We start from the raw sequence: 106,647 nt of genomic DNA on the forward strand, positions 1-106,647 counted from the left end.
TCATTTCAAGATATCGTAGAAGGGGAGGTGTGATGTGTTCACAGTAAACAAGAACACAAAAGTATGTGAAGTCCACTTTGAAGTACACTGTGTAAAATTAGGTTTTGGTTGTAAACGGAAAACATTAATCAATGGCTCTGTGCCATATATATTTACGTTCAAACAAAATAATACAAAACAAAAAAGGAAAAGTCCGAAAAAAGAGCACTTCCTGTAGTAGTCGAAACAGATTCTGAAAGCACATCACTGAAGAACAACCTGGTTTTATCACTCCTGATGAATTAGAAACTATCAAAACTGAAAATTCAATGTTAAAAGAAAAACTAATTGATGATACTATAAACGACTTTACTGAACAGCTAGCTGTGTGTGTAATGTTGATTTAATTTACCCCAATCTTTTGGGATTAATACAGGATTTACATCAATAAACTCATAGGGTTGTGTTTCGTTATGTTTTGATTTATTTGAAGTATTTGATATATTAATATTAGTAACAATCTTGATGGTATGTTCTAAACGGTAGTAGTTGGTGTGACAATGTAGATCGAACAAGAAAGTTCGCATATTTAATGTTGTTTTTTCTTTTTCGTGTACTGTCAATACAATGAGCAAAACCAACCCGTTTGTCAACCATAAGCATATCTTCTTGCAGTTTTAATATTCTTGGATTTATGTTACACAAACTATCATTAATTCTAGGATCATATAACGTTAGATGGATACCTTTTTGTCAGCATTACTTTTTACAGGGCTGAGCATAACTAAGTCTTTAAAAATTCTGTTTTTACTTGGAGCAAATGTAGTTGTTGATGTGAAAATGGTATCAGCAGATATGTATAGTTCATCCCTAAACTTTCTGCCACGCTCTAAAGTCTTAATAATTGCCACACCGTGCTGTTTACCACTATTTTGTCGATGCATTTCAATTTCTTTTATCGTGAACGGTGGCATTCCCTCCATGTTTTCCCTCACGCTTTTTCTTCAGTTTCATCGAAGACTAAATCTGTATTTTCCTCAATTATTTTAAGCAAAATATCTCTCATAGTATTGTCTTCCTCCATGTTTATATGAACGCGAATAATGTTTACCAAGATTTGCCTCGTTTTCATGCACGCAATATTATACAAAATATAAATTCGTGAAAGGTGTATTATAACTGTTTTTGTTATCCAAATTAATTAATGAATATCCATAAATGTGACTCGGTTTGCTCACACAGCCTGTGTCTTCACGAAAACAAGTTGGTTTTTGTACAAGAGTGGGTGTGGATGAAATATAAGATTTCAAATTTTACAGAGTTTACAGATTTTCAACAAAACCAACAATCGTTTCGAATGATTTAGAAGTATTTTATTCACGTTCCAATTGTTTGTAAACTAAAAAATATAAGTTTGCTAAATGCCTAACATTCGCTAATACTAACTAATTAGATTTGCTTTTAACGAGGTCTCTGAAATTAAAAACTAAAAAAGATTAAATAACGCAAATAACGTGAATATATATAAACTTCTAAAATCTTATCACTAGCTGATTCAGAACCTTTCGCAACATATGCCTGAAAAACTAAGAACTGTATGCAGCTTGATACTACACAGCACCTGGTTTATCATACGATGCTTTGTTCAAGACTACATTGATAGAACTAGAGCTCCTATCCAACATCGTTGGACTATTATTTTTTGAAAACTCAAATCTATTTGTTATCCATCTGCTCCAAATAAAACAAACTTTTAACAAGCCTGTCTACGTTGGAGCGTGTATCCTTCACATATCTGAATTGCTGATGTACGACTTCCGCTACAATGTGATGAAAAAATACAACGATAGAGCAAAAGACGACGTGTATCTCAATTTACACCTGTACAGCTTCTCTAACTATGACAAAGAACCTTCAAACTACGATGATAGAAATAAAAATGTGAGAGAAAAGTTTAAAGATAAGAAAATTATGAAAATGTTTGTTGGTCTAAGATCAAAATTATATGTGTTTGAGGTTGATAAAAACAAAAGTAAAAAGAGAATGATAAAGAGGTGCCACAAGAAAACTAGTGTGTATGAAGACTATTTAATTAGCTTAAAAGGTAAAAGGGAAGGAAGTGAACGTCATTAAAAGCTGTCCTATTCTGGAACGATGATAAACGATTTGTCAGAGATAAAAAATATAAATATGCGACTGCGCAACTATGCCTCCTGATGAGCAATAGCACAACTTTTCAGATAAATCAGCGATAAAGTCCCATGTAAATTGAATTTTCCTTCAAACTAAAAATCTAAAAACTAAGAAGTTCAAGTTATCCGAAAAAATTAGTCTCAGGGGGTGGGGGGGGGGGGGGGGGCTTGTGTAGGGATGTTTATGCCATGCTAATGCTTGTCTATTCTATAGTCCAACGTGTTTCCTCAGATTGGCTGATATTACGACTTTCTATAAGTCTCTTTGCGACACTGTATTGTGCAAAATATCGTTTCTGTTTGTGCATGGACATGTAACCAACATCAAATCTTGTCTACTTCATAAAACAACGTTTTCCTCAGCTTGGCGGGCATTAGGACTTTCGCCTGTTTATATTGGTTAAGGCGACAAAGAATATTATCACAGTTGTGCGGAATAATGTGGCATAGAGGTTATGGCCTATCTACAAAAAAAATGTATTTGGTATGTAGCGATAGAGAGTATTATAAGGGTAATATGCAATATTATATTACGTTAGTTATGGCCTATCGACAGAAAAAATATGTATTTGTTATGTAGCGATAGAGAGGATGTCGGATAATGAGGGTTTATCTGTCAGGTTCATTTGGAGTATCTCCAATGAACGTCGGTCGGACTTTTTATGTCGATAAAGTATGAAGGGGGTGCTAATTATATGTTGTACGTCGTGTTTCGGGACCACTTAGCCCGGTGCTAAATGAAGTCAGGTAAAAATGGCTGTCAAAGTAGCGCGTGTTGTTTTGTTAAATTTTGCTTGAAAGCTTGATATTTTATTCGTTTGGTTGCTATAGTAGACTCCAAATAAACCTTAGTTAATTTTAGTTAGGCATGGTAGAAAGGTACATATAATGTTCAGCTACAGTATAATTCAGCTGCTGCGCAGGCCCACTGCTCTGGTTTCTAAGGAAGGTAGTTTCACTGACTTAGCTTTATTTATGTGGTTGGCCATGCTAATTTTGAGGGATATAGCTACCATGTCAATTGTTACCAGAAGGCACCACAAATGCAGTTCTATAGTGTTTAAAGCTCCTATTTAAGCTTACAGAAGCCTCTCCGAAATTTTTTACTTGCTTGTGTTACTTGTATTGACTTTCATGAGATCATCAAGGTGACAATGGGTTGTCGCCTTTAGCAAATCTTCTCACTCCAGGATTCCAGCCTGAAATGAATGTAAAGGGCACAGCTAACACTCTTTCGTGGTCCAAGTATTGTACCATGTCCACAATACTGTTTGAATAAGAGTTGTGTACGGGGATCATCAGGGATCAATGACACAGGAAATTATCTAGCTGATTTTTGAAGCAACTTGTAGTACATTGAGTGATTTGTCTGATCTCTTTCGGCATTGGTTGAATAAACGAGATCCATTGGTTCGGAAGCTGGTAAATTTCAGGGATTGGATAGGTTTGGGGACTTTTGAGGTTTTTGATTCTATTAACAGGAACCCTTTTCTGTTAGATGATTTTACAATTATGGGCACAGAAAGGTTAGAAACTAGATTTTCAAGGATTTCCCATACATAAATAAAACAGTATAGTTCTCTTCTACGTTGGAGAGAGTACAAGTGGAAGTGACATAGAGCATTGGTAGCTACATGATAGTCCTTATGCTTATTGTATTTTTTTAATGTAGTTACGCTGTTAGTCTTCTAATTGATTTCACCTGTTTTCATTGGTGATCATAACTGTGAGCAATAGTCCACTCTAGGGATGAACCAAGGATTTCCAAAGAGTAAGCATTGACTGGGCTTGTCTGGTGAGGAAGTTCCGTAATATTTATCCAATAAACTTTTACGATAATTCAATTGTACATGCGTTCCTACTGCTCTCCATCGTTTTACAATATCGGAAAAAAAGGAGGTAAAAATCGTGTTTTTATGAGAGTTTGTTAGAGACGAAAGCGTGTTTTCTCCAGTTTTTTAACTTCCGACGTATTAACTTCTTTCAAATTTTCTGGAAACGTTAATAATAATAAGGTACAACTTATGTGTACTTTTCATTAAAAACAAAACACGGCAAGAAAAGTTATCACGAAAAAACGTGTTTTCTCCTTAATAAACTCTTATAAAAGTGTGATTTTTACCTCCTCTGATCGTAAAATAAGCTGCGATGAAGTGTTAGTTTTCCCGAATTATCGTGAAGGTGTATTAGTTTTCTGACAGTTTCAGTAAGTTACAGGATGTGTTCAGAAAAGGTGCAAGTGTTGCTCATTATAACACCGAGGTCTTGAACATGCAACTTTGATGGAATTGGCAAACTTAATTGATTTAGGTATTGATAGTCTGTGTGAAGTTCCATTTTACTATATTGAATAAGCTCAAACTTGGAGTTATGGAATGACATGTTATTCTGCTGAGCCCATTGATAAACTATATATAAATCTATCTGTAGATTTTGAGAATCTAAGCAGCTTCTGATTCGACCACCAATCCGTGTATCATCTGCAAAGCTTTGTAGCAATGATGTTGAGATACTGAGTCTATATCTCCAATTAGTATTAGGAACAGTAGGGGTCCCAACACTGATCCCTGAGGGACACCAGACAGTACAGGCATTGGCTTGGATTTAGTGCCATTAACTGTAACAGTGTGGTGTCTATTGGTGAGAAATGAATGGATCCATTTGACAATGTTACGACTGACTTCCAGGTTGGCTAGTTTTGCTAAAACAATCTGAAAGTCGATTTCTGTCCAGAACTACTGACTTATGTGTGATGAACACCTGAACTTACTGAACATGAGTATGTATCCAAAAGTTTACCAGCACCTATCAAGATGTGCATATTTTACATGGCTCGTCTCACAAATATCGGGATATCATTACTAGGAAGCAAAATGGCCAAGCTTGTTGGCCGACTTTTTGAATAAAATTTGTTCTTTTTTGTGTGATAACTTCAAAACTCGTCTGAATTATTCCTGAAATGCCTACAAATTCATTAACTTTTTTTTCTGAATTCTAAAATTGTTGAAACAATTTTCAAATTTGACAACAACACAAACAAAAAGAGTCAGTTTGTAGAAAATCATTTTAAAGAAAGTAAACTTGCTATATACATAGTTAACATGCTTCCATAGTCATGTTGCCATGTATAATGTTGTTTTGATGGTTAGATATTCATGTATTCTCTGTGCACTCCTCCCCAAGTTTTTCTCCCTCAGCAGTTCAGAAATTTTATTTTAATACCAATTTTGTGATATTTTTATTCACAAAAGAAGCATTGTGTTGCATTGTTGATCAAGTAAAGTGTATAACTGTTCTCCAACATGGTATTATATTTGTTACATTTTCTTTATAGGTATAATATATAAAGAAAAATGGGTCGCAAAGTTACATTGGCTACATGTTCATTGGCACAATGGGCATTAGACTTTGAAGGAAATCTAAGAAGAATATTAGAAAGTATACGGATTGCAAAGGAACGTGGTGGTAAGTTATAAATGCATTATTTGCTTTACTGCCTACAACACAGAATCTGTTGGTGAAAAACACCAAGACGTCAGTAAATACAAGAAAGTGAAAAAAAGTCTCACAGATCATCAATTTGCACGCAAATAAGTTGTTATTGCAAATTTGAATTTAATTTAAGTTAAACGATTGCATATTTAGAACAAACATTCTGGGATAAAAACTCCAGTTTGCCAGCTTGACCCAAATATCTATAAAAACTTGGATTGCTAAAACTCTTAATACAAGCATTGCTACACAACTGTCAATAGTAAATGGATGTGTTTTAACATAAGCTGCATGTAATCCCAGATGTTGGGACTTGTGCAACTATGGGTACTACTTCTCCCTGCTGCAGAAATTGTTTTGTTAAAAGAAATGTGCCTTTGGATATGTCCAGCAAACGTAGATTACAAAAGAAAAACAAAATCAATATTTAATATAAACTGTAACAAAAATGTTTTCCTTAAAAAATTATTATTTTAAAAAAATTGGTCATAACTATTTCAACTGTTTTTTTCCTCAAAAAATTATTCTTATGCCCGATGAAAGAAGAACAGAAAAAACCCAGATAAACATCAACAACTTTTAATGTTAACCATCTACTTTGTATGAAATTGTGAAATGGGTTTTTCACTATTATCAATAGATGTAATAGCAACATACTTTACGCAGTGTCAGCATCTTATATGAATATTGTTAGTCAAACTAATTTTGTAAAATAAATTTCAATGATTTTATACATACATATACATAGTTCATTATTTTATATTATTATTATTCTTTTTTTGTTAGGCAGAAGAACCAATGTATATAAGTTGGGGCCAAATAAATTGTTATTATTATTATAATTATAAATAAAAAAGATCCACTTTAATACAAATGTCTGTTACATATGAAATGCATTAGTGTATTTTCGTCATTTCAAGTTGTGATCTAGCCCATCGATAGGTTTAAATTTCAAATTCTTTTGCTAAGTAGGTTGCAACCATTGCTTGTTTCTTAGTCACTAAAGACTTTTTCCATTTGACCGCATTTCTTACTATAGTGCAAAAAGCTCACAAGCTTTTTTGTTGGCGTATGCGTACTTAGATAAAATCTTTAATTTTACCAGTGTCTACACGCTTACTAAAACAACTTTTCAGCGTTTTCCGCTATAGCAGAAAATGTAGTAAAATGTAAGAAAACCTTTAGTACAAAAGAAGGTCCGTCAGTCTCACCTCTTCAACTAAAAAGCCTTAAAAATTATTTAGATTTCAAAGTAGTAATCATTACTTTAACATAAATTTATTTCATGAGCTAACTAAAGGCTAACTAGTTGTAAATTTAATTTATTCTGAAATAATAATAAACCATGGTTAAATATGCAGAAGTTCTTATATTTATGAAAACTTTCTTTGGGTCTTTTACTTTAGCATGCTACCGTCTGGGGCCTGAGTTAGAAATACCAGGTTATGGATGTAATGATCACTTTTTGGAAAGTGATACGTTGCTGCATTCATGGGAATCGTTGGCATGTATTCTTGAGAACCCTGTTTGTGACAATATCATTGTTGACGTTGGCATGCCAGTGGCATATCAGCATACAGTTTATAATTGCAGAGTGATTATGTTAAATAAAAAGATTCTGCTTATCAGACCTAAAAAGACATTAGCCATAAGTGGAAATTACAGGGAGCAACGATGGTTTTCACCATGGTTAAAGGTAAAATTATGACTACAATGATTCATTACTTGTTGTGTACATGGCTAAATACGGTCCTAAAATTAAAAATCAAGTTTGGTGTTAATTTTGTTTGAATTATATAAAACAATACCCATTTTCGTTAGCATAAAGTTAAAACAATAATAGGTTGTTTGAAGTTAGTTTCGAAAAAAGTGTTATAGTGGGTAAGAATTTAAAAAAAAATTTAGTACCAACTGGATTATATTTAAATTTTATCCTGTGTTTACCAGCCACAACTTTGTGTTTTAATGGATGCATTTAGCAGATACTTGTAAAAATAACAGTATATGCATCCAAGTTTATATGTTCTTAGGATTACTGTTTGGAGGAAGTCCATCTACCACCCTTGATTACGAAAATAACTGGTCAGACAAAAGTTCCATTTGGCGAGGCAATCATTGCTACATTGGATACAGTTATTGGTTATGAAATATGCGAAGAACTTTTTTCACCAAACTCACCACACACAAACATGGCCCTTCAAGGTAACCTTTTGATGCTTTGATGCTTTTTCTTTTGTTAATTTTCTTTTAATAGTATTAGTCTGATAAATTGTGTCTAAATTCCTCAAAGTGTAATAAAAATAAGTATTTGAGAAAACGTTTTTATTGTTTATTCCAGTTTAAGTTAAGGCAAATGTTAAAGTTAACATGTTACCCATGTACCTTTAAAGCGCAAAATAATGACCAATCAAATTAAAGAAGCAAATGCTGACATGTGAACAAAGATTCTTGATTTACATTAGCAATTTTTGTCAACATGGTTTTTTTAAGTTGGATGTAACTTGAACTTAAAGTTTTGCTGTCATTTTCATTCCTAATTTAACGGTTGTTTGGGTATGTTAGCGTGCAGTTACTAAACAAAAAATAAATTATGAAAAACAAGTTTGCCGACCGGAAGCAGGCAAATAGCATTTTACATTAGAAAATTATGCCCCTGCTAAATAAGTTAATTAAAAAAACTGAATTGTTATCAATTTAATCTTCTTATGTAACCTATATTTTTTTAATATCACAAAAAATCTATAGTTTTATATTTTTGATACTTAATAGAGCAGCAACCCTACTCTCATGACAGATTTTTGCCATCCTTACTGCCCCTAGCACAACACTTCTTTTGTGATGGCTGAAGCGAATAATGTATAATTTCAATATATGATGTACATTTGTCATTATGTGATGTCATTTCATTATTCTACATTGCCTTACTTAACCCTAACCCTTTTATAAGGTTTTTCAAACCATAGATTTTTATGATTACGAATTGTTACATAAAAATGTATTTTCAATGAGTGAAATGTTATCATGATATAATCCACTGTTTTTGCTAAGAGATCTGTTGCGCATATGCACACCAAATTAAATTTATAGAACCAATGTGTTCAATGATAACTGCTAGCTTTTATAATAGACCTAATCTAATGTAGAAAAAACAGTATTTAAGAACATGTTGCTACCAGGTACAACATCCCTCAGTGCCGGTATGTAAAATGCCAGGGTGGAAAGGAACTGAAACCCACTTTTAATTATAAACAGTGAGTGTCGTTCAATGAGGTGAAGACATAACGCTTCTCTACAAACTCACTACAGGTGTTGCTTTTTTTAGGTGTAGAATTATTTATGAATGGAAGTGGATCTCACCATGAATTAAGAAAATTAAGTTTAAGAGTTGAACTTATAGCTCAAGCTACGAAGAAGGTATCAATTTACTCTGTCATGAACTAATTTAAAATTTGTTTTTTTTATTAAATTTTCATTTTTAAATTAATAAGGCTGTGGTTTTTAAGTTTTTATAATGAAGTTGTTTTAACTACTTCAAGTTAAGAGTGAAATCCCCAGGAAAATGGACGTGAGCATGCACAGTTTTATTTGTTTTAAAAATATTTTGCTTTAAACTTTTAACCACTTGGCACGCAATAAAAAAACTGTAAATATATGAATTCAAGATAAATGTTTTGTTTTTAATACAGTGTTTTTAACAGTGTTTGCGTTTTAAATTTGTCACATATTTCTTTGTTTCTGTTTTAAATCTAGAAGCTATTTCACAGCAAGTTCACTAAATTTGCTTTGTGAAAAAGTGCCTTTAGGTATGTATCCTTTTCTTTTTTTCCTTATATTAGAATGGTGGTGCTTATTTATATGCAAACCTAAAAGGCTGTGATGGAGAGCGGGTATACTATGATGGTTCAAGTATGATATTTCAAAATGGTAGTTTAGTAGGGCAAGGAGAACAATTTTCGTTAGAGGAGGTTGACGTTGTTATAGCAACAGTTGATTTGGATGATATTCAAACTTACAGGAGGAGTCCGTTTTATGGAATCCAAGCAAGTACGAGTCATGTTTACGAAAAAATTGAAGTGGACTACACCTTGACTCATCATGATAGTTTGTGCATTGCTGCATCTCCTGTTATACAAGCAAGAATATATAAGCCAGTGGAGGAGATTGCTTTAGCACCAGCTTGTTGGCTTTGGGATTATTTACGTAGATCTGGATGTTCAGGATTCTTCTTACCTTTGAGTGGAGGTATGTAGAAGTATCATTTTTAAACAAAATTAATGTCTTGGCAGTGTTGTGATATAATTGTGTTTTGCTGACTTTTTTCTTATTACAATGTGCATGGATTGATAAAAAAAATCAGTACGTCTTTAAACCAAGATTTTTATTGCAGTTTTTTTTCTGTTATTTTTGTAGTTATGTCTTGAAATTAACTTAACGAAGAAAAACATTTTTTTCTTTATTGTATTTAGATCCAGCTATTGAAATTGCAAGATAGTACTTTTTTTTTAGGTATTGATAGTTCTTCAACTGCCTGCATTGTTGCTTCAATGTGTCGCCTCGTTGTTTCTTCTGTTAAAAGAGGTAACATTCAAACTTTAAACGATATACGTAAGGTTACTCAAGATCCATCATATATTCCTGGAGATGCAAAAGAATTATGTAAAAGAATATTTGTCACATGTTACATGGGTACAGAGAATTCATCTTCTGAAACGAAAGCAAGAGCTCAGCATTTAGCCAATGATATTGGAAGTTATCATTTAGGTACGTAGGGTAATGCTGACTTTGAAGGATTGAATGTGTATGCAGAAACATTTTTAACTAGTTTGTGCACTCATGTGTTTAGGATTGTAAATAGGGAAAGGGATAAAAAATGAAATTGTGTGATTTTACAAAAACAAGAAGAAAACAAAAAAATATTAAGATTTTGATGTGAGATAAAAACAAATTATGAAAATCAAATTGTAAAAATTAATTTTTGAGGAGTGAATTTAAGGTTTAAAATATTTTGTTAAGAAAACATCTTTTATACGTACAAAAGGTTTTGTTTGTGATTTAAATATTATTTTTCCAAGTAGTTAATTTGAAAGCTTAAAAACATGTTTTTAAGCGAACATTTTTTTAGTTCTAAAGTTTTAATTTAGAAATCATTTTTAAGAAAATAAAGTTTTTGCACTGGTAAAGTTCATTCGAAAGCTATAAAATTATATTCTGAGGAAACATTTTCCGTCCCTTCGGAAAGTTCTAAAATTTGCAGAGTTCCAATGTTCCAAAACTTTAAAATGTATGTTCTTGAGGAAATACTTGTAAGGATTCTTTTTTAAAGAGGTAATTGCAAGATAATTAGGCGTAGCAGACAATATCAACTGATATCCTTTACCATACCCATTAATTTGCATTTCTTTACGTCAAATTGAAAACTCAAAACATTTTTGAATCTATAGAAAGATCGTTAGACATTAAAATACTGCTGATCGTAAATAAAATTGCTGAAACAATACAGTTGTTACGTCATTGTCTATTAAAAATAATTTTTTGAGGAAACACTTTTCTAACAATATTTTGTTAAAAAAAACTCTGTGGATACAACTTTCAAGCCAAAGGTTATATTATATTTTGTTCACTTAAATATGACTTCCAGGAATCGTTATTGATACAGCCATACAAGCTATCATTAAAATTTTCACAACTGTCACTGGTGAAACTCCACGTTTTCGTGTAAATGGAGGTTCCGATCGAGAAAACCTCGCCCTACAGAACGTGCAAGCTAGATCTCGAATGGTGATGAGTTATTTCTTTGCCCAGCTATCTTTGTGGTCTAGAGGATTGCCTGGTTCCTTACTGGTTCTTGGCTCTGCTAATGTAGATGAAAGGTAAAAGAGAATGTCTGTTGCTTTAGATATCCCTAAAGTATTTCTTATTATCCTTCAACTTAAGTATTTTTAATTAACAGTAAATGTTAAATTTGAAAAAATCTTCCCTGTGTTTTTTTTTCAGTCTTCTTGGATACATGACAAAGTATGATTGCTCGAGTGCTGATCTCAACCCAATCGGTGGTATAAGTAAAATTGACTTAAAGAAATTTGTTTTTTATTGCGTTGAAAAGTATAATTTCACTTCTCTCATTGGGATTCTCGGAGCTCAACCAACGGCTGAATTGGAACCTTTGAAAGAAGGGCAGGTACAACAGACAGACGAGGTGAGTTAAGCTGGAGTTTTACTATTCCCAGAAAATGGCACTAAGTAATAATAATATCACAATTTAATTGGTTCATGTAATTATATTTTAGCTTTGATCTTATATCCATACCTGTTAAAATTGAAATGATTTAATCGGATCGGGATATTAAGACTTTTCGACCAATCAGGTTTTGACTACAGTTCTTCTTTTTTTGAAGTGCAGCTAAGGACTTAGGTTACTTTGACCTGGTTTTTACTTAACTTAAGAAAGCTTGACCAATATTATAATAGCCACTGACTCCCTGTTTCAGTCACGAAGTAGTTAACCTAATCCAGGTTCTCTACGGTTTGGTTTCCGATGAGAAAAACGATTAAATTGTTTGTCTCTTTGCTTTTTTTTTCTGTTTGTTTGTTTTTTGTATATCCGAGAAATTCCTCATACGTATGTTTTTTTTAACTTTTATTTTCCAGGAAGACATGGGTTTAACATACGAAGAATTATCTGTGTTTGGTCGTCTTCGTAAAATACATAAATGTGGCCCGTATACGATGTTTACGAAACTGTTAAGCGAATGGGGCTCGCGTTTGTCCTGTACAGCAATAAGTGAGAAAGTGAAACTGTTTTTCAAAAAGTATGCAATCAATAGGCACAAGATGACTGTGGTCACACCTGCTTATCATGCCGAATCTTACTCTCCTGATGATAATAGGTAAATATGACGTAGTAGTGGGTATTTGTGTCGCAGTATAGTCGAAGAATGTTTTGGTAAAGCTCCCTTTTGATGTCTATTTTAGCAGAATGTAGGTGATGATGTTTCGTGATTTTGAGAATTTCGGGAAAGAATGTTTTTTGTCGAAATCTGCACTGCATTATGTTCGCGCGCTTTTAAAACTGTCTAATATGAGTTCAATACTGTTTTTTTATATCTCGATTTCAGCGCGAAATACCAATGTTTACCAAAAAATTAGTTTGTTTTTTGTGTTTGTCAAGAAGATGTGAAAAGTAGCAGGATTCTTCTTTTTTAACTGGCTCTACTACCATGATTATCCTAATATATCGCTGACTTTATATATCGCTATATTCATCCTAGGTTTGACCTCCGACCATTTTTATACCGCACAAGTTGGCCATGGCAATTTCGCAGCATCGATCGTGCAGTTGCTACAGCTACTAAAACTTTCGCAGCAACTCCAGCTGAACGTCAACATAACAACACCCGTACGTTTGGTAAGTAATTCTGATCACTTAGTTTTCGCGGGCATACATACGTGTCAAAAAAAATATATGCCCTGCATCGTTTTTATTACGTGCAGATCACAAGTTGTTGCAGAGTTGTTAGCATTAAACATCGTAATGTCAGCAAACATCATTTACTAAAGCCGATTAGAGTCCGTAATTGTTGCTCAAAACTTGCTGTGCAACTGTTGTAGAAATCCTCTACAACGTTTGTTGACACCTCTTGTGTTGCTTTGTTGTACAACACGTGTTGCCAATAACTTGGTAACGGGACTGTGCTCAACAATTCCCTTATATGTATAGTTTTTTGGGTTTTTTTTACTTAGAAACAGTTTCAGTGTCTTCTTCGAATGATTTACCAAGCCTGCATGAACAACATCAATCTATGAAGTCACACGACCTACCCACGATGGCGTCCATTGAAACAGTTGAGAAAGAAGCCAATATGAGGAAAAGAATAAAACTGGAAGGACATTGATGTTGTTTCCTGTTGCGTATCAGGAGAGCCAGTTTAGACGAACATGTAATTTTATGAACCAACCGGTAAACAGTATTGCTCGCCATTATCGAGTTAACCGCGGAACCTCTGAGAATAATCGACAACTCGAGCGAGTGGACTCATGTTTAAATTCACCAATATGTATAGAATTTTTTTTATTTATGCAAATATTTATTTCGGATTTTAGAAGAAACGTTGGCTGTCGCGTACAAGTGTGATATCGTATTTTACTAAAACATTGGCTTATTCGAGAGGGGCGCTTTAAACGAAAGGGGCGCTTAAAACGAAAAAGGCGGTTAATAAAAAATATTGATTACACCACTTTTTAATCTTTTACCACATTAAAACAACTAAGGCCATTCTTTCCTGAAATGTGTGTAAATACGTTTAAAACTCATTTTTAGTGGCTATGTCATCATATAAACGCCTCCTTTTTTATTGAACGCCCCCGATCAAACTGAAATTTTATATATGGTTTAATAACAACAAGAAAACCAGTTGGTTTGAGCACACAATCCAATCTTGTAAATCAACCAAAATATGATCATGAAAACCTGTCGATGCAAGAAAAAGAACATATGCAGGAATATGAAATAGACTTCATAAAATGAACAATTATTAATACACTATAATAAATATATACAACATTTTTCTCATTAAACTCTGTTATATTAGAAATAAATGAGCAGAAAAAACTTCTGTTCATCCCATGCATTCTTACATTGGGCATTATGGCATAAATTTTAAAAATTTGTGTGGTGAAGGGTAAATATTATAAAATATTCAAATAGTTTATAAAACGACAGAAGTTAATTTCTAAATTTATAATTGTAAAGGTCATACCATTTCAACATCACTCTATAAGAACTACTCAAGGATTATTTTAATGAATTTATAGGTATATACCATTTGCGTATGTTAGCACAAGAAGCAAATATAAACAACAGATCGACAGATTAAAAAAATCCAGTTAAAAGTTAAAATGCCAATTTCATTGTTATAAAAATAATCTATAAATAAGGAATTTACACTACATGGTCCTGAATCTTTGAAAAAATTAAGCCCCTATTTATGAAGAGGTGACTGGGTAAGGAAGCGGTGTGTTTTCCTTCAAATCATACTGACTACCCTGAAAAATACGGACCTGTTAATGAATTAAAAGTATCACGTGACATTTCCCGCCCGGGAAAATTCCTGAGCAAGCGCAAAAAAGAAGTGAACCAAATCTTCTTTATAGCTATATACAATTTAAAGATATAGCTACATATACATGCATGGTTCCATTACTTCAAAATTTAGCTAAATAAATCAGCAGGATTCTCTGGTGTTATTTCAACTTTACATCATATTTCTAAATGTATCAAAAGACGATCAATACCATCGCAACATTTTTCTTCTTGTATATATATAAACAAATATTCTGCTAAAGGATTACCTAATGTTTTTTTGTAAAAATCCAGTGAACTGCACATCACGCATCGATATCAAAGGGTTGCCCAAACAATAGTAATTTGAATATATTTTTACTGCGCACTGAGATAAGTTCTATCTGTCTCTATTTCTACTTCTATGAAAAACAAGGTTTTGTAAACATTCTTGGTACGGGGGAACGTAATACACTTAATGCAACATAACAGATTTAATTGTGGCAACCAAAAAAACACTTCACTAAAAGCTATGAAGCAGCTAGTTAGCTAAATAAACTCTTAGGAAAAAATATTGCAGTATGCGAAAATAATTTTAAAATGTTTGCCATGCAACGACAGCAAGAAAAATGGCAATGGAGGATCTGGGACTTTGTTGTAATGTCGCCAACACACACCTTTTTATATGCAGCAAGGAAACTGCTAACTAAGCAGATTATGCTAATTCTCTAATTTAAGTGTAAGACGAGGCTATATATAACATTATTTTAAGATCTCAGTTCATCCCCTTTTGATACACAAGCACTAAATCTATCATTTTACCTTCCTAAATATAAGGCTATGTACATAATTTAGAAAAAGCATGGGAAAGATTGGTTCTTTTTTACTTATTTAAGCGATTTTCTATAGGTGATTCAAGCCACGTATGCTTTAAAAATGGTGAAAAACAAATGATTCGCAAAAATAGGATTCCATATTTTGAAATTTGTTAGCTTAATTAGGCATTCGTCATCCCAATTAGGCTAGATTATTCTGCTAATTAGCCTATGATAGCTAGCTAGCTAACTCTGCTAATTAGAAGCAGTATGTAGCTAGCTAGCTATACGCTTATAACTAGATAGCTCCTGCTGTAGCAGCTAGCTAGCCTAGTATAGCTAGCTAGCTACATACAGCGGAGCAAGTAGGCTAGTGGTTATAGAGTAGCAATAAATAACACTAGCCAAAAGTACACTTGTTTCCCGATAAAAATTACGTAATGACAAAATGTGATTACGTAACTGAAACAACACGCAGGAAAGTTGTAGTAAATGGTAGATGCAACATGTGCTCTCAGTTAACATTATAAAGAAGAGCGATCAAGTAGCTTAAAAATTTAAAGATTATCACGTTATTCGGTTCTTTTTTAAAATAAATACGTATACAATATGAATGAAGAAGATATTCCTACAATATCGCCATTATCTGGTATGATAAAAATACTTCTGTTTTTATATGGAGTTGTTTTCTTCGTTGCAGTTTATTGAAAAAATCTTTGGGTGAACAGTTGGACTCAACAAAAATCATAGAGAATGGCAAATTTTCTATAAAATATTACAAGGATGGTAGAGATGAACGCACTTATGAAGTAAATTTTGATGATGACAAACATTTGCCAAGTTGTTCATGCCCCGATTGGAAATCATCTGCGTATCCTTGTAAACATTTTTTTGCTGTTTTTGAGAAATTTCCGTGTTGGGGATGGGAGTCTATGTCCAACTTGTACAGAAATTCTCCGTTCTTAAACCTTGATTCAGAATTTCTTCTGATTAACAAGAAAGAATTAACAAAGAATGAAAATGATTTGGGGAACGTTAAAATTTCTTTAAGAAGTTTATTAAATGAGATTCGTAGTCTTAGTTTTTAACAGAAAACAACAGCACACTTACTGCATCAATTCATGCAGAACTTACAGAAATTGTAAGAAAATGAAGTACGATGTTCCAAAAGAAAGTGGTGTTCCCTTGCTGCCAAAAAAACAGCAAAAGTTAGATGTGAAACCAGATAAGAAAACTTCATATAAATATATGTCACTTCCGAAATTAAAAAACAAAAACCTATTGTTGAAGCGAGTTGGTATAAAAAAGAAGAATCAATAAAAGCATCTCAACTCAAAATCTCAGTTGAAAATGTTAGAAAAACGAAAAAATTGAAGTTGAGCAGGCAATATATGACAACAACAGCTATGATGAACCTTCGTTTCATGCAGCAGTAATTGTAGTGAGTGATGATGAAGATGATAACGCCACTAATGAAAAGAATCTTGAAAATGATGTTGCACCTTTTGCAAGAACTGTTCTCTCACATAATGACTTGAAGGATGTTTTTGGATAAAGAATGCTTAATGATAACGTGTTTCAAAATATGATTAAACAAAAGTTCCCAAATGTGTGTGGACTCCAAGACACGCTTAATTTCCGCAAATATCGTAGCATGCCATTTGTACAGGTATTGCACGATGGAAACCTTCACTGGATTGCTATTTCAACATATGGATGCAAACTAGGTGAGGTTCATATGATGGTCAGCATGTATCGTGGAAAGGTTGCTGATCACACCAAAACCCAAATATGAGCAATTATTAATTGTTGTGAGGATCAACTCAAAGTTAAAGTAATTCCCGTTCAGCAACAAAAGAATGAGGTTGACTGTGGGGTTTTCGCAGTAGCGTTTGCATATGACACTGTCGCGACCAAAAAACTTCCTACAGACATCACTTTTGAAACATCAAAATGAGAAACCATATGCTGCAATGTTTAGCTGCAAATCAAATCACCAAGTTTTCTTAATGCGCCCAGGGAAATATCCATCGACCTCTACTGCAGTTGCCGAATGCCATGGAGAGCCGCAAAGAGCTATGTTTCAGACAAGCAAATGGCTGAATGTAGTAACCGTGGAGGATGGTTTCACAGAATGTGTGAACGGATACTGGACTCTGTATTTAGGGTAGAAAATTATAAAAATGTGTGGTATTGTTATTGTTGTTCCACTAATATAAGTAAAAAAGACGGTTGAAGGTAACTTAAAAATAAAACATAATCTTCGCTAACTTGTTGTGTATTACGGAGTTTCATATCGCGCAAGTCTGGGCGCTAGCGAAGCGCTTTGTAGGGACAAATTTTTGGCATGTTTTCATTTGTCTCGATAGCCCAAATAATTTTCATGGTCAGTTTTTCACAACTATTCTGGTTAGTGCCGCGAAAAGAGGCAGAAATGCAAAATCCTGCCTTATGGTTCTTCAAATAATTTTTTACTTTAACTGACGTTTTGCTTTTTTATTAACACGTTTAAATGGTGTTGCTAACCCTTTTTGTGGTATATTAGCATGGGTAAGATGTTGGAATCGGAGAAAACTTAATTTACTGACTTTTAAAGAGACGCAAGAGAAGACATATTGTTGATGTTGGTTTTAGGGGTTAGATTTCTGAAGTTGCAAGCTACATATACCATACATTTTGTGTTGTGGGGAATAAAGTAATGGTTAAAACGAAACACTATTCTATCATTATCAGTGCACTTTGGCAAGAAGAAATAAAAATTACAGCTAGCTATAGAAAAACTTAAAGGAAGTTTTTTACAGTAAGCTATAGCTAGCTAGCTATATATGGATCTGCAAGTTTGACATGGATTAACGTGGAAAAGAATTTGATAAAGGATTTATTTGCAAAGTATAGCTAACTAGTTATATAAAAAAGAGCATAGATGAAATCGACTGAAAATAAAATACACACTTCAATGATATAATGACTGGCTTTAACTTTTCGTTAGAAATTATTGTATATAAATATTACATAGCTAGCTAGGAAGGGATATATATATAATAGCATGTTACACTATATTACTGTGTTCTTAATTTTGGTAAAATGCAAGAATAAATTTAGGCAAGGTCCACTTTTACAATTTTGTGATAGCTATAGTAATTTTGGTACATTGACATAAGAAAAATGTGGCAACCAAAAATATTTGACGAAAAAAGTTAAAGTCACTAAATTTGTTTAAAAAGTTGTTTTCCATTAAATGTGTTTATTTTAACCACAGTACGTTATTTTATTTTATATTTCGCAGCGGTCGAAACTTTGTACTTTACAGATTAAAATTATTCCAATGCAAGCGTAGCAATTTTAACTGCACTGTTAAGTTGAATGATATTAGAAATGAGTTTTTATGATCCTATTTTTAGCATCTGGGCACTTACCAACCTATATATCTGATTACTGTATGAATAAGGCTACGATATATATGAGTGGCCCAGTGTGACCTCTAGCTAACAAAAACTACAACGAGACAGATACAGCCAGCTTTTTGACAATTTTTAATTTGGTTTATAAAAAATGTAGGGAACTCCGCCCTGATTAGTTAAATAAAGTTTCTAGCAAACACAAAATAAGAAATTTTGGAATTGTTTTTTAATATTATAGCTAGCTAGGTATCTGTTTAATGAGCATGAAACTATTACTTTAGAAAAAAACCCATTGTTTTCTTTACTGTGTTTAATGAGCTACATTATTTTGACTGTACTACTATCTATATAAATCTTGAATGACATGCTAGCAATGCCTCTTTGATCAACACTGTGATATTTTTAAGACAATATTAAAACTTGTGATGTAACTAGCTACCAAAATAAGGTTTCTTTCTCTTTTGACTGCCAACTTTTCATGATGAGTGTACCCCACAACTTGAAGCAATTATAATAACCAAGTTAGGTCTTGAACTTTTATACAATCTTATGTCAATATTGAGTATCCTTCCTTTAAATAATTGTAAAATCAATATATCGCGCCGTGGTATCGGCCTCGTCCCCAGGCCCATTTTTCTCTTTCTGACAATCTCGGATATCATTTCTTCGCGCCGTCTCCTCGTGTATCAAAAAAGCGAAAAATTGCCTTGGGAACGAGATTGTCGTGGTATAGCTAGCTACAGCAGAGCAAGTAGGCTAGTGGTAAAGTTCACAAACACTAGCTAGGCTAGCTAGCTACTAATAAAAAAATGCAAAAACACTTCACTCGCTTAGCTAACAAAATATATGTGAACAATATTTATTTGCTAGCTGGTTAGAGCTCTACCGAAAACTTTCTTAAGCTTTTTGTCGATTTTCGAACAAAACCTGGCCTGGCAGTAAACGATACTTAGCTAGTGAATGCACATAAAAAAGTTTTGGAAAGTTAGTTCAAGGAAAAAAATATGCAAAGAACTTCACGTATGAACGCATAACAGCTGGCTCCGCGTAAAAGATTCACCAATGTGTTCATCTTTTATCCGGAGACGAAGATAGGCTATACCAAACACACGTACTTGCGGATTGTGTGAATTAATCCGATTGGGTGCCGCACAGGGACTGTATGAAGAAAGGGGGCGATTAATTCAGAATGGGGGCTCAATCAACCATTTTGTTGTATAATATAACCATTCCGCTGCATAACAACATTAATAAAAAATCGAGCATCAAAACATAAGGCCTTATGTTTTGATGCTCGATTTTTAAAATGTTTAACCTTACCATTTTAATCATTTTTTAGTTGTTGTTTCCCTGTTATTATAATTTCGTAGCAAAAGATTTCTTCTTCTTTTTACCGCGGCCATCTTATTCCAACCATTTTTTCTCTAAAAAACTCAAGATAAAATGCTATCAAAATGCTATCAAGCTTAGCAGTCCTATGAAAACTACTCATTTCATTCAATTGACTTGGTAAACGAAATTTAATCCGATCTTTCTTAACGGGTCTTATATCCCAGTTTATTTATCCGATATTTTGTGGCAAAGCAGAAAATACGCCACTGCTACATAGGTTCAGTTTGACAGCAAATAATAAGATGGAAGCAACATATTCTTTTGCAAAAAACACACCATATAACCCCCACCCCATCCCCCTTGTCAAACACGTTTCTCAGCGCCTCAAATTAATTGCTTTTAACCAATTATTCCACCAGACAATTTTTTGTGCGACAATTACTTAAAAAAATGTTAAATAAATTACAACTTAAAAAAATTTAAAAAGCCCTCGGAGAGATTTGAACTCTCGACCCCTGGTTTACAAGACCAGTGCTCTAACCCCTGAGCTACGAAGGCTGACTTACAATGTTATGATTTCCTTTTTATTATAAACTTACTTTTTAAAATAGCTTCATTTTACACCACGAAAGAAAATTCAATTATTTTTTCGAAAAGAAAAATGTTTGTGAACTCTAGGTCAATCTTGTATGAAGTCCGACATATCGCGTAGTATTTTTATGCATTTAGAAAATCAACACATGTCACAGGCTGTAATATTAACATTGATGAGACTTGAGTAGAAAGTTATCAACAAACCTACCTACATAGAGCCAGGAGACCCAATTTTTGAGAGAAGAAAGCTTAGTTAACTAGGCTACTATCTACAGGAGTTAAGGGGTTTTGGGCTGTTTTTACTCGATTGAGCGCCTGGAACCTTGAACAGAGGCGTTCGTCTTCAGTTTTCGTTCGCAGTAGCTAACAACAGATGAGATTGCCGCGAATAACAAGTTTTTCTTTATTTTATAAGAAACCAAGCGAACGGCCAACTGTTTCCTAGAAAAATCTTTTACTAAGTTTTTTTTTTAATTTGTATAGTTACCAGAAAATATGAAAAATAAAATATTTGTAATCTAAAAGTGATGTCTGTTCAGTCAGTTTCCCAAATAAAGTTTGTAAATACAAAGCAAATTTAAAAAAACAAGACGTATGATATACGCAAACAACCTCGCCAAAAAAGTGTATAAAAAGCTGAAGTTAGACACGACATATTTTGCTATTCGGATAGGCAATAATATTGATAGAAAATTTCTCGAAATTTCAATTTTCGTTAGGTCAGTCTGTAAACACGTCCTCGCGGGCGAGATAGTAAAAATAAAAAAAAAATAAAATAGTTACCAAGATGAGATTCGAACACACGACTACTCCCGTGTCGGTGCTCAGAGAGGCAAAAATTTCCATTCTTGTAGGACACATTTGCGTTTTAAAGAGCTATGAGAAATACCTTTAGCAATCTCCACCCCAGAGTTCTTATACGCATGGTATTCTGACGGGATTAGACATAGAAGAGTCCTGAGGACGAGGTTGCATCTTTAGTAGATTATGACTAGCAAAGTATTGACGAATGCGATATCTAAGAGACAAAGGTTGTTGCTAGGGAGTTAGAAATAGCGCCCAGCTTGGGCACCAGGGCTTTTTCTGTTTGATATCGAGATACACGCCTTCTAAAAAAGAGCACAGGGGTCGAGTTTATAAAGTGTACCGAGTGAAGACATGCCACTTTAATTCGCAAATTATTGAATGCATTTTTTTTTTAATTCGTGAACGTTAATGGATTCGTAAGGAATGTTCCAAAGTTTTAAATTTGATCATGTATCCTTAAAAAGTTCACAAGAGCAGAAAAAAAAATCTATTTTTTTTTGTGGTAAATAAATACACTAAAGTTTTGTCCAAATGGTATCCGACTTTTATGTTCGCAAAATGTTTCACCCGACTTCTTATTTGCGAAAGTTTATGTTAAAAGAGTTAAAAGCTGCGAGTAATAAAGGAGCATTTTTCTCTTTATCGACAGGTTTCAGAAATATTCTTGTTCGGCTTTTATGACACTCAAGACAGCAATAACACGAGATATTAAAAAAATTCATTTCCTGATTTTTCCTGCCAATTCAGTAACAAAATTTCCTCTAACTACTTGGTCAAGGTATGATTCTTTCTGACTTATGACACCCTGCAGTTAATTTGGTTCTTATTTTGGCTTCAGAGAATAATCTCCAAATCTCCCTTCTGAGCTCTATTTTATCAAATTAGCGCCCCTTTTGAGCTCAAATGAACGTCCTATTTTATAAATAAGGGGGCGCTCATTTAAGTGAATACGGTAATTCGAAGCACCTTTTTCTTTTGAAGAAATTTCACAAAGTAGTTTATAAAAATATACAAAAGGAGGTTTAAAAAAAAGAGCCTTATGAAAATAACAAGTCGTGTTAAATAATCTAATATAAAAAAATAAACCACGAATACACAACACAGAAGAAAAACAAATTACTAACATATATATACGAAAACACACTTTTTGGGTTTAGCCGGGGTGTTTAACTTGACCTATTTTATACCTTAAGAATGCTTTCAGCAATTAGTGTTCTTCTAAAGAAAAACAATCTGTATTTCAGTCTCAGATTTGAATCTTAGTTCTTCACATTCCAACTCAAAAACTCATCACAAAAATCACAAAAACTTAGATTTCAATTGTTCGCATTATCTCCTTGAAGTTCGGCACACTTTTTCATAAATCGTTGGAAACGCTGCGTCAGCATTATATGTGTTCCTCAGGACATCGTATGTTGTGTGATCAAACATCTTTCGAAAGTCATCCAGGGAGAGGTAACTATCGGCGTACAACATTTGATACCTGAACAGAAAGATGGTTGCACACATCACAAACAAACACATGTCGGTTCTTTGCAAGCGTATATCTCATCAAAACAATCTATCGATTAAGAGCTTTGTAAACCTCGCGAAAGTTAAATACACGCAAGAACTTTAAAATCTAGGAATTAATATAAATAAAAAAAGCTTTGTACCCATTCTTCTGCAAAACAAAACTTTCCATTTGCTTTATAGTATCTGGACCGTTAAATGATTTTTGTTTCGGTGTACCATACGCACCGATATCTATGTACATGTCATCTACGTCATCATGCAGGTGAACAATTCCAGGCGCATTAAAAAGTCGGAACGGACATAACCATAGGGGATATATCTAGATTAGAAGAACTAAAACCTGCTTTTGTGTCAACATGTCGATAAACTCTGTATCGCGAAACTACTTCTTGACAAGGACAAAAACTGACCAACCGGAAATGTGTGTACATGTAGGTAGTTTTTGGTTTTAACTCTAAGCACGCACAAGTTTTTTATAAGAACAACCTATAGCTAAGAAGAGATGGCTTCAGAGTTCTAAAACTAAAGAACATGTTAAGAACATTAAAGGCTTTGCCAATACAAAAAAGTACCGAAATGCTTCTTAAAACTTTAAAAATGACAAAAGAAGAAATTTACTTGTGCAAAATGAAATTGAGGCTATCCCATAAGGGTAATACTAATACTTTTTGAGTTGTTCAAACCTAAAACACATAGTATGACACAAGTGAAGAAACAGTGGGTTTCGATTCGAGTGTTCTATAACGAAAACGGTTGTCATGACGAGCGAGATTACAAAGCATACCAACGTACTTTCAAATGCTGTTCAAAGAAGTGAATCGCATCTGGAAGACAATTGATAGGTAACAGCATGTCCTGTACCACGTGTTCGAGTTCGTACATCTCCAACAAAAATTGAGGACTGGTCAACTTTAAAAGAGAGATCTGAGGAGGCATCGCCCATCCAAACAGATAGCGAAATAACGCGTAGTTTCCGAATGGTATGATGTCCTGCAAAAAAGAGCGTTCTTACATTTTTATTTTTAATTACACATTTGTTGTCACATCATAAAATTTAGAACAAGCTAAGAACATTCAAGCCTCATATGTGCACTTGTATGATGTGAAAATAGATTATACGGTGGATTATACCGTGGATCTGAAACAGTGCATACGAGTGAGCGTATTAAAACTGAAAAAAGGTATACCAGTGAAAGGTGATGACTACTACCGTATTTTATTATATTTGGTTGATGTGACAAGCAACGCCAGAATAAACTAAGGTAGAAAAAACGGGCTGGCTATGATACCTGTATCTCCCAGAAGATACCTCTGGTATGTCTGTGATAGTAATCTCGTAACGGAATATATTCAGTGTCTTGTCTATCTTGTTTTGAAAACATTTCTACATGTTTAAAAAACCAGGGCTTCCAAAACAATCCGATGTTGTTGATCTAAAAGAAAGAAAGAAACATACCTTAGTGTTGCCATGGTAACGCAAAAGGCAAATATTAGAACGACAAAGAACTCTTGTTACCAGGTTTTTAACTTTTTTAATATTCTCTCATATCAATACAGGTTACTTGTTTAATTCAAAGTTTAACAAGGTTGACGGAAATTTAGAGAATTTTAGTAATAATATTGTCACACAAAATTTTGTCCCACGAATATGTTTTAGAATACTCACTATAAAGTAACTGAAGTGAAAAAAAGGGAACAAAAGAACAACACATACAAAAATGAAAAAATGTCCTCCAGGAAATGGATATTTTGTCCAGCGATTATATTTGCCCAATATTTTTTTGTTTAATAAGGTATTGCAAATGTAAAATCTCGCATCCTGGCGCTGTGTTTTGTATGAAACACGTTCATAGGAGACATGTAAATACAATAGTATGGAAATCAAAGAAGTAGGCGACAAAAAAAAAACTGAATAAGATAATGAAAGGAAATAAATTTTGAGATTTTAGCCATGTAGATTGTATAAAATCTTCTTTTCAGGTGGTTTCATGGCCAACAGGGTGGAGGTAAGCCGTGACTGCTAGATTGTTTAAGTCTTGCAGAGGGTTAAAATTAGAAAATTTACAAAACTAGACCTTCGCCAGCTTCCGATTTTCCATACAAACACGTACCTTACTATCTTCAAAATTATCAGTCAGACGGCCAGTCATAAGAACATGTTCGTTAAGCGAATATGACAAACATTCCACAAAATCCAATTTCTCGTCTTTAACAGCTTCTTTCAGGCTGAAAGTAGCATCTTCTAACGATTTGATTGGTCGATAGTTAAGTTTAACATACTTCTTTGCTGGTATTATCCTTATTTCGGCTGCCACGAGGAAACCCAGAGTACCATGAGACCAGGGGATGTGGTAAAACAGATCTGTGTTTTCTCCCTATAATGCAATTTACAGTAGTATAGTAAAATGGAGAAAGAAAATAGTAAACAGTTTTGCTGCTTAATTTTTTCTACTAATAAGTAATTTTAAAAATTCACAAATCTTCACCCAACAATAGCACGAGGCTCCGCATACTCGTCCCCAGGGTTTGTTGCGTGGTGTCAAAACTGATAGCACTTACTTGACGGCTAACAAGAACCTCTGGGGACGAGGTTGATGGTTTTGGTAAGGACTGAACAATACATACAAAACCTCTGAAGGTTGAATGTTGGCAATCACATGCGACTATACATGGCATAACTGTGAGTCCTCAAAAAAGCGATGCATTTGAATTTCATATTTGTAGATTTTAGTAAAAGCAAGAATTTTTTTAAAAGATCTTAAAAATATAAAATTGTTTTTCTAAAAAAAACTCTTGAGGTAGAACGACCAATAAAAGTTTTGCAGCTGGTTTACGTTTTTTTTATAAGCAACCCCATCGCTAGGTTCACGTCTCAAGTAGCTAAGAGTAGAGGTCCTTCTTGACAAGTACATAAATTTTTATTGACACAGTACCATCACTGTAAACCCTGCCTTGACTCATTGAATCGTGTTCGTCAACAGCAAACTCAACCACGCAAGAATTTCTCTGAAGCACACTGTATACTGACATTTTCTCAACTGCCTGGATGCTTAGAAACTGTGTTGCTTACAAAAAAAGTGTCAGTTTGAAGGAAATGTTTACAGCCTGGATGAAGTGTAGATTTAAATAGACGATTGACTAGAATTGGATTTTTAACACGGATTGCAGTGGAGGATTTAAGGTAAATCAAGCTAGTTGGGTGGACGTATTCAAATTTTTTCCAAAGACTTATTGCTGTAATTTCAAAAAAACATTTCGCTTAAATACAAAAACCTTCAAGGATGTTTTGTTAAAATGAGCCGGATTTTTAAAGACATAATACACACGCATATTCATCAATGATATGGCGTAATACGTAAGAAACTGCTTAGTTATTCTGCGATTACTTCGCATATTGTTTTATTACGGGGGCACAAAATTAAATTATTTACTTTAACTTATCGCAAAAATAGTAGTGTATACCCCCTAATTAAATCTAACGCACTTGGACGTGCTTTCACTTTTTGCTGCATATGAGGTAAGATAGAGCTTCGAGGATTAAAATACTCAACACAGGGTGTGTACACCGATCACTTTATGAAACATCACCATTTTCAGCAAACCCTCTTCTAAATCTCGATACAAAAATGGCGAATATATAGACCTATCCCTGCATGGTTTTCCTCATCTTGAGTTCTATGCATTTAAAAAATGCGATTTTTTGCGTTAATAATAAAAAACGCCCCTTAACGCCCTGCGTAGTTTTAACATCCAATTCTAAGTGTCTGTACGAGAAAAATGGAATAACTTGTTTAAATTCCTGTATTCGCCCTGGGTTAAATATGGCGAACCGCGTTTAGTGAATTAGTCATGTTACTGGATTTAATGTGAATTTAATTTAATGACTCACCTAGAGATCTACCAATGAAGCTGCTTCATCTATGGTTAATTAGTAATATAAATTGATTAGTGGGAACACTTTATCATTTAATTTTTTACCTTAATACTTTTTATGTCAATATACGTTGTGTAGTTTAAACTCCGTTTGGTATAAGTAATCTCACATGTGCACCGTCATTCCTATAACATTAACTCCTTTCCTTTCCTCACATTCTTCACATTTTTTGACTAAAATTTCTGATTTTTTAATTTTTCAGATATTTTGGTTGGTATTGATACCCTAATAAAGGCTTGGATTACCCTAAAAATTTAAAGTTCATATTATTAAAACAAAACGTATAGATTAATGCTAATTCTTAAAAACAGGTTCCAAATTTATTCCTTGCCAATATTTTCACAAAATGCGAATTACATTAAGTTGGATGTTTGAAAAAAAAATACAAAAAATCTTCCCTGAAGTCAGTTTTTAATGCCACTAGCCAAAAAAAATATTTCAAAAATACACTGTATTAACTATTCCTTTTTTATATCTATAAATATTTATCTCATTTCTTTAATTTATGTTTTGGATGTTAAGACTTCCTTATTACTAAATGGTCCGAATCAGTGGTTAACATGGCCAGTGTAAGATTTTTATATAAGTATTAGATAAGATATTTAATACGTGGAAGCATTGAAAGCAAATGTTTTAAAATACAGAGTATGTAGTAAAGATGGTCAAAAAAGGGTCTAATTTATGACCTCTGTGACTTGTGACTCTCGTATATTTAACAAGAATAATAAAAAAACAACGCAGTTCTTAATCTTAATTCCAGTGACTAAAGTAACTAAACTTGAGCTCACTAATATTCTGTATTGAACAAAATCTTTTCCTACCGAATACTCGCTTTTATTTTTGTAGGACGGTAGAAGTTAATTCCACACTCTTGAAAGTTGCTTATTGTTGCTGACGTTAGCAAGACCAGTTTTCTTGAATTTTGCGATCTTCGCCGGCACCGACGCAGATTATTTCGTTTTGCATGTGCGCTGAAGAATGTCCCCTACCCGCCCTACGTGGGCGCAAAAGTAGTAAGTTAGCAGCCTGCCGGCTGTAGAGTATTGACTATTTGAATCTTTTGGCCGTGTTTGAAAATGTTCTCGTTCTTTTAGTATAACCACACACAGTTGAAGAATTCCAACGTTCAATCCCCTAACCTTTGAACAGTGAATTAAACTTCCATCCGACACAATGACGTCATAAGACACGCAGATATGTTGAAACAATCCATATTTAAAAGATGAAGTTTCAATACCGCACCCCATGATTAGACCACCTAAACAAATACAATAAATTGAGTACAACATATATTATTTACGGTAGCACATCATACTCCAATTTGATTAAGAAATTAGAGACGTTTATCAATTTTTGTAAATATAAAGTAGTACAATCCATCTACACTGAAACATTCTATCTACAGTGAAACATTCTATCTACAGTGATAGTGAAACATTCTATCTACAGTGATAATGAAACATTCTATCTACAGTGAGACATTCTATCTACAGTGATAGTGAAACATTCTATCTACAGTGATAATGAAACATTCTATCTACAGTGAAACATTTTATCTACAGTGATAATGAAACATTCTATCTACAGTGAAACATTCTATCTACAGTGATAGTGAAACATTCTAACTACAGTGAAACATTCTATCTACAGTGAAACATTCTATATACAGTGAAACATTCTATCTACAGTAATACATTCTATTTACAGTGATAGTGAAACATTCTATCTACAGTGAAACATTCTATCTACAGTGATAGTGAAACATTCTATCTACAGTGAAACATTCTATCTACAGTGAAACATTCTATCTACAGTGAAACATTCTATCTACAGTGATAGTGAAACATTCTATCTACAGTGAAACATTCTATCTACAGTGATAGTGAAACATTCTAACTACAGTGAAACATTCTATCTACAGTGAAACATTCTATATACAGTGAAACATTCTATCTACACTGAAACATTCTATCTACAGTGATAGTGAAACATTCTAACTACAGTGATAATGAAACATTCTATCTACAGTGAAACATTCTATCTACAGTGATAGTGAAACATTCTAACTACAGTGAAACATTCTAACTACAGTGAAACATTCTATCTACAGTGAAACATTCTAACTACAGTGAAACATTCTATATACAGTGAAACATTCTATCTACAGTAATACATTCTATCTACAGTGAAACATTCTATCTACAGTAATACATTCTATCTACAGTAATACATTCTATCTACAGTGAAACATTCTATCTACAGTAGTACATTCTATCTACAGTGATACATTCTATCTACAGTGATACATTTTATCTACAGTAATACATTTTATCTACAGTAATACATTTTATCTACAGTAATACATTCTATCTACAGTGATGTTCTATCTACAGTAATACAATCTATCTACAGTAATACAATCTATCTACCTACGGTAAGGGCATCAAGTTCTGGTACAACAGGTAATGTCCATCCTAAAGGAATTAGGGTGTTGGAGATTTGTCCCATGGTAGCAAGTGGCTCAACCCGAACAACCTTTCTGTTTTCATCGATCGCCAAGACATCCATGAGGTTGATATTGACCCTTTTGTGAGTGGCTTTGTATTTGCCTGCAAACATATAGCTAAGTTGATGGAAGTCTTTATTGAAAGTAATTATTGAAAATGGAAGGAATAAAAACACTGTCAAATAAGATTGTACAGTTACATACATTATGCAACAACAGTCAGTAAAGATGAACAACTTCTCAGTTCTTAAAAAAAACGCTTTGGAACCATGTGAAGAGAATGCGAAACATTTTTTCGTCCTACATCAATATCTCAATTAATTAATAAAAAAATACTTACCTACACGTAACGAAACAGTCTGCCAACCAGGTCTTGCAGTACACATTTTTGTTTTACACCCTTCCTTGTTCCATTTTTCAATATCCGCCTGAATTTTTTCAACTCTGGCCTCATGAAGTTGAGGTGCACTTGATATCTATTTGCGGAAAAACAAACAAACAATTGCAATTAAAAAAAAATCAATAATAAGCTTGAATTCTTTTTAAAAGTCAAACACAGCTACGATCTTGCCTTACACAGACAGAAGATAGCATTATAATATAGCCGCTAATCCATGGGAAAATCCATGGGGTTCACCCGTTATGTATATTCCAGTCAACAGAATTTGGCTTCTCGTACGTATCCCAAGCATAACTATTTCGTGCATCCCTAACACAAAGTAGAAATTCGGTTATTAGGTTGGACAAAATTAGTTAGTAGCCGTTTATGCGAGGCTGAAGTGAAATGTAAGTGTGGCCGTGTACAAAATGTGTCACTTCGGGTTTAATTTAATGTTGAAGGGGGTGACCTTAAAAGGGTTCTTATGACTTTTTAACATGTGCATGATTTGAAGTGTATGTATTTTAAAAATAATTAACCTGCTCTTGGTGACTTAATTGTAGGGGGGGGGGGGGGGGTGGGGGGTGGGGAGAAAGAGATTTAACATGGACCTAGACTTTAAATTTAGTCCCTAGTCTGTCCATAAGTTGACAATCATTAGTGCAAACTTCAGGTTCTGCATCAGTAAGTGATAAAAACGATTATACATAGACGGCTTAGTAGCAAAGTCAGGAAGTACATAAAAACAAGAAAGACCAGCATAGTATTACAAACGTGACGCATTAAAGATAAAATAACCAAACCCACCTTAAATACGATCCAATTTCTAATCTTCAACCATGCCTCAAACAACACACTAAGTGGCATCAAAAACAAACAAACAAGTATCCAACGTTGGTGAACAACAACATGTTTTAAACCACGTGTGTAAACATAAATGGCTGCTGGAAGTGTTACCAACAGAATGAATTCCAACATATTTTGTTCACAATGAACTGTCAATATTAAACTTGTGTCGTTAAACTAGTCATGTATACAGAGAAAAAAAGAAAAAAACATTATTTGGTCATTATTTGTTTTTTAAAAGTTTCGGTGAGATTATTTTCTTACAATCGTAGACTTGATGCTGATATAATTCGTGTTTATACACATTTATAAAATTTATTTAGACGCACATTTTTAATTTTGTACAATTTAGTTTTTTTAATAAATATAAAATATATTTTTACGTAAATATATTTTTTACAACAGATTATGAAATCTAAAATTTTAAGTCAATAGTACAAAGGACATATCTATAGTACATTGTATTTTTAAAAAGGTTTATAAACTTGAAAACAGCATTTACAAAAACAATGTCGCGTGGGGAAAAAGGTACATTCTCTTTTTAGTTGCTTTCATGGTTTCGCCCTTCTTCTAATAAATCTTTTAGACAATTGCTACAATTGTACTTTTGCGTAACTTCTATAAGAAATTGGAAAAATAATATTACAAAGCGGTGTTTTGATATTCAATGATATTATAGCGTTTTACTTTTTATTAAACAGATACTGACCGGTTTGGATGGCATAGTCTGAAATTGAAATTATAGACAAAGATCGCAAGGTCTGTGTCATTGACTGAGGTCTTTGTAATTAGAGGGTAATGTGGATTCGTCACCATGTGTTTTATTACTTGACTGCATCTCATCTGAAAAAAAATTTTTTTATGTAAATAAAAATACGAAGTCACTTGTAAAATTTTTATCCTCAAGTCACTAAGGAAGAAAAAAGTTCGATTTTGATACTTTCAAGCACGCCTCTTTACAACTGCGATTGAAAAGCGAAGGCAACAACTTCCAGAAACAATTGATTAGATTTAAAATCAAGGTCAAAAATGATTACAATATTTACAAATCTGGTTACAGTATCCACAATCTGGTTACAGTATTCACAATCTGTTTACAGTATCCACATAACTGGTTACATTATCCACAAAACGGGCTACAGTATTCACAAAACTGGTTACAGTATCTACAAAACTGGTTACAGTATCCACAAAACTGGTTACAGTATCTACAAAACTGGTTACAGTATCCACAATCTGGTTACAGTATCTCCACAAAACTGGGTACAGTACCCCAATCTGGTTACAGTATTCACAATCTGGTTACAGTATTCACAATCTGGTTACACAGTATCCATTAAAAAATGAATGTTGTCAAATTAAACTAATAGATGTTACAATTACATTAATAATGGTAAAAAAAATTAAAAAACCTATTACAAACAATAAATGTCGCATTTACATTCTTTTTATATCTTGTTCAATGAATACAATTATTAAATTAAAACAAATTTGAACATACCTTGACTGCAATGTTTTTTTGTCAACTTATTTCACTTTTTGAGAATCTTACAACAGACAGATACTCTGGTCCTGCTTTTCTTTTTAAAATTACTGACGAATGAAAGCCATGCGAAGCCATGATGGACATAATTTCATCTATGAATATATAAAACTAACTTTTAGCTACGAAAAGGAAAATGCAAAAAATTTACAATTTTTACTATAAAAAATTGCTTAATGATTTTCGCTGATTAAAATGATCTGATTTCCACTTTTGGCGACACAGTATGTTCCAGTGGTCAAACAGAATGTTTGATGAATTTGTTTGCAAGGAATATTTCGCCTGGTGAAGATAAACCTTTTACTAGTATAGACCATATACAACAGAAAGATAAGGTAGTTGTAAAAAAAATCACAAACGGATATGGGCAGTGCGATAGGAAGCAAATTCATATAGGGTGGTTAGGGAGGGGGAGGGGCTTAAACTTATTGTCCCTTGGTTTTGCGGTATAGTTGAAAATAAGTCTTCAGATTGTTATTTAATAAAATTAGTGCAATAAATCGGTTTGAAAAGGGCAAAGAAACGGCATTTTTTTGGTTTCCCCCTTTCAACGAAAATTTATGTATGGATATTTTTTTAAAAAAAACACCATTAAGTGTGTTTATTATTAGTGAGTAGTCTTTCGAACAATATCTTTTAAACAAGAATGCTGAACGGAAATCGTAGGACGAAAGCAATCCCAAAGTTATTGTGCCAGGATAAGAAATACCAGCCAGTTAGATAGCATAATAGCATATTTTATTGGGACTTTATTTACTATATGTATATGGGTTATTTTTCATATCATCATGGCTTACCAGGTTTATTTTGTGCGAGTAGCAGTAAATATAACAAGCCATTATCTGAAAGAAGTTTAACTGCAACTGGTAGAAAGTTATCAATAACCTAAAAATAAATAATAATAAACCACAATTTTTACTTAAAAACTACAAGTCGAGACAAACTTCTGGGTGTAATATTTAACAAGGTTTTTTCTCAATGGAACAAAGATTTTATATGATGACCAAGATTTTGCAGTACGAATTCTTAAATTTCTCTTTTATTTTAATTTTAGATAATACGTCATCAGAAAGGGAAGACAATTGTGAACTCACTGCTCGCAGTTATATTTTGCAACTGATTATTAAAAAGTTGAAAAAAAAATTACATGCGGATGAAGCAATATTTACTTTGGGAATCTTTCTTTTTTGCCTCTAAATTTTGTGGCCTTGACATTCAATTTGATAATTGAAATTGACTAATCTACATGTGACGGATTTAATTAATCAAATATTTAATAGTTTAAAAGTATTAATAAACAATTCTATCAACAGCATTGTGTGCTGTCCATTAAGATAGAAAGGTTTAAGAGGAACAATTTTTGGGGGGGGAATATTTTTGGGATTTGCAAAAGTAGGCCAAAGTTTATTAATAGCTTCCACCTTGTTTAAAAAACTAAAAAATTACTATATCACAAAATTTCTAAAATAAGGATGTTTAAAGAATGCATTTTAGAGACAAATATTTAAAATGCAAAGCCAAAGATCAGTTTAGCATAAAAGCGCCCAATCATAAAAAAAAATATATTAGCAAAAAAGATATTTCTTCGATATTTTCTGAACCTGTATCTTAGTCAAGATTTATATGCTTTAAAAAGAGCTTATTGGTGCCACTGAAAAAGGGCTATTCTCGAACTCAGAAAGTATGATGATGTCGGGACTTTATATCGTTCAATTTCATCAAAATCTAAAACCATATTATACCAAGTTTTAAATCATTATTTTAATTTTATTTAAAAATTTATGGAACTTTTACCTTCAGCAAAAGCATGAGTGTTTTAAACGCTGACACTAAAAACGACTAACTGGTGTGAACAGGCTTGTATTAATATTAGAAGTAATAAGATGATGGAACACAGTGGTCATATACAGATATACGCTCAATGTATACGTATATATACACAGTGGTCAATATCTACACATATTTACTCACTAGGTGTTTTATTATGCCTGCAGATTTGATGTTTTTTTAAAAAGTAATATTTGTGACAGTCATGGACCCTAAATTTAAACATATGTCATTGTGGCTCAAAATTATTATTATTATTATTATTATTATTATTATTATTATTATTATTATTATTATTATTATTATTATTATTATTATTATTATTAAACAATATTTATACAGAATTTTTTACACTTCAGTAAAATGAACTACTGCTATCATCGTGTGTCCTGTCAGTAAAAATATATAAAAGAAAGAAAAATATAAGCAAAAACTATTATCTACTAAATAACCACTCATGAGTAAGCTAAGAAATTAATATAAAACGCATGTACGTACCAAGAAAAAAGAAAAAGAGAAAAAAGAAAAATGTGAAACTAGAATGCGCAAAAGTTAGAAACAGAAGCTACTTAAATAATTACTAAAAACATATAAAACATATTTTAAAAGCGAATATTTACATAAAATGTTGATAAACTAATTTTTTGAACTGAAATAAGTTATCGCAACAACGTATTTTTAATGGTAAGTCATTGTATAATGCTGCACCAAGATATTTGAAGGATCTTTTTCCGAACTCTAATTTTATACGTGGTAATTTCACTAACATATTTCGATTCCGTGTGTTAATTGAATACTCGTTGATAACAAAATACTTATTGAACTTTTCGCAGACAGTGCTCGTCAGACAGCTTTTTACCAAAACGCATGCCCGTCCTTTTATCTTTCCTTCAATACTCCCAATCGTATTTTTTCCTCCTACTATTTGTCCGGCTCGATTTTCTATTGATTGAAACTTTTTTTGTTGGGTCATCGTTAATTTTAAATTTAAAAGAGAACTATACAACAAAATGGGTTCAATTACCATCTGATAGATTTTATAAGCAGCTTCAAAACTCAGAAATGGTCGCATTTTTCTAAGAAGGTTCAATCTTCCGGCTGCTTTCTTATATGACTTCTCGAAATTATCAACCAGGGTTAGTGACGAATCCAGTTCGTTTGCCAAATATATGTAAGACGTGGAATGATGAATAGGTTGACCCTGCATTGCCAATTGGATTGTATTTTTGGTATTTTTACGGGATAATCTTTTAGATGTTCCAAATAGCACAGTTTCTGTTTTTCCTTTCTTTAGATTCAGTATGAGTTCGTTATCGTTCAAATAAGTGGATACGTTTTCTAATTCATCGTTCAATGTTGTTTCTATTATATAGGGGTCAGCATTTACAACATAGATGACGGTATCGTCAGCAAATTGAATACACTTACTTTTCTCAAGGTGTTCCGAGAAGTCATTAAAAAATATCAAAAATAGTATAGGACCGAGTATCGATCCTTGCGGCACTCCACTTACAACATTAAAACTTGCTGATGTTCGATTGCCAACTTCAACAACTTGTGATCGGTTAAAAAGATAATCTGTAAACCACAACAATTCTACATTGTCAACACCGTATGATGAAAGTTTTCTTAAGACTACATCGTGACTGATCGTATCGAACGCTTTACTTAAATCCAGGAACAGCGCTCCAACTAACTTTCCGTTCTCGGCAGCTTGTCTTACTTCGTCAACAAGTAGTGTTGCTGCAAGATGTGTTGAACGTTTAGCTCTATAGCCAAATTGGGAGTCATTTAGTAATTTCTCATTTTCTAAAAATTCCATTAATTGTGTGTGTACTGCTTTTTCCAATAATTTAGAGAGTATTGGCAACACTGAAATTGGACGATAATTTTCAGGTTTGTTTGTGTCTCCTGATTTAAAAAGTGGGACGATTTTTGCTTGTTTCCATGCGTTCGGAACTGTACTGGAGCGTAAAGACTGGTTAATAATGTGATGTAACGGAACAATTAAATGTTGCGCACAATCTTTAAGCATTCCAGGAGGGAGTTCATCAAGCCCTTGGATTTCTTTCTCTTTAATTTCTTTTTAAGAAAATCCTTAATAAAAACTTTAGACACATATTGAAAATTAAAAGATTTTCTAGTTCTGGAGCAAATGTGATTTGGCGGTTTCCAGATAAAGTTCTTCAATTTAAATGCGGATGACTTCAGATTATTTACGACTGTTGAAAAGTAATCACGGAAGGCATTGGGGCGAGTTTGATTATCTTTCTCGTTATTAGACGCATTTTTTGTGTTAGCCTTTGTCGGAAATATAGTTTTCACTGCTTTCCAGAAAGCTTTGGGATTTGTGCGGTTTTCGTCTATTAAGTTCTTGTGATGTTTAGCCTTAGCGTTTTTTTGCATATTGTTGCATTTATTTCTTAAGTCCTTATATTTCCTCCAATCACTTGCACTGTTGCTTTTTCTAGCCTTTCGTAAAAGTTGATCACGCTGGCTCATTATTGATTTCAAGTTTTCGTTAAGCCAAGCGCATGGGCGACCTTTCACTCTTTTTTGAATGATCGGCGCATGTTTGTCGAAAATATCTTTTACAATACCATTAAATGTGTTAACAGCGTCATTAACGTTTGATAAAGATAATACCGGCAACCAATTCACTTGTTCAAAATCACGATTCATATTATCAGGATTGTATTTGGCATAATTTCTGGTTTTGACTGTTTTTGACGTGTACTTTTTGTTGTTTAATTTTCGTACGCAACCTACTAAATCATGGTCACTGAGACTAGTCGGTATGACGTCTTGTTCAGCGATTGACCCAGGGTTGTTCGTTGCTATAATGTCGATTAAAGATTTTGTGTCCTGCGTTACACGCGTTGGTTTTTTAATTATTTGTGTTAAATCCTTCTGTTGAATAATTGCTTTAACTTCTCTATTATCTCGTGAATTTAAATAGTTAACATTCATATCTCCTATGAGTATAACATCTTTAGACTCCGCACAACAAAGCGATAATGATGTCTCTAATAACTCATTGTAATTACTCGGCAAGTGTTTTGTGCCGTTTGGAGGCCTATAATGTGTTGCTATAAGAACGTTATGCGAATTTTTAACGACAATTTCTATAACAATGCTTTCGAGTTTACCAATCTCCAAATCTGTTCGCCTAACATAGTTTATGCTGTCATTTATATAAACCGCTACACCTCCTCCTTTACCAGTATTACGATTTCTTTTTTCAAAATTATAACCTGGGATATCATACAACTGATCGACATCTTCGGCGGTTGAAATATGAGTTTCCGATAACGTAAACACATCTATGTTTGGATGCGATGAAAAAAGTGCCTGCAAACCACTAAAATTTGCTAATAAGCCACGAACATTTTGATGTAATACATTCAATCCTTTTCTCTTTAACAGTTCTAATAAATCATTCTTTCTTTCGTATTCAACAGTTTCAATATTTCCACAAAACAACAACAAGAATAATAGTAAAGCGTAGAACACGACCGTACTGGCTGCCATCATACCATTAACCAATATGATGACAGTTCCATTTCTTCACACTATGTGCATTAGCAAAAATCATTTTACATTTTTTATTTTTTTTAAAAATTATCTTTTTCAGATTGGTATCTTTTCTCAGATTGGTCTACAAGCACAAGTTGAACTAACCATTGTCTTATAACGCCGTTGTCTAGTTGAGCAGAAATTTCAAAAAGATTTATGTAGAACGAATGGGAGCTTTAATCATTCTGGAACTGCCTATCCTCGAAACAATTGACATGGTATATCTGCAGCCTAATTTTGTTTTGTCCTTAGAAAGTTATTTAGAAAAATTTATTTAGAAAAGGGTTTGAACTTAGAAATAGTCAGAGATAAGGGCTGGCTCACAAAAATGTTTTTTGAGATGCAATAATTTCGTGACATATCTGTACTAGTTTGGTGTCATATTGAACCAGCCTTCTCTAGGGCCATGTGTATATCGCTGTCCCAATGTCAGAGGAAAGACAAGTGGCTCTGGGACGAAGGTTGTTGATTTTGTTATTTTACAAATGCTACCTTAAATTAAACTTATAGGTCAACTCCAATAATAGGTTTTATAATAATTCTTTTTTTACAGCAAATCCACAAGCAAGATAACATCAACCACTAATAATACCTACAATGGGTTTCAACTTACACTTTAGAGAAAAGCTAAAAATAAAAGTTTAGTGACTTAAATATAATAGAAGACCTTATGTTCTGCAATTTCTCCTGAAATTAAAAGCATTTTAAAAATAAAGCTACCTCTCGACCATCTATTCCGCCAGCCCATGCTGCAGACAACTGCGTTCCACCAACCTACCAACAGAAGAGCGTTTTATATCATTGTGTTGACATAAAAAGTTTTTGCCCAAAATACAAAATTTCAGACACTTCTTTGTTTCAGGTTATGAAAAAATAATTGAAGAAGTCTAAAATATTATGCACAATTATGCTTGCATTCAGGACGTACCTCCTCAGAGGGTGTAACAACATACGGTGGATTAAAAAGCAAAACGTCCACTTTTTTTGTCAAGCGAAGAGTAAGTGATGACATCTAGAATAAAAAATAACTAAATAAGATAGACAGAAAAATTATAAAATTATGAACACATAAAACAACAAATAAAAGTCGTTTATAATGAACTTACAAGATTGTCTGTTATTGGGTTTATATTAACATGATTTTCTTGACCTGTTTGAAGAGTGGCATATGAAGCGAAATTATTGATGTCACTTGCTCTAAATTTTACATTTAAGCTCACATTATGCAAACAATACTACGCATTGTTTCATCATTTAAAAATCATTTCAAAATATATGCATTAACCAAAAATGTTCAATCTATATTTTAAAGTGTTCCAATATTTTTAATTAGTTGTAAATGTTTAGTGAATATTTTAGTTCTAAATTTATCTCTATGCGAGCCGTCGTCTATCTGCATGGTTTTATAGTCTTGCTACACACAAGCGAAACAGAAGCTTAATATATTTTATTTACCTATTGTCTTCCTTTACCTTTTTTTGCAATGCATCTATTTAAAAGCTTACAATGTTTTAACAGTATTTTTATTTTTACAATACAGAACAATATCACCAAGCTACTTGGACGTTCTCGTTTTCAAACCAAATGTTATAATTTAGCACTTTTGGTTACTGTTTGGAACTATGGAAATTTATGCCACGCAAATAATTTATTTAACTGATGCTTCAGCGAGGAACAATAGGCTGGATATACTTCTTTGTTTCTCTAAAGCAAGGCATACGCTTATTTAGAGAGCTAAAAACTTTTCCCACAAAATAGCAAGTTCTGGTGAGTGACCGATTTAGCTATAAAGAGGCAATGGCAAATTGAAGCCTATATTTTTATATAAGCCAAATTTAGGAGAAAAAAATCAACATCTGTACAGTGTATTTCTTAGTAAGAACGCTCAACCTGGTTTGTAATTTTTGTGTTGTATTTTAAACTTCACATGATAATTTAAGAGGATGCATAAGCAATTTTAATGGTTTCAAATAATACTAAACTAAAGAAATACGCATTTTTCACAAATGGCTTATTAGAAATTTAACTCTTTTTGTGAGCATGCTGTGATTATTATTATACATATAACTGATAACCTGCACTTCAAATTATTTAGAGCAAGAAAATATTTTTGCAGATTAATCTTGGGAAGACTTAAAATTACAAATCCGATTTTTTCATCAATCGTTTGTATAACCTTTTTCTATAATGACTGCTGCAATGAAAAGACCACTGCTGCAAAGAGCTTTTCTTATCTAGCAAGACAATATGAACAGGAACCCTAAAGATTACCCTGGTAAATAATATTTTAAAGTTGCAGTCAAACATGCAGTTAAAATTTCACTACATTTTGCTTGAATAAAATACTTTTTCCAAAACTTTCAGGTTGAAACTGAGTTTGTTCATTAATGAACAGGGAAATCACATCAAAATTACCTATTAAGACCGATACAAATCCTACAAACCAACTTAGTTACACATGGTGTAATATATAACAATATAAACAAAAGAATATTTACATGTAATACGCATCTTGAACAATAGAAGCCAAGAAAGTGATTAACACGCCAGAACCTGGACCAATTTCCACACATATTAAAGGCCTAAAATAAACGTGTTAAAATTTACAAATTCTTTGTGGGTAAGAAAGGACGTTTGCAGATTTCAATGATTTAAACCCGAGCTTTATAACACTTTCTAAATATTTAATTAGACTGTCCTTAAGTAATTATTTTTCACTGTAATCAAGGTATAAACAAGAATCAGGATCAGTTGGTTTGTAAACATTTATTTTTTCCTGTTTTTTTGGGCGCCTCAGTATTGGAGGGACACAGAGTTGGAATTGCAGTAGAACTTTGCTTGCTTTCATTTCGTATTGACATCTTAAAAATATTTTCTTTCAACGTCAAAAACACTGGAGTCAAAAATTCAACTATTTAGGTTAACTATCTTATCAATTATTCATAGAATTAATTTTCGAGCATAATAAATATTATATTGGTAATCCTCAAGTGATTTTCTATCCAACGATATATAATACACTAGATAATAAAATAGTAAATTTATAACTTAATCCTGCTACCACCTGTCAAGAACTAAAGACCAAGGGGGACAGGAAAAAAAAGAAGGAGAAATTTTAGCTTCTACTATCAGAAATAGGTTCTAATTTGTTGACATTTTTATAGAGTTGGTTGAATTCTAGAAAACAAACAATTATCAAAGACAGCCTAGATGTTTCAGAATAAGTGCAGCATACTTGCTTTCCATGATGGTTTGGTAATCTTTTTCCAATGCATCCATCATTAAAAAAGTGTCTTCCGCAGGTTCATAAACATTTTCAAAATCTTTTTCTTTAAGATGGGCAAAACTTGGTGTTGATAGTGAAATCATGCTTTGTTTTTATTTACAAACTGAATGTTAAACAAATGATAGATATTGATGTCATAAAATCTTGTCTGTATTTCATAGATGCTCAAATTTTAAGTTCCAATGCCGCAAAAAAAAGTAGTTGGGGAAATTTGAAAAGTTTTTTGAACTTTATAGCAGAAAGATTTATAGTAGAAAGATTTATAGTAGAAAGATTTCAAAACATATTTAAAAATTAGCTACTGATAGACATGAAGTTTAAAATATGCCAGACTGAAAAGTTACATAATGTGACATGCTAAAAAGATAATGATAAAAATAAAACAACAACAACAACAACAACAGCAACAACAACAACAACAACAACAACAACAACAACAACAACAACCACAACAACTATGACAAAAACAAAATAATAATACTTGCAGTGTGAAAATAAAATAATTTGAATATACTTACTTTACCCAGTACTCTTAGAAGGAATAAACAATGTTTAAAGTTATATCAATTATGTATGTATCCAACTTTCAAAAGTATATGGAAAAATTGACTCAAAGGACAAAGAAAAACAGATATAACAAAAAGTTTTATTATGCTACATAGTATTCTATTATCATCATTAAGACTGAGACAATACATATAGTACAATAACAATATTAATCATCCTCCATGACTTTTTCGGTGCTGAAAAGAAACGATAAAAGTCATGGAGGATAGTTGTAAAAGTATATCTACTTGCAGAATTGTAATTCGATATTTATAACTGAAAACACACCCACAAAAGTATAAAAATATCTTCTACCAGTTAATTTGTTAGACAGGTTGGTTGATTAAAGACAAAAAAATAAGCTAATAAGGTAAAAATCGGTTATTTAAACAACAGTTGAGCTAATAAGTCAGAATTTTTAGTGCAAGACCACGAAAACAGAATTGGGATACATGATGCACCTTTGTCTCGTTTCCAAGTCTTATCTTTTAAAAGTTTTCTCAGTAGCACCATTTTTTCCGTCTGAAATAATTTGAAAATAAAAGTTGTCTGGAATTAACTTGCAAAGGAAACATAGCCTGTCAAAATTAAATACAAAGTTATCATTGAAAAAATAAAAGTCAGTCATTGAATAAAAAGTGACAAAAATGTCTAATCTCTAAAGTTAAAATTAAAAGTATAAAAAGCATTAACTTAAATATTCCCAACATATCGGAATGAACATTACAAAATATAAAAACCAAAAAGAAAAATTGGAATCGTAAATTTTAAAGCATAAATAAATAATCATTATTTCTAGAACCAGATGTTAAAACGAAAAGGATAAAGAAGGAAACGAACGGCATAAACTAAAGCTTTGACAAAATCTATGTGGTAGCAATTCTTCATGACACTCTCATTTTGAGCACATTTTATTTCGCTTCACAAGCTATCCACAAAAAAAAATATTAAAAAATATATACTTAGTAATCACAGATACATTTAAAATACTGTATGTACACGTGGCTGCTTGTTTTGATAATGTATTCTTGCATCTCCCTTCTCATGTAAATTTTAAAATTAGTAAACTGATGAGCATTTCAAAAAAATAATAATAACTATCTCATGAAGTGTAATAAATATATACACAATCATAAAGCTGCATGCTGAGTTCGACGGATAGGCTAGCTAAATCGTCTTTGTTCTGTTACATCGCAATCAGATTCTCAAAATAAAATGCTAGAAGGAACAGATCTTCATTGTTCAAGGGGACACAACTTAACTCTCAATGTGCTAACGACGTTCCTGTCAAATTATATTCAAGTGCTAGGTCGAAATATTTCAGCTAACTTGTTGATGTTGTTCGTTCTTCAGAGTCAGATACGCATGAACCTTCTAGCGAGGACGTGGAAAGAGCTTTTGCTTGTGCAATTACTACCTGAGCTTTTTTAGCATCGTTATCCAATGCAGCCATGCGCTCTTTCCTCCATTCTGCTCGTTTCTCTGCATTAATTGCTCTCTGCTCTGCAGCACTTGGCGTTCTTTTGACCTAAAAAGAATTGGAAGACGATACAGTTACAGTTATTACAGAAATGAACCACAATATGTTTCAGTTATATTGGTTTTGGGACACAACACATCGTGACAAAACCTATTATCTTAGTTTCAACAATTGGTTCCCAGAGATAATTATTTTTTTTTTGTTTTAATAATTCTAGATACACATACTACAAAAAAGTTGATTTAAATGCTACTTTTTCACACATCAATCGAAAGATCAAAGATGTCCATTTAGATAACTGATTTTGATAACATGTGTATTATTTTTTTTAACGGAAATCTGGCTTCAATCAGGAGGAAATGTTTTAATTTTTATCAAATATTTCCACTTTACAATTCGCTTTAGTCGTAACAGGACAATCAACTGATCATGTTTTTCAATTTTAAATAAAAACAGTATTGAGGAAAAGTGCTTACTTTATTTCCATGTTCGTCAATGTCATAAATGTCTACGTCATTTTGATTCACTTCAACAGCTTGCGTTGGTTTTGAACTATCTGTTTCATCATGGTAGTTTATTCGTTCAGTCATAACATCCTGGAAAATTACAGAAATACAATTATAAATATCCAAAAAGGATAAAAAAGTCACAACAACAACAACAACAGCAACAACAACAACAACAACTACTATTAGAACATCTTTTATCATATGCATATACAATGTTCAAGAAAATTATTTTATTAATACCCCAAAAGAATCTCCTGAGGTAGCGGATGATTGCGAATCTGGACTGAATCGAGTTGGTTCGCATAATAACGGGTTAAACAAAATATTTTCTGGATGAAGAGCCGCTGCAGCATCTTCGTCATAACCATCACAAACAATGAGTGATAAATTATCCCCCGCTGTTCTAAGAGCGCGTACAGCGTCAACGTGAGTTGCACCTAATAAACTTGTATTGTTAACCTAAAAAAGCAGATAAATAAATATTTGAAAAATTATTGAAAAGTCAGGAAAAAATGATGCATAATTTAGATTGTTTTCAGGCCCTTGTCAATTGCGTGCACGGTGACAAGCAATCTAATAATCTACCGTAATAACGTGCATGTTCCCAAATAATGAATTTAAGACAAAAGAAATTCTTTGTTTGCTAATTCTTCACACCAATAATAAAAATATTTTATTACAACTATTTTGACATACCATTATTAAATGTAAAATATTCCATGCCGAAATTGAGATTACGTTTAGAGAACATTTTCTCTCTTTTGCTATTCTACGTATAGAGCGAAGTAAAAGTTGCATAAAAATGTTTTGTAAGTTTAAATGGCCTGAAAAGTTCATGCAATTAAATCTTGTATGCATCAAATCTTAATGAAGCCCGAGCCCTATATCAAATCAGAAACGCAAAGTCTGGATGTGACAACTTAATTTTCTAATTTAATTATCTAATTTAGTTATATCTGAACACTCACCGCATTTCATGGAAAGCTTTAAAAAAATTGTAATTCTTTTGTAGTGGAAAAAGTATAACCTGAATAAACATGTTTTTTAAAGAATGTAAAGTACCTGATTTAGCCTTAAACATCAGAGCAGTTAAACTGCTTTTTTAAAGCATAAGATTAAAGCACCAGTACTCTGTTTTGTCATTGAAGCTATGCAACGTAAAGAAATTTTGTCATACTCTTTTTGAGATGCAGAAAAAAGGTGAGATGGTCTTAATTGCCAATTTACAGAAATAGCCTTCATAATTCATGTTGGCACTTTGCAATTGATGGTTTTAAAACATTTTACTGTCACTGCAGTGCAAATGTTTTTTTTAATGTTGCAAAAACAGTGGTACAAGTAATAAGAAAAGAGTTTCAATAAAATACCTCCAGAATTCTCATTCCAACTTTTAATCGAGCATCTCGAGAAGCTGCACCGTTTAAGTTTACCTTGGATACGAAAATTCCTTCATCTTCTTTGTCAAATGGATTTCCAGGATGACCTTTAGCACCACCCCTAATACTGATACCAAGCTTTTCTCCTAACTTCTTGTTAATGTTGATCTCCTGTAGAAAATATAGTGTGACTTTCGATATAAATTTATTCACTTCTTGTGATAGTAACATGCTAAGATTTTTTGTCTGTCTTTTGATAAGTTGGTTCTATTCATTATCATCATGTTTTTAACAGAAAATTCTTTTTAAATTTTGGAAAGTGAAAATGGCACAGAGCGTATTCCTCTTTTTGACACGACTAGCTCACAAAAGTTTCAATTCAACATTAGAGGAACACCTCAGCTTCAAGCAAAATGCTGTGAAACATATGTCAAGATTAATTAACAACAACATGTAACAATCTAATCTAACAATTATATAGTTTGCAATGACTTTATAGCAGTTTATTAAAAATAAATTTTTTTGTTTATTTTTAACTAAATCAGGCAAAAAAAGAAAAATATATGTAATATGATCCCCATGGTAGTAAATTTTTCTTAAAAAGATGTAAGTTTTGTTTGACGATACCTGTATTCCTGGAGGTGGCGGATCATGCCGAATGAGGAGTTTCACAACAGGATCGTTTGTGATAAGGGCAGCAACAGCTTCGTGGTGAGTGGCGGTTTGCATATCCTTGTCATTGACACGTAAAATGCGGTCACCCACACATAAGTTTGTTTTTGCAGCTTCACCAGTTGGATTAACCTTGACACAAAAAAAGTGCGATTACTTTGTAAAACTCTGTTGGAGTATGCTTAAATCAGTGGAGACAATCAAACATTACACACCTTTGAAACAAATATTCCAGGTTCGTTAACACCAAATGGATGGCTAGCATGATCTGATCCACCAACAATGCTCAAACCAAGAGGTCCAGCAGATTTTTTTAATATTACTTCCTATACAGGGAGAAGTAATGGCAGCAATTTAGTAAGGTTGAAATTCAGCAGTTCCTTAATAACAGGTCTAGAGGGTGCAGAGATTATGCAAGAAGTTAGTGTGACAAAGACAGATACAATGAACAAGACAAAAAAATTGAACCCAACACAAAATCAGAGTTATACTCACTTCAACAAGTAACCTTGGTTCCTGTCTTGCATCACCAGGCAGGTCTTCAGCCTATGTAAAAACAAAGAAAATGCAGAACACGTTTCATGAAGTACCTCAAAGTGAATGAATTAAATTGAAATGTCTTAAAAATTTACATACACATGGAAATGAAGAAATTATAACTTAATCTTTTCACTTGTAACTCTCTTGAACAATTTTTTATGCATCTTACAGCTAGTAAAAATACTTGAACCCTTTATAAAAATCTAATAGAGTTTCTCATATTTTTAATATATAATTGATACGTATAAATATATAACCTTGAAGTTGATTATGCATGAATATATTATCCTTTTCTTGTATTTCTGTAGCTTTTTCATTTTATTTTGTTCTAGCATGTCACAAATTTTAAATTTCATGAACAAATTTACTAAGCATTGTTACCATCCAGTGTAAATACAACATAACAAAATCATATAAACGTTACAATATCTCTCTTCTTTTTTTTTTTAGCAAACTTCTTTAAAACTTGTGGTAAAAATCATTTTGACCCTTACTGTGCAATTTATTAGGTTGTTATTTTCATAAAACATTACTTAGCATGATAATCAAAGTAACAAAAAATGTCTGCAAGGTTGTTGTTCCATAGCATGCAGTGTGTGAGATGTTAATGAAAATACCAAAATGACTTTGTCTTAGCTTATCATTAAAAGTAAAGCATTTAAAATTGAGAAAAAAAGAGAATAGAAGTGCAAAAAATTCTTTCTTCTTGCTGAAAATATATTTGACAGAAAAAAACATCCCACTGTTTGCAAAGAAAAACTCCATCAATAATTTAAAATATGTAGACTAACTCAATGTTTACAACACAGGCCTTTCATTCCATTTGTCTTTCTTTTATGTTCCATAAGTTTGAAAACACGAAAAAGGAATTCTTAATCAGCTTTAAAAGTAATATTCCTCTTTTCTTTTCTCAATACAAACCTTCTTAGTTTTTAAAAACAAAAATTATTTGCTACTAATATTACAAAAAGAAATTGATTTTTAAAACACAAATCCACTTTGTTTTCTAATCCACTTCAAACCATAAAAAAAATTTAACACAGCATACTCACAATTGCAATTCAGTAACGCTAAATTTATAAGCTTTAGGTAACCTTTTCTTAACATAAACAAAAAAAAAAAGAAGTAGATAAAATAAATATTCTCTGAGTATGTTTGTCTAGGAGAAATTTGTCTCGCATTTCTATGCAAAAAATTACCCTGCCTGAATGGAAAACAAGTCATGTAACGTCATCCAAAAACACATAAAACTCAAAATTATTAACATGCATCATTTCTTCTCTTGTGAATTAAAAAAAGATTCTGTTCTGTTACCCTATTCTAGCATTTGTCAAGAAAATTTGCTTTGCATTGTAATAAATAGCAGATGGTTTTTTCAGTGTTAAACTATATGGAAAGTGTACCATATAAAAAGATAAAAATATGAGCCCACAGTATTTTATTACAAAATATTGCATAGACCCTAACATTTTCGGCAAGATCCCCTCTGAAGTTAAGGTAATGTTCTATTATGTGACAAAACTGTTACAAGAATAAAGAGAATAGGCAAGTTAATAACAATAGGAAGCCTTCACATTACTCAACTAAAGTAAATAAATTATGGGTAAAGAAACAGCATATGTTTTTCACTTATTTTTAGTTTTGCATTATTTATATTTACATGAATTCATGTCTTTATTTAAACAATAACTCTCACCTTTGTTGATTCCCCGACAGTCTTTACATTTTCAGCGTTACCATTGATTTGGGACATAGGTCTCATTTTTTTGTTGACAATGCGTTCACGATATGCAACCAGTGTTACTTTATCAGCACAACTTGTTAGAATGTTTACAACATCGTCATGTTTAGCATTACGTACATCTACGTTGTTTATCTAAAAATAAGAACATTAAAGGGTACCAGTTAGACTTATTAATATGTTTCAGACGTATTCTAAAATAAATCTACACTGCAAACAATCAGTCTAATTAAGTAATTCCCATGTAGATTAATAATAACAAACTGGTCGTTAGCCCATGGAAAAATCCATGGATTCGCCCGTCGCAGCTAAGCTACCATTTTGCGTGACAGACAGACGGACAGACAGACGTATACAGGCATTATAATATAGACTATAACAGGGCAACATCACATAATCACGTAAAATGTTATTTCTCGTATTTTATTAAACATTTTAGATTTTTAAGTCAGATGTTTAAATCCTTTTTTCTTAAAAACAGAACTGAACTCAATATAGGGTGCTTTTTAACGTTATATTAGACCTTCGTTGCATATTGCACAAAATATTTGTTATATAAATTTAATATAAACTTTATAAACACTTACAGAGAGTAACTTATCTCCAACTTGCAGTCTTTTATCTAAAGCAGCTGGTCCATTTTCAGATAGTTTACTGATATATATTCCCTAAAAGAAATGACAAATCGTTTTACAGAAATTTGGGATGTAATTCATTTTAAAATTTGCTTCTGGGTTTAGCTACCACTCAATAATAGTCACTCGTGTACTTTTATTATTACGAATATTTATACAGAATATAGCCAAAACTTTTATCAATGTGGTTCCTGTGTTCTGAATGTATGCATTAGGTATAGACTGACATTGCCTACCCAATTTCCCTCACATAGCATGGGTTAACCCGTAGCTGTGGTAAAGGTATCTGCTATACATGACCCAGCAGTGGACCAAACCACAGACTTTGTGATTACAGAGCGAACTCCATAACCTCTAGGCCACGCTCCATTAAAGTTGCAGGTGTCACTCATGCACAGTTACAGCAGGTAAAAAATAAAAATAAAAATTCTTTAACAGATATTTTATAACACTAATAATAGAATATAATTATTGTAACAGTTATATTAGCATTATTGCTTATTTCCTTTTTCTGACTTGTGTCAAAAATAAATTGTAGGGATTGTTTATGACTTCTTGTTGTTTGTTGATTTAGAATATTTATTTTCACTCACATGTTTCAAACTAGACTCACTCCTCATATAAAACATCCATTTGCCATAACGACTGTGGTGTTTCGCTATGTCATAGTGTTTTTATTCTGTCTTAAAGCCATTATAATCTACTTTTGATTAAACTAATGTTATGGAACTAATGTGAAACTACTTAAAGAATGCAAACTTTTATTATTTAAAGTTTGTTATTTCTCGAACATCTATTTTGTCTTTCTAGTGCTTCGATTCATTCTTTAGTTGTCTCTGACATGACTTGCCTAGAATTCGAACCTATGACCACTACTGCACTATCCTATAATTTGGATAGTGCAGTAATACATTTAGTATACAGTGTGAGATCTTCTCAAATAATGTTAGGTTCAGCTTCACTTTTTTCCACTATTTCACTTTAAAAAAAAATGAAAGTTAATTTTAATAAAATCAATTTGGATCTTGTCGAGTATTGATAACTTTTCTTTAACAATAACAGTTTTCCTTTTAAATTCTATAAAGATAAATAACCAATTTAACTTATGAATGAAAGTAAAGTTCACCTCGTCAGTGCCCTTGTACATGTTCGAACTTTTATATGCTGTGGCTCCTTTCCCTCCAGCAATGCTAAATCCAAGACCTTTTGCATCTCGTTTTAACATAACAGGGATTGTCTAGACGAAAAAAAATGGTTTGCTGAATGTTAAATAAAGCAAACAAATGCAAATAAATTGCACAAATAAAAATGTTTAGTCATTTATATATTCGAATAAAACCTTTTGTATAATAGTTTATTGCATGTTTATCTTTTAATCTGTTTAGTAACTTGATTATTTTAATAACTATTGTGTTTCTAATAAAAGAAAAACAACTAGTATTAACAATAAAATAACAAATTCAATTAGTAGCTTAGTAAAAGACACCCTCTAACTTACTCGAATTTTCCAGCAACGAGCTTGTTTGCTTGATCTGCGTCTAACTAAAGCCATCTTATTTCAACGAAGGTTATAATAAAGTTATAACGATGTACAAAATAAAACCGTTCATACGAGATAAAACTAATTCTCGTTCCTAACTTTAAAACAGTTTCAATGTGTTTTAAACATTAGTAATGATCATAAAAGTTCAATTAAAAAACTATTATAATTAAATGTTGACAATTCAGGGTTGACAATAATATCATATTATTTTACTACAACAGTTACATAGTTTATGGTTTGGATGAAAAATTAAACAAGAATGTGAGGAAAACATTCTGATATATTGTGACGTAACAGGCAATTAAAGAAGCATGAAGAATTTCATGAAGTCCTGACCACACCATGCAGGATGGTTTTATTATTAGAAAAAAGGAATTACTACATTTAAGCATAATAACCACGGCTAGCAGCATGGTAAAAACTCCTACTACAACTTTTTCTTGACATTGCTTTTGTTGCTATGTGATATTTTGTTTGAGTTACACTTAAAAAGACATACAAGAAATAAGCATTATTAATATTTTTTTAAGGGGTGGATGTAACTCTATGGGCCTTTCTTTTATTATTATTTATAAGCAACTAAGATTTTGGTCAGATCACAAGTTGCCTATATTTCAGCCAATATGAGGTTGCATATCTAAAGATGCAATAATGGTTGCTATCACTTATAAAAGAAGAGAAAAAGAAATCATATCTTTTGTAAAAGAAAGTTCAACAAAGAAGATATATTGTTTTAAAACATGTCTGTATTTTCACAACAGTTAAATTTTACTTGTCCTATAGTTGTACAGAACTAAAATTGCTTAATAATTTTTCAAATCAGCTCAGTTGCTTATAAACAAAGCGCGTATAAAAAAATTGTGTATTTTGATAGCAAATTGAGCGCACTGCTTCAATATGTCAGACACAAGTCCTTGCTTTATCAGGAAACAGTAAATTCAAAAAAAATCAAGTTAAATTTAACAACATCCTGAGTTTTAGAAGATAAGCAGTTAATGTCATAAATTAAGCTTTGGACAATAATTAAAATACAAAAGAATGACATTTAAATGCAACCTGAAATACTGTAGAGAATAAGAGAAAACTATGCTCTCTCCTTGATCCTAATTTCTTTTGAAAGTAATATTACATTAGAAACTCCCACTTAATAGTTCATAAGTTCCTAATTTTTGGTAGGATTTAAATCGCAGAAACATGCCCCACACATATTCACACCTGTACCCACAGATCTACCTTTATATGTCAAATTAAAATATTTAAATGGGTTTTGTTATGTAATGCTTTTTTTAAAAATATTACACTACAATGATGATAATGATGACAATTTCGCTGCTATAATTTAATGTTGATGAACTTTAATTGATAAAATCAGAACATTTTATGCATGTGTATATGAAAAACTAGTGTTTTGTGTATTATTTTTCCTTTTTCAAAACAACAACAACATGAATACAATATTTTCTAAAAAAATATTTAAAAATATCAACAGCTAATGTATCTTATTGTTGTTGTTCTTAAAATGTTAAGTACCGCTTGTACAACTTCAATAAAATATTTAAAAAATCTTATAATAATACTTACAAGTTCATAACTTATTACTTATAGTTTCACTATGTTTTGCTAGATTAGATAAGGGTATTCTTGTTGATTCTTATCATCAGTAGTATCATAAATGTTTTGTTGTAACCTGAGGTCTGTAAAAAGGATCGTACAGAGAGGTAAAAACACAACCATAATAACGTTTTTTGTGTCAATTAAAAGCTTTTGATATAAAACTTTGGTTTCCAAATTAAATTATTGTTTTCTAGAAAGATATACTGAAAATTTTAGCAAAGTTGCACAAGTGTGTCCAAAACTCTTTTATTTAAATATAATATACAGATCTAATGTTCACTTTAAAACTTCAAGGATATAATAGTTAATTAAGATAACTCAATTATCAAGTATCCTCTTTTTCCTAATACAAGACTTTGTAGAGGCTACTTACGTAGTAAAATAATACTGTGAAAAAAAAGTTACTAACAGTTGGCCGTAGATGCGGCTTCATCTATGTTAATTATACAGGTTAAAATTATTTTGGTGGTAAAAAATAAATCTAAAATAGTATATAAACAAAAGTTCAAATGTTCTTGTATAAAAACATTGTTTCTCAGCCTACCTCCGCTGCAATTTCGATATCTTCAACCTCTGGCTCAGCAGCAAAACGAACATTTTTTTCTTCTCTTTGCTAAATATTAAACCAAAAAAATTGAAACAACATAACACAATAATATCTACAAGTATCATGTTTTCAATCAAACTGTTTTTGAATAATGTCATCTAAAATTTAAAAATGCTTTCTCTCAAAAGTAATACACACCATCAGGGCATCGTTGATCTGTTCTTCATCTGTCACTTCACGTAAGACTACTATCGTGACAGGGCTTGAAGCTTCTTTCATTGTAGTTACAGCATCATCATGCGCAAAGTTAGAAATGTCAGCATCATTTACCTATAAAAACATAATTGTGTGAAAAGGTACTTTGAAATTTTATGATAAGTCTCCAGTGAAGATACTTCATGAATTTTGTAAGTGTGGAGCAACATGTACTAGTTGTTTGGTCAGTCTCCAGTAAAAAAGTTTTGCCAATTTTGTAAGTGCTTTTAAACATACCTTGATGATCTTATCACCAAGCTGTAATACACCACTTTTATCTGCAGGACCATTCGGTGTAATTTTTGTAATGAACACGCCCTAGAGAGATACATAAAGACAAATTTATAAAGATAGAGGAGGATGACGTTGTTTAAAGTTGTTTACAAAACTTGAATGATATTCAGTTGGTCAAAAAGTTGTCGTCAACAGTCAATGTCTTATATATGTTATTACCTCTTCCTCATCATATCCATCTGGTGTATTACCCGCGGCATACTGTTAGATAAAAAAATAATTAATTATTAATCGTAATTTTTCACGCAACAAGTTTAAAAATGAAAGATTTTGGAAATCCTGAAAAAATTCTTTTATTTTGTCACGTGAATAATTATCATTAATTATTTAAAAGACCAAATTTATGGGGAATTGCCAGTTCAAATTAAACATTACAGGTCTCTTTCTAATCTTTAACTTCAATTTTGTACCTCTACTATTGTTACAGGTAGGCCAACCACTTAGGAAATAAAACCCTCAGGCTTTTTCCTGGTCTGCTGCTTCCTGGCACTATGAGAAATATAGCTGCAAACTATGGACACTTCACATGGGCTAATGCTTCTAAACCCCCGATTTAAAAACAGAATTCTTTCCCGAATTTTGAGACAAGATACTAAACTCCCTGATGTTCCTGACTTGTAATTTCCCCTTGATTTCCTTGACATTTTTCTAGGGTATTTAGTTGGCTGGTCATCCTGTGTGAGGTACAAACTGATATTTAGTTTAAATGATTTAAATTAATGCAAGTATGTTAATAATTTATGTGGTAATAATGTATGTGCAATGTAATATGTTAGTCATTGTTTAATGCGTCAGTGTTTCGTGTAACAGTCGTATACAGTTAAGTAATGTGTGCACGTGTGTGTGTAAACATATAAAAAAAACAAAGTAATAATCTAAAACCATAGTTACTTGATAGTACAGTCTTTGTCAAGTACTAAAATGTGCAGTGCAGTAATTATTAATTACTAGGACTTAAGGGAAAGTTCACTGCATTTGATTGAGGACATAATTTAAAATTCAGTGCTTTATATTTCCTAAAATTAGTCTTTCAATTTAATGTACTAATGTCATCAATTTGTTAATTCAAATCTACTTCTGAATTTAACCAATTTAAGTGCAGGTAGAGCCAGGACAGAAAAGGCTGCCAATATACTGATCTGTTTTATACCTCAATGGGCAATGTGATGGCTTCAAATGTAACAATCCCTTTAATGTCAATAAAGGCTTAAACAAATAAGATATCCTTTTGTGTCACAGACACCTCTATATGCCTGCATTCACACCAAAAATACGCAAATCCACAAAAAACAAATTCACAAGAGTTTCAAACGAATATTTAATACCAGCTATGTTTTTAAGCTTCATGTAAAGATTTTATCAGTTGAAATATGGCGAACGCTTTAGTTTTTCCTTGATTTGGGGAGTTATTCAGTTTAAAACAGAAAGTGTGTATCACAACAATGAAATAAAATATCAAGCAACTGTGGCCTTATTTTAATATATCTATATATCTATACTTATTTCCTAGCAAAATAAATCAGACTGAATTACACATAACACACACCAGCATTTTGTGTATAATGCACGAATAAGGAAACCTAACTGGTTGTATTTTTCGCAACTTATTAAAAATAAGTACTTTTATAAGTACTCAGCAGTAAATTTCAATAAATAACATTACCTCTTCATCCTCATCGAATGTCGTCATTCCCATTCCTCCAGCAATATTGATACCAAGACTGGTCCCATCTCGTTCCAACACTGTTGTTATCTTAATAACAAGAAAAGAACGCATGTCATGGCTTTGCATCCCATGTCATACTAATAATTAAAATAACATCTTATCAATGTAAACAAATACACAACTGATTTAACTAAAACAGTTTTCCTTGATGGCTTGAGAATACAAGTCAAAAACATCTTTTTCATTTACTTTTTTATGACATTTTTATTTAGATCAGATTTATTCAGAATATAAAAGTTTTGATGTTGTAAAACACATAGCCCTTAGTTAAGACGTACAAACCTTACCAGCAAGGTCCTCACTTTTAGCTCCTAAATTCCACGGTACAATAACAAAACTGGTCAATTTCCATTACCGACAACAAAAATCATCAAATTTAAAACTTTGTGCATGGCTAACATATAGGCCAAAAGTGAGTGAGATTCAAGCCCTGTTACGAGAACTTGGAGCTGTAGACAAACCAACTACAGTACATGTGGAGATATGTACTAGCAGGGTGGCCACAGATTTAAAATTTCTTAATTTAGCAAAATTTAGGAGTTTTTGGGTCACATTTTAGGAGAAAACAGTAAAAGTCACACAAATATTATTTCATATTTTAGGAGATTTTGCTAAATTTTTTTTTGCAAATTAAGGTACTAATAATTAAGTCTTTCATTGTTTTAATGTACAAAAATTTGATAGCATTTTAACAGAAATTGCAGTTATGTAGATATAATTCTTTGATTGCAAGATAAACATTTCTTTGTGCCATAAAACGTCTCAATCTTTTTAAGTTATTTAGGAGATTTTACAAGTATGGCCTCACTAGTCTTAGTTATTTTCTTTTATTTCTGTTAAATCATTTTTTTTCTTATTTATATCAAAATAAAGGCACTCATTACCTCTTCAAAAACTTTGGTAATTGTTTTTTGTTCTATAATAACATCTTCCTCATCATCAATATCCTCTGTATTTTCTTTTTTATTGTTGACATTGCTATCATTTCCAACATAATTTCCAATTTTGTCATCATTTTCTTTTGTCTCTTCTTCTTCCTCTTCTTCTGCAAAAATGTTTGAAACATCAACCCGAGGTTTGAACGGTTCTTTTTTGAAATCTGCTGGCCTTGGAGTATCACGCCTTTTATATTTGTAGGTTTTCTCTAAAAGATCAGTAAAAATTTCACCTCTCATAATGGACAAGCTGTTCGTTTAAACTACGAAACACAAACCTTTTTCTTCCTCTCCTGTATCTTCAACAACAACATAATCTGTTTCAACTTCTCCATTCTCAAACGAGACACCCTAAATAAATTGCCTTGTAAGTTTAAAACTTTTGAGGTCAAGTCATTTTTCTTTTCAAATTTACGTACCAGTTACAACTGGTTAACAGTATTTACAGTATTTACAAAACTTGAATTAACAACAACATTATCACATTAGGTGCAACAAACAACTATCATTGGTAATAGGTTTATTTAAAAATATATATATTCTTATCTTCAAACAATAAAAACGTTGTACCTTGTTGCTGAAAACTTTTCCTGCGTCCTCATCTTTAACAGTTGTGTCGTCATCCAAATGATCTAATTTCTCCTCACTTTTCTTCTTAGAAAGTTTGGAAAGAATGTCTTGCAAGGCGTCTGGATCCTCCGATGTAATTCGCTTTCCTTTTAAGTGATGTGGAGTATCTTTACGTTCCCATTTATAACTGTCATCAAATGACTTGCCATCCTCTAAGTCATCTGCTATTACAAACCCAACATGCTTTCCGCTGTTATCTTCATCATCTGAGTGACTCTGTTAAATGGAATTTTTTTAAGATAACTTATCTGAAAAATATCTGTGCACAACAAACAAAACCTAGTGAAATTTCTTTCAACTTTATAAATATTAAATACTGGGGAAATACATGTAAAATATTGCAAATTCGAAAGTAAAGTACTAAATAGTGACATACGCTGTTTTCCTCCTCAACTGTTGCTGCACTCTCATTGAATGTAACTTGTTCTTTAATGTTTTCTTTAATGTTTTCATTAGAATCATTGTTATCGATGTCTGCAAGCAATGGATTGTCTATTCCTCCATCTGCACCCACAACTATAACACTCTCATCAAATTTGAGGCTGTTTCGCTTCTTTTTTGCCACTTCATCACTTGGAGTTAATGGTCGATGTTCTGACGTAGTGTGCTCATGTTCATGCTTGTCACTCTAAAGGTGGTGTGTATAAGAATTGAGTTACAGAGTTACTGTTGGGGTTCGAATTAGTAGTGTTGTAAACCCTATTTGTGAATCATAATGAGTTCCTTGCTCTTTTAAGGAAAAATTAAATTAAACTAAATTAAAATAAAAAAGTCCCCTATCCCTACAAAAAAAAAGAAGAGATGAAGGTGATGTTGCATCACAAAAAACTTGAGAAAAATGTTTGTTCGCACACTAAAGAAAAATTGGGACAAAAAATTTTTGGATGACATCACTCTGTTCAAAATGACATCATCATATATCTTTGAAATAGGCCAAAATGGTGGACTGTTAACTTCGTAGTACGAAAAACTGTTGAGGCGCTTTAGATGTATAAGATTAGTTAATAGAAGCGTGTAAGGGCTAAAATATGACTTTGGAAATATTATGAGGATATTTGAGGAAAATAAATTTTGGGGTCAGATATTTTTTCCTGACCACCTGTTAACCAATAAGTGACCACATCAACAGACATTACTTCACACTAAATTTTTTTTTTAATACCACGAAGCTAACAAATTTTAACCTCTAAAATGGTATGCTTCAGAAATTATTACAAAAAGTTAGGAGGGAGAGGGGTCCCTCCAAAAAACAAGGTTAAACCTTTAAAAGGCAATCAAGACCTAACTACCAGCTTCCTACTAAAACTTCAAAATAAAATTATATAGCCAGCTAGTAGATCCAGACCTCCTTTCCTGTCTGAACTATCTGTCAGCATTCCGTGAATCTACTTCATAAAATTTAATTAAGAAAATTCAAGTTCTAGTCTGGCAGGTTGATTGGCAAAACAAAAGGAATTTCTAAAAAATAATGGCCAGCACTTTTACACAAGCGCAATTGATAGAAATTTAGAAATGGTTTTAAAAACTTTCAATTCCTGTTAAAAATATTACTTTATATCTGCATGTTTTTTTTATCATCATCGTACTTTTGATGTCGAAAAACATCAGATACGAGGCTTTTTTAAATGATGGATCCTCAAGGTTTTAAAGATCACCTCATTATATTTTATGCTTTTAAGGCCTTAAAAGCATAAAATATAATGAGGTGTGGGCACCATATACCAATCCTGGACATGTTAATCCTTATTCATGTAAAAATTAGGAGCAATTGCACCCAAAGAAGGACTAATTAAATTACATTGGCCTGAGCTTAGAAATATGAATTACAAAAAAAAAATAGTAAACCAGGTTTACATTTACTTAAAATCTATATTATATTACTTGCTCTATGTGTGTGAGCCAATCTAAAAACCAGGGCTTTTGTAATTAAAACGCCATCGTCTTTGCACATATAATCATAGTAATGACATGCATCAAGGTAAATTTTATTACTTCATGTTGACAGGCTGGCAACGATGCACGAAACAGAGATGTGGAAAGTATGAACAATGATCTCCTATGGAACTTTTTATGTCTTTCTGTTTCCGTAATTTTGTTGTTGTTAACAGCAATTTCCATGTCCTAATTTGCTTCAATAACATTCAGCCACAACACTAAATATATTCATAAAATTTAATTATACTATTATACTTACGTCAGCAGAATTTGATCTCTTTCGTACCAAATTTGGATGTCGACTACGAAGCTCTTTTGGATAAGGTGTGAGAACTCGTTCCAGATGGGACTAAGTGAGAATGTTCATAATAAGAATCAAAACTTGGATAATCTTTAAAGGTTCAGAGTACCTCTGTAAGGTTTTAAATATGTTGTAGCATGTGGCAAGCAACATTGAAATTCTGACAAATTGAATTATGTAATCACTGAAAATAAAATGAGTCCTAACATTGAAAATAAATGTCTCAAATAAAGATTTCACCATGCAAACAGTAAAAAGCACACATCAATTGTTTTAGGTTTTTAGGTGTGCTACATTGGACAACTTTCTATCAATAGCACAGCTTAATAATAAACTTGTTTGTGTGGAGGTGTGGACACTCCTGTCCTGAAAAAACCTAGAATGATGAATTTATAGTCTCTCACACTGCGAACACAGTAAAAACATTGTACTACAAACAATACCATTCCTCGTACATGCTGCATCAATAATATTACATTTCTACTTTCTGCAGTATGCCATTTTACTTACTACTTTGTTTTCGTCGCTGCTATCTGCAAACTTCACATCTGGTGTTTTCCAAGTCTTCTCATCAGATGGACCATAAATGTCATTTACAAAGTCTTCTACAAAAACAAAAACGATACCTTTTATATATCTACAATTCATAAAGAAAGAAAATGAAGATTGCATACTTACCATCTGGAAATAGTTCCTTCTCAAGTTTGTTACGACGGAATAGAAATGATTTAAAATTAAAAAACTTATCCATATTTTTCTTAAAATAAATGAGGTGTCTTAGCCCAGAAGTGTGCTGTTTTCTAAGCACACTTTTATATAAAAGTTTTAAAATACCGCAAAATATCATTGTTTACATTAGAAAGACTAATACAAACACAAAGTTTTCGAACAAGACAAAAATAAACAAACTTTAAAATAGATAGATAAATATAGATAATGTTGATAAGGGAATGCTTTTTTTAAGAAATTGTTGCAAACTTATGTTTACTATCATTTTTAGCAATCAACTTAACTTCTCAATAACAATAGTATCGTTTAACAGCTTATGTAAGTTCAAACCTCTAAAAATGTGGAAATTTGATCTCTGAACAATATAAACCTAACAAGTTATTTTAAGAAATATGAAAAATAGACTAATAAAAAATTAACATGGTCATTATAAGTGAGTGATAAAAAAAGCCATTTAAGAAAACTTTTATCCCATTTACAATGCCATGAGATGTACAATGTTAGGCCTACTGTAAATTCTGTTCAGGTGTGGTGAACATAGTTGTAAATGTTCACAACAAGGCAATACATTTTTTATGACATCTATCAGAATATTTAAACATTATAAATACAGCTGGTTAAACTTGTGAAAGTCTAGTGTGAATATTTTATAAATAATTTAACTCTTGGGAAGAAATTTTAACAAGAAAAATTTTAATAAGAGATTTCAATAGTCTTAGATACTTTGGAAAAGATATGTTCCGTTTAACAAACAATAGATACGCACACAAGAAAAAGATTTTTCCATGAATTACCTAAACTTGCTCCTTTCAGGTCTTCTTGTGGAAATAAAAAACATGTCAGTACTTTTTCTAACGTTTTTTCATCGTCTTCAACTTGTAATTTCAAAACAGATTGTGACTAAAAAAGGATTTATTTAGCATAGTTACAATTTTATAATACATACTGGCCACAAAAGTTCTCTGCATCATTCACATCTCAACAGTTAAAATTGAAAAACAAAAACAACATTATTCATATTGCGACACGTAACTCTTACCTGATTTTGAGATAACCATAAGGCTTTTAGAGGTAGACTGGATACAGTGAGTGGTAAACTTCTTAGTCTAAAATGTTGTAAGCAACAATACTTGATACCCAACTCAGGGTTTTTAAATTCTGTTAATACTTTTAATATGCAAGTGTACCTGGACATAGATATCTCAATATCTAAATTTTTCGGTCATTTTTATATTCTTGGAAATTAGTAATGCTCTTCCCATTTTCTGTTTAAGTTTCTACATTATTTGTGGCAATTTTAAAATTCAAATAAACATATTTATGTCTTCCCCATTAGTTTAGGCACATAAAATTGTGAGAAAGGATTGTTTTGTATGAACATGTTTCATTATGAAACTGTCAAAATTTGGCTTATAAAAAAATTTGCACCCTTAGCACCATGTTTTGCGAGTCTAAATGTACGACTTTAATTTGACATATTCTTCGCATAATTCTGTCAACACCAGGTTTGAGTAACATTGCCTACAAAATTGTAGGCTACCAATTAATTTCTGCTAAAACTAAGTAAATTGTGTCTATTTTTTATGCAAACTTTAAACTGGAGTAAAAAAGTAATGATTTTCCACACAAAACAACTTCTCACACAGTTTAGAAAATACAGGCACAAGAAAACATCACAATAAAAACTGAAAGTGTTTTGTTGCAGCTTTCAAAATCTTGGTTTAGTAAAACATCAGTTTTGAAGCCGCAATACTAACTTGTTTCCAGACAATGCCAGCACTGTCAAACTTCTGCAATTTCCTATTTCTTTGGGTATCGTAGCAATGGCATTCTCCCGTGCAGAGAGCACACTCAAACGTGTACAATTTCCAATCTATATATCAAAATGAATGCTGTCAAAACAACAACAAAAATAAAAATATCTCGATACTCTTAATTATTGAATCAAAAGTGCAAATACCTCTGGTGGAAGAGTGAATAATCTATTTTTGTCAATATTAAAATGTGATAACTTTGATAGTTTACCAATACTGCCAGGAAGAAACTAAAAAATGGAAGATAGTTAATTAACAATTATTTAAGGTATTTAGAAAGAAACACAAGGACAGGTTAAATAATTGCGGTATGTTATAACATGCCTAAAACATATGTGATGGTGTGTGTGCCCATATATCTTTCTGACAAAACTTAACATTGCCACATTTTTGTTTAAAAGCTCTCATAGAAAGCTTAAACATTGCCATGTTTTGTTTCTTAAAAAACTTGAACTTTTTTTTATTACATTATAAACCTTTTTACAGAGAAAAAAAAATAAACATCCAAAAAATGTAGTGTAACATTACGACACATTCTAGTAAAAAAAACGAGTGTTGTACTGGCAGCATTGCTCACATTATTGTGTAATGAAGAAACATTGCATTGGGTTGGCATTGGAGGCATCTTTACACAGTTTTAAAAGAAACAGAAATACCCAAAATTATAAAATAAATCTCTAATAAATAACAGGACATAAAAAGTTGATGTCTAAATACCTCTAATTCATTTTCTGTGAGAATAAGTTCTAATAGTGATATACACCTAAAAAAATAAAACAACAACAATACAATACAATTTTAATAACTAAATGATAATTCTATATATAAAAAACATATTTGATATCAACCAATTGATAAAATTTAAGAGGTTTAGACTTTTTTGAAGGCTACATTCTATTAACAAGGAGGTGCACAAACATTAAAATGTTAGCAGTGCATAATAATTTTTTAATGTGTCAACTGAATTCTTCTGTGCTGACATGACGTAGGTGTACATGTAACTTTCAAAGAAATCAAAGCAAACTTTTTCTTTTAATTCAACTTACCCTCCTATAGCACTTGTTAGTTCATCCATCTGGTTTTCTTCTATTTTTAGTATTTGCAATTTTTTCAGTTCACCTAAAAATCACAATCAGCGATATACAGCCTTCTAATTTAGCGTCAGCAATTACCGTAGCATTTCTGTTGTAGCTTTGTTTTGCAGTGACAAAAACTACCAAAGTCTTAAAATTCACCTGATTATATTTACAACGTATAAAATATATTTTTGCTTTAAAATTAGGTTGAAGCAATCTTTGTTTGTGCTCTTACCTCCAGTTTAAAAAAGAAAACATTAAATTTTCTTTACTATTAACTGATTTTACGTTTCTTTTTTAAACATAAATGTAAAATCTTACACATTACATACCTATGCCTTCTGGCAATTCGTGAAAAGTATTTTTTGTCAGTATTAAATCGGTAAGTGATTCAAGTCCTCCAATTTCTTCTGGTAGTTCAGCAATATGATTTTCTGATACATCAAGGCATTGTAATTTTTTTAATTCACCCAATTCCTAACATCGAAATTTTTTATAAAATTTATAACAAAATACCAATGCTTCTTAATAAATCCAACTGAGTAAATTGTAGTTGTTAAATAAAAGTATACTCTTATTTCGTAAATATATATTAGTTTCAGCTACAGCAATTTTTTTTTTGCCACATTTGAAAAAACACATTTTTGCAACTACTGGATTACTTGGGTAAAGTGAAACACATTTAGAGTACATTAATGAAACAGGTCTGGAAGTAGAAAATATCCAGTATCCAGAAATATGATGCCATATGGATTATCAGGGACCCAACAAAATAATTTTGGGTCATACTTTAAATGATGCCGATCTCATCGGCTAACAAATGTCCTAATGATTACCAGAGAAGTGGTTTTTACTCGTAAGTAGTAGGTAATTATTTTTTGCTATTAAAAGTTTGGGGAAACAATTGTTGAACAGAATAATTTTTACTCTCCAGTTTTGTGCTTTAACTTTAAAACATGGAAAAAACACAATGTTTGTTAGTTGCCTCCTATTATTTTACGGCCATGCAGTCTTGTCACTTTATGTAGAAGGGAAATAAGTAAATCTGTTCAAAATGGCAGCTAATTATCAGAAACAAGTAGAAAACCTCTCCTTTGCCAACTATTATTATTATTATTATTATTAGAAATTATTTACCCTAGATAGCTTCTTCAGTTTCTATTAACACTGCTTGCTAGCAACCATTTAATGCTCCCATATGGGCTACGAAAGCCATGCATGCACCGTTTTCGCTTAACTAGACAACCGTCCAATATATCAATCCTATTCTCAACGCTAAGCAGAAATGATAGATTCACACTTTTGTAGTCTCTGGCATGACTCCGCCGGGGTTTGAACCATGACCTTAAGCTACTAGTTAGTTAAATTGCATTAAATTGCTTATGATATGTTTTATGAGAAAAAGGGAAATAGGTGCAGCCCGTCAAAATAAATTAAGAAGAACACTACACAAAATATAACTTACAGCAGGTAATGACATGAGCATGTTGTTGTCCAACCATAATTCAATCAAGCTATGTAACTGACCAATAGTATCTGGCTAAATAAAAAAAGAATATTTAAATTTCAATTTATTTAAAAGTAATATAGATAAAAAAATGGAAAATGATGTATTATCTTACCAATTCCTCCAATTCATTGCCACCCAAATCCAAGCGTTCCAGGTTTGATAAAAAAGAAAATGACCTAAGAGTAACATGTTGGTTTAAAAATATTTCAGGAAGAAAATAATTGTTTTTTCCAGTGTACCTATCAATGCACTATTTATTGTAGAACAGTTGGTGGTAATGCACACAAATAGAACTCTGTACTTGAAAACTTACATTGGTAAAAACTTGATGCAATTGTCTCGTAACTCTAAGATCACAAGTTTCGAGAGGCTGAAAATACAAAATTAAAAATTACATTGTATGAAATGAAAGATTATTACATGAACGTACAGCTTAAAATGTGCACCCTGTAAATTCAAAAATTGTTGCAAAATAAAAAATAGTGTTAAACTTAGAACGCAGCACACAATAGGTTTTTCTTGGACCAGTTAATTGAAGATTAAAAGGTTGTGAATACAGATTGTACCCCTGTAAACAGAATCAGTTTGAATTAGGTTAAAGAAAATGAAAAAGTAAGTATATATCAGTATACATATAGCTGTTCAAGAGCGAGAGTAACATCAAATATAATATTCCGCCATTCTCAATAACATTTATTTACTACTTTCAAATTTCACACACTCTTCAAACTCTTCAAGAAAATACTCGGTTGCACAGAAAGATATATTCAAACAAACCTATCTTTTAAAAACACTCATAAAACTAGAATAAAAAATTGTTTAAATCCTTTCTGTTTTTTTCCTTACAATTGATTAAATTTATCCTGTATTTTAGTGTTTAGTGGTTGTTGCACAAGGAATTTTGGACCTGTTAACAAATGTTAATATAAAGAAAAATTGATTAACATATTAATTTATAGTGCATATTAAGTAAATAAGTAAGCAAGTATTTTTTTATTTGTCCTAATAGACTGGAGACCATTCCAATAGGATAATATATAATAGGTAGGAATGACCACCAAACCAAGTTACAACTTTGAAAAATATTACAATTACAAACTTTATGTACTCATAAATAACAATTGATATATGCAACAATAAAAGGATTAAATGTTAAAACTACTATATGATAAAAAAAAAATAAAACTTGACCAGATACTTTAGGTGACCCAATGACAGTGTAGACATATTAACTTTTAAAACACTGTTGAAGAAGGTTCCAGGAGATGGTGGATTGATACTGGATAGAATTATTCCCAAATATTAATCAGTTTTTTACAAAATTTTGCAGGTATAAGCTTGTATAGGAGCTGTGTCTATGCAAATAGGACCAAAATTTAATTAGATACACAAGCAATTAAACGCCACCTGAAAAAATGTTATGCTCTTTAATTAATTTACATAAAAAATGCAAAAACAAAAGGGTTTTTGTTAAAAAATTTTAATTGAAATAAAGTAAATAACAATAAAATATCATATTTACAATTTAATTCAGACAGAATTTTATTTAAACCCTGCATATTTTGTGGCAGTATGAAAATTGTTAATGTTACGGTATATCCAAGTTTGTTGTTACTCATTATGACTTTGTATAAATAGCAAACAAAATTAAAGAGATCCCAAGGTACTTTTACAAGTTGGACTCATCTGAAAGATTTGCATGAGAAAAGCTAAAAGATTTAAAACTTCATGTAACTCCAGATATAGTTTTTTAAATATTTATTATTAACGAACAAGTAGATCGAAGCGACCATCAAGGCGGGAAGAAAAACAAATATTTAAAAAACAATATCTGGAGTTATATGAACTTTTAACAAAAAGTGAATATGTCATTGGGAATTTCTTATGAAAATCTTTTAGGTAGGTCCAACTTGTAAAAGTACCTCGGGATCCCTTTAAAACCCCAAAATCTAAAGTGTGCATATTCACAATAAAAAGCATAATAAAAAGACCTTTTTAAAACAATTTATACAACATCATTCCTCACTTTAAGATCCCTTTAAAAATACCAAATCGAATAAACACAATAAACAACTCAATTTAAAAAAAATATTTTTACCTTCCTACTTCTGGTGGTATTTCACCTAAAGCAATATCGTTGACCACCCAGTTTTGAAGTTCAGGTAGTTTTGTTATGGAATCTGGAACTCTAAAATAATTAAAAGTCAACCGAAATTATGAGGGCAGCCAGCCAATTTTCATTTCGCCTTGACTTTATGTAAAATTTTACAAACTTTTATACTAATAAAAAATAAGAATTTTTTTTAAAGCACAGAGTCTAACTTATTCCCTGACTTTTTGACCTAATTTCAAAGTCCCTGACATTTCTGGGTCGCTGACCATTCTTCTCATGTGTCAATCAGCATACAGTCTTTCTAATTCAAATGATTTCTAGATTGTTAACCAGTTGCCATTTGTGTCACTAATTACTGAGTGCAACGTAAATTAAAAAGGGCTGACATAGTGATACCATTTTTTTAGATTGGGTAAAACTACTAGGCGACGCAATATTTGTGTTGTAAGTCTTAAATTTTAATAGACAATCTAAAAAACAATAGTAGCTTACTCTCCTAATGAATTACTGCTAACATCCAAATATGTTAGCTTCTTTAACTTTTCAATTTCATCGGGTATCAATCTGAAGTCTAGACAAGGTAGAGAAAATTTTTAAGCATCTTGATTAACAAATTATTGCATTATATCAATATATCGATGACAAAAACATCGATGATAAAAAGGTTTTCAATAACAAGAATTTTTTAAACTAGGAACAGTGCATAGAATTGTAAAGTCGGATACAGTTAAAAGGTCTTATAAATGGATCCTACCATTGATTTAGCATTTCATTTATATAAATTTCACAAGACATTACGGATACAACACCTGTATTATCTGTTCTGAAGAGTACTTTAATTTGAGCACTAACTTATGGCGTATTATTTTGTGCTATGGACAGGAGTCAATTACCTTCTTTTCTCCTGATTACAAATACTACTCATTAAATTGACAAAAAAGGATAGAATATTGACACCTAAAATGTAATTACACCTTTAAATTGCTCCAGTGTTTATATAAGTGTTATGTTATATATTTTATTATACTTGTAGGAATTTAATATGCAATGAAAAAATATCAGGTCTTTTAAACTTCAAGTTAGGTTAACTGTTTGTATTGTTCGTTTTTCTTTTGAAATCAAGTTTTCAACCAGTCATAGACAATCCTTTTAGAAATAGTAAAGTAGTCAGTTCAATTTCTTAAATGAAGCACAAATATAATATTCATTTCATCAACTATTTTAGGTGTCAAGTATATTAAAGTATTTTAAGTTTCCCTAGTTACAATGATTGAAACAATGATCCCTATTTCACTGATTAAAAAATCAAATATTTAACTGCTATTAAGAAAACAAAATAGCTGGGTTAAAAAACTCATTACTTTGTTTATTTAGTGCATTACTACTCAATAACATGTACACATTTTGTTTTTATAAATGCTAGTGTTTTTTTTAAAAAAGCGGAAATGTTATTTTCACATTCCCAACTTTTATTTTAAGTTTAATGAATAACCATAACTTATTGACAAAATCTTTTAACACCATTTTAAAGAATTTGTTGGATGACAATAACTGAGGCAATAAAAATACAAAATAAAAAGATTTTAGGAGTGGAAATAAGATACTACTAAGACTAGGACAAGAGTTTCTATTTATGCTTTATCAACATCTTACCATTTTTGCTAATGTCCAGCTCTTCCAATGCAATCAAATTTCCCAGATCACTTGGTAAATCCTGAATCTCATTGTCTGCTAGGATCAGCCTACGAAGCTTATGCAAACGGAATAATGGCTAGAAAACATAAGAAATTAAATTAATTAAACTTATCATTTTTGGCTTAACGTCCGTTTTTCATGCTAGCATGGGTTGGATGGGGTATATTAATGACCCTCTTCCAATCTGATCTAGACTGTGTTAGATCTAAACTCAACTTCCTCTGTATCAAGTCTGTCCTTATAACCTCCTGCCAAGTCTTTCTCGGTCTGCCTCTGGGCTTTGCCCCAGGAACTATCAAGTCTCTACACTTTCTTACCCAATTATCCCCCTCCATTCTTTCCAAGTGCCCCAGTGCCCCAAACTAAAAAAACTAAAACCATGAAAACAGGGGGATATACTGCTTTGAAAATATTTTTTAACTTAAAACATGCATCATTGTGAAAAGCTAAAAATTATTAATTTTTTTTACAGGATATATTATTGTAGCAGGTTGGCACAAGCCTCTTAATAAGCTTTGGAGGGTAAGAAGCAGTAGTAGTAATAAGTAGAAATTAATATGAACACGATATTTTTAGTTGTAATAATTGATGATCAGAATGAAAAAGCTGATTTTTTGTTTTGTTTAAATTACAATAACACGAGGAGACTGTTTATTAGCTAATATCTTGCACATTTTCTAAATAAGGTAGGGATGGTAAATAAATTAATATCTATTAAAACTATTAGTCATCTAGAGAACGATTGTTTTATGACAGTACTAGTACTCAAAAAAAGTTGTTATTAGTAGTTTAGTACTTTAATTGGAGAAACTTTCGCGAATTCGCGATTTTTCACAAAACTTTATCTCCGAAAAAATGGGCGAGTTTCTTTATTCGCAAAAGTTTATTTCGCAAAAGTTTCTAAATTTCTTCATTCACGAAAGTTTAACCAGTAAGCTATTTTATATTTTTCACCAAAAACGCACAAAATACTTAGAAATCTTATTTCAAGAAAGAAAATATATAACATTTTCAATTATGCTAAGAATTTTGAAGTTTTTTCTAAGTGAAAAATTCTTGTTCTCGAAAGCTTATCTCGCAAAAGTTTGTGGGTTCTTCATTCGCGAAAGTTTCGCTCACGAAAGTTTCTCCAATTAAAGTAGTCCAGCTCTTGTACAAGATATCAATAATATGACAAAAAATCGTGTCAATAAAATATATATTTTTTTAAAAGCCATAAAAAGTTCTGATATTTGCACTATTCATGATGTAGTACACCTGATAAAAGTGTTATTTAGGGGTGATTTAGTTCCAAATTTGACTTCTTATAACCCTGGTAATCTGATGCAGTATTAACTTTATAAATTATATCCGATGAACTTTGTTACTCTTTTGTAGTTTTAGCTATATTCTACACAGTAAAGTGGATAGTGTTTGATATCAAGACGTCAAAAATTGAAGCATGTGAATGAAAGTTGTGCCAATGCTCATTTCAATAATAGTGTCATAGTTTGGGATATGTATGATGTTTCTTCACATGCATATCTTCACACACTAATTGCTCTTGGCGTATGCTATATTGCATGCATCAGCCCTCTGAATTAACAAAATTGTTTGACAGACAAAATTTTTTGGCCGTTTAGGTCAGCTTTAACGGCAAAACATACATGCACACCTTAGAAATCTCTATGGCGTGCAGTCCTGATCACTTGCTATGCAAGTTTTGGTGTGCAAATTGATTTTTCCCTAAGATAATTGAAATGCAGAATATTTTGTTTGAAAATGTAAATGCGTAATTGATGATGAACGAAGGATTATTTATGAATGACCTTAAAGCTTTTTTCCACTTCTGGACTGAAATAAAACCTATGCTACTGAAACACTTAAACAAAAAAACTTTAAACAAATTGTTTTCAATATTTAATGCACTGAAACATTGCAATATATTAAGCATTTAACATTTTCACTAAAAATGACAAATTTTAATTAAAAAGACAGAAAATATCATTTTGGTAAAACGTAAGGCCATCTTCATTCTTAAGGGGAATTTTTAAGAAGTGGTCGTACACATAAAAATGTGTACGACCACGTGCAGTTTTATCTGTTTTTGGTTTGCTTCAAAAAAGTGGCATAATTAAAAAGTAAAAGCAGTTCCTACTTTTTAGCAGAGAAATTAATTTACCATTTACAATTTGCTTCGTGAAAATCCACCTTTGGGCCAGAAAGTTGACCATATGAGTAGCATATCACATGCAAAAAACAGATGCACAGAGACAGCCCCTGCTGTAAAAACGATAATACATGTGCAAAATTGCGATATAAAGTAGTTGGGTGATGAAAAAGCAACAATTTCGTTTTGCCCCTGAGTGGTATTAATGGCTATTTGGCTTGGATTGACAATTTGGTATATATTTTTGTTTACCCAGTTGGGTCATTCATCTACTCTGAAACTTTTTTTTGATGGTCTTAAATAAAGATACTTAATAGAGGAATAGTGCCATACATTTTTTAAAGAAACATGAGTTTAAAAAAGGTTAAAATGCTAAAAAAGGAAGAAACATTTAAATGAAAAGTATGATTTTTAAAAAACATCGAGTCTGCCTAATAAAACCTCTCAAAACAATCAATTTCTCTTTAAAGGAAAATCCTTTAAGACCTATAAAATATCCATATAAAAAAGTATATAATTAACTTACTGGATACGATATCACAATTGCAGGATTTTTTAAGTTTTCACTTCAAAGAGTTAACCCTGCTGCCAACCCTGCCACTGCATGTTCAATCAATTTTACAAGGGTTTACACTTGCCAAAAAAGGCTTGTATTGTAAGGCGAGCTTTTGAATAAAATTTGCACATTTCTTATTATGTTTTTCTATAAGTTATGTTTCTAAGTTACAAGGCTTGATGTCCTGATGCTAATAAACACTCCTGTCACTAGGAAATGCATGTTTAGCCAATACAATTCCTGTTGATAGACTAAGTAATATTGACATATAGTCTGTGTTTTTCTAACTTAGTAAATGTCCATTAGGGTTTCAGTAAAACATCGGTGCTTTAATACAACTAATAATTTTTTAAAATGAATGTAGTGTCTACTGTCCTAACGTAAACGTTATAATTCCATGGTTTCACCTTTCTCCTTAACTTTCTCTTTTCACTGGCAACAATGGATGGTTATGACATGATATTCTGAGCCTTATGCCTAGGATCTGCCACACTATTTCCACGGCACAGAATCTTGTTTCATGCTGTGACATTTTAATCTATTGTTTTATTTGTAATCAATTATTAAATACCAAGCAAACATATATTATTATGAAACTAAACAGGCTGGGGACTATCCCCTTTGGTATTTTGCTTCACTAATTTTCCTGATGACACGTCTGTTTTTAGAACATCAGAAAAAGGTACACGGCAATGTTTGAAGGATTTCAAGTATTTTAATAAAAAATTAGACTTCCAGTGGATCACGTATTGCAAAGTTGTTTCTAGGAATGGTTAATAGTCAAAGTTTTCGGATCGTTGCTAGGGCTGTTTGTTTGAATAATCACGTAATTGGGACGATGCTAGACTTTTTTCGCCTGAAAAAGTTGGTTTAAAACCTTTATAAATTTAAGACCGAATCATTTAAGGAGCTGTTTCTTCTTTTGTCTTCTAGTCTTTAATGTTTTAGATACTGGTTAATTTTTGCCAATTGGTCCATTTTAATCTTAGAATTGCCTGTAAATTTGTTTTTGATTAATGTTTCTGTTCTGCATAGATTGCGAAAACGGCCTGTTTACAACCGGGACAGCCGGATTATGTATGCATGGTCCGATTATGTTTTTTTGCACTGGTTATGTCGTGGTGACCGGATTATGAACGCTGATATAATGGCTGGCCAGGCAAGCTGTGATTGGCATTTTCATCAAACTTTTGTGAATTAAACATTCTCTGGAAGATAGAACACCCCTAAAAACTAGACATGGCGAAAGAAAGAAAGTCTCGATGTAATTCTTAGTATAAAGTACTCTTGTAGTAAATACATTTCAACATAATATACTTTGAAGCAACTAAATTTCACGGAACCTAAATTATTCTTTTTGTGGGAATTAAGTTTGGTGAAAAGTTATTAAACTTGCGAATCCCAAAATTTAGTATTTGCCACGAAATTTCGCTTCATTTCAGAACAACAACAACTTTGCCACCAGGGCTATTTGCTTGTCAGAAGTGATGACAAATGGTATAAAAGCGGTCGACCCTGATTATATTTGTTCTATAAGTCTGGAATAATATTTGACTGTCACACATAAGCCGACCTTCCCCGATTATGTGCGTTCTATATTAAGTGAGAAATAATATAAAAATATCATATATAAGCCGGTCGGCCCGATTATGTTCGTTCTATAAGTCTGGAATAATATTTGACTGTCACACATAAGCCGACCTTCCCCGATTATGTGCGTTCTATATTAAGTGAGAAATAATATTAGACTGTCGTATACAAACTGGCCTGACCTGATTATGTTCCTTTTAAAAGTGCCATATAATATTTTTTGAGTAATAAGCCAGCCTGTCCGGATTATGTTGCCCTGATTATGTATTTCCTGCCCTGTTCTTAACCGGGGCAAGCTGCCGTACTTAATCAGGCCAATGTTCATTATCCGGACAGAAAATTGTGAAGATATTACTGTGAACATTTTTTTGGCACCCCATTTAAATGTGAGCACAAAAAATATCATGTGCAAGAATTAACTAACTATCCTATTTATCTTACTACAAGATAATTATCAATTCTCCCTGTCTATATCTACTAAGTTTTGAAAAAAAACCAAGTGTTATATTACCTTAGGTAAATCTTGGATCTGATTTGCCTCAAGAGACAATTCCTCCAAGGTTCTTTCATGTCGAAATATATCATCAGGTACTGCTGTCAAGTTACAGTGACTTTTATCAATGTAATCTAAATGCTTCGGGTGCCATCTTTTACGAAAAGAGAAGAAACCACTACCACATTTCCACATATCTGAATGGTTTGTAAGTTCTGGTAATTACAGATAGTTCGTAAAACGTTACTACTTCTCTCATTAATGTCATAGGGTAAATTGATATATCAGTAAGCTTTAATGTAGTTCCAAGAAAATATATAGGTGCATATAATCACGAGTGTATTGGGTCCTGTTCTGAAGTAAGTTGCTACATAAAGAATTGTTGACCCTGCCGCAGATCTACCATTTTGGAATTTGTTTAGAATGGGAACGCCGAAATTTCCCATAATGCAGTTAAATTTCATTCAAAGTTACTCGCCGCGAGTTTGAATTTGGTGTGTGTCTACATGAATCTGGCTGACTTTTTCTTAGAACTGAAGTGAACCCCACAATAACAATATGGGTTCAAGGCCTCCACGATGGTTAAAATGTCCCCGCAAAAGTACAGTGATAAATGGTATAATATTTATATTAACCAAGTACATCGTGACGTCTTTAAATGTAACGTAGGGTGATGAGTTAGTTTTCCAAGGTACTAAACCTATATATGCCACACACAGAGAACAACCATTTGATTGAGAGTTGTCTTGTTTTCCCCAACCCAGACATTTTCTCCACTAACAAATGCCACATGATACTTTTGCCAATTGCAATATTCTTTGGAAGCTATTCTAGAGGGGCAGCGTCTCAAGTTACTACAAGAAGCGCCAATGTGACTCTTGTGAACGGGAATGCGTCATGATACTGGTTAAAGGGGCACTGCAGTGAAAAAAAAAATTTGAAAAAAATGTTATTTTGATAAGACAATACATAAATGTGTCAGAGTAAACCTTTTACAATTGTTAAAAATCTTTATTTATACCTTAATCGGGTCTGTAAACATCTTTAATTTTAAATAAATTTGCAAGGTCGCGTAAAGTCGAGAGGACTAGGTCTGAATAAATTAGCATATGTCACATTGTGCAGAAAGTCTATGAGCTCAGCAGCACACCTTCTAAAAGTTGTTTACTTACTGTTTACATTGTTCGTTGATAAGACGTCTTGTAATAATGACGAAGATTATTACTTAGAAAACATAGAATCGGATAATTCTCTTCATGAAAAGGACTTGACAAAGCTACAGCCACACGATTTTGAACCACTTGTATCTCACAAGGGAGAAATTAATAATGATGCAAAGTGATGAGGTGCTGCCTCAAAGTAACGTTCTTAGCAAAGTATTTTCTTTTTAAAGAAATAAAAAATATATTTAATACCTTTTTTAACATTCTTTTGTCAAAAAACTTTATTATTTGCTTCAGTATAAAAACTTTCTTACTTTAACAAGCCAATTTATTTTTATTTCACAATTCAGCAACATTTTTCCTCCGCACACGCTTTTTTGCGCACAAATGCAAACAAGTTTTATGTAATGAAGTCAGGGGGTAGTAAAAATATTTACTTAGAAGCTAAGCGTTGCGCTCGTACAGCAGTGTATAAGGCAAAATCAGAAGCAGAGAGAAACAGATTTGCAGATGTGTTAAGAAGGGAAGACCAGCCCAATGAGGTATTCAAGATAGCAAAGCAAATGAAGAAGACTAATCAAGATGTTGTAGGTGAGAAGTGTATACGTAATGATGAAGGTGTTTTGGCTAGCACAGAGGAGGAGAAAAGGGTAGCTTGGAAGAATCATTATCAGAGGTTGATTAACACTGAGTTTGATTAGGACGAGGATAATTTGTCTGATGATGATGTTGTAGAAGGGCCAGCTATGCAGATCAAGACAGAATGGGTAGTGGAGGCTATTAGGAAATTGAAGATTGACAAGGCTGCAGGACTATCAGGTATTGTTGCAGAGATGGTAAAAGCATCTGGATATATTGGAGTTGAGCTTATTACAAGTCTTGCTAACCAGATTATAAAGGATGGTGCTATTCCAAGTGAGTGGCAGTCGAGTATAATAGTGAATTGTTTCAAGGGCAAGGGTGATGCATTAGAAAGGGGTAACTATAGAGGTTTGAAATTGGTTGATCAGTTATTGAAAGAGTGATTGATAAGTTACTTAGAGAAATAATTGATATAGATAAGATGCAATTTGGTTTTGTTCCAGGGCGTGGCACTACAGATGCAATATTTTTACTCAGACAGCTTCAGGAAAAGTATTTAGAAAAGAGAAAGAATCTCTATTTTGCCTTTGTAGATTTAGAGAAAGCTTTTGATACAGTGCCACGTAAAGTTATTTGGTGGGCTATGAGAAAATTCGGTGTGGATGAGTGGCTAGTTACGATGGTACAGTCTATGTACAGCAATGCTAGAAGTCGTGTCAGGATTAACGATTCACTTAGTGATGAATTTAGTGTAAATGTTGGTGTACATCAGGGCTCTGTACTTAGTCCTTTGTTGTTTATTCTAGTCTTAGAAGCGCTGTCGATGTAGTTCAGAACGGGTTGTCCATGGGAGTTATTGTATGCAGATGATTTGGTTCTCATAGCAGAGTCGATTGAAGAATTAGTTGAAAAGTTTGAGAAGTGGAAGAAAGGACTAGAAGGGCTAAAGGTAAACACAGCAAAGTCTAAAGTCATGATTAGTAGCATTACAGCCAAGTGTGACCTTGTAGTTGGAAAGTGGCCTTGTGGAGTTTGCAGGAAAGGGGTTGGTAGTAACTCAATTTTTTGTCAGACTTGCAAGCATTGGGTACATAAGAAGTGCAGTAGTATTAGTGGAAGGTTAAGAGCTGACATTCAGTTTGTATGCAAGCGTTGCAAAGGTGAGATTATAGAGAATGAAGTATTCCAGCTTTAATGATGTACAACAGTGGCTCGTTAGAGATAGTTGAGACCTTCTGTTACTTAGGTGATATGTTGGGCAGTGAAGGGGGTGTTGGAAGAAGTGTTACTTGCAGGATAGGTTCTGCTTGGAAAAGTTCAGAGAGTTACTTCCTTTGTTGACTAGCAGAGTCTTGTCAATTGAGGTAAAAGGTAGGTTGTATGAGACCTTTGTAAGAAGTGTTATGTTGTACGGTAGTGGGACATGGGCGGTGAAGCAGGAAGATCTTGACCGTTTAGAAAGGAATGATATGAGAATGGTTAGGTGGATGTGTAGCGCCAGTCTGAGAGACAGAAAGAGTTCAGATGAGCTAAGAAGCAGGCTAAGTCTCCGTAGAATTAAAGATGTTATCCAGATAAGAAGATTGAATTGGCTGGGGCACTTGGAAAGAATGGAGGAGGATAATTGGGTAGGAAAGTGTAGAGACTTAATAGTTCTGGGGCAAAGCCCAGAGGCAGACCGAGAAAGACTTGGCAGGAGGTTATAAGGACAGACTTGATACAGAGGAAGTTGAGTTTAGATCTAACACAGTCTAGATCAGATTGGAAGAGGGTCATTAATATACCCTGTCCAACCCATGCTAGCATGGGAAACAGATGTTAAGCCGAGAATGATGATGATGATGTACAAGCCTTCGCATATTTAATTTTTTTCTCATAAAAAAACAGACAGGCTCGATTTCATTTAGGACCGGACCCGATTATAAATAATGACATCACATCATGCAGAAAGTTTAAGCGAGCGCAGAGAACGTTCATGTTAAGACCTATAGCTTACATTAAATCGCTTTTTGTATGTAATTTACATTTAAATGGTTAGTTGCTCTGCGTTTTTATGTACCAATCGATTAGAGTGTAAAAAAGTAAGTTTTTACAGAATTCCATCTGTGAAAAAGAAAGAACTCAAAAATGGCTAAACAAAATACGTAGTGCAGGTGATCTACCAAGCGATCAAAGTTTTTATTTTTGGTTAGCACACTTCACAGATAGTTCTTTTAAAAGAGATCTCCAGGAAATAACCTTTCATATTAAAATATTGCCACTTTGTAAAAATGCCATTTCAGCTAGTGAACGCAATCAACGCAATCTCATTTCTTTGCATTTCGTTATTTGTATTTATATCCACAGAACACAACCAAATAACGTTTTGTACATTTTTATATTAAATAAAAGAACATTATACCAATTTCCAATACAAACACAGACAAAAAAGTTTTCTAGTTACACCTGCATCTTTCGTAGCGCTCAAGTTTCTATTCTTTGTTTTTCTAAAAAGAAGCTTTTTTGATGGAAGGACATGCCGAATATTTTCAGGGGGTAAATGTAACCATTTTCTTCAATCTTTGTAACTGTTTGTAACAGGCTGCATGTCATGGTGATAATGCAGTTTCTAAAACAGCTTTGTCAAAACAACTACTTATAAATCAGTAGCTTCTGCAACGCATTTATGACCTACCATAACCATTAGAATGATTTTTATTTATACAATATTAATATTCCTGTTTTGCCAACTTATCACAACCCGAATATTATTCGATTTTTCAGTCACGCATTCGAATGGTCCTCCATCACGGAGAAAATTTCAAACTTGTCCCAGGGGCTCATTGCCTTCTTTTGTATAAGAATGAACCATGTATATAAAATAAAAAACAAATGAAAGTAAAATAATATAAAAAAGAAAAACAGAAAGAAAGAAAGATAGAAAGATGGAGCAAAAACAAGTATGCATTTTATCCTCAATATCAAATTATATTTGAGGTTAAAATTTTACCAACACACAGGTTAAGGCGGATTGTACTACAAGCAGAAAATACAGCGCATCACAAAATAGAAGGCTGCCCTGCATCATACCAATATAATAGAGAAGCCTTAGGCACAATGTAAAAGAAAGGTGCACACCTGTACCAGAGTTTGTGCACAGCCTATACTCAAGGACAAGGTAGACTGAGATTAGGAGTTGCCCTGGGCTTTCTGCCAGCTTTGATCGAAATATATGGTGAAAAGTGTTAATCTTATATTAAAACTTGTTTGGAAGAATATCAACTCTGTAAATGAGTTCACACAGCTTGTTGTTTCTTACCTGTGAGAAGGCTGAAAAAAGAGTGCTTTTATGCGCTACTTCTATTATGCTTCTTGCGAAAAGGTAAATCACAAGACTTTTTATTATTGTTCACAAATTAAACTTTGATGTAACAAATTTTTTTTTTCTGAGTTTTATTTGATGAGTTTTGCGACATCGTTCAAGGAACCTTTATGCCATCCAGGAGGACATCTCAAACTGGGTTTAAAGTAAAAAAAAATTATCATATAATAGCAGCTCTTGACGAGTTAGCATATTGTAAATGTGGCTTCATATTTGCTTTTTTTCGAATTTTCCTTAAATGTTAAATTACTAATTCTCAACAAAATATAAACAGGATAAAATAAACTTGTGAAGGTTAGTTCTCATAAAGAGTGTAGCGTACTCAAAAACGTTCAAAGCAATTATATAGAGAAAATGGAACACACCAAAGTTTTTTCTTTTTTTCTTGAACACTTTTCCTTTTAAATAAGTACATTCCATTATCATTTAATAATGAACTTGCAAGTAAAAAAAGTTATTAAACATTATTCAATAGACTGCATCAATAGACTTTTTTAGATACAGGATATATAATAAATTCACCTTAGATAATCATTAGATAATTAGAGAGTAAAAAAGAGAGTAAAAAAGGTCCCCCTAAACCTCTAGGTTCCCCTTAAATTTGAAAAAATCCTTAAACCCATTTTTCTTTTGCCTGATTTGGATTTTAGGTCCTCCCTACTTGGAAGTTGTGGGAAAAAAAAGGGGGGGGCAAAAACCCCTGCACTGCAGCACTGAACAACTTAAATTACATACAAATTGTATTTTATTTTACCTTGCAAAGAATATTACCCGCATTCTTTTTGTGTTTTTAGGAAAGTTCATTGCTTTCAAAACATTTCTTGATGACAAGTTTAGCTCACAAGTTCCTTTGGAAGATAATTTTCAATTTCCTATGTTGAAATCATATGTGCAAGGAAACAAGGTAGGTATATTTAAATTTTACAATTTTAAAATTTTGTTTTTCGTTTTTTATAATGCATTTTTTTAAAAAAAATATGAACCATAAATATTCTTCCATTATTTAATGGATAAAAAACAAATAGCATACTAAGAAATAACAAAATGAAATAAATTATTCACTTAGCCACTTTATTGTCACAAAATAAGTCACATGAAGTTGTCATTACTACATTTATTCAAAAAAGAAATGAACTACATGTGCATCACGTTTTTTATGAAAGACACTGAGCAGTGTTGAAATTTTGTTTAGACACAAAGTTTGATTTTTAGGCAGAACTTGGCCTAATCATCGATCTTACAAATACCAACAGATTTTACAACAAATCAGTGATAGAACAAAATGGCGTTAGTTATTGCAAGTTGGCTTGTAGAGGGTATTAAAATTATTTATATATATGTAATTTATGTTAATTTAATTTCTATATATTAGTTGTTAAGGCATATGAAAAAGTATATCCAAAAGAAAAAGTATATCCTATACTTTTTCTTAATCAAGGTAATCAAAAATATTTTGATTTGTTTAATCATGATATTTTTGATAAATGGTTAATAGATGTTTGGAAGTTTTTTGATGATGTTTTTAACTTGTGGATTAGAAATGGGTGAGTTGGAACAGGTTTGGGGAATTTGTCAAGGTTTGGTCCCATGTGGACCCTAGGTACCCTGGCAGGAGTTGGTGGTTTTTTTTAACTGTTTAACTTACTTATTATACTTTTCGGAATTCGCAGTTACATGATTTTTCTACATGCCTACATTACTGGAAAAAGGTTGTTTAACATATCGAGCGCGCAACATGAGCGGACTCCCTTGATACGCAATGTACCGCGTTTATAATAATAAGAAACAATAAAAGCAAACTGCCACGATCTATCAAGATTCTAGTATCGTGACACAATCTGTCTCGATGTGTCGCTAAATAATGAGAATAAAGAGAAAGTTTTTTTTATTTCAAACACATCTCTGCTTTATCTTTTTTTTATTTTCAATAAGTGGATATTATAAGAAAATTTTTTAACTTTCGTATGCATTAAAGTAATTCTAGCGCATTACTTTTTTAACGTATTTTTTTTCTATCGCTGCTTTTCGTTCTTAAATTTTTAAAATGCGATGTAAAAAAGAAAGATTAAAGCTAGCTGTATACCCTAGATTGTTTGCATAAGTTAAAAAATATATAAACACAAAGGAAGTTTTATTATATTTAAACATCCACAATCATTGTTGAATACACTCTTATTTTTAAAACAGTTCTATTATAAGAAAGTGGTAATGGCCTCGATAGCTTCGAGAATGATATTGAGACAGATGCATCACGAAGCCCTCTCGATACAATTTGAAAGTAAAAAAATGTCTAATGCGGATCAAGAATATCGTCGTGATACGCAAAGCGCAACGTTAAACAACATTTTTCCAGTACTGTATCTACTAATTTTAAATAATATTTAAAAAACAGTTTTTTTTCAAGTTTTTCCTTGCCAACTAAATATTGCTAACACACATGAATATAATAATGGCACAGGGAACTTTTTTGTTGATTTTAAAGACAAATTAAATACCTTAAATTTTGCTGAGAACATAAATCACAATAAACACTTTTTTTAACAGGAATATCAGGCTGGGATTCCAGGCTACAAACAACAACAGGGTGTCCATGCCTCCTAAAAATTCTAAAACATTTTCTGGTTTTTGTGAAAACTCCTTAAAATGTCCTTTTTAGGGAACATCCATTTGGTAAACTCAATTTTTTTATTTGATTTCTTTTGTAGATTAAATGGAATTTTAAAATATTTATGTTCCACATCACCTAATGCGAAAATAAAATCTGATCAGTCCAACTTGTCTTTTTTGTTTAATTCCTTTGGCATCCTCGATTCGTGGTTATACTTATATAAATTCTCTTAAAATATTTTAAATTTTTACATGCATTTTCCTAGCTAAAAATCTCCTAGAAAAACAGCTATAATCCTTCTAAAATCTACTAAATATCTTTAAATAATGTTTCAAAATGAGTTGTTTACTATTTAAAAAAATAAAGAAATAATTACCAGCTTGTTTAGGGTTTTTAGTCTTCTTAATGGAGAAAGGACTAGGCGTGTGGTAAATCACTCGGTTTATGGTGTCCAAGCGTGTGATTTTTTAAGTCTTCATAATATGTCTACAATTTTGCATGTGTGGTATTAATTTTACATGTGCAATTAAGATCTGAAAACAGCATACCCAATTCTGTTTCAGGCAAGACAGGTTTTTGTAATGTTATAAAAAATGCATGTAACACAAATTTTCCTTAAAAACTTTTTGTAATAATTTTGATGCTGATTTGCATGTGATTTATATTTGTAATATTTATAAGTTTTTCTTTCTTGGTTTGTTTTAGCCATGGAGAAGCACCATCAGTTGACCAAACTAAAATGTTCATAAGAATTTGCAATACATTTTTAGAGAAAAACCCAGGAAAAATAATAGGTTAGCAAATTTCTTTAAAGTTTGTTTTCTATTTGCGCTTGAACTTTGTTTTAAGTAAAATATGGACAACGTAAAAGTAAAAATAAATTTATCTTTATAGGAGTTCACTGTACACACGGCTTCAATAGGACTGGATTTCTTATTGTGGCCTATTTTTGTGAGATAGAAGAATGGAGGTATTTAGGCTTTATTGTATTTTTGTGCATTTGGTATAATCCTTAAGCTGAATACCCTACTTTTACTGCTACTTTTATATTTTTCATTGTTTATTATTTTTAGCGTAGATGCTGCTGTGAATTATTTTTCCAGCGTAAGTGTATTGCTATTATTAACCAGCAGTTGTTTTAAAAGGTTGCATTCATTCATCAAATTTAAAGAGCATTAGCAATAGGCAGTAGTCCCGAGATCATTAATAATAAATTTAGCAAATTTAACTAACAAAAGTAAAGTAAAATACTTCACATGCTTCCCAGTTCTGAACAGTTTGTTGACACAGTGTGCAGAGTTTTATGTTCACACCATTATTTTATCCTGTGCCCATACTGTAATGAGTTGGTGTATGCGGCAGGGGAATGTTAAAAAGAGACTTGCACGTGTGATCCTATTTCTATTCAAACATGTTTTTCGAATATTATTTGTTAAACAAGACAAAAAATTTCTAAGTACATCAAAAGAAGAGAAAAGATACTAATCAAAAGTGATAGAAGACCTTTTTGGAAAAAACTTTTTACAGCAAAGGAAGGCTTTCTTTTTTGTTTATACAATTTTTACAGTGTGTTATGTCTATTGTCTTGTGGCAAACAGTGTTTTAGTATTCACAGCAATAAATTGATTTTACTTCTAATATGTATTGTATTTGGACTGGTAAAAATAGTTATTCACAGTTTGATGAATTTTATATTTCTTTTCTCCCGTTATTTTCTTGTTAGTGTCGGCCACCTGGCATTTACAAAGGCCAGTATTTAAAAGATTTATTTGAGCGATACGGTGGAGGTCCACAAGATGCTCCAAACGCACCTGAACTTCCTGATTGGTGTTACGAGGAAGAAGGTGGACAAGATGATGATGATGGTGTTGATGACCAACAGGAGAGCAGACCGGCTAAAAGACGAAGAAGAGCATATAATGAGGTTTAACTGTTTAACCATTGGTCTAGCATTATTAACAACCACATTGTCATTGCTGTGTATCTTTTAGTTGGCTGTGCAATGCTTTTTTGCATTCTTAATATATTTAGCTTGCTCGCATAAACTCATTTTTTTAATATCTTGTGAAGTTGCACCAAGATTATTAGCACTTTTACACTCCTTGACTTAAGCAAATATTTAATAGCTGTCTTATCTTTAATTATAGTTAAAGATATGTCAGCATTATTTAAAAATGAATTATAATGTTTCAAGTGCTCAGATTTTAAATATAAATATAATTTGTAAAAAATTACAAATGAGAAAACTTACTTGATAAACAACATTTTACTCTTCACAGCATACAAAATACTTCTTTTTATGTTAGAATTACTTAGAACTTTGAATATATTTAAATATTTTTTTGGATTAAAAGCCATAACTTGTATGCTTGGCTGTCAATACTTACTTTGGTTTTTAGAATGCCAAATTTGCAGAAAACTTAGAAATTGAAACTGTCACAGCCCGAGGTGCTGAGCGAATACAAGAAATTTGTGAAGGAATGTTAAATTGGGACAGGTTTGTTTATACTTTTTTTTTTCATGTTGGAATTATATTCAGTATTTCTTCTATCAAATCTTGTACAATTCTTATACTGTTTCAAGTAAAAAGTGAGTGAGAACCCTGAGTTAATGTCCAAAAGTACAAGTTGCCCGAAAGTAACCCTTAAAAGCTATGTTTATATTTTCAAGTTAGAATTGCCTCTCAGTTGTCAGGTCTTCTATCTCTTTTGGTAAGTTCCAAAACTCTTAATAAGACAAAAATTGTTCCCTGAACTGAAATATTGATCTTGCCTACATTTATTTTTGCAGAAAATTTTTTTTCTCTCGGTAATCTGTTATTTCTGTTTAAATGAAATAATTATATATGTGCTTAACACATGCAAACAATCCCAGTTATTTTCACTGTCATTTGGGTTTGGAGGAATTAATTTGAAAGGATTTAATGGTTTTAAACTTGTGAGATTTTGGATTAAAATGTTTAAAAAAAAAAATTGAATCTTAGTTTCATGTCTTTAAAATTATTGGCTTACTTAACTAGCACTCTATAATATCTGGAACATCACATATTTCAAGTTACTTAGGTTAATTGGTGTATTGATGTTTAAATTTGTTAACTATCCTTTGTTTTTAAGAGGAAATTTTCCAGGCTCGCAGCCTGTGTCAATGGATCGAAAAAATATCGAGTTAATACATCTTCATCCATACCGTGTTACTTGGAAAGCAGATGGTACCAGGTACTTCGTCATGTATTTATTTAGAGCAGGAACTGTACATCAGCCCTTCTGTTTCTCCTCACCTTTATATTGCTTACAAACTAAAAAGCCTTTTTAATTTCAAATTTTACAGTCTCAGATTTTGCCTACAGAAGCCTTCCACAATTTATATTTGTATAAATTACAATGTCAGATTTAACCAAAGAACTAGAAAATCTCAATTGATAGCCAATACACGCTCAAAAATTTCGATTAAGATTTCGGTTTAGATTAATTTGGAGACATGTTTTAGGTCTTGTAAATTAAAATTTTTGTTCCATGTTTTTTTAAAGAATGTACAGGGTGTCAAATTTTAAGCCAAATAGAATTTATCGACAATTAGAAATGTTGCATTGTTAGTTGAAGGGAAAAGAGGACGAACAAAAATTAGACGGCAGTTTAAGTAAAATCTAAATCAGGGCTTGAAAATTGGGAGTCTAGTGCATTTATGAAACTGTAAGACTGTTTAAGTGCGCAGAACTTATACCTTATGAGATGAACGTTGAACAAAAAAAGAAGAATGTTTAATAATCTTTGTATATAATGCCAACTTTGTTGACATGAATGATTTAAAAATCAGTCAGTGAAGATAAAACTTCTACTTATGTATGCACCATTTCTTGCCAGGTATTTGATGTTGATCCTCAAACAGGGCGAGGTTTATTTCCTTGATCGAGATAACAGTGTCTTCACAACAGATAAATTCACTTTTCCGCGTCGCAAAAATCCAGATGAACACATCTTCGACACATTGATTGATGGGGTAAGCGAACGTTTAAAAATTAGTTTGATTTATCATTATATCATTAAATTGGAGCTAAATTGGAGCTGTTTGGAAAAATGTTTTTAAAGAAACGTCTCTTCTGATCTAAATTACCTTTTCCTAACATATTAACGACAATTAGGCAAATATAATATTAGCGTTCTACAATTTTAAATAGTGACTTTCCAAGTTTATAGTCATAAAATTTGTCCTTTCTTGAATTAAATTATCACCCCTCAAACAAGACCCAAAACACTCCCTCCTATTAAAATAGGATTAAAGTTTGTTAAAGTTGATATTCTGTTTAAGTGATTCGTCCATTTCAAAAAGATGTGTCTATAGTATAATGACAAATAGTTTGAGCATATTCGATTCAACTTTTAGGAACTTGTGATGGATAAAATCGGGGACCAAATGCATCCAAGATACCTGATATACGATATTGTGAAATTCGAGGTATATGTTATGTACAAACATGTCTATAATAATTTGCGTGTTGTGTTTGTCTCTGCGCGATTTATAGTCGTGCTGCAGACACACGAAATGCTTGTGCACGTGCAAATGCCACATAAGTACCGGCGAATTGCCGTAGGTTTTTTCACCAGATTATGACTAGTCAATCATAATAATATCTGATATTTTGTCTGTTCATACGTAAAATTAATTGAACCGCAGCTTTATTTCCGACCTCCCGCAGGGTAACTTATTACTTCATGCACGAAATATCGAATCAGAAAATTTGTACGATTTTACCACGAGCTAACGGGTAGTCTATTATAACAATATGAGGATTGTTTATCAAGAACGTACGCTGTTGTAACATTAAACGATGAAACAAAAGCTTTTTTTCTTTTTTTGCTCTGCAATATCTATATTGAAATACGTCTGTCTGTCTGTCTGTCTGTCTCTGACGCAAAATGGTAGCTTAGCTGCGCGAGTAGCAACACGCACCAAAAGTAAAAAGGACGGGCGCACCCGTGGATTTTCCACGGGCTAACGACTAGTATTTTAAATTCACCGTAACCTAAATTCAGTATCTGTAGGTAATGTCAGACTGTTCTTACGCGCTAGTTCTATTGTTGTAACAGTGTAAGAAGTGTCAAGTTTAGCTTTAACCTATTGCCCTTTTAATTTCACGAAATTATTCGTTGGGATTGCATCAATGACCAAACGGTCAGTACAACCCACTGTTTTCTTTTTATCACAACGACTGCTTAACTAAAATGTGAAAAGCTATCAGATGTGTACGGCCAGTGTAAGCAAAAAAATGACAACTATTCAAAATTTAAACTAAAACACATAAACACAATCCAGCGTGAATATGGTTAAAGTGAGCAATTAAACAAAAGCATGTCCACGGCTAACTTTTTGTTCATTTTGTAGAAACTTTATTTTTCCTATCCAGGGTCAAGATGTTGGACATACTGATCTCGAAAGAAGGTTGTTGTGTGTCGAAAAAGAAATAATAAAACCACGGGATGAAGCTGTAAGTTTTATTATAAAGCGTAATATAGGTGGAAAACCTTATATATAGTTAATACGGCGGTTGTATAAGACACATCAGGGCGACGACTAACAATTTTCGTGTTTTTCTTTTTTATATTTCTATATTTTATTCAGGTACAATCTAGAAGGCTTGATAAAAGTAGAGAACCATTCAGTATACGTAAAAAAGATTTCTATCCTATCGAGCAATGTAATTGGGTAAGATTGTCTGTCTGTCTGTCTGTCTGTCTGTCTGTCTGTCTGTCTGTCTGTCTGTCTGTCTGTCTGTCTGTCTGTCTGTCTGTCTGTCTGTCTGTCTGTCTGTCTGTCTGTCTGTCTGTCTGTCTGTCTGTCTGTCTGTCTGTCTGTCTGTCTCGCTACCTGTCTGTCTGTCTGTCTGTCTCGCCGTCTCTCTGTCTGTCTGTCATCTTAAAGAATCACACATTCGCATTTTAGCTGTTGGAAAAATTTGTCCCCAAAATCACTCACGAAACAGATGGTCTTATACTCCAACCAGTTTTAGATGTAAGTTTTGTGTAACGTGACGATTTTATCTTGAAACATTCCTGAGATTATCTCCAATCCAACTGTCATGGCGGCAACCGTAGAGTAATTTATTTTTAAAACATTTCTAGAATCAGAATAAATCCAACTTGTTATCAATCGTTTTTTTGAAACAATACTAATTTTTCCTGTCATTCTGAATTTCATGTATGCATACTTTAGCCGTACACGCCTGGGCAGTGTCCTGGCCAACTAAAATGGAAACCGCACGAACTGAACTCTGTTGATTTTCTGTTGCAAATTGTAACTGTTAAACAATATGGGTGAGTATTTTTTTTTAATTTAAGATTTTTTAATAAGTTACTTTGGTATCATTTTTCTAATTAACTGTGTATACCTAGATCTCGTTACATAGCCGAGATCTCGTTACATAGCCGAGATCTCGTTACATAGCCGAGATCTCGTTACATAGCCGAGATCTCGTTACATAGCCGAGATCTCGTTACATAGCCGAGATCTCGTTACATAGCCGAGATCTCGTTACATAGCCGAGATCTAACCATAACGACTCAACTTTTTAACCGTTCCCTTTTTTCTGGAATGACGACATTACGTTTAAAATTGCACTAGATTGAAAACTGGATTAAGCAACCTTGTCATCTTGGTTTTGCCTTTCTGTTTCTTGAATCTGGCATTTTTCATTTTTAGTTGTTTACCAGAAAAAGTTGGACAACTTTTTGTTCAAGGTTACGATCAACCTTTCTCCACGATCAAGGTACCTGCGTTTTTTTTGTTTGTATCGAATCTCAGTTCCCCCGCACCCTCCTTCCGCTATGTCTTCCAATAACCTTCCTCCTCCGTTCAGCGGATGTATTTTTATTTCTTAAACTACTCTTGATGTCCACGTTTACGCGTTTTTTAAAATTCTTTGCTTCTTTGTTTTTGGTTATACGGACTTTCCCAATGAGAACTTTCTAAAACATACAGTGCATGTTTGTGTTTTAAATGTTTTCTTAACCAAAACCGTAATTCAACATGCTGCATTTGTTCTTTCTGTGTTTCCTTTTTTGCAATTATTATCATTATTATTAAAACTAATAATTCCAAATATTTACAGGATAGCCACTAGTAATAGTGATTACGAAGCAAACTTCATAATCACTAAGCTACGCGCCATAAGCGATGTGCGCGGGAAACTTTTAAACTTCATTTTATTTAGATGAACGCAGAGTTAAAACATTACGATAAAAGAATTATTGAATGCACTTGGGACGGGTCGCAATGGAAATTTCTGAGGCTGAGAGAAGATAAAAGTTTTCCAAACGCGTTTAGGACAGCGAAAAGTAAGTAAAAGAAGGGGATTTGTTTCGGTTTTATCAGCTGGCTTTTATGGTTCTCGTGGTGGTTCCATAGGACAGACAGCGACTAATAAAGTAACTATTCTCAATTCTAAACAAAAGTACTTTAAATTTAAGCATTGTCTAGTTATTGTATTCTAGGACTGTATGGATGCTATTTGCATTGAAAAGATAAGAAATGTTTGCGATCGATCTATTTTTTATTATGGAACATGTTCTAAACATAGCTAATGTCCAAATAACTTTTTTAAAATAAAAAATGTTACCGTTATGGCTGTGAAGTTTATATCTTTTCTACAACTTCAGGCGTTTGTGAAAGTATACAATTTCCTGTTACCAAGGACGACCTCTTAGAATATATAAACAAATATGGCTACCGTAGTCACGGTTCGCATCAACATCAGCAAAGACGATAACGAAAGGTTTATCCATCGAGTTATTTCATTCGAGTTGTTTGGTGGCTGTTTATACCGTGGCGCTTATCACAGGATTGGGAAAGGATTCGTTATATGGTATCCAAAAATGAATACTTTTTTATATTTTAATGTCAATTTATAGTTTAATGAAGAAAATATTTATTTAAATTGACTTTATAAACTAAGTAATGAAGTATCTCTTCTCGGGTGAAGGTCCAACATTATTGGTTGAATTACAAGACGTCTCTATTGTACCCGTTATTTTGGTTTTTGAAACGACTTAAAGTATAAGCACCAAGAGATATATTTTGTATGTATATAAAATATTAAGTTAACGACATTTAGCTGCTGCTTTTAGTTGAGCATTTAACCGTTCGAAAAAGCTAAAAAAATTTAAAAAAGATTTAATTCAAAGCATCTGCACTTTCATATTTCATACTTGCTTCTTGGTTCTTGCTAAGAAGATCACACTCAGTTTCTGCCATAGCTGTGTTTATAGGCAAGACCAACTTATTTTTTAGAAATAAAACGATATTTTATCCCTCTCTCAAATTAACATCCATACATCCTTCCCCAGGGTCTCTTAACCCCTAAGCCGTTATTACAGGCTGCTATCAAATAAATCAAAAAGAAAAAATACTTTGGGAATGAGGTTGATTAGCAGCACTCATTCATTCACACATTCGCCCTAATCCCCATCGCCAACAACAAGCTGCAACAAATTGTTCAAGAAGGCACAATGCACTGTAAACTAATTCTGGGAACTGTATCGATGTACATCACTGCATAAATACAGAACACAAGACCCAACGCTAAAAGTGGCAATCCTGATTGCACTTTGAGAAAATTTATTTATTTCTATTACAAGGGAAAGATTCGTCATAATTTGCTGCTTCCTCATTGGCTGCATACAAATGTTGATCCACATTGATTGATAATTGGTACGGGGGCCTAAAGGCAAGAAAATTCTAATTGTATTATCTTCAGAATTACTAGCTCAATTTATTTGAAATTTATGACTGGTATCTTTCCAAAAATATTGGACTCCACCTGTTGTTGACGTCACGAATTATTAGCCCGTGTCAAAAAAGGGTTAAAGTGACATCACAAAGAACTTTTTAATGACGTTATTTTGTTACCGGTAACAAGATGCAAAAAAAGGGACTTTTTTTATCTTGTTACTCGCAACAAATGGAAGTTCGAAGTAACACTGTTAATGTTGCAAACAATAAAAGCTACATTGGCGACACAGGTCCACCATAAATTAGTTTTTATCACCTCGAAAGTTGACTCGTGTCGCTGTTGCCTAAAAAAATACTCGTGAGAGTCTGTTGATCCAAGGAGAATTCTTAAGAGATTCAAAAAACAGATTATTATATCAATTTATTTAGCAAAAGTGAATATCTACATATTGATAGCAAAGAAAATATCATAACCTAAAAAATTACATTTCGTCACCAGCCCCTTTCAGTAGATCATATCTACCTTCTTAAAAAGTCTAGTAACAAGTTGATTTACAGCACCAAAATAATTAAATAACGATAAAAACATTTAAAAAGAATAAGGCTGAGGCGTAAAAGTGAAAAGACAATCAACCTTGGTGCAAGTCTTTTTTAAAGGGTTTGAAACGAGATTACAATCGTAGCCTGAATAACAATGTAACCATGGAAACGTACCCCTCTATCAACTATTTTGTTTATACTTGAGTAACTGTAAGTTTGTATTTACAAATATTTGGTTACGAAACAGGCGACCTTGCTTAAATTTGATGTGTTGTTGTTGTTTGTTTACCATTTTTCGTGTACTTTTCGACGGTTTTGACAGGTGACGTATCACAAATTTAATGTCTTACGCCTCATTGTTTACGTTTTCGCGTACTTTTGATGGTTTCGACAGTACTAAAATCCGTAATAATTACAATGTAAAATACACATGAAAACACTACAACTACAAGGATACAATTTTTAATTTTATAACTCAACAATAAAAGAGTTTTTTCAAGCGATATGGAAATTTGAACGGATATCACAGCCAAGCTACCATTTTAAATACGAAAAAGGAATTAAAGATTGCTAAGTCGATAAACAGATTCATAAAGCTGTCTCGGACTGTAACAAAATTTCAACTAACGAAACAAATAGAATAACGGTTCCAACTTCGAATTACATGGTTGCTTATGGAAATACTTATTATTAGAGTATACCACTAAATTATTAACTCTGTATATTTCTCACAATTTTCTGATATTTTTTGACTAAAATTACCAAGTACTGGAATATTTATATTAATAGAACAGGCTGTGAATGACAATCGCTTTACTGGTAACCAAGATCACATGTTAAGTATATCACGTGCTACTGAATAAAGCGTAAAAAAATATTTTGCTACAACTTTTTTTGTGCATAATTTTACAGAACTGACAAGTAGCGAGCGTCAGAATAGAATTTCAATTTTCAACGTACATGACCAATATAAATAAACGTAATAAAAAATATTCTACATTCGAAATACATTTAACAATTAAAATTACTACACGATCGCTTCTTTCTAACTTAATAATTCATAACTATAAAATTAAACGTTTATTTTACGTGACCGACTGTTTGGAACGTTGCTCGTACCGTGCCTAGTTCAGCACATGTACCAACTCATCCCGTGCCTGGTTCAGCACATGTACCAACCGCGAAGTTAGTGACTTACATAAAGAATCTTCAGCATGATTTCAATTAATCGAAATATATTGCTTTTAAAATATGTTATCGCGCTTGCGTAGTAGGCGGAACATTTGGAAGAATTCTTTTCTTTCTAGGTTCGATTTTAACTTGCAAACCGCTACTGGGAACATTCCGAACGTTTCGGTTATTTTTCAAAAACGGCGCACTTCCAAACGGATCTTCTGCAGGTCGTTGATATCCTACAGAAGTCTCTTTAGGCCTACCAGCCGGTTCCTTTGCGCGAACCGTGTTTTCCGGTTTATGACGCGCTTTAGGAACATTTTTTGAGGCCTTAAACTTTATTGGAACCATACCGAATGGATCAGAATCCAATCTTTGTCGAATTTGCGTCGTCCCGTCTGCGAAATGATCATCAAACGGGTTTGTTTGATCGAATGGATTAGATTCGGGCGTCTTAACTGATCTTGGTTTTTGTTTTCTTGCCTTCTGACGCTGAATACTCAACGAAGTGGAAAAGGTAGCGTTGTTAGTTTGCTCCTCCTTAGAGGCTTTTTGAAACGGAGCAGAATCAAATATGTCTCTTCCTGAATGAATAATATTTTGCTTTTGTTTTTCTGCTGTGACGTCATCATTGATATTCACAAGTTCGGCACCGGGATCTACATGGGCGCCTTCAGAATTACAATCTTTATAAGCTTGCTCTCCACCGTCCTCGTCATTCGAAAACTCATCAGAACTATCATTACTGCTACTACAAGACGAAGTTCTTTGATAAACATATTTACGCTCTCCTTGTGGTGGAGAATTTGCAGTTGGTATCAAAGGAGAGCCGTCACTGTGCGTTTGTGCCTGACTGATATTCAATTTATCGCTGCTTGCGGAGTCGTTATTTTTCGAAGGTTTTGAGTCTGTTTCGTCACCCGCGGAGGTAATACCTAAATTTCTTAGTTCTAACCCAACATCTTTAATAACACCGAGATCATTCAGTTCCTGTTGAAGTCTCTTAAAATGCTCGTCATCGTCGATTTCTAATAAAATGCCCGTTTCCACGTTAGAGTCTTGACGTTCCATTTTTACGGGATGTGTTACTTTAGAAGATGTTTCAGCTTTCTCACCCGTAGTAACGTCGGTTTTTTTGTCGGATTGAGAAGACGTGAAAGGATTTGACGTCGAAATGACCGGATCTGTGACATCAACCGTCAGTGGTTCTTGTATCGGAGGAACAGGTGAACGTCGTGGAACGTTAATACTGTCTTTATGAGAGCTAACTAAACTGTTATCTCCTCTTTGGGCAAGCCGGGTAAAAGTATCAGAGCGAGATCTAACGTGTGTCTTTTTCTTTTGTTGTTGGTTGAACGGGTTTTCGGGAGCTGTTTTAGCAACGAACGGATTACTGAGATCCGGTGAAGAACGGCTGAAGTCGTCATCAAAAAGCGGTGATTGCTGTGACGCATTCTCAACCATGGGTAACCGTGGAGGCTCAACACTTTTGCACATTCTATCATCTGGTTTCTGACGAGGATTAAACTCCTCATCAGCAAGTTCTTGTTGGTGTTGGCGCAATGCTGATCTCTGTTGTTCCATTTTCATTCGCGTCTGCTCTTCCTCTAAACGCAGTTGCTGCAGCCGATTGTACTGTTCTTGACGCGATCTTATAACCTCTTCCTTTTGTTGCTGTTGTTGATGTAACTGTTGCTGCTGTTGTCTTAGAAGCATTTCTTGTTCCTGTTGTTTCATTAGCATTTCTCGTTGTTGATTTAAAAATTCCTGTTGTTGTTGTTGTTGTTGTTGACGAATCATATATTCTTGTTGTTGTTGCTGCTGTATTTGTTGTTGTTGCATTTGTTGTTGGTGATGTAGTTGTTGATAATATTGCAACTGTTGTTGTTGTTGTCTCATATATAACTCGCGTTGTTGTTGTTGTTGTTGTAGCATATACTGCGATTGTGGATTAGCGACACCTGCGTTTTGTTGATACATAGTATTACTCGGATGTGATTGGTTAGATTGTTGCGCGTGCGCATATTTACTACTTCTGTTTGAAACTTCTTTTAGACTGTGACTACGCCGCAAGCCGCTACTGTTTTGAATGTTGCTAACATTTGGATATTGGTGCTTAAATGGTACAGCTGTTTCTTCTTGGACTTCAAAGGTTTGATTGTTTCCCTTTGGGCGTTGTCTCGGAGCAAGCGACGTGGTGACAGGTCGTCCACGAGGAGCGACAGACGTAGCAACGGGTCCAACATTCGGTGCTGATGCAGATGATCTTAAAGTGAAAAATCGAATAAAAATATACAACCATTTAATTAGTGTCAACGAATACTCTTGTCGCTTGCATTAAGAAGAATTTCAAAGCATAAGACCATTCAACCAACAAAATTATCGAGGATCACGAAAGTGACAATTTTTCGCGGGAGCAAACTTTTGTTAGGTACTACGGGAATAATTTTTTTACACGCGATTACTTCTTTATCTAGTTGCAATTTTATTTTGAAGCGAAATTTTTAGATACCTGTTTAAAACAAAATGCAGCAAACTTTGCGATGAAACTAGCAAACTTTGCGATGAAACTAGCAAATTTTGCGATGAAACTAGCAAATTTTGCGATGAAACTAGCAAATTTTGCGATGAAACTAGCAAACTTTGCGATGAAACTAGCAAACTTTGCGATGAAACTAGCAAATTTTGCGATGAAACTAGCAAATTTTGCGATGAAACTAGCAAACTTTGCGATGAAACTAGCAAACTTTGCGATGAAACTAGCAAACTTTGCGATGAAACTAGCAAATTTTGCGATGAAATTAGTAAGTTTTGCGAGTAAAACTACCTTTGTGGTTTACGATTGACCTTATCTTTCGAATAAATAAGGTTTTTGCAAATGTCCCAACAAACCACAAAAACAGAAAAGTTTTTTTCGAACAAACAGAACTTACCTGTTATCAGTAACATCTTTTGTTACTGATCCAGCAGACGCTGTTGCGGTTAAACTCTTCGGAACAACAGCATTCTAAGGTAGAGTGATAATTACTAATTCAGAGTTTGACCAGAATGACGATAGACAATACTTAGTAGTAAAAAGTGAGTAAAAATTTGATAAAAAATCGGTAATGGCCAGAACGAAAAACACCTTGTCAGTAAAAAAAGTCGATAAAAAAGTGAGTAATGGCCAGAATGAAAAATACTTATAAATATAAAAAATAAATAAATATAAAATATAAAATATAAAAGTTAGCAAAAAAAGTCGTTAGTAATATTAGTCGTTTGCACAAATTTTTTTACCGACAATTTCAAAATACCTGTTTAGTTTATAAGATATAAAACGCATACAAAAGAACATTTTTTAACTTTTTACATGAAAGATATTTTAGTTCTAAGCACACTGAAAAAAATAAAAAACCGGCGAAAATTTAGTCGGCAAAAAATAAAGTTGGTAAAAATAGTTTTTTGGTAAAAAAACGTTGGTGACAAATCTGGAGCCGCATAAATATTATTTACTGAGACAAAATTTAGTCAGTTTTTGATCGACTTTTTATTTCCTGACAAGGTACTGAATGAAAAATATTATTCAACAGACTTTGCAGAATTGCTAAAAACATTTACAGCTAATCGTTCATATCAACAAACTTTCAAAAAATGTCGAAAAAGAGAGTGTAAATTCTCAAAGTGTGAGTCAAACACAGTAAATTATTGCTAACTTTGCTCTTGAAAATGAAGGCTTTAATTATTGCTTACATGTTTGTTTGGAATTGGACAGGGTTTGCCAGCCAACTTGAAGGCTAGCGATGCAACTTGGTAAATGTCCGGTCTTTGGCTTGGGTCTGGGTTCAATATGTAACCTAACAGAAATAAATAATTATAACAACAAATAACAAATAATACCAATAATAACAAACGAAAGATTGGTTGGCCAATAAAACCCAAAAGACATAAACCCTATTATAAAATTTTGGCCGACAATTTTTCGACTTTGAACCCGATTTTTAACCGCCTGCTGCTTCAACGTTGATGCGCTAGGGTATTGCGGGATAGAAAATTTAATTCTCTTTCATAAGGGCATCCATGTCATAAAGTTGAGTGATTACGAGTTATGGCAAATAGATGACATTCGTATGATCAAGAAATTACACTGTACATTGCGCAACAGAATTACTCGTCGAATATTATTAAGTAGTGAAATGACCTGTGGAAAAAATCCTCTTTAACAGGTAGAAAAACAGATACAGGGAACATATATTTTACTGAAATGATCGATGTTTTTCCTGTTTCGTAGACCTTGTATAGGATCACATCCTTTGTCAAAGTGTTAGAGGTAATGGTTTAACGGGCTTGTAATGACGTCATCAACCCAATCATATGCAAAAAAAATTTAATAATTTATGCTTTTTGGACTGGTACCGCAATATTTAAAGTACCTTATAAATAAAAAACAGCTGGGCTTTACAATTGGGGGAATAGGATGGACGCTTACGGAAGCAGCAAGGTTCACAGCAGGGAAATTAGGAAGATGGCACAGTGTTTGGGCTGTTGCGAGAGTTGGCTGATACAGCCCGGGCCCTAATTGGATCTGCGTAGCTTAAAATGAGCATCAACTACTCTAGGACTCCTTATCTAAGCCATGGGCCCTTCTGGAAATAATAGACAGGGTATATCCCTCGATATTTGTGAGGCTAACCATGCAAAATTTGCACATCTATCAGCTATCTATCTATCTCTCAGGGTGGCAGGTTGCTTACATAAGCTTATATCAAGCAGGTCTATTACAACTCTATGCATTACACTTACAGATAAGTGCATGTAGGTCCCTGGAATATTTAGATGTTTCAGGAAATGTAAATTGACCACTTTGAATGGCTAGCGTGCTCTCTCCAAACGGTGTTGTAAAGAAACACAACTTATACAGCAGACAACCCATTGCCTAAAAAATAAAGGTAATAAGTTAGAAATTATTTAGAAAACATTAGGTATGCATATTCTATCACAAGCTGCAAAAATCCCTATTTTTCCTTCAAATCTCTTGGCCAATGTAGCAAAAGAATTAATTTTGCATCTTATGATGCATGCATTTTGTTTTGTTCATTTTTGACACTTTATGTGGGAAGGATGTATGCAATACAAAGAAGAAACTGGTTTTTTATTACCTTAAGAATTTTTGTTAAGGTGTTGTAACCTTTGCAAAGCAAATCAAATATATACCAAAAGAAATGTATTTTCACTAGCAGAAGAGTTTTAACGTTTCCTTCAAGTTTTCATATAAAAATCTGCAATGAGCACACCTGTACAAATTCAGAATTACAACCTGCTCCAAGTAAAAGGGTCATCTAAAAATTTATCAGGACATCCAAAAGATTCCCAACTTTTTTAGACAAGATAATTATTTTTTTTCCAGATAAACGATTTTGATCTTTATTTTTACCTGGAGATTAACTTCTAACTGGACTAAAGTTAAAATAAAAAAAGACCTACCCAAATGTCAGACTTTGTATCAATTATGTGACCAGCATAGAGGTCAATCATTTCAGGAGCTCGATACGATACTGTAGTGTACCTTAAAAGCGACACAGTAAATACTCTGCTAAGAAAACATACTATATCAATGATTATTGAATATATTATTTCAAATAAATGAAGTATTGGTATAAGAAGAAATAACAACAACAACAACAACAACAACAACAACAACAACAACAACAACAAGGACAACAACAACCAAGAGAAGAGAAGAAAATATTCACCAATGGTTGCAACGATACAAATATTATTCAAACTTACTTTTGTATTTCATCATCAACCTTCCTTACTCCGTCTTGGGTAGGATTCATCACACCAAATGTAGCACTACCAAAATCACACAAAACAAAATCTCCAGTTTCTTTCCGGAGTATATTTTCAACCTATCAAAGTTGAATTTTGTTATAAATATCAGCAGGAAAAAGTAAGAAACGAAAAATGCTTACTTACATCCTTTACGATTTGAAAAAACAGGTAAAAAAATAATATAAATTTTTTAGTCTTAGACAAATTACAGCAAATACTTGTCACTGCATTGTGGAATATTTCAATTGCAACAAAATATTTGACTTAGGATTGGTAAGTAGGTAAAAATCTTTCCCCAACAAAGACAAGTTTTCTCGAAATTTTTACATACATTCAGGTGCAAATTAAGGTTTGACCATTTTAACCTTGGATCAAAAATTGTCCTATATTGTTGTATAAAACGAAGAAGTTACATAACAGTTTTCCCCTTTTGTGACACTATAGTAGCCTTTTGAAAAAACTTAATGAAAAAATTGAAGAAAAGCAAAATCTTGGTTTATAACAATGCAACAACACCATATGACAAATTCAACGGGAGTATATTCGTTTTAACCAATGTTGACATAAGGATAGGCTCAATCCTAAAATGTATTTTTTCTACTTATTTTTTATCTGAAAAAAAATAAATCAAGAACCCCCCTCCCCAGACAATTTGTTTTAGCTCAAAAATTAGCCAGCTTGTAAAAGCTAGGAGGAATAATGAAAATAATACAAACCTTTAAATCACGATGCAAGGCCGGAGGTTCGTTTTGATGCATCAAGGAGAGAGCTTCGCAAGTATCACAAAATATTTTTATTATTAAACCTTCCGTGAATCCTGCGGTTAAGTTTTCATTCATCAAATCAATAACATTTCCAGCTAAGTTAAAAGTTAAACAAATATATATTAAACATGCTAGGTGTTTTTAACTTGGCATTTCTTTGTAAGGTTTTGTAATTCAGGGAATAAAAGAGGCAAACAAATGGGAGACAAAAGTAAGTAAGTAACTGAAAGTTTTAACATCATTGCGCCTCCTCCTTAGGTAAAATTAGAAAGACATTGCAAAATGTTAGGGGATATTTTAAGTAGAGGTTTGAAGCTGGAACACACCCAGTATAGACCAGCTGCAAAATTACCTATTACAAAATCTTGGGTAGATATCAAAGTTGAACATATTTGAATTATGCATCCAAAATAGAAACATCAAAACTTAAGAAAATGATAAACATAGTTCAAACCTTTGCAAAATTCCATTAACATTAACACTTCATAGATACCAGGTTCTAGCATATTAACAGCTGAATCAATGAGTGTGATAGCATTCTTATGACCAGACAACATTTTCTACACAAAACAATTGCAAATGTATTGTTCCTCTTAACAAAGAATCAGAGCTAGAAACAACCATAAATGCAAAATAAACAAAATTTGCAAAAAATAAAACTTAAAGTTGTACAACAAAATTGAATACACAATAAACTCCCTCTATCTGAAATTTGTTAGAGGCAAAAGAATTTGTTCAAAATGGGAACATTTTTGAGATAGAGAATTATTTATGATAGATAGGGGAGAGATATAGGGGGGAGGGGGGCAGAAGAAATGGAGAGACAGAAATTGTTCAAGATGAAGAGTATCCCAAAAATATTTAAGGAAATAAAAAAGTTTAAAAAAAAAAACTTACCAATATTTGGATTTCCTGTTTGCACACTTGTAGATCGGTTGGATCGTTTACTGAGAGACGCTTGAGTGCACATTTTTGTCCTGTTGATGTTCGTACCAGAAACACTAGAGCAAACCCACCTGAAAAATAAAAATAAAAAACATTTTTAGTTTTAAGATTTGATCACAAATGTTGACTTGTAACAAAAACTTCTAATTCATACAACCATTTTCAAACATTGTCATGATTTTCACCATTATCATCATTCTCAGGTTCACGTTCATTTTCCATGCAAGTTTGTCAGGGTATATAAATGACCTTCTTCCAATCTGATTCCAATATAATTTACACTACATTTACAATTTCCATGTAGTTCTAAACTCAAAGTTCCCTACATCAAGTCTTTCTTGATCTACCTTTGAGCTTTGTCCCAGGAACTATCAAAAGTCTATACTTTCATACCCAATTATCCTCCATTATTCTTTCAAGTGTCACACTGTCAATTTATAACTTATAAGGCTAAAATACAGAACACAAACTGCCACAGGTTTGTCATGAAATATATGCCAGTTTTTACATAGCTTGTGTAAAAAAATATGGCTAGTGATAGAAATATTAATTAAACAAGACCATGATAGCCTTGTGGTATAGAGTTCTCTTCTAGTGCGGGAGGTCTTGGGTTCAAACCCTGGCCAAGTCATGCCAGAGAGTATAAAAGTGTGAATCTATCCTTTCTGCTTAGCGCTCAGCATGAGAATAGGATTGATATCCTAGGTGGTTGCCTAGTTGAGCAATTGCTGTGCTTGCAAGACTTTCGTAGCTCAAATGGGAGCTTTAAATGCACTAGGACCCTTGTTGATAGCAGTACCAATAGGAAATGAAGAGGTCATCCTGGGAAATAATTTCAATAATAATAATTGGAATAATATATAGATATTATCAGCGCTTAAAATATATATTTGACCACTGCCAGTCATACCTTCAGGATCGAAAATGGCCAGTCAAATCATATTTTTCGGTGGTCAAAAAATATGTTCAATTTTTGCGTAACTCACAAAATTTAATTCGATCCAGATGTAAGAAAATTAAAAAGCCCTGGGGATGAGGTTCATACTTGTCTCTATCAAAAAATAAATAAAAAAATGGCTAACAATGTAGCCTTTTATTTGTAGTTAAAATGGTAGTTCAGCTAGCTAGCTACACTAAAACAAACAGCGAAAAAATCAAAAGAAATGTGTATGAATCAATGGAAATAAATGTGAAGCGAGATATTTAGATTATTATCTATATTCCTAATAGTAGAAAAATAATTTTTTATTTACGAAGCAAGGAATCAATTGCTGGTAAGTCTGACCACTTGTAACATGATCCTGATGGTCAATCAACAAAATTCAGTAGTCAGTGACCGTTGATCGGTCGCTATTTTAAGCGCTGTTTATCATGTCATGCACAAGCAAGTTTTTTTAGGGTTACATTTCGACAGGCAATAATCACAATCATCTTTGCCTAATTATTAGTTGAGGAATTACATAGAGGACCAAAATCAGCCAATCAGATGACAGCAATTTAAATGATTAACTTTATTACCGACATAAATGAAAGCATTAGATTGATTAAAACCTTTCCTTTTTTGTTACATTTGTCTCAAATCAATTTGCACTTTTTCTAAATCACGTTGTTTGAACATTCATTTTGTTTTACCTTACATGGAATTCCGTAGATGATATCACCTTGATTTTCTAGACATATTCTGTCTTTTGGAAGTGACAGTATACTAGGTAATGTCGTTTTAAATTGAAACACTTTCAATACCCAACGAAGTATGTTACGTGTCTCTGGTATATATGACATACACACTGTAGCTACTTTTTCATCTTCTGCATTCACTCCATCGCCATTCTTATCAGTTCTATTTCTGATTTTTTTTTTCAACATTTTTATGGTTTGCCTCAACTACCCATTTGCAAGTAAGACATTGTTTCTTTCTTTTTGACTACATTAACTGCCTCGTTCAGTAATGAGAACACTACACTTTCTTTGCAGGACATTTTGTTATTAGATGCGTAGTCAAGATATTGATCAATGTGAGTTAGTTTGCAGTATACTGATACTGATAAGTTACCACCGTTGTGAGACACTAAAGTGTCTAAGAAAAAAGCACACCATTCTTTACATATTTAATTATTGAATTTTCAGGTGTAAATTATTAGTATGTTCATGAAATGTGTCTATTGAGGAGACATCATTCACAAATCTTTTCCAAAACCTGGTAGGATAAAGTTGATAAAGTTGATAAAGATGTAATCTCATGAGCCTGCATATAAGCTACCACAGAGGAAGTTGGGCCACCCGTAGCCAAATTGTCAATTTGAGTAGAAAGTTACCATCAAATAAACACTTTCAAAAACTTTTACAAAATTTTTTAGAAAAAGGAATGAACAGAAACTGAAGAGATAAATTATTCTTAACAATTGTGAAAATAATGTTGTATATAACGAGTCTCTTCTCAAGATATTTGTAAAAGATTTTTATATTTAATTATGACCTGCCAAATCGTTCTCTACTTTGCCTGAGAACTACACAATTGTATGCTTCCCCTTTCTGGTCCCAACCAACCCATTCTTTATCTGTATAACATCTTTTACAAATACCCAGCTTGCTCATGCAAACTCAAAGTAATTTCACCATTTCAGACCTTAAAATAGAGGGGTCTATTCCAGATGTGGATGGATTTGTAGTTGTTGAAGTAGAGAGCGGCGTAGTAATAGATTTTTCAGTACTTTTCAGTATGCCATAAGAGTGACTAGTTGATGCTAAAGTCTTGGTGTTTAGTGTATCATCTGTTTGAAGTGTTGGTTGTGAATTTTGCAGTGAATCAAACACATTAGCCAACTCCATTAAAAAAAAGTTAAACACTACGTGAAATAATTTGCTTTTTTAAATAGCTGGTCAAAATAGAAATAAATCATGGTGAGTAAACTTATGGAGTGTAAAAATCACACCAACCTTCTGCAACAGTTTCTTCGACGGTACAAGAATGGTGACCACATTGAAATTGTTTACCAATCCAACCACTGCGATCATTTCCTCCGTAAAAAAGTTTTTTCATCATCTTGCCAGCTTCATTGTACTATTTCGATAAAAATGTAGAAGTAAATATTTTAAACATACATTTCCTAGTCAATTATACACATATATACTTATAGGTGGTAGGCATGCATACACTTACTGAAACTCACAATATCAAAAATAACTCAAATGGGCTGCACTAAGTTATAGGTTTACATTAATGTGAATAATGCTATTCTTATGCTAATTCATGTTTGCAATATATTTTTATGACGGTTTGACTATAAAGTGTCCATGTGTTACCTTACCTGACAGTGATACCGCATGACATTTACTTTAGGGGTAAAGGGGTAAGGGGTAAAAAGATGGCGCTGTAGATTAGTGGTTATAGCTCTCGTACTGTGAGGGAGACTGGGGTTCGATTCCACTTGACAGCGATTCAACATGGGCAAGTGAATGTTACCATAGCCCCGGGTTAACCCAAGCCATGTGAGGGAAATTGGGGAGATGGCTCCATGTGTGGGCCGTTGGATGTTGTCGGGAGTTGTCTAGTAGAGCGCAGTCCCTAATAGAATCTGCGTAGCTCAAAATGAGCATTAAATACTCTAGGTGTCTTCATCTAAGCCATCGCCCTCCATTAGTGAGGCTAGCCATGTAATCTATCTATCTATATGGTTACTAGTGTGTGCCACCTCTTGTCCCCTTAGGGTGGCATGCAGGTTAATGAAAACAGTCATTTTGAATGAACATCGCTTCAAAAGCTATCAAAAGTGAGTATCTATTAGTCACGAGACATGAAAATAAATTGTTACTTACTTACTTTACTTACTCAACTTGTCATAGCAGGATGTCCATACTGACTTAAGCACAAATAAATGCTACAATGCTTGAGCTACAAGGGTAGAATATTTGAAAACTCTTAAATCAAAGACATTATATTGAGCCAAAGATATATTTAGCTTGTGTCAATTGTGGTGACTTCAATGAACCTTCTAGCTGTCCTGTAGAATGATAGGGACGACTATGGCTCTTACCTAGTACAATACCTCAAATAAGGTTCGAGAATAAAGCACCTTTTATTTATGTGGTAGCCAACTCATATGGTGGCCATGTTGGATTATACCTGCTTTGAGTATTGTCCTGTTTGCCCTATGTCAACATGCCTCTGCTTTGCCTGGCTTAATAAAACAAGTCAATAAATACAGGCACATGAGTTATAGTTCATTTTTGAGCAATAAAAATATAAGATTATGGGAGACAGAAACTTCTCAGATTATAAGCATCCACCCACCCTCCCATCTCATAAATAGCACTATATATATCTAATCTTTTATGTGATGCTAAACATTATGACAAGTGGCACTACCTTTCATGCACTTGCTTAACACTGTAGGCATGCAAATAAGCTTCCGGATTGGCTCACATTACCCAATTGTGATCAGTTTAAAAAATAGTGTGACATTTTCTGAAATTGCCAAAATGAGCATTTTTAGAGTTTCGGCATCAAATGGAACACATCTTGCCCTATTTACTTGAAATTTTAGTATGTTGGTCTTATGGTGGTTACCACCCTCAAATGAACTTTTGATTTCCAAAAACGTGGTAATTTTGAGGTTACCATCAATAATATAGGTTTTCCTTGTGATAGCAAATACTTGAGAAATAGTGGGGCTACCAAATTGAATTTTTTTTCATGTAAACTAGATAGCCCAAAGTCCTATACATTATCCAATATTTAGAATTGTTACAAAATATCTTGTTGATTAGTGGTCATCCAATCACCAATAGATTTGGCTACACTGTTGCTCTAGCTGCACTATTTCCTTGTATACACAACCATTTAGGTACAAGAGTTGTAAAGGTTTTTGTCCAGCGGTGACATTGGTTCATTTCAATTGCCATTTGCGTCTTTTACTGATGGGGATGTCAGGCTTCCTACAGTACTGTGAAAAGGTTTGTTAACATTGTGTTCGTGTAACGAGCGTGGTCTTTATGTATAACAAACATTCAAATATTCTATCGTGGTCACCACGCTAATATTATTATCTCCACAAAGGATCGTGTGTCCCATAATTATTTTCACGAGCTCCACGATTTTTATAGCCAGTATAATTTAATTTTTTTCTTTTCAAAAAAGTTTTTCATTGAAGTTAATTTGTTTGTTTCAGGTTTTATCAAGTTAAAAAAGCATATTCATAGTTTTTGCTTGGTGTAAACGTTTTTGTCATGGACGGGATTGCATTTTTAAGAAATTTCATTTGTCTAGAAAAGTTAAATTTGTCTGCAGCGATAGAAATGTTTTTTAAGATCCCATTATAAAAGTGTTTAAACGAAAATCGGCGATAGAAATGTTTTTTAAGATCGCATTTTAAAAGTTTATAAACGAAAATTAAAATCTATTATATAGCTAGATTTATGACAACGAATTAAAACAGCAAGTGTTAATTCATTTTTTTTCTGTCTGTTTTGATTTAATTGATAAACTAATACGGTCTTTGTTGTTTTACAATAGAAGTTATCTATCGTGGACGCCACGGTGTAATGTTTAATTTTTGTTCGTGTAGTCCATGAAACATGATCGTGAGGTCCACAATTGCTAAAAAATACGCATCGTGGGCTATCGTGGTTCGTGCGTAACATGAAATAAACACAAACCACGATGTTAACAAACCTTTTCACAGCACTGTACATCAGCCAAAAATTTGGCTAGACACGTGTGTGCAGCTTGTGTATTTTATTACCACTTGATATTATTATGACTTGTAACATTACATTACGTTTATGAATCCTGTTATTATCATTATATATATATATGTGGTAGCATGCACTGAGCCAATACTGGAACAGCTGCCGCATGTTACTTTTAGCTTATGATTATTTCGTAGCACATGTTCATTGTTCAGAAATGCATCGTGATTATCTGTTTATAGTAAAGTGAAAGTGTACCTTCATGATTGAAGAGGAAAAATAAAACAGACGAGTATGATCAACAAGGACATACTATTGTAAGAAGGGACAACCAAAACATGCATACTCTGTGGTAATTATATTTTCTTTGCTTTGGAAAAGCGTTTTTGTATATTTATCATGGTATTATTATGGGCAGCACATGTTCTCTGTCCTGCCTTACTTTGATTATTTTTTTACCCGCCATCCCGATCCATTCCTTATTTTACAAATTACGTTCCATGCGAATGATGTTGTATGTTACAAATGTTTCATAATACAATATTCTCTGTTAAGAATGGTAATGTGTAAAGAATGTACTGAGGAACCAAGACATTTATATGTCAGCTATAAAACTTGCAGCTAGAACAGACAGGTTTCCTAATATTCGGCCCCAGGCCTTTACGCAAACTGGCAGGCGAAACATAAACAAATATGGCACACAAACATAGGAATTCCTGCACGTTTCTCAATACCTTTGTACTTGCACGGAGGCCTGTTGCCAAAACAACCTTAAAATTTTTATAAGGTGCTAGAACGAGCCAAATTTTAATTAGGGAACCAAAAAATTGCTTCCATGCGACATTATTTATTCTTACTTTTTAAAAACCACGTGGAAAAGATGGCCAGTGAATATTACAAAAATTTAGATGATGAGAATAAGGGAAGAGTCAAAAATCGATTTTTTTTTAAAAAAAACGTCATTTCGACGTTCTATCTTCAACTCCCCCCCTCCCTAGCAGAAATGTCACACTAATTTTTGATATTTCCCAAATGCAAATATACCATTTTCCAGCATCTTTTGCATTCCATATGCTTTGCCGTGCGAAGCGTAAACCCTCTATGTGGCCTGGCCGCACTAACTATCTGTAAAAATAATCAACGCAAATGAGATACCCTATCCTATACAAAGTTGGCATGTATTGGCCACTTCGCAAAACTGAATTCTTTTTTCTGTAACCTGTTAAAAAAACAAATGCTTCATTTTTGTTTTCTTCTTTTCCGTATAAATGCTGCAAGCACTAATCAAAAGCTTTAAAATTAAAACTACAAAGAATTTGCTAATGGAATTATTTTGGAACATTCTACAGATTTATTTTTTTTACGATTTAATCCATTTGTTTCGTTCCTTTATAAAGACCATTGACCAACCTCAACCCCAGGCACTCTTTTCTTTAACATAATATGGATTCAGAGGTACCACAGAGTAGATCATGCTTCAAAGTATATTCTGCAAATTATTTACTTTGTAGTGCCGACCTAGTAGGCTGTATTGTGAGCAGTTTGTTTATGTTAGCTATATCTAGCTATTTTATAATACTGATTGTATATGTTCCAAGAAACAAGTGTTTTATTGATATTTGTTTACTTCTTTTTGAAAAGGAAAATTGATTTTTTGATAAACGTCATCAAAACCCCCTCCCCCAAACGCTGAAATGACGTTTTTTTTTGAAAAAATCGATTTTTGACTCTTCCCTAAAAAAAATATTTATGATAAAAAACTAACATTGACAAATGGATGTAAATTACCCAACCCATGTTGTTTACAAAACTGGGACTGTGATGTTTTTAAGGTCCCAAACATTGGATGGGGAGATATGAAGGACTTTTAAATACACACTCCTAATGAATTTACTCAAGAGTCTTTAAAAGCATAAATAATAATAATAATAATAATAAATATTTAAAGTGGCTAGCCCAGAAAATCACAAAAACCTATAGTTAGTGGATTGTTTCCACTGGGGGCCACTAGAACAAAAAAGAAACAAAAAATGATAAACCTTAGACTGCCTCAGCTCAATCAAACATAGTAACATTTATAATCTGTGAAAATTGAAAAGAAAAAGAATAAAAAACAAAAATTAAAAAGTTAAAAAGTGATCTCCATTAGAATTTGCCAAATACATTAGAGATGGAAGTCTTAAACGAAAGCAGACTTCCATCACAGGTCACTTGGTCTGGAAGATTATTCCACACTTTTGCAGCTCTAAATGGGAAGGCTTTTTTGCCAAATTCCGTGTTGACCAAGGGAAGTGTGAACCTGTTTTTTGAAGCTCCTCTTGTTTGATGATTATGACAGTTTTTTGTCAAAAGGAATTTTGAGCGCATGTAATCAGGAGCAATGTGATTCATGGCTTTGAAAACTAATATGGCATCGTTTTTGATGAGTAAATTATTCATTGAATATTCCCTCTCTTTCCCAAGAAAGGTACGGACACATTTTAATCGTTTTTCTAGTTTTCCCAATCTACCTTGGGTGGCACAAGCCCATGCCGAGGAGCAGTAGTTGAAATATGGCATGACAAGTGCATTAATTAAAAGGTTTTTTGTGTAAGGTGTTAAACAGGATGCAATGGTTCTAATTTTAGAATATTTAATTAGTATCTTTCTTTTTATGTCATTAATGTGCTTTTCCCATTGCATTTTTTGATCAAATGTTACCCCAAGATATTTAACTTTTTCGCTCCTCTTCAAAGGAATACCCATATAGTTGATAGTTTTGTTCTCAACTTTTTTTAACTGGCTGTGGTTGCCGAAAAAGATTGTTTCAGTTTTGTCCGTATTAATAGTCATTTTGTTATTATTCAGCCAGAGGTCGACTTGCGAAAGTTCTAACTCGACCTGGGAGACAAGGGTATCCAAGTTTTTATGAGACGAAATAATTATTGTATCATCTGCATATAGATGGTGGTAGTTTGAATTGATGACAGATTTTAAGTCATCAATATACAAAAGAAAGAGCAGGGGCCCCAACACAGATCCCTGCGGCACCCCAAAAGCGTCTTCATGAAGCAGATCTGATCCTGTGTCGTTTACAAGAGTCAGCTGCATTCGGCCCTGTCTGTCATTCAGGAAGTTGTGCTCAGAAATAAAATGAGACATTTGCTCATGCACTAACTTTTCAAAAATTTTCATAGGAATTGGCAAAATGGAGATAGGCCGA

At 32.7% G+C, this 106,647-nt stretch overlaps 6 protein-coding genes and 1 non-coding gene across 9 annotated transcripts; 2 read left to right on the forward strand and 5 right to left on the reverse strand.

Annotated features, from left to right (window-relative positions):
- The first annotated feature begins 5,182 nt into the window (after positions 1-5,182).
- On the forward strand, positions 5,183-13,788 carry LOC130647174 (glutamine-dependent NAD(+) synthetase-like). Its single transcript, XM_057452937.1, has 11 exons — positions 5,183-5,636; positions 7,070-7,359; positions 7,694-7,865; positions 8,986-9,077; positions 9,500-9,905; positions 10,170-10,424; positions 11,302-11,533; positions 11,658-11,859; positions 12,312-12,550; positions 12,932-13,068; positions 13,404-13,788. Exons 1-11 carry the CDS (start codon positions 5,525-5,527, stop codon positions 13,553-13,555), a joined length of 2,289 nt encoding a protein of 762 aa, XP_057308920.1. The 5' UTR covers positions 5,183-5,524; the 3' UTR covers positions 13,556-13,788.
- A 6,966-nt stretch (positions 13,789-20,754) lies between these two features.
- On the reverse strand, positions 20,755-20,827 carry Trnat-ugu (transfer RNA threonine (anticodon UGU)). Its single transcript has one exon. It is a non-coding gene; the product is annotated as a tRNA-Thr (tRNA).
- Positions 20,828-22,622: 1,795 nt separating this feature from the next.
- LOC130647125 (delta(24)-sterol reductase-like) lies at positions 22,623-36,329 on the reverse strand. The gene is made up of 10 exons (XM_057452871.1): positions 35,676-36,329; positions 30,812-30,927; positions 29,966-30,101; positions 29,549-29,728; positions 28,259-28,377; positions 25,297-25,560; positions 24,475-24,618; positions 23,978-24,175; positions 23,326-23,504; positions 22,623-23,153 (listed from the first exon to the last, which is right to left on the reverse strand). The coding sequence occupies exons 1-10, from the start codon at positions 36,253-36,255 to the stop codon at positions 23,000-23,002; spliced, it is 2,070 nt and encodes a 689-aa protein (XP_057308854.1). The 5' UTR covers positions 36,256-36,329; the 3' UTR covers positions 22,623-22,999.
- Positions 31,137-41,209, reverse strand: LOC130647122 (methyltransferase N6AMT1-like). The gene is made up of 9 exons (XM_057452868.1): positions 41,032-41,209; positions 40,295-40,378; positions 38,903-38,993; positions 38,725-38,808; positions 38,517-38,570; positions 33,191-33,278; positions 32,352-32,488; positions 31,560-31,693; positions 31,137-31,468 (listed from the first exon to the last, which is right to left on the reverse strand). Exons 1-7 carry the CDS (start codon positions 41,163-41,165, stop codon positions 32,373-32,375), a joined length of 651 nt encoding a protein of 216 aa, XP_057308851.1. The 5' UTR covers positions 41,166-41,209; the 3' UTR covers positions 31,137-31,468; positions 31,560-31,693; positions 32,352-32,372.
- Positions 41,210-41,726: 517 nt separating this feature from the next.
- On the reverse strand, positions 41,727-72,518 carry LOC130647116 (protein scribble homolog). 2 transcript variants are annotated; one of them, XM_057452855.1, is made up of 35 exons: positions 72,105-72,518; positions 67,257-67,374; positions 66,096-66,174; positions 65,589-65,678; positions 63,804-63,860; positions 63,603-63,666; positions 63,446-63,520; positions 62,313-62,457; positions 61,951-62,023; positions 61,622-61,667; positions 61,051-61,134; positions 60,848-60,963; positions 60,130-60,196; positions 59,885-59,990; positions 58,872-58,966; positions 58,320-58,409; positions 56,502-56,753; positions 56,066-56,341; positions 55,774-55,846; positions 55,445-55,704; positions 54,498-54,587; positions 52,994-53,035; positions 52,778-52,858; positions 52,484-52,615; positions 52,283-52,351; positions 49,708-49,818; positions 48,534-48,614; positions 47,902-48,081; positions 46,161-46,211; positions 45,881-45,991; positions 45,621-45,797; positions 44,985-45,164; positions 43,858-44,076; positions 43,585-43,704; positions 41,727-43,156 (listed from the first exon to the last, which is right to left on the reverse strand). In XM_057452855.1, the coding sequence occupies exons 1-35, from the start codon at positions 72,279-72,281 to the stop codon at positions 42,953-42,955; spliced, it is 4,191 nt and encodes a 1,396-aa protein (XP_057308838.1). In that variant the 5' UTR covers positions 72,282-72,518; the 3' UTR covers positions 41,727-42,952. The 2 variants fall into 2 exon arrangements, with proteins under 2 accessions (XP_057308838.1, XP_057308839.1); XM_057452856.1 differs by lacking the exon at positions 52,994-53,035.
- Positions 72,519-72,544: 26 nt separating this feature from the next.
- On the forward strand, positions 72,545-87,744 carry LOC130647121 (mRNA-capping enzyme-like). 2 transcript variants are annotated; one of them, XM_057452865.1, is made up of 18 exons: positions 72,545-72,702; positions 77,987-78,096; positions 78,405-78,508; positions 80,506-80,594; positions 80,695-80,770; positions 80,874-80,904; positions 81,524-81,724; positions 82,200-82,297; positions 82,914-83,015; positions 83,661-83,796; positions 84,181-84,252; positions 85,202-85,282; positions 85,417-85,500; positions 85,738-85,806; positions 86,008-86,108; positions 86,494-86,560; positions 87,005-87,128; positions 87,450-87,744. In XM_057452865.1, exons 1-18 carry the CDS (start codon positions 72,645-72,647, stop codon positions 87,557-87,559), a joined length of 1,713 nt encoding a protein of 570 aa, XP_057308848.1. In that variant the 5' UTR covers positions 72,545-72,644; the 3' UTR covers positions 87,560-87,744. The 2 variants fall into 2 exon arrangements, with proteins under 2 accessions (XP_057308848.1, XP_057308850.1); XM_057452867.1 differs by lacking the exon at positions 72,545-72,702 and adding an exon at positions 72,754-72,777.
- A 1,183-nt stretch (positions 87,745-88,927) lies between these two features.
- LOC130647117 (AP2-associated protein kinase 1-like) lies at positions 88,928-100,956 on the reverse strand. The gene is made up of 10 exons (XM_057452858.1): positions 100,695-100,956; positions 97,710-97,828; positions 97,267-97,372; positions 96,765-96,907; positions 96,004-96,125; positions 95,698-95,779; positions 95,017-95,149; positions 93,967-94,070; positions 93,168-93,241; positions 88,928-92,500 (listed from the first exon to the last, which is right to left on the reverse strand). The coding sequence occupies exons 1-10, from the start codon at positions 100,798-100,800 to the stop codon at positions 90,316-90,318; spliced, it is 3,174 nt and encodes a 1,057-aa protein (XP_057308841.1). The 5' UTR covers positions 100,801-100,956; the 3' UTR covers positions 88,928-90,315.
- Positions 100,957-106,647: the final 5,691 nt, after the last annotated feature.

The sequence above is a fragment of the Hydractinia symbiolongicarpus genome, chromosome 6, assembly GCF_029227915.1.
Source record: "Hydractinia symbiolongicarpus strain clone_291-10 chromosome 6, HSymV2.1, whole genome shotgun sequence".
NCBI lineage: Eukaryota > Metazoa > Cnidaria > Hydrozoa > Anthoathecata > Hydractiniidae > Hydractinia > Hydractinia symbiolongicarpus.

Excerpts from the sequence above, each read along its gene's own strand:
- LOC130647116 (XM_057452855.1), bottom strand. The coding sequence starts at position 72,281 with ATGTGGAAATGTGGTAGTGGTTTCTTCTCTTTTCGTAAAAGATGGCAC. Across the intron at positions 67,375-72,104 it reads AGATCCAAGATTTACCTAAG|CCATTATTCCGTTTGCATAA; the intron begins GTAATATAACAC and ends TATGTTTTCTAG. Across the intron at positions 61,668-61,950 it reads CTAACAAGTGCTATAGGAGG|GTGTATATCACTATTAGAAC; the intron begins GTAAGTTGAATT and ends TTATTTTTTTAG.
- LOC130647125 (XM_057452871.1), bottom strand. The coding sequence starts at position 36,255 with ATGCTTAAAGATTGTGCGCAACATTTAATTGTTCCGTTACATCACATT. Across the intron at positions 30,928-35,675 it reads ACTATTTTTGATATTTTTTA|GTGGTTTAAAACATGTTGTT; the intron begins ATGACTTCTCGG and ends ATGTTTACACAC. Across the intron at positions 23,505-23,977 it reads TCTTTGAACAGCATTTGAAA|ATATATCCCCTATGGTTATG; the intron begins GTACGTTGGTAT and ends CTTCTAATCTAG.
- LOC130647121 (XM_057452865.1), top strand. The coding sequence starts at position 72,645 with ATGGGTTCAAGGCCTCCACGATGGTTAAAATGTCCCCGCAAAAGTACA. Across the intron at positions 85,807-86,007 it reads TACTCCAACCAGTTTTAGAT|CCGTACACGCCTGGGCAGTG; the intron begins GTAAGTTTTGTG and ends TGCATACTTTAG. Across the intron at positions 86,109-86,493 it reads GTAACTGTTAAACAATATGG|TTGTTTACCAGAAAAAGTTG; the intron begins GTGAGTATTTTT and ends TTTCATTTTTAG.
- LOC130647117 (XM_057452858.1), bottom strand. The coding sequence starts at position 100,800 with ATGATGAAAAAACTTTTTTACGGAGGAAATGATCGCAGTGGTTGGATT. Across the intron at positions 95,780-96,003 it reads GTTGATGATGAAATACAAAA|GTACACTACAGTATCGTATC; the intron begins GTAAGTTTGAAT and ends GTCGCTTTTAAG. Across the intron at positions 95,150-95,697 it reads ATACAAAGTCTGACATTTGG|GCAATGGGTTGTCTGCTGTA; the intron begins GTAGGTCTTTTT and ends TTTATTTTTTAG.
- LOC130647174 (XM_057452937.1), top strand. The coding sequence starts at position 5,525 with ATGGGTCGCAAAGTTACATTGGCTACATGTTCATTGGCACAATGGGCA. Across the intron at positions 7,866-8,985 it reads CACAAACATGGCCCTTCAAG|GTGTAGAATTATTTATGAAT; the intron begins GTAACCTTTTGA and ends TGCTTTTTTTAG. Across the intron at positions 13,069-13,403 it reads TAACAACACCCGTACGTTTG|AAACAGTTTCAGTGTCTTCT; the intron begins GTAAGTAATTCT and ends TTTTTTACTTAG.
- LOC130647122 (XM_057452868.1), bottom strand. The coding sequence starts at position 41,165 with ATGATTTCACTATCAACACCAAGTTTTGCCCATCTTAAAGAAAAAGAT. Across the intron at positions 40,379-41,031 it reads CAAACCATCATGGAAAGCAA|GCCTTTAATATGTGTGGAAA; the intron begins GTATGCTGCACT and ends CGTTTATTTTAG. Across the intron at positions 32,489-33,190 it reads ACTCGCACAAAATAAACCTG|ATGAAATTATGTCCATCATG; the intron begins GTAAGCCATGAT and ends ATATATTCATAG.